Source organism: Tachypleus tridentatus, chromosome 7, assembly GCF_004210375.1.
Source record: "Tachypleus tridentatus isolate NWPU-2018 chromosome 7, ASM421037v1, whole genome shotgun sequence".
In the NCBI taxonomy this organism is placed as follows: domain Eukaryota; kingdom Metazoa; phylum Arthropoda; class Merostomata; order Xiphosura; family Limulidae; genus Tachypleus; species Tachypleus tridentatus.
This window is the reverse complement of record NC_134831.1, coordinates 51,401,099-51,545,277: the sequence shown is the minus strand read 5'-3', so window position 1 is coordinate 51,545,277 and position 144,179 is coordinate 51,401,099. Positions and strand designations below refer to the sequence as shown.

Here is a 144,179-nt window from a genome sequence, read left to right as displayed (position 1 = left end):
TTACCGAGAATGAAAAGAACAAATTTAATTAACTGTGATATCTTCATATTTAACTTTTCAGAATGCACTTATTCTACGCTACATTAGTAATAAAATTATTTCAAAATACAATACCGAAACTCAAAGTATGTAAAGGCGTAATAAGTGTGTTTGAATAAATTAAAGGATTTGATAAAAATACTGAGTGAAAAAAGTAAATGCATTCGGCATATCCTATACACAGTGACCTAAGTATTACAGAAGTTTGTATATAACAAAAAACGGCTCTTATGAAAACTATATATGGTTCACATATAAGGCATATGAAATATATTTTGTTTAATTAATATATATATATATATATAATAATTATATATAAAAGATAATATTCATTGAAGTTTTAAAGTGGTTATATATTTATCAAGATTACTTTTTATTCTATTAATTTTACAGAATTTGTCCATATTTACCAGTTACTTCTTCAAATATCTCCCTATGGGTTAGGGGTAAGTTTATCTACTTAGAGTAGTAAAAACCAAGGCTCGATTTCCTGTGGTGAACAGAAGAAATATAGTTTATTGTGTAAATTTGTGCTAAATCAGACAAATCAAGCCTGAATTTATTCAAATGTAAGTTCTTCATTATAAAGCATTTAAAATCCTTGTGAAGGAAAAATGTCCGTTAATCGAAAACATGGAAAACCTCAATGATGCACAAACTTTCGAATAAATCATGTTAAATGCGTCTCCAGAAGAGTGGGATTTGGTTTCATTCTTTAACGTCTTGTATTTATTTCTTTTTCACACGATATTATCCATCGTATTTATTTGAGTTTAATTGTTGAAAAACCCACAAGTTTATGATATTGTGACTAAAGTTCCGTTGGAAGAGCCGTGAGAACTTGAAGTTACTGACTTATAAATAGGTATATTTAAACCATATATGTATATATGACAATATTATTATTTTTCTCCGGGGTTATTAACTTTTAATTATCTTTCCTTGAATATTTTTTCTCTCATAACCGATCGAAGATTTAATTTATATGTATCCGTTTTATTTCTCTATTTGTAATTAAATCGGTAATCCGTTAATCCGTTCAGCTCTCTCTAAATGCAATTTATATTTTCTTAACTTAAAGACATTGAGTACAATATATATATTTCTTAAAATAGCCTTCTACTATAGATAAAACAGTACATCAGACCTTAGTAGCAGCTCTGATGACGAATGAAAATTAATATAAATGTATTAAAATATATTGGAGTGCAGACAAATTCAAACTGGCAATTAGGTTACATTCGCATAGGATAAATATACAGAGATCATTAGAAACTAAATACAAATATTTTCTGGTTCTCTAATAAATTGGGGTCGCTTGTTATTATCAATAGTTCCAGTCCTGTTTTTAGGTTAAATTATTTTGCAGAAAGGTACCCTCATATAGAAAGTAAACGACATAAAATGATTGGAAAATATCTAATTAATTTTAGTTTATTTCTTATTTCTCAACAAATTATTTCATGCAACTAAACCAACATTACCAGAAAGAATTAGTTTCTCGCAGAAAATTATTAATAAGATAAATCAATGCGTTTAAACTTTTGCAGAAAACAGTCTAGATAATATGAGGGAATATAGCGTGCATGAGCTTAAATTCAGAGATCAGGCTCATGTTTTGTGGATATTGCACGAATAATTTGAAAAATAGCAGGAATTAAATGTATAACAAAATGTTAAATTAACATAATGACACCATATCATATTACGTTATATCTTGTATAGAAAGTCAATATGTTGTTCAGCACGTGAACGGATCTTTCTCTCGCTTTTCTGTAAGTCCTCTTGTCAGAGAATTCAGATATCAAAATATCTGACCTTCTTAAAATAGCGTGAATTTGTATATAGTCGATTTCATGTAATTTATACAGAAGTAGCATTCTATATTTCAATAATAATTGTAAATTAACGAGTTGTGGAAGGATCCCTTACAATATTGCTTCATCTTACTTCGTATAAAAAGAAATAGTAATATTAATGTAACATAAAATAAATATATTTGGGTATTTTGTATAATATAAAAATTTTGATAATCAGTATTTTAATTTTTTTATAATTAACTAGTGTATATTGTTGTGTGTAAGGAATACTATCTTTGTAAACCTGTCATTCGATACATTCTTGTAAGAATGGATGTGTACTGGAGCACTGGACTCTCAAAAATACATAGCTCTCACTTATGACTCCAAAAGACGGTTGTGCACGCCAGCAGCCATACAACAATATCTCGCTTCGGCTGGTGAGCAAAACTAAGTAGAGAGTATCAGTAGTTTAACTATGGACTATTGTATAAGGAACGTCACCTTTGAATTATATAAAGACTATAATGGTAAAGGAGACAGGAGAATCGTAACAATTTAAGACCATGGCTTCAAAGGCATAACAATGAAATGTATGGTATATCTATGGCAGTCTCTTGTCGGAAAAGAAATGCGATTGGCCATCGTGGACGGGGTTATGACCCAACCAATGTATGTCTTATAGTTAATCATGGACCAGAGTCATGGAAGCAGATGTAAAAACAATAGATGAAAAGCTGGACACCCGGAGACTGCTTCGGATTTAAGCTAGAGAGAAGAAGAAACAGATCCCATGGAAAGTATGACAACCAATAACTAAAAGAACCAAAATTAATCTGGAAGGATACTATTTAAAAACCAGGAATAGACTCTTACTCTTTGAAACCTGGAACATAAGAACTTTTTCTCAATATGGCAAATTAGACAATGTTATGCAAGAAGTGACTAATATCAAACTAGATTTACTATGCACTCTCAGAAATCAGATGGACTAAGAGTGGAAATATTATCATGAAAGATTCTATCATAGTATATTCAGATAGAGAAGGACATAAGAGACTAAAGAAATGTGTATCTAATGCAATGATTAGTTTGTGAGCTATATCAGGAAGAGTAATCATGACAAAACTATTAAAAAACCATTTAACTTCAGCACAATAAAAGTATATGTACCCACGTAAGATCATGAGAATATTTAAATTGAACAATTTTATGAACAAATATAGAATGCTACGAAATATGTCAAATCAGGTGATGTTATATGCAGTAAGGAAGATTAAAATGCAAAAGTGTTGAAACATAAGTTGGAAATGTGGACTAGGAAATAAGAATGAACAGGAAGAAAGGCAAATACAATTGTGCTAAAAAATAATATGATAAATACAAACACTATGTTGGAATTACGGAAAGGAGAAAAAATGACTCTTCATAATAGCCAACCTGCTTCAAGCAGATGACACATGATGATGACGAAACGTTTCGCGTACTATAATTTATCCCGAACTAATATTTGATTTATTGTGTTACTTATTATCTACGATTTCTAAAGGTCTACAATTTTAAGTTGAAAATTAGCTGAATGTTTATGTTGCACGAATAATTTGAAAATTGTAGGAATTAAATATATAACAAAATGTTAAACTAACATAATGACACCATACCATATAACGTTATATCTTATATAGAAAGTCAATATTTTGTTCAGCACGTGAACGGATCTTTCCCTCGCTTTTCTGTAAGTCCTCTTCTCAGAGAATTCAGATATCAAAATATCTGACCTTCTTAAAATAGCGTGAATTTATATATAGTCGATTTCATGTAATTTATACAAAGTAGCATTCTGTATTTCAATAATAATTGTAAATTAACGAGTTGTGGAAGGATCCCTTACAATATTGCTTCATCTTACTTCGTATGAAAAGCAATAGTAATATTAATGTTGCATTGGTTACCTTTTTGGTCTGGAACTGAATATCTCATCGACGTTTCACGATAAGCGAATTAGTTTCGAGTTCATATCAGTACAATTCAGTTAAAGGGCAGCTCTCTATTATTGTCTGCTCTAATGCCGTTTACAAACTGACTTTTCACCCGACGAATATTTCTAATATCCTTGAAGAAATACCAACGTCAAAAGTTAATTATTGGAAGTTAAACCATTTATAATGTTTGAAATCTATAAACTTCTTATCAAATATCTGTAGTTTCCCGATTAATAAGCGTTAATCACAGTTATATCTGCCCGAGGTTGTAGCAAACCAAGACTATAAAACTGTCTCTCTTTGTTGCATTGGTTACCTTCTATAATCTTGAGAAGAGATTCTAAGAAACTTCAGATAAGGAAACAATACTGGTATTTACATTCCTGTATACATTGTTGATTCTTATGCTACAGAATCTTCTACGAATTTAGTGAACAAGTGATAATTTCGCAATACATACTTATCAGTATAAGTTATACGTATTTGTAAATGTATATTTAACTAAAACAAACATCTACATTAAAATAAATATACATTTATGAATCCGTTACAAGTGAAATAGGTTTTAGCTTAATTAATCATGTTGCAACAAATTTTGTGTAGCCACATAAGTGTTCTATTTACATTCTGAATTCCCACAGCGCATTAGAACATATTAAAGTGAGGAAGAAGAATAGGAACGTATCCTTAAAGTAACCAGTTCTAATAAGAAAAACCGAAACATTTAATATGCTCTAGAAAAATTAAATGTGAAAGTAGTTCTAAAAATAAATATGTCATACGCACTTTACACAAGTCTTGGTTTTACATAGCATGGCTGTTTTGGTAGATTTTATACACATTATATATCCCTGATAGACAAAATCCCTATTTTAATTTGCTAATGAGCTGTTTTTGTAACAGCTTCAATTTTTAATATCATCTTCATGTAATTGTGTGGCAACATTACCAACTGGTAACGGGCAGATTTTATTAACGGATATACAAACTGTTAGAGCTATTCAAATAGCAGAACATTTGGTTTAAGTTATATTTACTCCATATTTTAATAGCTCAGAATGAATGCGTTGTAATTTTAATTGTCTAAAAAGTATCAATGTTTTAAGCCCCAAAAACATAACATCAAGTTGTATTGAGCGCTTAGAAAATTTGATTTAATTTCAAAACCTTCCATTTAAGTGAATTACTATAAATATATTACATTTTGTGAAAATAATTGTTTGTTATTCATTTATAGCTTAACATAAGTCTACACAATAGGTTACCGTGCTCTGCCATCACGGGTATCGAAACCCGGTTTTTAACGTTGTAATTCCGCAGACACTCCGTTGTGCCACTAGAGAGCAAGAAATGCTAAGATTTTTTAACAAAGCTAATGTTTCAAGATGAGCAGAAAGCTTTACTCAAGGAACTGGCGAAGCATTTGTTTTGTTTTCCTTTAGTATGTCATTGAATATGTCATAACTCATATTTCCGTAATTATAATAAGACAGATCTTGAGTGTGAAGTGATAAAAGTGAAGAAAGGCTGAGGAGTTATGTGATAAGCCAGTGTTAATACACTAAAGAATATCAAATATAAAAGCTGGACATTTTATTTAGTTTTTTTGATACAGAAGCCTATTTGTTAAATTTGATGTAAAATAAAACCGTATCTTAGAATTGTGCTCCTAAGACTCTCTCTCAGCACATCTCACTACTTACAAACATTACTTCGACCAGTTGAAAAGTAATTTTCTTTAAATAATTACCCAAAAGTAGTAGTGTGTGCCGTCATAAACAAATATGAGTTAGATAACCATGTGTTGAAATAGGTAAATAAACCACCATTGATTCTGAAAATAAATTAGTGTTCATGACATCTCAGTATTGTAAGAGTATGAACAAAAACAGCAGCACACTATTTAGTTAACTGTGAGACACCTGCTGAACAAGAAACTATTTAATCAGAAAGCTTGGTATCCTGTTACATGTAATCAATAAATTAGGTTCATTAAAATATCCTAACATCAGTTGTATAGTAACAGTTGACAATGTTTAATACTATGGGAATTGCACTTTAAGAGTTTGTCATCTTCTTCTTTTTTTTCCTGTAATTAATTAAATAAACAAAAATATTCTAAAGCTTATGTTAATTTTTGTCATATATATATATGCATACATATCAAAATAAACTTAATGATTGTTTGGAAAAGGAAAGCATTTTAATTAGCCCTGCAACAGTAAAGAATACTTCAGATTTCGAAATTCATAAAGAAACCCAATCGCCTTTCTTATTTATTAGTACTTTACAAACTGTAATAAAAATTACATGTTTTGTAAACTCACACGCCATTTTGTTAGATGTCCGAACAATGCAATTAATTTTTTGCAAATATTTTCTCCTACTAAGAGCGTACTGCACAAAAAAAAGTAAATAAATTTGGAAGACGGTTAAACATACTTTTTGGTGTTTTTCTATTAAGAGTAAATTTGAGTGATGTCTAACAGAGGAACCCTAGTAAAAATAAAACTGATTGTAAAAGACTGAACTAGTAAATTGTTTTCTTTTTATAAAAGTTATATAAACATTCAGACCACAGTAATCATGACTGCGTACTTAAACTAAAATACATTCGATGGAAATCAATCGTAAATTAACGAATTATGATCGTATGAAATACCACAGAAAAATTCAGTTAGTTTACAAGTGATAAAGAATTGGGAAATAACCGATTTTTTTTAAATATTTTTAAAACATATAAAAATGTTTGTTATAAATCTAGAAAAATTTATTAAATAAATATATGTGAATTATATAAATTAAAGATGCATTTGATTTTGCTCCAGTGTTGAAGACAAATCTTTATCCTCTTGCAACAATATAATAAATCGCATACGTATCTTGTTGACATTGTAACATACAGAAATCCTGATATCATTATTGAAAAGTCTGATTATGTGAAGGTGCGTGTAATGTATGATCCAATTACGGTTTTTAGAACTAAAAAATATACGTCGCAGAGAAGCTGAATGCTTTAGATGCAAATTTATCTGGCAATGCGTTGACTTCCAGTAGATACGACAGTCTATAATTTCTAAAACATTATAAAATAGTGATAATTTATAACCTCTAAATTATGTTCAGCGGTATTTCATTTATGATGGTAGTATCTTTAGTTTATTGTACCTTGAGTTATTGGAAAATTTATGTTTTCATGAATAATTGTCTACAACTTCAACTCAACAAATATAAAATAAGAGTGATTAATGATATTTATAACATACACAGTTTATTTTTATCCTGTTTTTACCTCATATGCTAAACAATTCAACTTTGTTTTATCTTTATAAAACAGCTCTTGCATATATGTTTTGTATACTGTTATTAAGTCAGAGGTGTTTACAAATATATTTAAGCACTATACAAATGAAATGTGTTTATTCAGAGTATATGGTAAATGGCTTATAAATGCTAATATCAATAAAAGTGTACGTATATACTCAAATATTTAAACATTGAATTTAGTTAGAAATATTTCAACGGTGGTTTGTTTCGAATTTTGCACAAAGCGACTCGAGAGCTATCTGCGCTACCCGTCCCTACTTTAACAGTGTAAAACTAAAGAAAATGCAGCTGATCAACACTACCGACCACCAACTCTTCGGCTAATGTTTTACGAATGAATAGCAAGGTTGACAGTCACGTTATAAAACTCCCACGGCTGAAAGTGCTAGTATGTTTGGCGGGACGGGGATTTGAACTAGCGACCATCACATTACGTGTGTCTTAACCACCTGGCCATGTCAGGCCGTTTCAACGGTCTTACGTATTGTAATTTATGTTGAACGAGTTTCTATTTTATTACGTTACGTGATATAATTTCAAATAACCTGAAATTTGAAATTATAAGTTAATTAAATGTCGATATGTATCAAATATGTGATATTTGCTTACAAGATTGACACATACAATTTTCTTTCTTAACACAAATAATTTTATGAATACAATTTATAATAATGGTTATTATAAATAATGACTTATACACAAAAGTTTTACAAACTTGCAAACAATACTACATACTATATTTTGCCTGAACTGCATATTGTATCGACGGTTCACGATGAGAGAATTGCTTTCGAATTCATATCAGTAGTGTAAACTTAACAAAGCTAGTTAGCTCTCTGCTTTTGAAAGGTCTCACGTGAGTTTTTCACATCCGAAGTTATACGATGTCTTCGTAAAATTACTCGTAAATGTCCAAAGTTAATTTATTGTATTTAAACGGCTTTTAATGTTCAAATGATTGTGGATGTTACTGAAGAACGCTGTTCTTTGTTTTCTTAATTATATTGAAGATCGTTTTCCTGATCAGACATTTTTACTGTTGTTGTTGTTAAATGCAAAGCAAAACAATGAACTGTCCGTGGTGTTCCAACCTTTGGTATTGCAATCCGACTTTTAGCGTTTTAAGCCCATAGACTTACCATTGAGCGACCGAGAAACAGTCAGTTATTTTAAATTAGAAATTAATATACTTAATCCATAAAAGTCTTTGGCCTTGGCATTTTGCTCATGTGTCGTAAGAAATAATGTTTAACTAATACAACAGTTAAAATGATTAAGCAATAAATACACAATTGTCGAATTTTCTATAATTCTACATTACAAGTTGAAGAAAGTAATATTTGATGTGTTTCTGTTTTTCAACTTGAAAGAAACACCGAATAGTTTCAGTCATATTCATACTTTTTTATCCGAATTTATATGTTTTTCTCCACAGCGACACAGCGATATGTCTGCAGACTTACAATGGTAAAACTCGGTTTTCATTATGTTAGAAAACACGTAGGTTCAAGAAGTCTTGAGAGAAATGAAATAGAAACCCTATAACACGAGCATTTTCGAAAGGTGGACCTTTTGTCTTCAGGCGCAAACTGAGAATAGTGGTGTAATCGAACGAGCGATATATGTATATATAGAGAGAGGGAGTTTAGTGACATCATGAAGGTCATCTGGTTTTCCAGGAAATGTTTATTTCTGTATGTACTATCGTAAGCTTCTTATTTCTGGTACAATGTAGCTGATGGCAAGAGTGTATATGAAAAGCTGTTGGGGATATTTTGATTTAGAAATGGCTAAATATATGTATATTTAAGTAACATCAAGGTGATGCCTGGAAACTGATTGAAAAAAATATATATTATACTAATTAATTTATAAAACAGGTATGAAAAACTATCTTAGACAAAGAGAAAGTTTTAGGAAATTTAGCTGCTATATTTCATGAACAAATAAGCAAACAATAAAGTTATTTTTCGTTTTTTGACAAAGATGGAACTAATGAACGGAAATCGCCGATTCCAAGATCTAGATTAATTCCGAAAGGTTGAACAGTGTTTGGATTAACAATCCAATAAGCTTGTTTTCTTTCTCTATCTGCTCTTGTCTTGAATCCTGTTTCAATGCCAATAAGAGTAACATCGTCAATGAAATGATCGGATTGGTCAAGGTGTTGAGCAACAGGAAAATCTTTTTTCAGTGTTAATAGAAGACTTACAGTTATTGAAACGTTCTCTAAAAGTTGTTTGTGTATGCTCTACATACTGATGACTGCATATTTTATAATGTATAAGAAAAATGGTGTTTTGTGTTTCACAAATTATTTCTTTATATATTTTAATGTTTCTTTAATTGTGCTTGTCAGAAAATGAGTCAGTGGTTTTTATTAACTCTCAAGTTTGACAATGGTTTTACTGCATGGACAACAACCATTTCTGGGTGTAATGTAATTCACTTTGGGTGAACAAGGATATCCCTTGGAGTTCTGCTTTCTCGGAAGGAGACAATGGGAACTTAAAAAAATACCTGTTTATGACAATCTTTAAGCAGTAGGAGATGAAAATGTTTTTTTTCAGAATCCGTGAAACGTTTCTGAGTTTAAAATGATAAGTAATAATAAGAATAATTTTATTTGAAAGTTTTGTTTTACTCTGAGTTAGAATGTTTTCCACTGAGTATTGTTAACCTATTCAGTCTGTCTGTCAATTTTTTTATATCCTCTTTGTAACATGGTTTCTTTTAGATCCTTGGTATGTTTTCCGTAGTCTATTTCATCTGAGCATATTTTCTTTATTCTAAGAGCTTGACTGCAAGTAATGTTTTGTTTAGTGCGAGAAAGGTAACAGCTTTTATAGTGAAGGTACTGTGGTCTGTCTGCAGGTTTTTCGTACAAGTCACTGTGCAAAATTCCGTTTTTAAGATAAACTGTGACGTCAAGAAAGTTAATCTGCGTAGGTGAGTAATCGCAGACGAACTTGATTGTTTTGTGCAAGGAGTTTGCGTGTGTAATAAATTCCTTAAGTGATTTAAGACCGGCTGTCAAAATGAAAATATCTTGTCTATGTTACGTTTCCATATATGAGGATTAACGAGACTGAGTTGTAAAAGTTGGTTTTTAATATAACCCACAAAAATGTTGTCATAATTGGGATACATTTTTTATATCCGTGATATTCCGGTTTTGATACCCGTGAATGGCATAGCACACAAAGCCCATTGTATAGCTTGTGCTTAACTACAAACAAATAAATATATGTATTTACAATTGATTGTATAAATTATCTATATTAATGTACATTAGTATCAGTAATATTATTAACTAATCACTAACTAAATGCATTATAGGTAAAGTAATAATATTAAATTACTTTTCATAATAATTTAATGATTACGGTATACTTACACCTTAGGAAAACCTATGTTTTAATCTTTTTATAAATATTTCTATTTCGTGTCCCTAGAGAGTGGATGGTACGTGGTGAAGGGACCTCCAAGAGAAGGTTTTGTCTTTTCATTTTACTTCCTCTTCAATTTGAACGTCCATCCATTTGTTTGCTTTGCCTGGCAAACTTGTGAGGGGAGAAGAGAATCCTGAAATTTCTATAGATGGGTGACTTTGGGATGCCCCCCTCCTGAATAAGTTGACTAGTTCTGTTGGACTAGGGTAAACCAAATACTAGTTTTGAGCGTTCTTAATAGGTGTTATGGATATTATGTGCTCACCAAACTCTGGCGTTGCTGCAATGTTCTTGTTTGACATTGTCGTACGTCCCCTCGTATCATTTCATGGTGAGTGAAGTCAGTGAGGACTGAATCTTCCACTCTGTATTATGGATTCCTCAATCCTTGAAAAAATAATATCGCAAGAAAATAACAAATTGGTAAATTACCAGGCAGTGTAAATTCTGTTACAAAATCACCACCACAATCAGGACTTATCCCACGATTTTTAATTCTCCACTCTTTATTAGCCAAATCCTTAGACAAATATTTCCATTTTTCATCCAAAAGGGATAATAGTGGCTTTCTGGCTCTTCCAAGTCCGTCAAGATGTTACTTTCTGGAAACATCTACCACAAAATACAGTGACCTTCTCCTGAATTCTAACTCCACTAGGGATATACTTGCTGAGGCTACTCCCCGTGCTACTCTGAAGTCCTCCAGAGGATTAATCGTTGAGAGAAAGTTGAAGAACATTCCCAAGTCGTAGATCATTGCTGATTTTTCTGCCTGAAACGTTTCAACTGTGAGCTGCATATTCACTCACAAAAGTGAAACTATGCTGCCAATCAAGGTTTTAATTTGATGTTTAGATATCCACGTCATTCTGCTCGTGTAAAGGTAGGTTATCTCAACTGTAAGGTTCATCTATGCATACATAACTAACTCTGATGTTTCCAGTGCCAGTGGTTTAGACATTCAAAGACATTATGCCATGGTTATTCTTGAAGTGTGCTTGTTGTGGTGGCAAGACCACGACGCCTTCCAGTACGAGCTGTAACCACAATGCGTTAACTGTAATGGTTCCCACCCTCTTACTTTCGTTCTTGCCCTAGAGGTATGGAGAAGAAAGTGTTGTACCATTTGAAATGGTTAACAACGTTTCTTACCCAAATGTTATTGTCCCCAACTCCGTTTCAGACATATGCTGCTTCATAACATTCCACAGACAAATTTTTCAATGGTTTCAACAGAGTCATTTTAATCATATGAGCCCCTTGTTGCACAGTGATATGTGTTTGACAATACGCTGAATTTAAATCCTCACATCAAGCAGCTTTGTGTCAAGTGTAAGAGGGCACGGAATATCCTTTATGAATCGATGTTCCATGCTGAGAATCTATCGTGCTCTCATTCACTCTAAACTGGTCTATGGGTCTCTGATCTATGGTTCTGCCAGGACTTCAGCCTTGCAGATGCTAGAACTCACTCACCATCTGAGACTTCAGCTTTGTGCGAGGGCTTTCTGCACTTCTTCATTCCAGAGTTTCTACATACAATGAGTTTGCCATTTGCAATATTCTTCACAGTATGCCATTAAACTTTTGTCCTTCCCACAGCATCCCACCTGAGGTTATGGCTTCCTCCTCAACAGACCATGCTCTTTGGAAATTGATAGTATGCTATTTTTCCATTAGGCCTTCGTATCCAGGCACATGTGGCTGTGTTGAATGTGTCACAAGATAATGTTGCTATCTCCACTGATCAGCCCATTTTGCCATGGCTTATTACCGTTCTCACCTTCTTTGAGTCACCTGAGGAAGAAGTATGCTGCCATTGGAAGTACCATTTTCTCTTAGCTGAACACTTTTCAAATCATACTTCCATTTCAGTTTCTACTGTAGAATATGTCATGCTTTGTTGCGACTCGATAGCTTCTTACAAGATCCCCTATATGTCTTTGTGTTTACTGTCAAGTTGTATGCCATTTCTCTTGCTCTGGATTACTAAGACCTATGCACTACACAGACTGTACTATTTACACCGACCATCTTAGCTCTCTACTGGCCTTTGAATCGCTTAGCGTTAGTCCTCATCCTGTTCTCTTCAATATTCAACAATACCTGGCCCGTTTTTCTATATATTATATTCGTATTCGGTTTTTATGGATACCTGAAAACGTCGGTATTCAGGGTAATTAGCTCGTTGACACAGCGACTAAGCATGTCTGTTCTAGTGTTGTCAAAGCCAAGCCTATCCCTATATGGAGTACAGTCCTGTAATAAAGGTTCAGCTTCGCGCCAGTTAGCAGCCGACTTAGAGTGAACATCATCGTAACAACCTTTTCCTAATCAAACCTTCTGTTTTTACCGTCTTATTTCTGTAAAATTCGGAGGGAGGAAGTTGTCCTAACTAGACTAGGCACTGATCACAGTTTTTTGACTTAATGTCTTTTTTATCAAGGATTAATCCACCAATGTGTAGCCTTTGTGATACTGAAGTCACAATAACCCACGTTTTATTCTCATTCTGTCGTTATGACTGTTAGCAACGGCACCATTTTGTACATGTTTTTATCTTTCTATTTCCACTACCATCTGTCCTGTACGTTGGACAGTGTCATTATCAATGGTGAAATTATCCAAGTTTCTAGAGTTTTAACTTTTTACGAGCCATTGGCTATTTACTTCTATTTAAATCTTTTATCTGAATTTTGGAAATGGTTTTGTTTTAATTTTATTTCTTTTTAACGTATTATAATACTTTTGACCTACTTTTTCTGCTGGTTGTTTGGCACAGATATCATGATTGTTTTGCGCCAACAAACGCCAAACAACTAACCGACCGTATTTCGTGTCAGTTATAAGGCAATTACTCGTCGCATATTGTTCCATTTGAACGTCTATGCAGCAAAAATTATTCGCTTCCTAAACTTACTCCTAAATGAAAGGTCATAATAGTTAAATGAGATCCACGACAAACAGTATCAGCTTTGATCACTCAAGAAAATTCTTCGATGATAAATGTGACCTTTATGTGCGTTTTGGTTGGAAAGTAAATCTAGTTCATAAACCTATATAATTTTCCTTTAACAGAAAAAAGCAAAATAATAAAATGGATGAAAATCTAACTTGTCAGCATATTGCAGTACTTGTTCTTGTTTTTAGTTCTTAATGCTAGACAAGTGTTCAAGGAAACTATAGTATCCCAAACTACACACTAGAGAAGAAAAATAAAAATTGCTGTAATTAATCAGCAAATCATTCTCCGTATCTCAGTTAACTGGCCTATAGCTGTAGCTATATGTAAATCGTCCAAGGATATATATAGAGAGAGAAAAAGAGAGGAGATCTCTTTGTTTTTTTAATTTCGCGCAATGCTACACAATGGCAAGCTGTGATAGCTGTAATGTAGTAATGTAGGAAGGCGGCTAGTCATCACTGCCCACTGCCAACTCTTGGGCTACTCGTTTTCCACCGAATAATGGGATTGACCGTCGCTTTATAACCCCTCCACGACTGAAAAGGCAAACAACTTTGGTGTAAAAGGGATTCAAACCCGCTACCCTTAGAAAACGGGTCGAGAGCGTTAACCATGCCGGTCTGAAAAGAAGTGCTGCTATTGTGTGTTTCGTTTTATAATTTATCACGAACGAGCCTCAGATTTATTATGTTGCGTATTACGCTTGCAAATAGCTTGAAACTTAGCCAAATTATAATTTGAATTTAGAAGTTAATTAAAAAGTGAAAATGTATCAAAATTATGATATTTGCCAACAAAATTAGGATACATAATTTTATTTCTTAATACAAATATATTTTAATATACAAATAATAACACAATTTATTATAATGGTTGTTTCATAGAATGATTTATATACAAAACTTTTACAAACTTATAAACAATATTGATTCTTCTCAAACATCCAGAACTTTCTTGATATCTAATCGATGGTTCACGACGAACGAATTGATATATTGGTACAATTCACTCAAATGAAAGATAGTTAATTTTTCGTGGATCACACTTAAGTTTTTCACCGCTAAAATTTCATAATGTCTTCATAAAAATTCTAATGTCTCATATTAATTCGTGGGTTCGAATCTCTCTCACACCAGAGTTGCTCGTCTTTTCAGTCGTGGAGGGGTTATATATTCGAAATATATAAACGTTCCTGGGCAAATATCTGTAGTTTAACCATTATAAGCATTAATTACAGTTATAGCTTCTCCGGTTTATAGTATACCAGTGGTGGCAAATCGACAATAAATACTGTCTCTTGGCACATTGGTTTACGACGTCAGGCGAGTGAGATTCTAGAAATGTATCTCAGAACGGCTGGTATGAGTATTAACACTTTTATTAACAAGGAGAGAGCAACGTTTCGACCTTCCTAGGGCGTCTTCGAGTTAAGAAAGAAAGGTGACCAAGGAAGGTCGAAATGATGTTCTCGCCTTATCAACATAAAGTTATGAGATACACTTTTATTTCAAGTGGGTTTCTCGCAATCAAGAGATTCTAGAAGCTTCATTTGGCCCAAATATAATGACGTAAAAAATATGCATTTTGCGTTGTTAGACTCAACCACTTATTTGAGTAGGCCTTCGAAAGATGAAAATAAAAAAGGGAAAATAAAAATAAAAAACTTTTTAGCATTTAATAGGGAAAATGTGAACACTATAAAATTAGCCTAAATACTGGCTGGTCAAAAGTTTAAGACCATACTGAAACGAAGCGTTAATCGGTAAACACGTAAAGAAATTTAGTGATTTGTGTTCAAGCATTAGCGTGGTCAACATCTTCCACTGACATCTCCTGTGTTACATTGGGTAGAAACATGGCAAAGGCTAAGAAGTTCACAGAGTTTGAATGTGGCAGAATTGTCGAGATGCAAAAGCAAGGTCTCTCTTAACGTGCCATCGCTGGTGATAGTGGGCGTAGTAAAACTACTGTTGCAAATTTCTTAAAGGACCCTGAGGGATATGGAACAAGAATTTCAAGTGGTCGGCTCCAAAGAAAATTTCGACGGCGTTTAGCAGAAAGATTTGACGGGTTGTCCGGCAAGACATCAGCCGATCGTCAAACCAGATTAAGGCCCTTACGGACGCAGAATGCAGCTCGAAAACAATAAGACGGTATCTACGAAAGAAAGGCTTTAAAAACAGTAAACGTCTTTTAGGGCCACGCTTCCTTCCACACCATGAAACAGCTCGGTTAAACTTTGCTGCGATGCACCAAACATGGGAGGTAGAATAATGGAAGATAGTTTTGTTCTCTGATGAGAAAAAAATTAATCTGGATGGTCCAAATGGCTTTCAACGTTACTGCAATGATAAGAATATCCCACCGTAGACATTTTCTGCACGACACAGTGGAAGATGTTCCATCATGATCTGGGTACTTCTTCCTTCCTTAGAACAATGTAGCTTCAGATTATAGAGGGGCGTCAAACAGCAGCTGGCTACATTGGTATGTTGGAGAGAGCATTCTTATTGACTGAAGGCCCTCGCTTGTGTGGAAATGACTGAATCTTTCAGCAGGACAACGCTGCAATCCACAATGCTCGCAGGACAAAGGACTTTTTCATGGCGAATAACGTGATTCTTTTGGACCATCCAGCGTGTTCGCCCGAACTGAACCCCATTGGAAATGTTTGGGGGTGGATGGCAATTGAAGTCTATAGAAATGGACATCAATTCAAAACAGTGCATGACCTTGTGAAGCCATCTTTTCCACTTGGAATAACATTTCAGCCAGTCTTCTGCAAACGCTTATATCAACAATGCCAAAGCGAATGTTTGAAGTTGTTCGCAATGACGGCCGTGCAACTCATTACTGAGACTTTTTGTTGGGCATTTCCTACCCTGTTTAGGACTTCTTTTTTGTATAGTCTTAAACTTTTGACCAGCTAGTATTTAGGCTAATTTCATAGTATTTACATTTTCCCTATTTAATGCGAAAATGTTTTTTATTTTTATTTTCCCTTTTCTTATTTTCATCTTTCGAAGCTCTACTGAAATACGTGGTTGAGCCTAACAACACAAAATGCATATTTTTTCTTTATGTTCATTGGACTTAAGATTTTAGTTAGCAGTGAATGTATGTGTGTGTGATATCAAAAAATGTTGAATCAAAGCAAAGGAATATCTGAAACAAATGTTGCCTATATTGGAAAGTAATTTAAAATGTCTATTTTGTAGTGATAGGACAGGTGTTATAAAACTTGTTTTGGTTTTAAAACAAATTTTCATAATTCAACTGAAATTTTATGAAATTATTAATTTTTTCTATCACATAAAATTATTTTAGAAATCAGGAAGAAAAACTATTACTTAGATCAAATTAATGTTTCGTTTACCACATTAGACAGTTTTATTATTATATGTTTATTATTATGTTTGCATTCTTGAATGATCTGTGAGACCCTCACCTCTCGATTGGTGTAGAAAAATCTTTAGCCACTGATTGTCAACATTTTAAGAACAATAAAATGTGACCCAGTTCCAATGAAAATGATTCACTTATGTAAAAGTACACATAACTGTGTAATTATAAGGTTTATATAAAAGTTGAAAATTGTATATTAAAACTATTTTTAATTTTTAATTCCCATTCAACGAACATCATGCGCAAAGAGTTATAGAATAAAACGAGTATTAATGCTATTCCATACAAAGACATATCAGTCAAGTCGCCCGACGCAGCGTCTATAGATTTTTCTGCGATCGAACTGCTGAAACATGTGCTGGAAAGCTGTTTTACACTAAATGGATCACGGAAAGTAACAGTGTTTAATGGTGTGTTTTTGACAAGATAATTTTGTGTTTAGAGGATTTTTCAGGACTATTTTCAAGAAGTATAACTGCCATATAGTATGCAATTGGATGTGAAAAAATTATTATAATAATGTGGATGGCTCCAACCTCATCATATGTATTTGTTTAAAGTTTATCTTTGTCGCTCTATGTTTGTATTTCTTAATAATTAAAACATTTTTGGCTCAAAGAGCCAAAAATAAAATTAGCCATGTTCACTACCAGTTGAGATTTCAGGTAATTTCAATGACTAAGATCCGGCATGACCGGGTGGTTGAGGCAGTCAACTCATTATCTGAGAGTAGTGGGTACGAATTCCCGTCACACCAAACATTCTCACCCTTTCAGCCGTGGGGATGTTATAATGTGACGATCAAGTTACTATTCTTTGGTAAAAGAGTAGCCCATGAGTTGGCGGTAGATGGTGATGATTAACTGCGTTCCCTTTTCTTTTCTTTCACTGCTAAATTAGGGACGTCTGGCCCAGATAGCCCTAGTGTAGCTTTGCGCGAAAACTGAAAATAAACAAACATAAATGGCTAATCATCAAATGACTGTTATACAGCAAACATTCAGTAACAGAAATATAATATTATTATAATTACTAAACTGTTTAAAATTTAGTAAATGCTATTGTTGCTTTATATCTCACAAAAGTGCACATGGCGTGTCTGTGGTTTGTCCACCACAGGTAATCGAGCCCTAAATTTTAGTCCTGTAAGTCATGAAACTTACCACTAATCCAGTTAGTGTCAAGCTGGTAGAACTGTCACTCGAAACTTCTTGTTTTGATTACGTAATAATGATTTCTCTAGACTAAACGTTACTTCTAGTTTTCCATTACATTATGAAAAATAAATTTTTTTTCAGCATGATTGAGCTAGTTCACTTCAGGTTTATTTTGTAGTAGCTTTAATTTGTTATTTTTCTTCCTACATTATGAATTATCTTCATTTCTAGGGTAACAAAGTTCATACTATGATAATTTTCACATCGCAATTACGAACAAGATCGAAACTCATAAACGCGAACAATAATCCAAGATGTGTGTGTGTTTTCTTATTGCAGAGCCACATCGGGCTATCTGCTGAGCCCACCAAGGGGAATCGAACTCTTGATTTTAGCGTTGTAAACCTGTAGACTTACCGCTGTACTAGCGGGAGGCAAATGCATTTGTAAGCTTTGTTTTGTTGGTTTTGAATTTCGCGCAAAGCTACACAAGAGCTATCTCTGCTGGCCGTCTCTAATTTAGCAGTGTAAGACTAGAGGAAAAACAACTAGTCATCACCACTCATCGCCAAGTAATGAAAATATATACATGTAAAACGGCTTGTATGGGTAGAGAAAGTACTATGTAGAAGAGTGAACAAGATTTTACCTTCTTCGGTCAATGTCAGGTTCACAAAAACAGAAAGAGGTAACTGACCGATAACTGACCACATGTTTAAAGGCGGTTGTGTAACTGAGTGTAGGAATGTAGAGGGCAAGCTTAAGAACATCTTAAACGATTGCTTCAAAGAATTTTCTCACAAAACTATCAACATAATTTCACAAAACAGAAAGCTAAAAAACAATCTTACAAAAAGAGACATTAATTCCATTAAAATCCTAAAACAAGACAAAAACATAAAAATTCTAAAACCAGATAAAGGAAACGCTATAGTCATAATGAACACGAATGAATACATCCAAAAATGAAGAACATTCTGTCAGACACAAACAATTTTAAACCAATACACACAACTCCAACAAAGACACACGAAACGCAACTAAACAAAATACTACTAAAAATGAAAAGAGCCAACACAATTTTAGAAACACTTTATTCCTACCTACGCAAGACCGATTCACGCACATCACAAATATACGGCATCCCCAAACCTCATAAACCAGATTGTCCATTACGACCAATAATGTCCACATATGAATCGTTTACTTACAATCTTGGTAAATACATAGCATGGGCATTCTCCGAATATGTAACATCAGCCAGCTCATTCATCAAAGACTTTTAATTTCAAATCCAACCTCAATCAACTTAATCATAAAGCCTTAATGGCCAGTTTTGATGTCATATCCCTCTTTACAGAAGTCCCAACCATTAAAACCTGCAAGATAGCCTTAGAAATCTATATCCGAGACCCTAACCCATCAATAGACATTCCCAGCAACCAATTAGCAACCCTCATAGAATTCACCACGATGAAGACAAACTTCATGTTCAACAACCACAACTATATACAAACAAATGGCCTAAGCATGGACAATCCAGCATCACCAGTTCTAGCCAATATTTTATGATACAAGTTAAAACACAAGCAATTAATACAGCATTACATCTACCACTAAATTGGTACAGATATGTGGGATACGCATCTACAGAACACACACGTATTTTTTTTCAATCACATTGATTCTATACATCTCAACATTAACTTCATATGTGAACAGGAAGAAAGCAATCAAATATCATTTCTTAACCTCAAAATTACAAGAACCGATACACAATTCAAAACAGAAATCCACCGAAAATCACCCATACTGTACTGTACATTCCTTGAAACACAGCACATGAAACAAAACAAAAACTCAACATACTAAGAAACCTAATTAACAGAGCCATAAAACTATGCTCACCAGACAAAATAAACAATACTTCATCAATATCAATACGTTTTCTTCACAAACCGTAGAAAACATTATACGCACACGCCTAGACAGAAAGCAAAATCAACCAACAAAAGTAAATATATCTCACGAATCATAAAGTCACGAAACCATATACTGCTGCATACTATATATTCCCGACATCAGCAGAAAAATAACCAACAGTTGGCAAAAACTACTAACAAAATATGACATTTCAGTTGATACTAAATTTATTCAGAAACCAAGCACAAAACTGAGATCTATACCATGTAAAAACTACACTGACAAACACAACTCCAACATTATTTATAAAATACAATGTGATAGCTGCCACGACTTCTATATTGGAGAAACAAGCGCAAAGTTGGAAACCAGATTCAAAGAACACAAAAAGTCACCTTCACACGTTTTCGAACACTGCAACTCAAATAAACACAACATAACCATACAAAACACCAAAATACTAAATATAGAAACAAACACAAACAAACGCAAAATTAAAGAAGCCTTACTTAAACAACAACTCAAGCCCAAAATAAACCAATACAAAGGAGCACCTTTATACCTATATTAATAAATATAATGAAACATCTATGCACGACCTCTACATTCCTACATTCAGTTACACAACCCTCTTCAAACATGTGGTCAGTTATCGATCAGTTACCTCTTTCTTTTTTGTGAGCTGACGATGACCGAAGAAGGTCGAAACGTTGTTCACTCTTTCCATACCAGTTGTTTCTACATATATATTTTTCTCTAAAAGTGGGTTTTTCTCGTTTTCACGGATGATGAAAAATATGTATTGTTTACGAAACTCATCTCGTAGATGAAATTTAAGCTCACACCTATCGACCTTATTATATATCAATAATAATTTTTAGGTATATGTTAATTTGTAGGTTTAAAAGACTAGCCAGAAGATAAATCAAGATGAATATGCTAATTATAACTGTAATAGTGTTAACAATGCTGAATGTATAGAGAATAAATTTCAATAATTTATCTAGTTATTCAACGTCAATATTAAAGGTTCATTCACATATAGTTTTTCAAATTATGTTACTCCTTCGTAATTCCATTTCAGTGTGTAATCAATTTAAAGGTAAAATTCCGCTGAAATGTTAGTTCAAGAAATTAAAATAAAGATGCTCTTTCTTTTGTATTTGAACGGATTTAGTATTATGCTGAACAAATACTACACCATAAAGTCTGCGTATTTACTTAATTACATCAGATGTTTAAGGGTTTCCTCAAGTTAAATATTTATAAAAATAAAAGCTTTTTTCTATAGAAAATGAGTAATTCATATTTATTTGATTTGTATTTGTTATTAGAATATTGATAATAATCAGTTATGAGTCTTTATTTATTAAAAAACGAGTAAATGTTGTGTTTTAACGAATAAAAACTAAGTTTCCATGGTTGAGAGAACACTACACAGTGAGCGAAAAATCAATACCGATAATTCGCTTTCAAAATATACATATAGATAAAACAATATATCAATATTATAAAACTAGACGAAAACCGTTGGAAAGTTTGTTTTTTCTCACTATAACTCCCTATCTTTCATTTATTTATTAGTGTTTCTCTTTTGATATCAACTGAAAATAATTTATTTAGGCGAAGTAAACATATATATATAAATCCAAGTCTCTATTATGCATCGATTAAACTATCATTTTTCTAGATTCTATGCAGTCAACTAAATTTCTTCCTAAGTTGTATGAATAATTAACTTTGCGAGAAATACGTGTACATGTTTGAATTCAGTACGGAAATCTACAAAAACAGGGAATAATGCTATAAAACATACTTTTTGACATGAAGAAGTTAAACATCACAAGCTTTTTTCTTATGTTACAAGTAGGTTAAATTTAAGGATATCTCTTTATTTATTAATACTAGAATTATCTGTGTTACAAATTTCATTATCTATTTAATTTAATAGTCTATAGTATCCTGAGTTTGCAGTATATATTTTTATGGGATATTTTTGTTTCCTTCTCTTGTTAAATTAAGTTATATATGAAATCATTTATTTAAAATGAAAATGACGTTGAAGAATTTTCTACAAGAGTTTTCCATGTGTTAGTCTGTACAAGCCGGAAATATCAAAATTTTTCAGCATTATCTTAAGATTTCTCTCATAAAACGTCTTTTATATGGTGGAACGTACATAACGCCGACGGAAAACTATCTTTCACCTGTCTCATCTATCAACAAGTTGGATTATAACCTGAGTAAGGCGGAAAAAATGCTGTTGATTAAATATCAATTTCTTATTTAAGTAATAATTTCTTTAAATATTAATAAATTATTGTTTAATTAATAATTTCTTTAAATATTAATAAATTATTGTTTAATTAATAATTTCTTTAAATATTAATAGATTATTGTTTAATTAATAATTTCTTTAAATATTAATAAATTCTCCGATATTTTGTAACAATAAGTATTGATTAAATATATTCTCTTCGTTTTCTGCTGTCATTATTTCTGTAGTTAAATTAAACAAAAGAACGGAGCAAGAAAACAGGAATATTCTACTTTTCCTAGATAATGCACCGTGTCACCCAAAAGTTCAACTTTTAAATTTTCGTTTAGTCTTTCTACCTCCCTGTAGAGCATCAGTTCTACAGTCACTAGATAATGGAATTATACAGTGTATAAAATTGAAATACACAAAATTGATGCCTCAGCATATTATTGCAAACATGGACGACTGAAAGAGAGTATCTGAAATTACCATGAAAATTGACGTGTTAGATGCAATTGCATTTTTAAGTCATTAAGACAAATGTGTAAAAAATGAATGCGTAATAAGGTGCTTTCGAAACTGTGGATTTATTTTTAATAATGGCGGAGATTGTTAAGTTGTTTGTTACAATGATTCTACTGAAATCCAAACTCTGATTGAGAGGATTGATGCAGATGATTCTGTGAACACGGAAAGTTTTGTGAACGTTGAAAATAATGTTTTAACAGAAACTTATAAAATTGATTTGAAATCTATAATAGAATCGCAAGATGGTAGCAGTGTGAGAGATTCAGAAGTTGAACAAAATGGAAAAAGATAGTGAGGAAATAGAAATTCCTACTTCATCGCAAGTGTTAAGTTATATAAACACTATCAAATTGTATGCAAAAATTAAAGGGGGAAAATAAACTTCATGAAAAGGTCATACAATCAGTGTTGTCTTTTAACTGCATGAAAAAGACCATTAAAAAAATGAAACAGTTGAAATTAGAAAGCTTTCTTCAAATAAATTTGATTAAGATTTTGTGTACTTATGTATATTTTGAATGTCTATTTTTGTTATTATTCTAATAAATGTAGCATAAACAGTATAATAACTTTATTTACAAACGTCTTACTTCCCTTCAGTAAAATAAGAATAACGTTCCGCTCAAAAATTATATATAATTAAGGAAATGCATGTTCACTATGCCTGATCCGAGAAACCTGCTTAAACCAGAAATTTACTCTGTTCCGTGCGATTCCGCCTTAGATAGGTTTTACTATATAAACACTTATAAGTTTTATCATAACTCAGAGCTAAATATACGTTGAGTGCATGAATATTTCTGCTTACTTTTATAATATGATGTAAAAAATAGTGTAAACTCACATGTCAAAACTCCAACGTGAACAAGGCTTTAACTATTTCGTTGCAAACTGAACCTAACAATCTAAACAATTTAAAACCAGATTTACTTTACGATGCATTATATCATTCAACGTTATTTATTCTATTAAAACTCAAGAAATAAGCACTTTATACAAATAACTACAATTAAATAATTGTATACGAAATTGTGTCACACATACACATTTTTCTATAACAATAATCAATAAAAAACACAAAATATATATTATATGATATGTTAAATTTACATGAAAACATGTATTTTATTTTATATATATATATATATATATCCATTTTCTTACATTTTATTTCCATTGTTTAAACCTAATTTTTATCCAACGAGATGTTATCTGAAACTTCACATCTGCTCTGTTATATTAATACTACGTTCGATGGAGTTTAAAGCTGAGTAATATTAATAGTATTCTTCATGTCCACTATTTACTAAAGTTGTTTTTTTCACTTTTCAGGTATAGGAGACTGAAAATCTTCTTATGGTGCATTTAAGTTTTTATACGGTATTAAAGTTTCATTTATTTTCTTTCGTGAAACTTGATACTTTCTCTTATTCTTATATCTTAGAACTTATCCGGACGAGTCTTCGATTTATTATGTTACGTATTACAATTTCAAAGAGAGTGAAACCGAATTGAATTATAATTTCAATTGAGAACTTCATTAAATATCGATATTTGTCAAGTTTATGATATTTTTCAACAATATTGATACACAATTTTCTTTATTAATATAAATATATTTTAATATACAAACAATAATACAATTTTAATAACAGTTATTACAAATAATTACTTACTTATAAAGGTTTTACAAAATTAGAAATAACATTAAGTCTTCTTTCCGATATCTTATCTAGAGGCTCACGACGAGCAAATTATTTTTGAGTTAACGTAGATACCATTCACTTAACGGCTAGCTCCGTTCTTGGCTGACCTCTAGCTGTTTACAATTTGACTGTTCACCTCTGACGTTATGTAATGTTTTCGTAAAAATTATGATATCCGATGTGAATTCAGCGAGGTTAAATATTTTTAACGTTCGAAATCTATAAACGTTACTGGTCAACTATCTGTGGTTTCCTGATTAGTAACTATTGATCACAATTATATTTTCTGAGGTTTTATGATGTACTATCTGTAGCAAACCAACATTATAAAACTGTCTCTTAGAGGGTCGGCTTATAAACGTTAAGGCGAGGTTTTACAAATTATAGTTGGCCGAATAACACACTAGTACTTTTGTAAACATACATTGTTGATTCTTGCACTCGAAAATATTCTAGAAATTTAGGGAATAGACGAGTATTTCGCAATACACATTTAACAGTAAAAATTATATGTATTTCTAAATATAAATGTAACTTACATAAATGTTGATATTAAAATGAATATATAATAAATAGTAAATATATTACAGTATGTACCTCGGCAAATGAAATCCTAAATTAACAAGATGACATATACGTATTCTATGACATTATAAAGTATTTGTTTTTTAAAGCAATTGACTCTTTGATCTTTCGACATTATATCCAAATAGTACGTGTAAGAACATACCTTAAAACTGTCAGATTATATAGTTATTATATAGCATGACACAAAAATAACACGAAGAATATTCAAAATATTATTTCTTATAGTATTAAGTCTACAGACATCGTTTATAATTCGAATATCTAAGTTTATTTCTGTAGTAAATAAATCCAAGGTCACTTGTTGAAATTACGTGTGAAATCCACTAAAGTGATAGTGAACCTGTATCTTAGTATGATGGCGGGATTCTCTTAACTTAAATATCTCCTGCTGGGACAGTGGTAAGTCTACGATTTTATCAACGCTAAAATTAGGGGTTTGATTTCTCTCACAACAGATAGCTTAATGTGGCTTTGCTATAAGAAATCAAGCAAACACTTAACTTATACGCTGCATCACATGTTTTACATGTTTTACAACTAAATAATCAACATTTAATGATCTATTTTTAGATCATTCCGCTCATTGTGTTTTGTATTATTTTGCTCTTTTCTTTTCATATTTCAGACATTACTTTAACATGAATCTGCTTTTCGTTGCTTATATTTAACTAGTTTTATAAGAACCAAACACCTTAGCTGAAGACTACGTAAACTTCTGCAACTAAGGCTAAACTAATAAGTTACCATATAATAAAACGAAATTCGACGGTAATAATAGAAAAATACAATAAAATTGAAAAATGTTTTCCCAATAAAAGCACAAAAAGGTTTAATTTGTAAAGTTATATTTTTATTTTATAGCACAAGTATAAATACTTGAAGAAAAATATTAAGTCTAATACAAGTGATGATTTTCTTCACTTTTGTGTGACCTTATACCTTTATTTGCTTCTCCATCTTAAGCAATTTACAACCTAGCATTTAATTTATATTTGTATTACATATTGCACAAATACCTTTTAAAACAATTACATACATATTTTTGTATATAAGATTCAGGGGTAAGACTGAAAAGTTATAACACTAAAAAGTGACACACGTGGTGGGAAAAGCACTTACAGCTTAACAACGTGACAAAATATATCTTATATGTTTTTATTAGTTTGAGTAACAAATTATTAATTTCAGCAGGAAATTGAATATAAATCAAAAATTCGTAATATTAATACATAAATCTAGAGCTACATGAATTAAATTTTTATTAGTTATAGCACATCAATTTAAAATACTTATCTTTTAAAATATATATCTTTTGATTACCTTTTAAATAATACCCGCAATTTTGCTAAACATTTTAAAAAATGCAATCGTGTCAATATCGAATAAAGAGGAATAATTATTACAACTTTTACTACTTAACTTTAAGGTTTAATATTGCTCGCTTCAAAACATGTAATATTATTTAGTTTAGTAAATAATTTTCACGTTTTACCATTCTGCTCCAGTATCATGGTTGTTTCTCGTTATATGTTATACAAATATCTACTTGCATTTCTTTACCTTAAATTTTTACAGTTTTTAATTAATTTTACTATTCATAATCCAACACAATGATTGAAGAACAAAACATTAATTTATCGTATATTTTGGAGATCCATTTTAGAAAATGTTATATAACGTGATAGAAATGCGACAATATTCTATAACTACTTTATAATAATCTAGTGAGCTGTATTTGAGTACCACATTTAAGATACAAAATCCTTCTTGAACGACTTTGTTACTGAACTAATATTTTGTCTTACATATAAAATATGTGCCAGGAATGTTTTAGCTATTGCCACAAGAGTAATATGATAAAAATAAAATAATGATGCATGTGTGTAAAAAATATGTAGAAATGTGTCGGCACCCTATAATTAAGAACAACGTGACAATAGCACTTGAGCTCTATGTTTTAAGAAGCCTCAATCGCAACATATTGAAAAATAATGATTATGCTTAGTGCTCACTTTAACAAGCCTACAAATAAGTTATTTTAATTGTATTGGAAGTCTCGTCCAATACAATAGGGAAATACCATAGTTACTTGTTATTTGAAAATTATTTTGTGTTCACATATATATGAAATAATTAGTTAATTTAATTAGTTTATATGCTTACGTCAAAACTCGGAAAAGAGAGTGTTTTCTTTGTTTTTTACGCTTTATATATGCATGCATCAGTGTATTTTATAAAATTATTCGTTATATTTTTATACATTATGATATAACTGATTCTCATGTAATTTGTTCAAATGTTTGTTTTCAGATATAAAGACCATACACATATATATATTATATATATCAGATTATTACAGCTTCATATCATTTCATTGATTTGAATTTCTACTTCCATCTCGCGATAGCTATACATAGAGAAAGCAATATCACATACCTATATAGATGTGACTGACCTGGCCTGGTGCCAGACTGTGAATCCGAGGACCTGTGATTTATCTCCTTATGCCAAGGCCCTGAATGCCTAGTGATTAGGGCGCTCGACTCGTAATCTGAGGATTGCGAGTTCGAATTCCCGTCACACCAAACATACTCGCTCTTCAGCCGTGGGGAAGTTATAAAGTGACGGTCAATCCCACTATTCGTTAGTAAAAGAGTAAACCAAGAGTTGGCGGTGGGTGGAGATGACTGACTGCCTTCCTTCTAATCTTACACTGCTAAATTGGGGACGGCTAGCGCAGTTAGTTCTCATGTAGCTTTGCACAAAATGCAAAACAAACCAAACTCTGAGAATTAAATCACCGCACTTTGGTATTGCGGTTACGTCAAAACAGTAGCGATCAAATCCCACTGTACGATTAAGGTAAAGATATGCTCAACAACAACGATTGCTACGTTCGAAATTGGAGACAGCTAGTACAGATAGCCCTTATGTAGTTCTATTTGAATATCGAAGCTAAACAAACTGGTATCGATCTAGTGAACATACAGTTAGAATATTAATAAACATAACCGCCACTCATTGTTTCTTGAACAGTTGAGTTCCGTCTACTGTATTATGCAAGACTTAATAATAACACAATCATTACCTAAACGTACATTCTCATCCTAGTTGCAAATATATAAAATGTAAATTTAGTTTCTATTGATCTCTTATTGTACCAATGTAAAATAAAATCTCTTTCTAACTAGTGTTGTAATAAAATCAATGTGACTAAACGTTATACTTAATATCGAGTAAATTCACTCAAACCACTTACCTGCCAATAATTTTACGAGAAACTAAAGTTTTTTTCTTGTGTACATACTACGCCACATATTAAATGTCACTTAAATCATTTACCTAATTCAAATAATCTATAGTAGAGTACGTTAAATGTTTTCGTAAAACATCCTTTATTTATTTATAAAAAAAAACTTCATTTTTGTAAATGATTTTTAAATATATTCCCATATAATCTCTGTGTTAGTGTGCCATGTTTTCCGACAAAGTTACGAACTTGCAGGCCCGGCACGGCCAGGTGGTTGAGGCACTCGACTCGAAATCTGAGAATCGCGGGTTCCCCCTTCGCATCAAACATGCCCGCCCTTTTAGCCATGGGGGCATTATAAAGTGATAGTCAATCCCACTATTAGCTGGTTAAAGAGTAGCCAAGAATTGGCGGTGGGTGGTGATAACCAGTTGCCTTCCCTCTTGTCTTACACTACTAAATTATGGACGGATAGCGCAGATAGTTCTCGTGTAGCTTTGCGCGAAATTAAAAGCAAACTAAACGAACTTGCATCGCTAAAATCAAGAGCTTGATTCCCGCGATAGACAAAGCACAGATAGCCTAATGCGTAGCTTTACGCTAAAAGTAATAATAACAATTTCTGCGTTCTCTTTCTGGTAAATGAAATTCTGTACTGTTTTGTACATCTTTTTTGTTATTATTACATAATGTTTTCCCTTCACAATCTTCAGTCTATTTTTTAATGTTTAATACTCTGATTGTTATGTCAGAAGTGTTACAGTATTATCTTAATTGCAAATTATTTGATGAGATAAAGAGAAAAACAACATGGATCTTTAAAGTAACAAAAGCAACAGCAACCAAGCATGTTAAGAGGTTCCCATAAATTTAGCACTTTCGAACTAAAACCAGTACTTCATGATGACGAGAAAACCACTTGAAGTAAAAATCTATTCTCAAGACAACTGCGATTGGTATTAAAACTTTAATTAAAATAAAGTACAGAACAACGTTTTGACTATCACTTTACTTATCATGAACTAAACGATTAATTATTTTACAACTAATTAAAGCATTTTAAACTGTCATGTATCTGTGCACTTTGTTGTAGTTTTCAATTGTAAAATGGTGTTTTTGTTATTACAGTTAATCAACAATCTTTTGTTGACCAGGTGTCCTTCATGGATGATTCCAAACAAAACCTATGTTTTATACAGTATTCTGGTCGATATAGAATTGTCTTTAGAAAATCTCGTATTGACTCGTTTATGCTTTGTTGAGCTTTAAAATATCACTTTATTCTGTTGTACATGGCTCAGATCTGCGTGTTTAGTATTTTATGTTTTCAGAAAGCTATGCTAAAGTGTTTGGTTTATCTAATGATGTTATAAAAACAACAACTGAATTTTAGAAAATAGAAATTGATAGAATATAACAAAGTGTCTATCTCAAAAACAAAGTATAGTTATTCATCGTGTATTTTGAAATAAATACTAAGTTAGTTTGGTGAGACAGTAACAAATTCACCTAATATTCGTATATTAATAATTATATTGAAAAGTTATACATACGTATATCTTCTGTATAAAAGTATTTTAATTAACATGGCATATTTATTGACATAACTGGTAAATAATTGCAACTATAGCATTGTACAATACGATGATTAAAAATATAGCTAACATCGCAATCAGAACGATTTATAATAATCTTATGATTAAAGTTTTGCCCTAAAGACCTTTATTATTGTCAAATTATTGTTGATCTTCAAGTCGATTATTTTCTCAGATTGAGAAAACATCCATCTTAAAAACACGTGTTGTTTCCTTTAAGAACATGTTAAATTAAAATTATATTTTTATATCTGAACTTTTGCGAATATAAAAGGAAATTTTTCAAACATATTATTGTTGTGTACAATTAGGAACAAGAAATAAAGGAGTTCTCTATTTATTTCAAAGCGGTTTTAAGACTTTAAATTAATAAGAAAGTACGTATATACATTTACTGATTTGTTTGAGTACGAAAAGTATAAATGAAAAGGCTTATTGGTCTGTCGATAATTTTTATAACTTCATAATCAGATACAATTATGTTTGTTTTTTTCACAAATCTATTTATCAGCTGTAGTGATCGTAATAAACTTTTACCAAGTACGTGGATGAAACAGAATCCTGTCCTCTGAGAGGTCAATCGTAAGTTTAAGTATCTACAACACTAAAATCCGGGATTCCGTTTCTCGCGGAGGATAGAGCATATAGAGCGCACTGTGTAGCTTTAAGCTAAAATAAACAAACAAAATTGGATACAGTTCACTAAAGTACTGGAACTTCAGCCTCTTTAACTACTATATTACTTGATTAATTGCAAGTATAGTGAATCTTCGATATATTCTAAAACAAAACTGTTCAGTTTCCTAGCAAACATAATCTACTTCTAAATCGATTAAATTTAATTTTCTAGTGCATAATGAAGAAAATATGTTTTTCTGCAATACCTTTTCTCTATTGTAAACAATGTTATGAGAAAAGAAAATTTGTATTTTATTAGTGTGTATAATCGTATTTTGCTCCAGCATTCAGGTATTGTGAAGTTCAAGTTATTTTTTTATTCAGTAAAACATACAGTCTTAAAGTGTTTCTTCAAAATATTGTAATTGTTTAGATAATCATTAAAAGTGTACTAACGACCATTATCTTCAACTGTTTAATAACAAAATGTTTTAGTTCTATTACAATTAACCACATAAAAAGTTTTAATTGTCTTTAATATAAAACCTTTATAGAGAAATAACTAATACATAATGCATGTTGATCCATATGGAAATCAAACCGTTATGGTGTTTGTAGAATTCTTCATGTTTCTGCACGATTTATCAAACTTCACGAACATTCTGATAGCCTGCTGTTTTTGACAACCAAGAATAATCAATATACCTATATCTGACCTGTCATAATTAGCTCAGTTTCTTCGTTTTGGTGCATGGCTAAAAGCACGCGTGTGCTTTGACTTGGGTCTTCGCAACTCATATATGCACTACTGGTTTCCCAAGCATTCGCAGCTAGTGCTACATTTCTATTCCTTAGTAATTTTAGAATTTGATTAAATATTTCTGTGCTGTAAACATAGGTTTTATTTCATGGGAGCGAATAAATATACATAGCTGATTTTAAAAGAGTCAAATGAATCTGTTAATAAAGAAATAACCAATCAGGTAATTAACTATAAAGCTGTTTTTAGTGTGCCCACCACGCATATCAAAATTCTTTGTTTTTTGTTGTTGTTGGTTTTTTTTGGCATTGTAAGTCCGCAGACATACCGCATTGCTACTGAGGACACCAAAAAAGTTGTGGGTAGTATTAAAATTTCCTTATGTTCACTTATTTAATATAAAATAGAACCTCAAAATAATTCTTTTGTGTATGATTTAATGTATTATAATTTTAATTGTATATCATCAACTATAACTGATGCTTTATCTCTAGGCACTCATATTTTCGCATCATTGTTATCCTTTTGATATAATAAAAACGTTGCAATCAAACACATGTTACTTTATAAGTCTACAGACATGAAGCGTACAGGTAAAACGCTTCTCATGTTTTATTAGGTTTCAAGTGTCTTTCAAACATCAATGGCATAAAGGTTTTGAAATTCAAAAGTAATAACAATACACGTTACTTTTCAATACGACCAATAACGTTGCTCTGTTACTGGCCTAGCTTTAATGCTACTTTTGTTAACAATATTGATTGGAATATTTAATATATGTAGTGTTACTATTTATATATTTTTAGGCATTTATCATAGAGGATTGTTTCGCATTGTTAATGTAGTATATGTATTTAAGATAATCTAACTCTTCTAAGCTGATCGAAACTCTTCAGATATTATTGGATTTATGGTCGAAAATACCTTAACAGCGAGGGTACCCAACTGATGAAACAATGCATTATAATATTTATAAATAAGGACGTTGAAGAGTCTATATAATTAGTTATATTCATGACCGGTTTGATTTTGAGTTTTGAAGTAGTTGCTTGTTTTGATCAGACGTTAACATTAAAAAATGAAAGCTTAATTACGTCATTTCTTTATTCTTAATTGGTGAATAGCCACTGTTAAAGCAGAAAATGATGTCTATTGAAATTAGGTTGTTAAATGAAATCCACGAAACTTTAGTTGTTAGAAATCGAGCGTTCTCGTTGTGCTGATTTAACAAACAGGCTTCATTGTAAAGTTCAGAATGTTGAAATTTGCTAAATTAACAACACCAAATTGCGAATAATGCCATATACTCAAACTTATTAAATTACATTTAAAACATACCCAGTTGAATAAGCTAAAAGTACCGCAAATACTTCATTTCTTACAATTTATCAACTTTATTTTTCAAAACCATTAGAGCGGAATGATAATATTTTCAGTGAATAACTTCCACCTCTTTCATTAAGAGTTTGACGATAACGATTTAGAAGCAATTACTTTAATTGCTTAACTATTTTGTCATCGCTACAAGGTTTAGTTTTCATTTGAGTAGGTAGCTTGCTCTGATCAGAAGTTGCTATTAACTCATATGTTCCGACTGTAATAATAAATTTGGGTAAAAATCACATCAGTGACAGCCAGTTACTAAGTATACTTTGTTTAAGTTACTTAAAAGTATATATTAAGTATAAAATTCTTAATAAGTTTTATTCATAACTGCTGGTTGAGGTACAGGATTAAATGTACATTTATCGGCATAGACAAGAACACAACCGCAAGACATTGACTGGATAGTCGGATGGATTAGAAAGTAAAGAGCAACTTTGTTGGCAGAATAATCGTTTTTCACTGTTATCCTTTACTTCCCAAGTCCGAAAATAATTTATTAGTGAACGTTTTGAAAGCTTTAAATGACAAGAAACAAGGTAATCTGCTCTCATATACTTCAAGCTGCCATGGAAGCAAGTATTTTTCTTCTTCTCTGCCTTGGCCGACATCAATACAATATTTCTCCCAGTAAGATCCAAGTTGTCCGATACAGGCACACTTGTCTTACTTTAGTGGGAGCCATGCTGTCACGAAATCTTTGGATCTGTGAGAAATGAATGTGTTAGAGTCTGGTACGTATACGAGGCTTAATTTAATGGCTGCTGTAAAAGGTCTGATTTCTGTTAAAATATTGCTCTCATTGCAATCTGAAGGTGCAGTCGCGTTTATGTCTTGATTTACGACCAAAATGAAAGTACAATAAGCGTATATCTTAATTTGAAGTTTTCTGCTAGCTCTGACTCACTGTACTTATTGTGGCTTGCATAAATATAGCGTATTACTCAACGACATGAACTTACATAAGTACAGCGTTTAACGCACCGACAAGAACTTACATAGTAGCTGATTAACAACCCTTACATTTTAAGCGTGAAAAGTAAATCACACCTATGCACTAGAGTAGTAATTATCAAATATTTTTTTCTCAATCAGTTATGTGTAATTTTATATTAATAACATCAAAAAATTATGACAAAATTAATTACAAGTTTGAATGAGAGTTCTGACAAAGAGTGGTTAATAGAAAAAAAAAATGAGTTCGATGTACAATATGCATCTTGCGTGTTCATAGCAATCTACACTGACATCATCCGACAAACATCTTAAATCTTAAAGTGTTCGACCTGTATTCTAACAGAATAGAATTTTGTTAGTATTTGTTTTATGTATTAATAGTTAAATAAAAAAAATTAGTTTGACTTCCTTAATGAGTCTTCGATCATACATAATTCAATGTATATAGAAAATCAAAATGATGTCAAAGGACGAGAAAGACATGTATTTCACGAAATACAGTTAAACAGTTTTGTATAACAATCAGGGAAACTTTAACGCACAAAGCCTCGTTTCACATATTTTAATGAGAAAAGTTACAAATGGTACGAGCATAATGAATGCAGGAATAATTCAAATTCTTGATGGAAAACCGTAGCTAAAACTAACGACAGAAGATTCTTTTGATCAAAATTATCGACATTTTATTTAGAAAGAAAATAGCGATCTTTCAAAACATGCAGACAAGACATGAGTGCTTGGCCTAGATAATAAATACAATTAAAATTAGGAAATTTCCTAATATATTTATGAAACTGGCTACATATTAACAACTCAAGATATGAGACCATTCAACAATAGCATGAAAAGGTAACAGAAAATGTTGAATGTAGCATTAGTAAGAGGAGTAGAATGAAAAACTAGAATAAAAAGATACAGTTGCTTGATTCGCTTGTAGATTCAACTATCAAGAATGTGACAAAAATTTCTAAAAAATACATTAAATACACTTTGGGCCTAAACATCTATTACCTGCGATACTCTTTGCAATTAGAAATGGTAAAAGTGAATATATCCATCATTGCAATGAAAATAATATGTGCATATGTTTTGAATATTATAAAAATGAAACTTTACAGGTGGTTGACAGTTTTTTCTTTTGCTGTTTTTCTCAAAATACTAAAGGGAATTGAAAATAATATAGAGATTAAATGAGGCGTGGGATGGATGAGGCATTTGAAGCAAATGGAAGCCATGGAATAAAAAGTTTTGATGAGAAGTTAAACAGATTCAGAGTTAGGTGAGAATACTTTGATAGAGGTGGAACGAAGAAGACAAAAGCAGAAAATCCGACAAAATTTTACTATTACTTACAAATCTGAATACTTGAGATGGGAAGATGAGAAAAATATTTAAGAAATTGTAAAGATGAACTATGAAAATACCCATCGCAGGAAAATGAAGTGGCTGAAAATTGAAAAAGACACAGAAGCTGTATAAAACAACAGTAATCCATGAAGCACATACTACTGAAGTGTAGAATTAAAACGGACAGTTGATGAGTAAACTGGAAAAAATATGACAGTTGATGCGGGGTTGTATCAATAAACGAATCTGTAAATACTTTTAAAATGTGTTTGTTTGTTCATGGTTAAGCGCCAGTCTATGAAATGAGCTGTTATATATTCATTGCAGTCGTTGAAACCCGATTTTTAAAGCTATACGTTTTCAGCTTACAATTGGGCCACAGTAGGTGAAAAATATTTATAATATTATAGAATTGATAAATAAGTGTATGATTGTATTTGCTCCGTTCATATGTTTATTTACTATTATTTAATCCTCTTCCAAAAGGGGAAATATCCCCCCCCAAGAACAAATTACTATTAATGGCATTCAAACTTACAACTGTTTTATTCTTATTTATCAGGCACATTTAACAAATAAATTATAAGTATCAAAAGAAACTAAACACTAATGCTTTGAATTTTACGGCTATTCTTACATAAAAACTGGTTTTGAAATGACTAACGCAGTCATGTATACTAAAAAAAAGACACCTTACTTACCGTTCAGGAATAAGTATAGTTTGAGATATTTTCATTTAGGCATAGCCACTTTGATCACCTTTATAATTTTATTGTTTTGTGCGAAGTGAGAAAAAAATCTCATTTAAGACTGTTGTCACCATTAGTGCTAATTTTTAACATTTAAATCTAATGTGACTTCAATAATTTACACTCTTTTTATATTTCATTCTTTCAAGAGAAATAAATCTTTCTTCTTATGCTAGAATAGAAAATGGCTAAAGTATTTCTAATTTTCTTCCATACACTATCAATGTGATCTGAGAGAGGAACAAAGATACGACATTAAGAAACGTTTCTTTAATTAAGAAGTTTAATTTCAAAAACCTCGGAAGCTTTAATTTTGATGAACGCTTATTAATCGCAAAATTACAACTATTTTAAAAGGGACATTTGTATCTTTCGAACATTAGATAACGTTCAACCTGAAAGAATTAGCTTTGCACGTCAGTATATTCTCATGGACATTAAATATCTTCTTCAGTGAAAAGTGAGCTTTAAACCGCGTGAACCCAGCCAATAATAGAGCTTGTTTGTTTGTTTGAATTTCGCGCAAAGCTACTTGAGGGCTATCTGCACTAGCCGTCCCTAATTTAGCAGAAGGAAGGCAGCTAGTTATCACCACCCACCGCCATCTCTTGGGCTACTCTGTTACCAACGAATAGTGGGATTGACCCGTCACATTATAACGCCCCCACGACTGAAAGAGCAAGCATGTTTGGTGCGACGGAAATTTGAACCCGCGAACCTCGGATTACAAATCGAACGCCTTAACCCACTTGGCCATGCTTGATAATAGAGCTAGTTAGCTTTCCCGTGAAACGAAGTGTACCTGTGTATCAATATATATCTAACTCACTTTCCGTATACCGTCGATGAAAGATTCAGTTTCAGACCAGATAAAGTCCCAGTATTGTTTGTAAGTTTCTAAAACTCTTATATATAAACCAGTAATAAATATTTTAATATTGTTGGTTTATATAGCTACTATACTCTAAACCTCAGATGTCATAACTGCTATAAATGCTTTTTAATCGAGAAACTATATATATTTAACCAGGACCGTTCATAGAATTTGAACATTACAAACCGTTTAACTTCAGTGAATTAACTTTGGACGTTAGTATTTTTAAGAGAACATTAAATATCTTTGTCGGTAAAAAGTCGGTTTGTTTTTAATTTTGCGCAAAGTTACACAAGGGCTATCTGCGCTAGCCGTCCCTAATTTAGCAGTGTAAGACTAAAGGGAAGGCAGCTAGTCATCACCACCCACCGCCAACTATTAGGCTACCCTTTTACCAACGAATAGTAGGATTGACCTCACATTATAACGCCCAACGGCAAAAGGGCAAGGATGTTTGGTGTAATGAAGATGAGAAGTTGAGTGCCTTAACCACTGGACCATGCCGTGCCCAAGGTAAGATGATTACAGGTGTTAAGACCTTATTTTGTTAGAATTTCGATTTCATGTTATTTAACACGATTCTTGAATTGTAAATATGACATACAAAAATAAAAAAAATAAATTCTCCATTGTGTGAAAGATAATCGTTAAAAACTAACTAAGGTCTTCACACCTTAGTTAAATAGCAAATTGATAACATGATGTTACTATAAAAGAAATTATTAAAACTGTATCACTATAAATTTTAAAGTATCTGGTTGATTCTGTAAAACAAAGGCCTGTTTTGAATAGTACCGGCTACAATCCTAAAGCTAATGTTAATTACTATCGAATGCCATTTTCTATTTGATGTGTTTTATTGATTAGTTTGTTTTTAATTTCGCGTAAAGCTACATGAGTGCTATCTGCGTTAACCGCCCCTAATTTATCAGTGAAAGACGAGAAAGAAGGCAACTAGTAATCACCACCCACCGCCAACTCTTTCACCAACGAATAGTAGGTTCACCGTCACATAATAACACCCCTATGCTGAAAAAGCGAAGATGTTTAGTGGTATGGAGGTTCGAACCCGCAACCCTCAGATTGCCTAGCCGGTTTACTGGTGTGTGTTGAGAAAAAAGTTGAAATATCTTATCAAAACTATCTCAGGCGTGAAAAACAAGGTGGGTCCCAAAAGGAGTTAGTGTGCAACTTAAAGGGATGAAATCAAATTTGGTGGCTTAATTGATAGCTACACTAATAAAATTAATACGAATTTTACAGCAAATATTCATTCATTAGTTAGTTAGACCAAAGATAAACAAAAAATCGTAGCCTGGCTAACTAATGAATGAATATTTGCTGTACAATTACTATCAATATATATGCAAAAAACGGCTCGTTTGGGTTGAGAAAATATTTTACATGGAAGAGCGAACAACGTTTCGACCTTCTTCGGTCATCGTCAGGTTCACAAAGGAAGAGGTAACTGACATACTTAATTTTTCAATCACATTCACTCTATACATCCCAACATTAACTTCACATGTAAACAGGAAGAAAGCAATCAAATATCATTTCTTAACCTCAAAATTACAAGAACCGACACACAATTCAAAACAGAAATCCACCGAAAAATCACCCATACTGGACTATATATTCCTTGGGACTCAGCACATGAAACAAAACAAAAACTCAACATACTATGAAACCAGATAAACACAGCCATAAAACTATGCTCACCAGATAAAATTAACGATGAATTAGACAAAATAAAACAATACTTCATCAACATCAATAAGTTTCCTCCACAAACCGTAGAAAACATTATACGCACACACCTAGACAGAAAGCAAAACCAACCAACAAAAGTAAATATATCTCACGAATCAAAAAATAACGAAACCATATACTGCTGTATACCATATATTCCCGACATCAGCAGAAAAATAACCAACATTTGGCAAAAACTAGTAACAAAATATGACATTCCGGTTAATACCAAATTTATTCAAAAACCAGGCACAAAACTGAGGTCTATACTATGTAAAAACTACACTGACAAACACCACACCAACATTATTTATAAAATACAATGTGATAACTGCCACGACTTCTACATTGGAGAAACAAGCGCAAAATTGGAAACCAGATTCAAAGAACATAAAAAAGTCACCTTCACACGTTTTCGAACACTGCAAGTCAAATAAACACAACATAACCATAGAAAACACTGAAATACTAAATAAAGAAACAAACATAAACAAACGCAAAATTAAAGAAGCCTTACTTATACAACAACCTAAACCCAAAATAAACCGATATAAAGGAACGCCTTTATACCTATATTAATATAATAAAATAAATAAAATTATATATTCAAACATCTAACACCGCCCTCTACATTCCGACACTCAGTTACACAACCCCCTTTCAAACATTTGGTCAGCTTCCGGTCAGTTACCTCTTTCTTTGTGAACCTGACGATGACCGAAAAAGGTCGAAACGTTGTTCGCTCTTCTATGTAAAATATTTTCTCAACCAAAACGAGCCGTTTTTGCATATATATTTCTCTACAAGTGTTTTTCTCGACATCACGAATTACTATCAATGCTATAGGTTTGGTTACTATTTTTGTAGCCAGTTTTGATTTCATTCATTTAAATTGCACACTAACTTCTTTTTGGCTGTTCCTTTCTTTCATTCCTAAGGTGTGTTTTATTAGATTCTTCGCTAAGGCGGACTAAGAAAAAAATAAACTGAAGAATGATACACCGAGAATGTTTTATAAGATCCTGCAACGAACGGCCTGAGTGATTAATGAATTTCATATATTTATCTTCAGCAAATTTACCCCATCTAATGGGAACATCCGGTAGGAAAATGGTATTAAATAAGTTAGAACAAAATAACATTTGAGCTTAACACATTTTCTCGCAAAATTGACTTGACTATACACTTAACCTGGCAGCGGCCAAAAACAAAGATTACTTGGAATGTTATTAATTCAATGTTCTTGTTGGCAACGTGAGGCGGACCAGTTATATATAGAAAGAACTGTTTCATCACTCCAACAAGTAATTCATAAATGAAAATAATAACTGGCTGGCTTTTCTACTTTTAAAGAATTTTTCTTTAATTTTTTACGTTCATAGCTTCCTTTCTCAGTCAGAAGAACATCATATATTGTTGACTGCTTTTTGTCTAGCTACCAGAAGCTACTGTATTCTTATTAGTAGTAAATCACTTAGTTACAAAGGCTTACAAGAGATAAAGGTAAAAGCATTGCTAAAAAACATGGTACAATCTTCGTGATGACGAGAAACCTACATGAAGTAAAAAATGTATTCTCGAAGAACCTCTTTGTTAACCTGAAAATGACCTAAGAAGGTCATAACGTTGTTCTGTACTTTATTTTAATTAAAGTTTTAATATCCATACCAGCCTTTTGGAGGACACGTGATGCAATCTACTTTGGATATAACGTCTTATTCTTTAATAAAATTTCATTTTTTTATGTAATTTTTTAAGTAAACTTTTTCGAAATTTTACTCAATAAAGCAAAACACTATGTTTATTTTATTTTCATAAAGTATTCGAAGTGAAAAGCTAAGAAAATTTCGAAGAATTTGAGATAAATTCAATGCATTCACTCCTTTCAACATAGAATTGAAAAACAATCCAAATTAGTTTCAAGTTGATTGAACAGTTTTTTATTCAAATTTTAAGCATTTAAAGTAGGAAATTGAAACTTCTAATGGTAAAGTCTAGACTAAATGTAGGCAAATAACCTAACAAACATTATTAACATAAACTAAATTCCGTTTCAGACAATCCACAGTCGGTCATTCATGAAAATTTAATTTTTCTATAGCTTGTATAAAACGTCCTGATTACTCTAAATCCTTTTAATTGTTATTATAAAATTTGATTCATTGAATTTTTCATGCTGCATAAACAAAAATATTTTATTACCTTTGCTTAATTTCCTTAGTTAAACTTTTACTTCCATGTGATGTACTTTAAGCTGGCTCCGAGGCTTCACAACTAATAATGGAAAGGTTATTATAAAATTAAATAGAGAAAACAAAATAATCACGTTGTGTCGTATGATTACATCCTTAGATGACCAAAAGTTTAGCTAATAATTAAAATCTTAAATACTATAGCTTTATCAAAACTACAATAGAATAAAGTTACGAAGGCACTTAGAGGTGACAGTACTCCCCAAAGAGTTAATCCAGTTAATTCACATATGGCATTATGTACAGGCTTGTCTAGAGTAAAAATATCCCATTGCTTCATTACAGCCGTTTCTTCTAACACTGGAACCTCCAATCGATTTAGCAGTGTTTCGGTATAATTTTAAAAAAAAGTTCATGTTTATGAACTTAAGTCATATTTTTTAAAATTCTAAAATTAATTAACTTATTTACTGTGTAAGTTCAGTCATTAATTCATCATCTATAAACTTTCTCCTAAATAAAGTTTAAAAATTTATAGTTGATTTGCTATTTAAAAGTTATTAAATATTAAAAAAAATGTGTAGATAGATGCATGAAAAACAACTTTTTACAACGTACAATATATGTTATGTTTAGTGGATATTCGAATGTTCAAAATAAATAATCAAAATATTAAATCAAAATTAGTGCCTAGCCTAGTCACTCAGATTTTGTATGCTCATGAAAAGAGATTGTTTAAGCGTACTGTTGAATTTATACTTTAAAAGCATAAATAAAAGAATAATGATATTTTAATAGCATTTAAAGTTTATTGTTAGGTTTTTACCATACGTATATAAATGTCATACTAGATAAACATTTGCTTCTACAATAAACATTTTTAACCACTAGATTTATTATACTTCAGTTATAAACAAAACACTAACACAACAAACATGCTCGCCCTTTTAGCCGTGGAGGCGTTATTATGTTTCGGTCAATCCCACTATTCGCTGGTAAAAGAGTAGCTCGAAAGTTGGCGGTGGGTGGTGATGACTACCTGCCTTCCCTCTAGTCTTACACTGTAAAATTAGGGACGGCTATCGCAGATAGCCCTTGTGTAGCTTTGCGCAAAATTCAAAACAAAACCCAATGCTGGAGTAATAGGGTACCTGTAACCCAATTAATTTAATTCAACATTTTCCATCCTTCATTTAACGAGTTTCCCGCTAGTACAACGGTAAGACTACCGTTCAGTATTCTTCAGTATTTAGGTTATCAACCAACATTAATTCTACTAAGATATGATTTAACAAACGTTTTAAGTTTGTATACTACTACTTTATTATTTTCGATATATAAATAACATAAATCTCCTACAAAAGTGTTATAATTTATATATAAACATTGTTATTTATAAAGTAAACAAGGATTCTCCAGATTGACAATATATTCGTAAAATCACATGAGACTGAAATCCTACTTACTTGAAATCTTAACACGTTTCGCATTATAACACACCAATAGAATAGGACCCTTTCACTATTGTTGATAGCGAGAAAGAATATAGTATATTAAAAATAAAGTGCTTTTGTTCATTTAACAGGAATACGAGGTCTGTTAAAAAATACGCGGACTGACATCATAAAACAAAATGTACTTTATTTAGAAGTTACAGGTCTGGGACCCCTTCAAAGTACTCTCCTCCCCAACGCACACACTTATCCCAACGGTGTTTCCACTTGTTGAAACAGTCCTGGTACGCTTCTTTTGTAATGTCCTCCAGCTCCTTCGTCGCATTTGCCTTAATCTCGGGAATCGTCTCAAATCTTTTTCCTTTCAAGGGTCTTTTGAGTTTGGGGAACAAGAAAAAATCGCAAGGAGCAAGGTCAGGTGAGTAGGGGGTGGGGGGTGGGGAAGAACAGTGATCCAGTGTTTGGCCAAAAACTCACGAGTTTTGAAGGCTGAATTTCGCAGCAACGCGGTGCATCTTCAATTTTTCGGTCAAAATCTCGTAACAAGATCCAACTGATATCCCACACTCTTCAGCAAGCTCCCTGACAGTCAGACGTCGATTTGCCCGCACCAGGGTGTTGATTTTGTCGACGTGTGGGTCGTCAGTTGACGTGGAAGGACGTCCAGGACGCTCATCATCTTCAATGGACTGTCGACCATCCTTAAAACGTTCATGCCACTTGAAACATGCCGTACGCTTCATAGCAACATCACCGTAAGCCGTGTTAAGCATAGCAAAAGTTTCAGTCGCAGATTTTTACAGCAAGTCGTTGCTCCTTCAGGTCATTCATTCTGAAATCCGCCAAACGAAAAAATCGCACTTCATTTAAAACCGCGTAGCTAATACACAAATGAAGATATCTGCAATCGAGAAATGGCGTCGTAATTAGCTGATCTTTGCAAACCTAGCGACACCAAGCGGATTCCCCTGGAACCAGCTAGAGCCGCGCAATTCAAACAGTCCGCGTATTTTTTGAACAGCCCTCGTAACTGACCTTAACTAGGAGCAGTCTTCTTTATTTTATATATACTTTTATATATATATAAATTGGTTTGCACAAGTGGTTCCGGCCCGGCATGGCCAAGCGCGTAAGGCGTGCGACTCGTAATCCGTGGGTCGCGGGTTCGCGCCCGCGTCGCGCTAAACATGCTCGCCCTCCCAGCCGTGGGGGGTGTATAATGTACGGTCAATCCCACTATTCGTTGGTAAAAGAGTAGCCCAAGAGTTGGCGGTGGGTGGTGATGACTAGCTGCCTTCCCTCTAGTCTTACACTGCTAAATTAGGGACGGCTAGCACAGATAGCCCTCGAGTAGCTTTGTGCGAAATTCCAAAACAAACAAACAAACAAGTGGTTCCTTAAGTAGTTTAAATAGGCATTAACTAGAATACATGTAATGAGATAGTAAATTACAATTTTACATAAGAGGGACGTAAAAGTATTTCTAAGTTATTTAAGCAACATATGGAAGAATACTTTAACAAATACAAATAAAGTTATACAATGTTGTACTATTAAAATAAACTAAGGTGAAAAGCATTAATCACTAAAAGCCTGTGCTCATTTCTTTTAAATACTATTTCAGTTTTGTAGTGCGAATTTAAGTTTTAAACTACCACAATAATTCTTGTGGATTGTTTCTAAATACAAGTAGAACTTTTACGTACGTAGATGTTATCTTGTTCATTTTTCTTGGCTAAAAATATCTGTTATAAATAAAACCGTCTTGCCGCCAGGATACTAACCAACTTTCTCCTTCACTAAAAACTGGCCCTTTTCTACTTTCTTTTCTAACACTTAGCTTCAAGCTAGTAATTAATGTAAATAATTAATGTACTTTGGAAAGGAACATCAGAAAAGATACTTTAGACAAAATATTCGAGTTTGATGTAATTCGAGTAATGTACGATTTTTTTAAAAGTTACGAAAAACGAACTAAATACCCAACGGTAATATGAAGAAAGGAATAGGATAAAAAAAAGCTCCAGAGAATCGTCATTTAATGATAGAAAAGAAGCAACGAATCAGAACCTGTTCAATTTGGTTCATCTTGCGTATCCCTCTGTTTCTTGTTCCGTGGAGATAAAGACGAAACATGCACTTTGAAGCTGGTTAGACTTAATTTTCTCACAGAACGTCAGAATAATCCTTACAAAATTTCTACATCCGTTGTTTGATTCTTCGAGCAAACGGAACATGGGTTAGCTCGAAGTGGCTAAAAAAACACTGACCTGAAGAATTCTATGGATCAAGTGGTTCTTAATAATGTAGATAATGTGATCCCTAGCAGTTTAGCAAAAACTAAGATATACAAAAACTGATTTTAAAATTAATATGGGTATTTTGTCGAAGCATAATCGATTAGATTTTATTGTGGTTGATAATTCTGTTTGAAGATTTGGGTTTAATAAGTTTAAATGTCATGGTTTAGTATTTAAACAAGTACTTTTGATGAAAAATTACAAAGTGAAAAACTAGTTTTATTCTTATCAAAAGTAACAGTTAAAGTTTTAAGTTTTCGTACTATTAGTAATACTTGATATACTTGAATCCATATTCAAATAAGGTAAAAATATTCGATTTTTTAGTCATTTTTACGGTTTGGTTTGTTTTAAATTTCGCGCAAAGCTACACAAGTGCTATCTGCTCTAGCTGTCCCTAATTTAGCAGTGTAAGACTAGAGGAAAGGCATCTAGTCATCAACACCTACCGCCAGCCCTTCAGCTATTATTTTGCCAACGAATAGTGAAATTAACCGTCACATTATAACACCAAACGGCTGAAAGGGCGAACATGTTTTGTGTGATGGGGTCCGAACTCGTACCTCAAAGGAGATCTTGATCAAATGGCTCCAGTGAAATATCGAACACATATTTCTTTCCTTTAACCTAGTAATTAGCATGTCGAGCTGTGGATATCAGAAAGTCCAAAGTCCGAACTCAATATACCACCGTGTATGTTTTACAAATTTATATGGGAGCTACAGCTGTAATGTCAACCTCGCTGATGGGATCACGAAGAAGGCTGTGGGCGCTGCTTATTGGTAAACTTCCCTAAAATCATCAGTTCTGAATTAGAAATGGCTATTTCTGAACATGTCAGCTTAGCTCATACGTTGCATAATGTGCTATTTCAGGTGAAAATACCAAATATCCTATTATTACCAATGAATGATAGTGAACAACGAACAATCCTTAAATAAATAAATAAAAAGAAAGATGTGTATATTTACTTCAACAAATAGAAGTGTTTTATTCACATAAAGTATTTTTCTGTTGGACAACTACTACTACTTACTAGTGGTATTTTTGATGTAAAGTAAAATTTTTGTTTTTCATACCAACAACTAGATTGAAGCTTTATGTATTAAGAACAAAAGTAAATAGATGAAAAATTTTAAGTAATACACTTGGTAAAGTTAAAACATGTGTATAAAATAACATGACAATTAGCTGTAACAAATAGTTCGTTAAAGAGAATTTCGAATTGTTTTACATGTAAGGATTTCACAAAATATCTCATTTATTACTACTTTAAAATTTTAACTGAGCGAGGGAGCGGTATCAAACCCGCTCATATGAGTTGGATTTCATCAAATAATATTACTAGTCATTTCTTCGGTGACTATAATTTACCGAGCTAGCGACGTGCTTTAGCTTCTCAAGGTAGTTTGACGAATCTTTATGCTAGAAAACGCGAAAGACAGTCGAATCAATACCGGTGCTTGTCGGCCTAGATGCTATTTTTAGACATCCGTGAATTTCATCGATTCTACAGTATATGAATAACACATCTTTGAAGTGCTTCCGCCCTCTACCGGTGAGTACAGACTATTATTGGTTATCACATACATAATTGTGAAAACAACTATTGCCACTTCACATACATTAAATTCTAAAACGATGAATAAGATATAAGTCATGTGAATTTCAGTTAAGAATATAAATGATAAAATATTTTTGTAATTTCTAGAGTCTGCATATTTAGAAATACCATATATATATAATATTCGATTTACCACAAAAAAAATTCGATACTTTATAATTTGAGCGCTTTGTAAAGGTCCACATTTCAAGACTACTCGGGCAATAGGGCATCGTATTTTAGTCTTAAATTGAATTCTTGAACTAAATTTTCCCTAACTTCACAAATAACATTAAAATGATTTTTTCGTAAAAAATGTGTAATAAATACATGGAAATAGTTGGCCAATAACGTGATAATGATGTTAAAGCAGTTCATCCTGCTTTATGTATTACTAATATTACAGCTCACTGCAGGCTATTTTAAATGTATACCAGTATACCAAAACAATTAATATACGAATACAAAGTTAACTAGCAACCTAATCACAGATAGCTAGCTGAACAGACATGTACAGTTAATCTGACCGATAAAATCAACCAGCTTCCTAACTAATCAAAAACTGACTCAATTGGGCTGAATGATGGCTTTACAGACAATTAAGTAGGCCACGATGTTAGCTAATTGTAGAAATAAACATACACCATTGTAGATTATAAATGTGTAAAAAGACGAGAGAAAGTTAAAAAGGCTTCGGTTCATGTGCTATAATCCTCAAATATCGATTGCTAATCAAAACTTCATGCTACGTTTATTCACAAGCAAAATATATAGTGTAGAAATTATTCTACCTATAAGTAATGTCGCAAGTTATCTTAATATGTTATAAAAATGAGACCTGCGGAAAAACGACACTCATTTCTTTGTTACTTGACATCTGAAAAGTAGCTTCTCTTTAACCAGTTATAATAACTCTAGAAAATCTTAGAATCATTTCTATCAACTTTTGAAAAAAAAAAATGATTATCAGTAAAACTTTTGTTTTGCACAAATAGATTTAAAAATTTATGTTCTGTGATTATTTATACATTTTAGTTTTTATATTTTATTTTTGCTCTTCATCAAATGATTCTTTCACAGTCTGTACTATTTTAGGTTCTTTATGTCGACTGTCCCACCCAAGGTCACCTTCTTTGTAACTTTGTGGATATTATCAGGAGAAAAACACGCAAACCGGTAATTTTATCCTTTCGTAGTATAATTCATGTAGTAAAATATAATGCCTCTCATTTCATCCGAGTATATCTCCACCCTAACGAAGAAAAAAATATGTTGATCATGACCATCAAGAAGTCAGATTGTCGCATAACGACTCTAAAAAACACATCAGGCATTATTCTATAAATCTTATCTGACAACCCTCCAAACATTATTGTCATATGGTTTTTGCTCTAATATACCTAACTTACAACAAACAGAGTGCATCCACCTCGTGAAATATGTGATTTATTAATTGCGAACAAAAGTACTCAAAATATTATGAAGAACAAACTGTTTTTGTTTGTTTCGTTCAGAATTCCAGCTGCTTGAGAATCATCATTGGTCTCAAGACTAAAATCCTCTAAGAATATGGTCAGTAGTAAAATACATATTTCTTGTTGCAATAAAATTTCCTTTGATTCAGGTAACAGTCTGAAAAAGACGTATTTCAATAGTCACTATAGGAACGAGTAATGGAAATTGACAGACAAATGGACTGATTAGGAACCTACGGCATGTTCTCTAGATCTGCTGTCTGTTGCAACGTGCTGTGAGATAACCATGACATCACCTACAACTTCGAGTGCACGAGCACGACGTTCCACTAAGTGGACGAAGTGAAATAAGGTTTTAAAGAGCTAAGAAAGCTTTCACGGGCCTTCGAACATAAAGTATAGTTCTTGAGTGACTCTTCAGAAGAAACAGAAAAAGTGACTATGAGCTGTCTAGTATATTAAGTACGTCATAGCTGTTCATGTACTACATATACACACAGTTCTCTAATATACAATAAAACGATATATCTGATATTTACCTGACAACTTTCACCATGGAAAACTGATTTCTATTTTCCCAAAAAACGTATACATTTTTTATTAGATATATGATGATATAGTAATTAAATTTTTGTTGGTCCAAAAATCACTCCTTGATGATTCAATAATAAGCTTGAAGGCTCATAACGCTAAAAATCGGGTTTTATTACTCACGATGAACACAGCACAGATAATCCATTGTATGGCCTTGTGCTTGACAACCAACTAATATTGCTCCAAATATAAACAACGTTTCATGTCAAAATTGTTTTATTCAGTTGAAGTTTTGTAAATTTTATTTCCGGGACCATTATATTATGAAACAGAAATTTATTATCATCATATCCATTTTCATACAGATGTATCGCTGTTATTTACTCACTAGAAGTCTATTTAACTTGTTAATATGAGATAGCTTTATACTTTTATAACATGTGTCATAAAGCAATCTTAAGTTGCCAACCAATACCCCAGTGGCTCAGCTGTATGCCTTCAGACTCACAAAAATATTCGTATGATGGGTAAAGCACAGATATTTTCCATGGCGTTGCTTTGTGGTTGACTTCACACAACAATTTGACAACCAAATACAGTTTTAAAATCTATCCAACTAGTATCATATTACTTGTAAATATACCTTTTATTGCAACAACAATCCTTACTTTCCATTACATTTTTTTCCTATCTAATTTTTTCAGTTTTTATATGTTCATGAAGTGACCACAACATCTATAAACTTTTAGCATAACCATATCACTGATAAATATAATTTTTACAAGAATTAAAACTACAATCACAAATTTATAAAATGTAATCCTTACTTTGACCTACAGGTAAGTGTATAAGTTAGAGATTAAATCCTATAAGTTTATGATTGTGGTTTTAATTTTTCTTTTATTACTTTTTGTACCAGAATCCCTAATTCATTTTAAAATTAATAATTTTTAATACTCTATTTTTGTTTACCTTTTCCTTTAGAAACTGTCATGTCTATCGATCGTTATGTAGCGCTATCTGTTGAGTTAAATTGGAGTTAAAATATATATAAATCAGTGTATAATATGTGTACTAATTATTAAAAAGAAATATATATATACTGGAATATCGAAAGCGAATACTCACAGAACACTCAAGTAAGCTAGAAATTTCTTGTAGCAATACCTAAGCTGTCTAAGGACTAGCATCGTTTACGTAGTCAGGTAGGTATGTCTGTAGTCAACGATAAGTTGCTGCTTTAACAATTGTTGTACTAAAAATGTTATCTAATTTTTTATCGTATTATTTGTATATATGCACTTAATAAATCGTAACCAAAACACTAAATGGTAGGTTTTTTGCTAATAAATTCGATAGGGTAGCTTACAGGTGCGTGAATTATTTAGATATCTTGACGATCTCTACTATTTAGCACTACTGTACTTAGTAATAATCAACCTTAGCAGAATTTACAAATATTTTTTGTTTGTTTTTGAATTTCATACAAAGCTACACGAGGGCTATTTGCGCTAGCCGTCCTTAATGTAGCAGTGTAAGGCTAGAGGGAGCGCACTTAGTCATTTCCACTCACCGCCAACTCTTGCACTACTCTTTTACCAACTAGTAGTGCGATTAACCGTTACATTATAATACCCCATGACTGAAAGGGCAAGTATGTTTGGTGTGACGAGAATTCGAACCAGCAACGATCGAATTGCTCATTAAAAGTATCATTGCTTTAAATTTCATCTTATGGACATAAACTACAATTCTATCACAATATATTTGCTAAAGACGGGTTTACTAATAGGAAAAAAGGTTATACAGTAGTTTCAGTGGGTTTGATGGCTCGTCATTTATGTTTCCAATATTCTGGAAGAGTGAAACTTCCGAATGATTTAATTCGAAAGTCGTAAATTAAAAGGTTATATTCTGAATTTGACTACAATGTTGATGTTGGCATTACTACTAATAATTCCACAGTGTAATAAAAAGTTTTTTTTCTGAATATTGACTAAATCTTTATACAATTATGATGTTATCCTTAAAGTTCATTATATCTAAATTAAATATTTTGGCTTTATAAGAACTGAGAAATGTATTATATTTATATAAATAAGAACGAATCCTCAATAGCCGTGGCACTTAAAATTCTCTTAGAGAGGATTAGAGAAAATTAATATAGGAAGCCCTTTTCTTCCCTTTTATTAAATGTTTTTGTGCGCCAGCAATACCAAGTGAAGGCTCATGTATACTTTATTCAATTTTATTACTCATCAGGATCTTTACCCTTCTAACATTGAAATTATTTTAGGCAGGATTAGAGTGAATTAATCAACGTTACCTTAAGCTTGGTGAAATATTGGGTTGAGGAATAATTCATGAGCGTTTTTTCAAGTTAACGAAAGATATTCATAAATGAAACGCTTTCGCAAAATATTTCATGTCATTTGGTAGATAATTTTTTGCTCTAATAGATGGTGTGTTTGATTTTCATATGTCTTTAATTTTTGCTTTCATTTTCAGCTCATTAAATGGAATGTCAAGTGGACAAAATCGGGCATTTTCGACACCATCTGCTTTTCGCATTTAATTTCTTGCAATTTCCTTTAAAACAATGTATACTATATACCTAGTTATTACATGAAATAAAGTATCATAATAAATGTTTTGGGTGTAATGTGTTCATGCATTGAAGTATTGTATAGTCTTGCATGTAATGCTTGAATGAAATTAGTTAAAAACGCTCACGAATTATTCCTCAACCTAATACATCAATTGAAAGAGTTTGACCTCTTGAATCGACATCTGTAATTATATCTCAAATCGGTCAAGGGATGACGGAGCTATGAATTGAAAGATTGTACATGAAAACCGACAACAAAGAACCGTTCTATTAGCTGCTATATCGCAGCAAAAATAACATTACTATCTTCTATCTATGAAATTTTAATCTTAACAAACTGTAAAATAATATTCTGTATCAGTAATTCGATGACATCTGATATTTTTTGTAAGGTATTCATTACTCAGTTACGTTTTTGATAAAAATAATAAATGCTTATTTCAATGGTTAAGGTTGCTTTAAGAACAAGAACAAAAGGGCTAGGGGCTTAAAGGGTCAGCACTCATTTCGCTGTATGATGTTGTCAACATCAGCTGTTAGTAGAAGGGAAAAAACATCAAACAAATGTTGCGGTCAGTAACAAATTGATCATGTTAACGTATAAGATGGCAGAATTATAAACATTAACATACTTTACTCGTTATATTAGCCGTTAGGAATTCAATTATCGTTCCTTTAAGGATTTATTTGGTATAGTACAGTATGTTTGTTGGTAAATATCAGTTGGGAAAAACAGCTACATTATCTTGAAAATAAACAAAATGAAACGACCCACTGAAAACTATACTAAGATTAACATCTTCAAATTTGTAATTTTACATTGTTAACAAATTTATTGGAAAAATAGTGTGTAGGAAAGACCTCTAAATATCGAATCCAGTTAGATAAGCCTACATACGCATATTTAATATTTATGAAACATTTTCACCGCTATCTTTTATATAAACACAAAATTGATTAAGAATTCACTTTAAAACTGTTGAAATGTGCAAATTAAAATTAATAGTTGAATTGCTGTACTTTAAATCCTGTATTCATTTTCATAACAAATATTACGATCAAATACTGATTTGTAATAACTTTTAAAAGCACAGAAAACGATGTTTTAAAACAATATACAGGAAACATTTTAAACCTAGTCAGTAAAGAAAATATGAATATTTTAGATATCTCACAAAGTAAAGCGTAAATATATTAGATACATTGCAAAGAGTAATAAAGTAAAATGTTTAAATTCATCTCAGTGAACAAAAATGTAGATATTTCACATATTTTCTCAGGTACTTAAACGATAGATATTTTGGATGTTATTTTCTTTCAGTGACTCGAACTTCAAAAACATTCTATGGTCTGCTATTTTTAGAGTTACATTTGAGCATTATCGTCTTTAACGGTTCCTTATGCCATCCATAAATTCAACGGGAGGTCAGAAACCATAAAGTTCGGGTTTGGCTACTTTTGAACCGTTGACCAGATTAAGGCAGAAAGTCAACAAACAGTCTTTTATCAAAAGAACCTTGATCTAAATTACAGTAATGATTGTAAATCTTATAATGTCCCCATAGCAGAAAGTGTTTAAATTGTCTAGCAGTATTGCAGCATGAGCCTTGGACCTTAACTACTTAACTAAGCATCCTAACAACTAGACTACCCCTGACCCACTCAAGTTGGAGAATTGTGATTAAAATGTTATAACTACTATTTTCAGCAATTGTAGAGATAGAACTATTGTTTCGGGATAAAATACCCTCGGTATAAACGTCAGTTGTTTTAAATCAAGAACCATTTAATGAATGGATCTTCAGTTTCCAGATAAATTGTAGAGGTATCATTAGGTATCTTTATTTGTTTAATTATATTCGAGAACCAGTTTTAAAGCAATAGACTAAAAAGAGGGAAACTACTCAACAGTACCCACCCCAACTTTTGAATTACCCTTTGCTAACGAATAGTGTAATTGTGCGTTACATATAATGTCCCTACAGTTGAAAGGTCGAGTATGTTCAGCAACCAGTATTAGATACATTAGATATTATTATTATTAATTGTACTGATACTAATATTATTATTGCCTCTTGAAAATTCCTTAAAAACATATCAGTCACAGAAAAAGAACAACATAAATACATTTCAGGTTCTTCAATATTAAAAGCTATGAGAATTAGACCAAATCACACAGATTAGTTTCTTAAAATTATGAACACTAAAATATTTAGAATTTTTAGCCAAAGCACACAAAAAAATTTGTTTCATTGTTGTTAAGCACAAAACTAACCGATGGTTTTTAACATTATAAGCCTTCAGACTTACTGCAGAGCTACTGGACGCGGGCATGAGAAACTGATATCTTAAACATATAGGTGTTTTACTGATTAAAAAAAACAACAACTAACTTTTTGAGTAGTGTTGAAACAACAAATGGTCGAGGATGCACTTTTTTTTTATTAACATAAGCTCATGAAATCATCTTAATAGTGTCATGTTACATTCCTTTCTTTCTTAATAAAATATGTAGTGTAATTTGACTGTGAAATCTGTGGTCAGGATTAAAGTTCTTGTTTTGAACGCAGATTTTCACTGCGACTGATCGCTTTTAAAAAAATTAAAAATTCTCTGCTGCAATTTTCAACTTACCTTATAAAGTTTCCCTTGGTATCAATGAGAAGTAACATTGCCAAGATGTTTCTGATTCAACACAAGCAGAAACGGTAGGGCATTTTGTATGAGGTCTATCTAGAACTTCGTCTTTTCTACTGCAAAATCTATAGGAATATGCATTATTTTATAAGGAATCCAGAAAGTATGCCAATCTAGAACTGGATTAAATCCAAATAACACTATGTAACAAAAATTTTGTTCCTGGATAATATGTGTTATTTCTTAATTGCTTATGTTGTAAAAGTACAGAAAATGGTCATTATTCCTTTCAAACTTTGCTTTTGTGACCTGGATAATGAAATTTAGAAATTAACCTATTTTATTTGTAAAAACTGGCAAATTTGCACATTTTCATTTACATAAGGTCTGAATAAAACAACATATGAATCAAGATTTACATTTATTTACACTAAAGTTATACAAAAATGTTTAGAAGTGAGTAGCTTTTTGAGATTTGCGACTGTAATGTAAATCACTTTCACGTATCGGCCCCCAAATATAATCTCCTATCATGTTTTCGTTATACGCTCCTTGGTAGCAGCATTCAAAGTCCAGTTTATCTTAGTGGAAGTGTTCGCCTTGCTCCTCTGAGTATGCTCCCATGCTCTCCTTGAATTTATCAAGATGAGCGTTAAGGATAAGGACTTGCAGGGACATCCTGCAGCCTATTTTGCCATAGTTCTTTACCAGAGTCTCAACCAGTTGTACATAATTTTTGGCCTTGTGATTGTCCAAGAAGCCCAAAACCACTGCAACAAAGCTGCCCTAAGCTTTTTGTTCCTTTCTACTGAGCTTCTTGGGGAATTCTTTGTACTCCAGGATCTTCTTTATTTGTGATCCAACGAAGACACCAGCTTTGACCTTTGCCTCAAACAGCTTAGGTAAGAATTCCCAAAGGTGCTTGAAGACTGCAGACTCCTTATCAAGAGCTGTGACAAATTGTTTCATAAGATCCAATTTTATGTGCTGTGGTGGGAACAACATCTTCTGGAGATCCACTAGTGGCTCACACTTGACATTGTGCCTCCACACAGAGAACTCGGTCCATTGTGGCCAGTGCTTCCTATTGTAGTGCACTGCAGTGTCCCTGCTGTCCTAAAACAAAGATAACAGGAAAACTCGGTAAAGCCTCCTTGGAGACTCATCAGGAATACCACTATTTTGAAGTCTCCAATAACCTCTCAGCCATACTCATCATACTTCAAGACTTCTAGCAAGGTCATGACACTGTTTTATTCCTTTTTGAGGTGCACCACATGAGCCAGGGGGAGAGACGGATACTTATTCCCGTTATGGAGCAGCACAGCTTTGAGGCTTTTGGATGAGCTGTCAATGAAAAGGCGCCACTCGTTCGGGTTACAAACAATTCTAATCGCCTCACACATACTGGATACATAGTGGCAGAAGCAGAGACCATCTTGACGAGTGAAGAAGCTTGAGAAATGTCGGTAACACTTCTTTTGACTTGCAACTTACACACTTTTATCAAACAAGTCCCACTCCTTGAGCCTAGATGTCAAAAACTCGGCATTCGAATTTGGTAGACCAAGATCTCTGATCAAGTCATTGAGGTCTCTTTGGTCGGGATAGTAAGGGTTTCTCTCACCAGCTGCAACTCTGAAATTGTAATCTGGATCTTCAACGTCTGCCTCCTCTTCTGATTTGCTGCTCTCTTCTGAGGATGGCCGCTTTCACTCTGGCGGAGTTAGTGCAGGGAGCTCAGGGCAGTGTTGCACTGAGGCGATGGATGATGGAATGTCCAGGTACATGATAGCAGATGCATTCTTGCCAGATCAACGTTCGGAAGAGTCCACCATGCAGAAGTAACAGTTGCTTTGATGGTCAGTGAGTTCACGCCAAATTCTTGGAATAGCGAGCTTCATGGCTCTCTTTTCCCCTCTGTACCATCCTGCAAAATAGCAAAATAAAATTGTTATTATGAAGAATAAATTTATTTAATCCACAACTAATGTGTTGGAGGTTCATGCATAATATTTTATATGTGATATTTTTCTATACTATTGGAAATTAAAAAATAAATTAAAAGATATTTAAATATTAAAAGGTCTAAATTTTGTATAATATAAAATCTTACTATTCAAGCAAGCAAAAATTGTCCGTCTTACCTTCTAGGTTGTTTTTTTTTTTTACAGTGCTCGCAGTTAAAATGATTTGCCCAGAGTTTGTCTTGATCGCCGACAGGCATACCGAAATATGCCTTGTAGGCTTCACACATTTTAGCAGATGCTGTCACAAGTACCTTTTCGCTCTTTTCTTGATAAATTAGCAGAAGGCGTCTAGAGAATGCTTGCAGCTTTTTGATGCCATCTCTGATAAAATCAGATAGGTCTATGTGTTTACTTAGGCAGCTAGAACTAAACTGAAGTGGTAAATGGTGAGCTCCTGAACATATATTACTATGGAAAGTTCTACAACATTCTAGAAAGTTCTTGAAAATTCTTCATCAGCTTTTCAGCACTGAATCTACCAAGAATGTTCTGGAAAATGGGTGAATTTGAAAATTTCATTACCCAGGTGACAAAAGCAAAGTTTGAAAAGAAAAATAGTTCTTTTGCATTTGCATTAGGCGTAAGGAACAAGAAAAAGTAAAAAGTTTGTTACATAGTGTAATTTATCACTTGTTTTGTCAATATATGTTTATGTGTTTATTTACTCTAATTCTTACAAAGGTCATGACATGGTTGTAGTACATCAGCTATAAAGCGCTCTTCATTCTGAAATTTTGTGAAGCGTGTGAAGAAATTCTGAGACAACGAGCCAGAATTTCTAAGTGTTTGATCTTGTCGTGATAGAAACTTGACTGGATTCAAAGCTAACCTTCTTAAGGTGTTATTACTGTTGCACCAGTTACTCAAAAAGTTAGTGGAAGGAGAACTCAGAGAAGCTTCAGTAGAAAAGGTGCTGTCAAGAAGTTTGTTTGTTTTTGAATTTTGCACAAAGCTATCTGCGCTAGCCGTCTCTAATTTAGCAGTGTGAGTCTAGAGGGAAGGCAACTAGTTAACACCACCAACCGCCAACTCTTGGGCTACTCTTTTTACCAACGAATAGTGGGATTGACCGTAACATTATGGCACCCCACGGCTGAAAAGTCGAGCATGTTTGGCGCGACGGGGATTCGAACCCGACACCCTTATATTAGGAGTCGAGCACCCTAACCTCCTGGCCATGTTTGACACTGTCATGAAGTACGTATTCGTACTGGATCAGTAAACTTATGGATACATCTGATGATTTCAAGATCAAGTAAGTAACAGTGAACACGAAGACTTTTTTCAGAGTGAAGTGCAAGAATATTACAAGAATAACAGGAGTACCGAAATAATGGCAAAGTAGTGTAATCAGAGAGTACGAGTAGTCTACTTTGGTGGAATAGAAACACTAACGATTAATCGGATCAAAGAAAACAGCACCGCAAAATGATCCTTGGATCATTACCTCCACAGCAGTACACCTCACACTAAGACTTTTTGGCTACCTAATCTTCTGGAACACCCCATCAACTACAAAAATCATCATATTTTCGAGCTTGCTAGTATAGCATGTGGTTTGTTTTTTTTATAGCAAAGCCAAATCGGGCTATCTGCAGTGTCCACCGAGGGAAACGAGCCCCTGATTTTAGCGTTGTAAATTCAAAGACTTACCACTGTCTCATCTGGGGACTGTTAGTATAGTACAGATTTACTCCAAACATCTGAAAAATTTAGTTAATATTGGGCAACGGAAAGTAATTCATAGGCCAGAACGTTTTCCTCATCAGGCGAGTCTCCTTCAGTTGGTAAAAAGTAAAAGAGAATAGAAAGTACGTCGACTTTTAAGTTGTTAAAACAGAGGTAAAGAGCGTTCAATAAAGGTAAATAGAACTTTTTTCTAGAGTAAAATAGTTGATACATTACACAAATATGGTTTTCGTGGTTTAAAGTTTTAAGGTTGACAGTTCTAGCACAAAAACCACGTTACCTGCTTTTACCTAATTTCGTTTTCAGCTTACCACGTAAATTATGAGTCCACTGGTATGAGCATAATCAAATAAAGACCATACGATCTGCTGCGATTGTCACTTTAGCCAATTCTGTCTGACGTTCTGAGCTTCATAAATTATGTCTCCACTGTGTGCACAATTCAAGAAGGAAAAAAATTATTCTATTGAACTCAGTAACCAGTGACCATTTTGTGTAGGTGAACAAGACACAACTCTGTTGTCCTCTGGTGATATAGATATTTAGAAGGTAAAACAGGGCCAATAAAATCTACATTGATTATTGATTAATTCTTTGCTCGTAAAAGTAAATTTATCGTTAATGATGAAACTAGTGTGTTGTCTTGTTTACTTTTATCTCTGAAGTTACATATTTTTTTATTTACTTAAATTAAAGTAATCAATAATAAAATATAAAATTTTCTATTTTATATCGGAATAGCAGCTTAAACTAAATACTTTATTTTTATTCATAATTTGTTGTCAAAACTTGACTTTCCCAGTTCTAATTTCCTTACATGTATTATATTTACTTATCATGAACATCAACAATGTTTTGTTTTTTATCTTGAAAATATTTGAACTTCAGTTTCCTCATAAAAACTACTTACTTTTTATATAGTAATCGTTATACATTATTTTCTCATTTTATTACATTCTGGTGTTTCTATCATTAATTTTAAAAACTATATATAAATACACAGATACATTATCTTCATTTCAAGTTTTTTCTTCTTTAACAAAAATTTATTTCATGTCCATATACTCTATGTTGTTTGGTGAATGCTAAAGAATATTAATTCAATTTTTATATAATATTCTGTTGCTAATTAATGTAAAATATAGACATGCATTTGCTTACTCGTTATATTTTACACTGTCAGTAAGATTAAACATTGATGGGAAAGCTCGTTATGTCTCCGTTTTGTGCAACACAGGTGATTTGTGAATTGACTGGTCACACCAGTAGGATGAAGGGTTTTTAATTACCCTTTTTATTTACAACTCTAAACCAAATTGTAATCTAGTGTATCAGGCTGAGCCGGGATTCAAGGATCTTTGTCTTGGCACATGGTACTACAAAACATTCTTTGTACGTTCAGCTTTGAATGTGTTACAAGAGTGACTGTCAGCATCACTATTCACTTAGTAGGTTCTGCTAACTCGTTGCTTTTTCTCTGGTCTATATGTGTTATATATATATATAGATATATGAAGATTGTCTCCATAAACAATAGCGATTCTTATTTCTGGGTAATGCACTAGAGCTGTTAAAGCTCATTGTAAAGAAAATAAAATTTCTATACAGTGAATTTGAAGATGTTATGAAAACTTTTTGATTGATTAAATTTAAGTTCGTTTCTACAACAGAATGCTGTAAAAAGTATTTCCATTTTTTTCATTTTAAAATATTTGCGATTTTCTTGTTTTTTGAAATAATACTTCAAAAGTTACACAAAATTTGGATAAAATATTGAAAAGTAATTTCACTACTTTTTGAAAATGATCAAATTCTTCGGTGAGAGTAAGCTTGGTGTGGTCTAATGCCATGATTCTGAGCTCGACTGCTTCGGCATACTCAGCACAAATAGCAAATGTCTTGCTTTGAACTAAAACAAAATAAAAAGCCTTTCGATTTACTATTTTGAAGAGTTAACTTCTTAGAAAGTGTAATTTATAAATACAAATGTTTCGATCGAGTTTCTTTTTTGTACTTAATGTTTAACTATATATTTAAGTTGTGTTTAACATTTTCTTATAAATTTAAAATGTTACAAACTTTCCACATTTCAACAATGTGTTCACTTTCCATGGTTTTGTTATAAATAACAATCAATTTTTTAATGAATTTTAAAAACAATATGCTTAAACTAATTGGCCCGGCATGGCCAGGTGGGTTAAGGCATTCGACTCGTAATCTGAGGGTCGCGGGTTCGAATTCCGGTCGCACCAAACATGCTCGCCCTTTCAGTCATGGGGTTATAATGTGACGATCAATCCCACTATTTGTTGGTAAAAGAGTAGCCCAAGAGATGGCGGTGAGTGGTGATGACTAGCTGCCTTCCACTAGTCTTACACTACTAAATTAGAGACAGCTAGCACAGATAACCCTCGAGAAGCTTTGTGCGAAATTCAAAAACAAACAAACAAACTTTAAATAAGAAATATTGTATTTTTAAAATTTATGATGATGTTTAAAGCTATCAGTGGAAATATTTTTGACATGTATTAGCTCACATATTTGTTTAGATTGTTGAACGATATTTGTCAAAATGTATTATAACAGACAAGAAAGAGAGAAAGAAGGTGTCGTTCCACAGAAACATTCAAATCAGCATTTTGTCAGAAAACAAAGAAAAGCTTTGAAATAATATTTTTTAAAACTTGATTTGAATAAGTTTTCATGCTGATTTGCTTACTGCACATTATTTTTTCGATGGCTTCAATTCAAAACTTAAGAAAAGAATTCATAATTTTAAAGCATGCAGAATATTCAGTCTCTGCACGCAATTTGTATTATATATTTCACACCATATTCTACCTGCAAAATTTATTTTGTCTTGTTGCTTATTTCAATTTAAAAACCATTGGGTTTGATTGTATTGTTTCAAAATTTTGAAATAATAACGAATAACGCGTTTTATGAGCAAAACGTATTCCTTGAATCTTTTCAAAACTCATACACATATGCATTGGTTTATGTCTACGATAAACTAAAAAGTAAAGAAGTCGAAATGAATAACTGTGATTTTATATCATCAGCATTCTTTTAGCTAATTGACAATACTCAAACTGCGTAATCAAACCATCGTATGGTAATCTGATGCTTGGAGAAATAGCTTTATAAGACTCCACACGACACACCTTCAGGCCACCTTATTTAGAGTTTCATAAATAAGAAATATGAGCTAACCTATTATTACAATGATACAGAAGCTGAATATTCTCTTAAGTATTTAAAATAATAAACCAACAGAATTAATAGCAATCAATAACGAAACTTTCTTTTATTTTAGTTATTCGCGTCTTCGCCTAAGGACGTAAAAGAGAATCAGCAAATATGTTAAATGTTAATAATTCGTTATATGTAAGAAAATAGACAATTCAGTTGCATGACGTTGAAAGTGTATAACTAATGTGTTGTTTTTTTCACTACTTTCATCGTATTTAACATAGTATTGAACTAATTAAACTGTAAACACAATTATGCACAGTAATACTTCTAAATGTGAATGAAATGTGAATGATAATAATATAACTTTTATTAATTTTAAAACTAGGTGTGTGTTTTTACAGCAACGACACATCGGGCTATCTGCTGTGTCCACCGAAGAGAATCGAACGTCTGGTTTTAGAGTCTCAGCGGAGAAATTGAAACTAAATCCACAAATAAATTCTAAACATTTTTATATTTATGACTAAATAGATAAAGTACCTAATATTAGTTAGAATTTCACTACTGGCAAGAAATGCAAGCAATGCAAGAGTTAAAAAGAAATATAAAATTATTTTTGTTCAATGAATTTCATCCCGTTTGTTTCTCTTTTAACAAATATATAACAATAGTTGAACTTTAAAGTCATACGAAAATCCAATGGATGAAAATCTGATATAGATCGACATGGAGATTTAGGAAAGAAGATACACAAAACGCTGTATTATTTATCAGTGTATTGCATGCTAATTAGTGTAAACCAGACTTTCTTCTCCTGCTCTTGTTGTGATTAATGAAGAAAACCTCAGTATTAAAAGTAGCTCGAAACTCTTTTCTTTCAGAATGTTTGTTTGGTTTGATATTCACTCAAAGCTACACGAGCGCTATCTACGCTAACGGTCCCTAATTTAGCAGTGTAAGACTAGAGGGAAGACAGCTAGTCATCACCACCCACCGCCAACTCTTTTACCAACGAATAGTGGGATTGACCATCACATTATAACACCTCCACAACTGAAAGGGCGAGCATGTTTGGTGTGATGGAGATTCGAACCCGCAACCCTCAGGTTGCAAGTCGAGTACCATAACTGCCTGGCCATACCGGGCCGTACAGAATACAATTTAAGTCAAAATTATGATTTTATAAAATGGGAAAAGGTCAAACAGACCTCTTATATCATACATATTCGGTGGTATTGAACACTTACAATCTTGTTTGGACAATCCATCACTTCTGATTATGTATCTCAGTAAATTCAGCTGTTAAAAGAAATATCCAAATTAATTAGAATTCAACTTAATATTCTCTGTTTTAATTAATAAGTTTACGTACATAATAATAATAATCACAAGTCTTGAAACTGTGATTATGTCATCTAAATAAATCAGTACGACATTCCAGGGTTGCCCAAAGAGAAGTCTGCAAACTAAAAACTCTCAAAATCGGTTTCGATATCTGTGATGGGCAGAGCCCAGATAGCCCATTATATAGCTTTGTGCTTAACTTCAAACAAACCAACCAAATAGAATACATTCCATTATTTGTTCAAATATAGTATGTTACATAATTTAAATGGTAACATAATAAATTATCTTAACCCGTTTTCTGTAATAAGGGTCGTATTTTCTCGACTTACTTTGTCAACTTGCACTTCTCTACATCTATTTTTCAGATCCAATGTTGAAAATAATTTTGATCTGAATAACTAATCTACATTAAAATCAGTCCTTGTCTATAGTCAGGCATTCTTCTTTTCTAACTTCATTCATCTCTTGGTAGTCTACATAGAACCTTATGGAACTTTATTCTATACATATACAATAGGTTATTCCAAGGACTATTATTCCTTGTTCTTTCATGGCTTCCATTTTTTGAGATCCTCAATCTTTTCCTCCAGGTACGAGTAATTTAGTTAATTGAAATATTGGCGTTGCAGCTTGTATTAGTTTTATTAATGTAACTTAAGAAAGTCTACTGAAGAAAGTATATTGGTATTCAAAGGCAAAACAATGTGACCTATAGCATTGATCAGTTATAAAACACCTTTGATCATAATTCTCTGGTAAACTCTTTTTGTCACCATATCTAAAGATACTCCTGACAGCCTCTTGTATAAATATTTCACTTCGTGTTTGTAAAATAATTTCCATCCTTGTCGTCATTGAAAATTTATCCCCTGGTTTCTTAATACTCAGACCTAGTTTGACGTTTTTGCATGAAGTCTATTCCCGATATGTACTCTCCTTAAGTATCAGTTATCTGTAGTAAGTGTGACTCTCAAATTTTCTTTCACTGGAACTTTTTGACCACCTTCTGTCTCCATAAATTCATCTCTTGTTCCATCTCTGCAGGCGATTCCTCAGCTTTCATTGTCAGATGAGGTTGAACAATAGTAGCCACATAACTAACGTCATTGAACATGTTGAATCAGAGACTGGTTTCCTTAAATAATGAATGTCTTCTTCACAACTGAATTATATGGTGTATTATTAGTTGAGCTTCACCCCTTAGGATAAGCTAATTTATTTCTAGTCAGCTCTTTGTTGTTCTACGGATCTGTTTAGGCAATGAGTATTATCCTCAAGATATTGATTCTTTTGATTATTATCACTTGTTGATTGCTCAGTCTCGATGCAATGTTTATGTTACCATGCTTATAGCATTTTTTTAATTTTTGTTTGATTCCTAAGATGGACTCAGTAGATAGCCTAATGTGGCTTTGCTACAAAAAACAACAACAACATAACACACACTCATTCCTAAGGAGCAATTTGTATTAAAGGCATTTATTTATCCTAGCAAGATGTCCTTTGACGTTACCGTTGAAACACCTTCTTCTCTGATTCTGTGGATTACTTTTGCATTCTAAGTAACCAAGCATTTAATTAATCGTTTATTTTGTCTAGTATTTAGTAAGATAGAATTAATGTTTCCACACACTATTTGATCTGTTTATCCCGTACTTTCTGATTGGTGTTTTAAGTTGTTTATCTACAACTTTAACTGAGTCTAGTTTCATCGTCAACTAAATAGCTTTACTTAACAAAGTGTATCTTCTTTGATTTAGCCTAATTCGCATATCTTTGTTCATTGTAGCACCTTTAAATTCGTCGTGAATAAAAAATGAAACTGACCATACAAGTCTCTTCACACATTCAGCAAGTCATTTTAATCATCCTTCTTCCTTATTTTGCTCCTATATTTTGCCTTACAATATCCTTCCTATGTGACCCTCTAGATCTCTCTTATAAGATAACCACTCACACCAGGTGGTTATCATACTATTACGAGTATTTGGTGCAACAACATGAATAGCTTGTTGTTCACTACTCCAACCATTCACCTTGAAAATTATTTCATACTATGCCTTATATACATCCCATGATAAGTTTCCATCGTGAACTTGTTTTCTTTTTTCAATAGATCAGTGTTATTGACCTGACATGCTAAATATCCTAACTTGATGAGATAATGTTGTAGCTGGAATACTTCAACTGGATCCTGCGGTTACAGACTGCAAAATAATAGTGACGACTGCTGATGGCCAGTTGGTGTCCGATATCCTATATTGTAAAGATAATGTTGTTTAGAGTTACATTTCTTGAGCAGATGAAGAAAAGTATGGCGTTTTGAACTGCCAAAGACACAGATTTTCTTTTATAGATAGTTAATGTCAGTTCAGATCGTATCCTATATGAATCAATTTTCACATCGAACAAACCGGCCTTTTCTCACGACGTTACTCAATACCTTGATAAAGATGATAAGCCTTGTCTCTTGACACTGTTAGGCAAGATACTGATCTAGAATGAACAAACTTACGTTATCCTATCATTTATGTGTAAGGTTTGCCTAGTTAGTAGAGAATAATAACGATAGAAAGTTACATTTTTAGCAATATAAGAAATGTGAAATAAGTACAAATCTGTTTACTTTGATTTTACTACTATGTTAATTAACAGAAAGCTTGTTTGTTTGTTTTTTGAATTTTGCACAAAGCTACTCGAGGGCTATCTGTGCTAGCCGTCCCTAATTTAGCAGTGTAAGATTAGAGGGAAGGCAGCTAGTCATCACCACCCACCGCCAACTCTTTTACCAACGAATAGTGGGAATGACAGTCACATTATAACGCCCCCACGGCTGAAAGGGCGAGCATGTTTGGTGCAATTATTATATTATTTGATAAGATTATTATAGGTGTTAAGACCATATTTTGTTAGAATTTCGATTTCACGTTATTTAACACGATTCTTAAATTGTAAATATGACATACAAAAATAAAAAAATTAAACTCTCCATTGTGTGAAAGATAACTGATAAAAACTAACTAAGGTCTTCACGCTTACGATAAACATCACTTGATCAAGATATGAAAAGAACAACTCACGTAAACTGAGTGACATCACGAAGAACATCTTTATGGATAAAGTACAAATTTTTTGTCTTTCCTTTCTTCTTTTTTACATACCTACCCTACATCCATAAGGGTCTAATGTCAGTCTCTCCGCAAAATTCCTCTCATAGTTTAAGTCCGTTTTAGATGAAATTCCAAAAAACTTTTCAATAACATAAAGGGAAGTTCCTAACAAAGTTTCATACAATTGGGTCTTTTATTAAAAACGTTTATTTAGTGCATGTGTCTACTCCTTTTAAGTAATAAGTCAATAACAACTTTATATCCCATCAAAATGAAACGTGTTATAAATATACCCTTGTTAGATTTAAAAAATATATATTTCTCCACTATGGTGTATTCATTCCTTCTCTGTCTTATCATAGCACCTCTTCTATCATACACAGTCTTTACTAGCTACAGAAAAACAAGCTAATGTGTTTCAACTATTGCAAGACTTAACCATTCCATATAGAATGGTTAAGTTTTGCGATAGGTGGAGGACCACATATTATATTCATGAAAATATATCTCATTCATATATGAGCACGTATATATTGAACATATAATTGGTGTTTGTCTAGTTATACAATGCTCCATCATGATATAGGATACTTAATTACCGCAGTAATTTTCGTTAGTATTACAAAGTTAGCAAGCACATGCGTGACAGTTTATATCGCCCATTCCTTTGAACAATCAGATTGGTGTGATAATGGAAAGTGTGAGTCTTCCCCATTCCGAACACTTTATACAACTCAGAAACTGGGTGGCTCTTAAAGGTATCTCCATGACCTTTGTGGATCTTTTTGTGTGCTTCAAGTTGAGCACTACCAATGAATCAGCCATATACTAAGCAAACATTCTAAAATGGATAAGATACGGCCCACTTGATGAAGCAGTTGGTCACTATGAGTATGTAAAGGTGATTCATTCCATCTCTGGGAGTAAATCACCATTGTATAAGGCTATTCTCTATAAAGGAAAACCAACGTTTATTTGCGTGAGTTCAGCCTGTTTAGGCTGGATTTTCTTTGATAGTCACTTGCAATATAGTGTTCACATCAGGGCTGAATATCTCAACTTAAATGCATCCAAAATAATTTCCTTTGAATGTTAACACAAATGTGTGTAACACTTTGGTCTTTATGTTATTCCAAGTAAGGAGAGTAATTCTGTAGAGTACTTGTTGTAACACAGGCTGATAACCTGTGTTCATTATTTGATCACAAAACTATAGTACACCTTCTAGTAATCATAACTGCTCATACAAATGCCATAGGCTATGTACATTTATATTACAAAACTAAACCTGAATTGATCAGACTCTACCAAAATTCATGGCATGGAGTACCCGTGCTACATCTGGAATCTTCACCTCCTCTTCCCAGAGCTTTTCAGATGTAAATTATGACATCAATTTACTAGTAGAATCCCCTATTAAGTGTGAGTTATCATGCTTATACACTTAAAGACAATATAGAACTTGAGTGTACCTTCCTTCTTCCTGACAATCACTACTGAAGACAACCAAACATTCTCTGGAGATGGTGTAACTCAGTCTTTTAACATCAACACTAGCTAGAACCGTAGCGTTCCAGGAACGTCATGTGATGTTGCGTGACTGTTGCTTGACACAACTAACTTTATGTTCCCATAAATACGTCGACATATTCTGCTATCAAGTCACTGACTTGATGTCAATGCATTGAGCTTACATTATTTACACAATTATCAACTAGCAATCTCAGATTTCTTGGTATCCATATACTTCTTTTCAGATTACTGTGATGGATAGAACCCTATCATTACCACTACCATTGACTACTTACCTTGATAATGACCAGCTTAGTAAGCAGGAATTTAAGAGATCATTCATTATTGCAGAACAACATAGGGACTTCATTGCCACTAAACAAATAAATACCTGAGATAATGCTGCTTGATTTCTGATCAGGAAACAGCATATTTCATTTGTGGGATTTGTAATAGCATTACACAGCATCAATGAACTCGACATTGTCCATAATAAACCCCAGAACACCACTCATACTATAACTTCCTCTCCCATCTCCACTCAAGCAGTCCATTGTCTCTAGAACTGGCCAAGCCAAAACAGAAAACTTTACCGTGGAATATCAGTATGCAACCAGTTTATTAGATGAAAATGGCCAATAAGCTCCACAGTGCATCAATTCTATAAAATGTTATTTTTACAACCAAGGTCGGAAAAATTTCCTTCATTTATAATCGTCTATCTCTACTCACAAGAACAAAGTTTGTGTCAAGTAGCCTGAGAAGTGATTTTGCTCTAAGCACTTCGCATATCACAATACCTACTAGTGTGGCTATTTCTTTATCAATCAAGAACTCTAATGCTTGCCCTTGTGCCCCAATAGACAAATGTCAAGGTTCAGTTCACCCAACATTGAGAGAGATGAGCTGCCCATAAAACTTTTAATACAAGTTATTCATTGAATTATCCAAGTGAGTGCCCAAATTTCACTTGGGTTTCTCTAATTCCCAAAGTTATAGCAGCAGTATTCAATACCTACTGTTAGCTTTTTGTACCTGTTGTACCATAAGTCAAAACTGATAGCCTCTTATATATCTTGATACTAAGCAAGGCATAGGCAGTTCACTCGAAACTAACCCAATGTTCCACATGCAAATGAGGTGACTTTCAGAGACCTCTTGCAGGATATTGCCCAAGTGAAGACATTGGTGATATAGATTGTGACATATAAGCTGTTAGGGGACAATAATAGTTTTATCCTCTCACTAGATACCACTGTGGTTACATTGCAACGTTAGGATGTTTGTAAGATTGATTGATCCTTAGCTGGGTATGAAGCTAGCGCAATAAAGATGCATATAAAGGATTGAATGCCCAAGATGAAGTCATTGCAACTGCTGATATATGCTTCTTCATTTTTTACAAGTGGCTCAAAGTTATCACCTTATATCATGTCTTACCACAGTAAGTGTCAGATCTATTACATTTAGGCATTGCTACGTCACACTACTAGGTAGCCTGCCATGAAATTTTCAACAAATGAATTCTTGCAATGTACTGAAGCCATAACAGAGTATGCATTACCATGCAAGTGGCACAGACCGTTCACCTAATTAGTCAACTTTTCTGAACCTTTACTTAGGCGTATTGGACTGCTTTATTTTCCATTATGTCGAATATTTGGCACAACTCAGTAATAACTGTTTCGCAGTTCCAGAGTTGTTCCCCATTCAACTGCTGGATGGAATCTACGAATGAACCATTTGCACTCAGAACCAAAGATTATACAACCACTTCCAGAATTTAGCTATCTCAGGCAATTATTTTCTTGAAACACCTGTTAAAATGTTCTCAACATCATAAGCATAGCACAGAATGAGACTGCGGAAATTTTGATACTCTGAAGAGCAACAAACCCTTGTCCTAGGGTAGCAAAAGAAATATAAACCACGTAACTAATCCACTAGATTTGCTTAGTTCCAACCTCCTCTGTGATATATTGCTATCTTAGCAGTACACTTAACAGCAATGGGAAAGAGGCACAGCACTGTCCCGGATCCTCTCACTTTATTATGCGGTGCCCACTATTTAAATGTTGCTGTGATACATCAACTTAGTAAATATTATCTATCAATGACAACTCCAGTCTCTGGTGTTTTCAGGTAGCTTTCAATTAGAGCTGGGATTGGATTACTCTACCTGGCATAATTCTAGTAAGTATTATACAAACTACCTCATATTGTTTCAGACTTACCAGATGCCACATTACTATGATGATTCTTAATCATCCATCGTTTTCATAAACTATATTGATCCTCAGGAGAACAGCTTGAATAGAAGTTCAGGATGAACCAGTTATTGAATCACTAATTGTATCAAGCTAAAAGCTATTGCCCTTTGCAGTATTGGAAAATTTCCTATGTCCAGGAAAGAGCTTCTCATACTCCCAACAACTCTCTTAAACAAACATCATTCCTCAGAACAGAACCTGATTTTTTTTCTTTTGGTTGTAAGTCCTCCTTTTTTATCAATCTTTTTTAACTTTCAAATATTGTATTTTTAATATTTCTATTTCCTTTTTATGGAAATTCAACACTTGTCAAATATTTCAGTGTCAGAATTCTCTTTTTGAAATAAATAAACTGTATTTTAACAATAATATTTAGATCAGCAATTACAGATAACCTCAAATTCATCAATTACTAACTTCGAGATAAAATCTTTTGTCATGGAGCTTTTGTTTTCTTTTTCTTCTGTACACTTGACAAACTGATTAATTTGTGTTAACTTGTTTTAAAAGACTCATGAATAGCTTCATGTAACATTCTCACATACATTTCAGACGTCAAATGTGTATTTGTTTACATGGGCATATTGTCATATAAAATTTAATCTTGCACTTTAGTAGTTTACACAGCCAACCACCAGCAATTGCATGAAAAACCTTTGATAACAATACATAACAGCAATAGTGTCAGTTAAAGATCATCAAAACTGATTCAATTATAGTTCAGACTTCATAAAATAAATAGTCAGTGGCAAGATTCAGAATAATTAAAACTTTTTTAAAATCCATTCTCTTACTAATTTACTCCAAAACGCATCAAGAAAAAAACAGGCTTGAATTATTAATATTGATTCTAACATATTTCCCAGGCAAACTGATAAAATTATATCAAATACCGTGTGCCACATTCTCTGTTATTTTTATCATCTAGCTGGACTATAAGAGTGATTCTTGCAAAAAATATTTGTATGACACTTTTGCATGAGAAAATATGCTGGATGGCTAGGAATACAATAGTCATGTTTATGAAAGGATAGGTATCAACAATTAAATGCACTAAATGCATCATATCTCAATATCACTCAGTAGCTCCAAAAATGAAAGTCGCATTGTCCTTTCACTTGTTGGTTTATAGCCAAACAACTTTCCTAAATTTTGCAGTCAGGTGAAAAACCATACAATCCAGTATATACACAGCGTGAATCATCTGAAAGCTTAAAAAATAAGAAATACCACTTCATTTTAGTATCTGCCAATGTTCTAACTATTTAATTAGTGACTACTGCATGGTGCAACTCAAACACAGTCTCATGTTAATATCCGTGAGTTTGAAAAACAAGGGTCACAACACTTCTTCATTCAGTAGTCTTTTGACAACCAAACCATCCTAACTTTGATGGTTGAGTAGGAGTAGTGGCAAAATGTAATACGTACATTTTGCTGGACATCAGTAACTCAGAAACAAAGGAATGCTATTTCCTTTGAATCATTAATTGTTCAAACTAATAACTATCTCACCTTTGATGATAAAATAGCTATCTTTTAATATCTTGAGGGTTATCTCATATTGTGAAATTCTACTAATTAGCTCGTAAAGGAAAACTTACAAAATTTACGTAACGCATATCTTTTACACACCTAGAAAGAAAATTCAACGCACGTAAGGAAAATTGTAAGACGAACTTATTTACAAAATAATTCTTGAAATAAACATGTTCCTCAGAACGGCTGGTATGGGTATCAACACTTTTATTTTGTTCTCTCCTTATCAATAAAATTGTTAATACTCATACCAGGCGTTCTGAGATACATTTACAAAATAAAGTAATAACAGTTGCGCAGCCTCTTACAAAGGTGAAACAGGACGTAACTTGAAGATCAGTTGAACAGAACACCAAAACACCCTTCTCAAGCCCATGAGCGTATGAATAAAAACAAAAACAGTTTTTCTGAAGGAAATGTCACAGTACTAAAACATGAACTTAACATTCAGGTAATAAAAAATTAGTAAAGATTCATTATTAAAATCAAACAATCCCATAAGTAACAAATATCCAGACAGATCCCTTCACGTCTTTGATCGCTATTTCTCCACCAATTCCTAATATTTTGCATAACATTTTCTATAATTTTTTCTAGTTATTGTTTCACATACTAACATTTTTATTTTCTGTTTAGCCATAAGTAAGTAATCCGTCAATTCAAGTGGATTGATGTGTAAATGCATAAGTGAAAACTATCAATTATAGAATTGAAGTAGTTTGTTAGATCTTTGAATGCTGGTTTAAATACTACTTCGACCTTTACCATTAAAATTTGTGTAATTTAGAATTATTGCCCCAGTTATCTGAACGTTGTATTTTTTTAAATACAAATCATACAAATTGTACTTACAGCAAAAACATTCGTAGCAGATATGATATAGAGGTCGCGCTAGTAAAATAATTACTCGAGGATATAGGCTTACTTTGTATAATTTCAGAATTTGTAGTTTTTATTGGATTTGTGTTTGATGCCAAACGTAATATTATCAGTTAAATACTTAACATTATTAAAAGTTGTCAGTGAAAGAAAAAGAAACCAACTGTGTAACATAACAAACAAAACACAAAGTAACAGTTGCTTTGATATTGGAGTGTACATGTATTTAGTTTAGTTAGGCTAAGCTACGGTTCTGCCCTTATCAAGTCCATAGTATAGTTAGGCTTAGTTGTAGCAGCATACAATATAAAATTAAATAGCTCTAAAAATTGTGAATAGACTATTTGAATCGAACTTGAGAAATTGACTTTTTGTTGTTTAGCTTCTGATAAACTAGAATTCTCAAGTAAAGTCTCAAAACTTCTATAATAATAGTTATAATGGCATCAACAGCAGAGAATACATCTGGTATAGTGGAAACAATTACAAACGGAATATTGGTGAGCTTGTATTTTTAACTAAAATTTAAGTTTTATAAATTACAGTTTTAACTAATTAGCTGTAAGTAATTCTGAAATCAAATTATATTATTTTGTTATTACTAACAGCTTAAAAATCACGCTAGCATAAAGCTTTTAAATGTTTTCTTCCAAGAGATGTTAATATTTCATATCTTAAGCATATTATAGAAAGTGCTAAAAATAAAATTGATTTGAGTCATATAAATACTAAATCCCTGATAGTAAACTTTGGAGATTAAACCTGGATAAAGCACTGTGTATAGTAAGATTTGTTCCAGTTTTATAAGGAACAGATAGGCAGACATCTCATTTTTAGTAGATTATAACAGTGTAAAGATGCATAAGGATTGGAGAGTTGCTGATGTTACTCCCATTTTTTTGGGCACTTAATAAAAGCTGGTTTGGAAATTATGGGTAAATATTACTTTTGTGGTGGGAAAATTTCTAAGGAGTCTGATAAAAGCTTTGCAAAGCCTAGTAAAACACCACTAGTGTAAGCCAATATAAATTTGCTCAATGGAAAGTTTGCCTTGTTAATGTGTTACATTTTTTTCCAGAAAGTTACTGTTTATTTGGACAATGGAAAGGGTGTAAATTTAGTGTACTTAGATTTTAAAAAAAGTTTTAAATGGGTCCTCCTAGAGGGTTTTACTCTAAAAAACTTGTACCTCAAAAGTTAGGGAAAGAAGAATTAATTAAATTGTCATATATAATTGTATGCCTTGTTGGAAAAATAAATGATTTAAAAAAGACTGATTCATTATTAGGAAGCATAATTCTGATTATTTCAACAATTTTAACTTAAAAAATGAATTGATTTTTTGTTTCATTTTGTAACATTTATTTAATATAATTGGGAAAGAAAAATTTTGAAAACTTTTTTACAATTCTAAAGGGTCTCACTTTTAACAGTGCATCTACCACTTGTTTCAGAATTTGTCTGTACACAATATAGAAGTTTACTCCATCCTCCAGCATGTGATTAGAAAAATTAAAAGTGAAGCCCATATATAAAAATCAATATAAAATTAGAATAAAATAATATGAAGTTATTTTGTTAAATAAAACTTTCAAGAGCTGTAATGACATTTTAAGACATGAAAGCTGTTAAGGAATAAATTAGTATAAAATTAGAAAACCTATTCAGGTAGTATTGTATTAGCAAATAATTGTGTTTAACTTCTACAACTTCTTTAATGAAACTTTACAAATAGCTGCAGTAAAGTTTTATTCTTACAATGATAATATGATACCAGTTAAAAGTTTTAAAAGTATGTTACTTAGTATTATATCCAAATTTTAATTATTTTTCATAAGAAACATACAAGTCAAATTTAAAATAGCATTAATATATTCTATAAAGGATTTGGTCAGATTATAATTCAGTAATTTCAAAGCTTATCCCTATATTTCTAAACTTTTTCTTTGCATGTTATGAGGATTTACTGAGTTACATTCAAACTTTATTTTCTTTTCATGCTATATCAATAAATACATCATAAATATATAGCTACTAATTCATATTTTAATAGTATATAACTTTTATGAGCCAATATTACAACACAGTATTTCCACTGAGAATTGTGATGTTTGTTTCCTAGAAGAAAAAATTCAGTGCAGATTATTTGCTGTAATATCATTGCTAAGGCAAAACAATTTTCATAGCCTTCAGTCTTGTTTGGTTACAGAGCCATGAAATGGACAACCAAATCCCTCTTGCCACGTCCACCTTTCACTTTTTTTTTTTTTTTTGTACAAAAAATTGTCTGTCGTGCTACAAATTATAATTCATCTTGGATGAGCTTTCAATTTCTTATTTTATGTATTACAATGTCAAATGGCCTGAAACCAAGTTAACTTCTAATTCAAATTTAGAAATGAAATGTTGTTATGTATCAAATTTATATTTGCCAACAAGATTGATGCGTCCAATTTTCTTTCTTAACACAAATATATTGTAATATACAAACAACAATACAGTTCACAATAATAATTACTAGAAATAATGGCTTGTATACCAGAGTTTTACAAACTTACAAAGAATACTGACTCTTTCAATCTGGTCTGAGAGTGATTCTTTTATCAACAGTTTATGGACAGAGAATTAAATCCATGTTGATACACAGATACACTTCTCTTGATGGTAAAGCTAACTTGCTGTATTCTTGGGTAGCCTCATGTGGTTTACAAGCTCACTTTTCACAGTGGAAGATATACAATGTCTATGTTCTCTGAAGTTGGACAGTTTGTAATGTGTGAAATCTACAATCTTTCCTGGTGAAATATCTGTAGTTTTTTTTATTATTATTAATAAGCATTTATCACAATTATAGATTCCTAGGTTCATAGTACACTGACTGAAGCAAACCAGTAGTATTAAACTCTTTTAGTACATCGATTTGTAATCTTTAGGTGAAGTTGTCAGAAGTTCAGTTGGCAAAAAAATTTTATATGCACACATAGTACATTGTTGATTCTTATGCTTGAGAATCTACAAATTTAGAGAATAGACTGGAATTTTGCAACAAATATTTAACACTAAGTTATATGCACTTCCAAATATATATTTATCTAAAACACCAATATTGAAATATATAATAAAAAATCCATTACTGTATGAATAGCTGTTATTGCATAGTTAGAAAATCAGAAATGCCATAATAGTTATGGACATTGTCTGATTTTTTGTACATTATTATTCTGCATTTTTTGTAGATTATTTAATTACCCCTCATTCTATGTACTCAATATATGTGAGTTCGTCTACACATTTTCACACATTAAGTATTTGTCTAAAACTTTTGATACAGCATGTGTATCTTCACAAAATTTGGTACACTTTTAGTAAAGATTACTAATATTTTGTATGCAAAAAAATCAGATTTGTAATGAAATATTTTTACTAAAGATTTGTTTGTGAAAAGTCTTGTTACTAGTGTGAGTGCAAAGTGATTTCATGTTATGATTAAAAAAAAATTCTTTATTTCAAAAATCACATTATTTGCATAATCTCTAAAACCTTCTAAATTCATTTCGCATGTTTGTTTTTAGTAATACTTTATATTTTGTTAACTCCTTTACTCTGTGTTGGGTCTCTCATTTGGTCAGACTTACAACCATCATAAAAACATAAGAAAATATAAATTATGTTTTTCATGCTATAATGACTACGTATTACAATACAAAAGTACAAATGTTGAGACTAAGTAGCTAAAGTTTCATAAGGCTGTATATTTACATATATCTATATTTTCTATTATATTGACCTTTAAGTCATGCATAGTTAACATTATATAACTTGGATTGACATGATGCACATGCACTCATTATGTATCCAGCAGTATAAAACTGACCTGTAGTTGTCTCATCTGTTTTTTAGTGGAAAAGTATTTTGTAATGTACAGTCACATTTCGATTATTTTATATATATATGTATGTATATAGGTTATTGCTATTTAGAAATAAACTAAAACTTATATTTCTTAAAATATGGAATAATAAATCAAAAATAAAATATCTCTTCTTGTTGTGACCTTTGTACTCTGTTGCTGCTAGACATAGGTTGCTAAACCTTTTAAAATTTTGCTCATGGAGGATACCAAATAAATTTTTTTTAGGTTTTTTTATATACATAAACAATTGAATAACCAAAAAAATAGATAACTACACTGGTACCATAGAATTCCACTAAAATGTATTTAAATTTAAAAAAATATGAAACTTCAAGCAGACTAAAAATGCAACCTACCTCCTCGAAAGCTTGGATTGAAAAAAACATGGTAGCCTTTTTACAGATTACAATATCTGAAAAAACCACTCTGGTGGCATTCTAAGCTGTTGATTGGTTATTCATGTGTCATATGTTGAAGTAAATGTATATAAAGGACTGTTCAAAAATGAAAAGAGGTGAACAGGGCCAGTGTGTTTGATTTAGTGCATAAACCATATCTCAGCAAAGTAAAAAGATTTGAGTTCTTATTTTATATTCTAGCTTGATAATGCTAGTAACCTGAGTTCCTAATTTGTACAAAACTATAGATCTGGTATTTTGATGCCACAAACATCTAATTTTAAACAGTGCTGTAGGCAGAGCATGGCCAGGTGATTAGGGCACTTGACTGGTAATCTAAAAGTTGCAGGCTCAAATTTCTGTCACATCAAACATGCATACCCTTTAAGCCATGAGGGCATTATAATGTGATGGTCACTCCCACTTTTTGTTGGTAAAAGAGTAACCCAAGAGTTGGCAGAAGGTGGTGATGACTAGCTGCCTTCCTTCTAGTCTGCTAAATTAGGGACAGTGTTGCATTCAACATATCATGTGGCATACTAAAATTTGTATTTAGATCTTTTTTTGTAATATTTACTTTTAAATTAAAAAATTAACTCATATATAATATTAAAGTTTGAATTATAATTATAATTTGATTCCAAACTTACTGACATAAATTCATAAAGTAGTAGTTCAATAAAATTTTGAATGTAAGTCAACAAATGCAGTAAAATGGCCTTTGATGCTGGACCCAAAGCAAAAGAGCTAAATAAACAATTTAGTAGAGTACTACCATAAATATTAAAGAAAAAAAATAGGATTAAGTGTCATTAACAGTCAACAGCAAAAGAAAGTACTTTTTTGTGTGTATTATTTATTTGATATTATACAAGTGACTAAAATGTAAAAATAGGAAACTCTTTCTTAGTTAAGGTAAGATTAGGTGGAATAAATAATAATATAGTAACATTTACACAAGGTACCCTTCCAAGGAACTCTTTCATAATGTAACTTAATAGTGTTACATGATCTGAACTTTTGCCAAGTGATTTACAACTTTAAATGACATAACTAGTAATTCGTGAAGTTCAAGGGGGAATAAAACTATCAAATTTAAGTTTTAATAGATGCATATTATTATGACTGCAAAACTAGTTAAAATAGTTTTATATTACCTTTTGAAGTCACTCTAGAAAAGAACAGGAGGGAGTAATGAAAGTTTTATTTTGGTGTGAGGGTTTATGAGGTAAGTCAAATTGACCAACCATGTGTAAAATTGGGGGGAAAAATCTAAACTATATAGAAACCCAAATGTGTAGCATCACACTTGATTTCTCCAAACCGGAGGAGTCAGATATGCCAAAATGCATTTATCTGGATAGAATAATTTGATTAATGTCTGTTCATTACAATTTTAGTGACTGCAATGCAAGGGGACTGTGCATGAAGAAGGAGTGCCATGAAACTTTATAGGTATAGTGATTGTTGGTACAGTGAGCCCAAAAATGTAGTGAGGGATGACCTTGCCTAGAGCCAAATGTATAAAACTTATCTTGGAAGTAAAAATATAAATTGTTTTAAACTTCAATAGTTTCTGAATTGAGCATTTTTTTGTTACCAACATTTTTAATATAAAACAAACCTCTGATTAATGGATACCCTAAATTAAGAAATCAACAAATATTCCAGTTTTATGATCTCTAGATTTTATTTTATACTGTCAGTACATAGTCAAGTAACAATATTAGGTTATACTTTGTTGTTAAGCAGCATGACATAAAACCATTTGTTGAAACAGTTTTTCCAAAATGTACTGGTTTTTCTATATATTAGAAATTGTTAATCTAACTAATAATTTTGTAAATATTCCATAAATTCATTTTGTGAATTATCTTAATTTTAATGGCAAGTAAAGGAATTCACTGATGTTTGACTTTCTGGACTGCACTTTTCTGCTGCATTGTTTTTCAAGCTTGATTTTACAAAATGTATTTATTTCAGTGAGCTATGCAATGTGAGGTTAGGGTATACTATGATATGGTAGTGGTAGTACTTGCCCCTCATTTTTGATGGGATATGCACAAGAAACAGATAAAATATAGTTTTATTAAAAATGTGTTTTAAATTTAGTTAGGAGGTTTCAGAAATTGGCCATGTTCAGTTGATGTTCATATTGTTGTATTAGTTATTGGCTAAAGCCTTAACTGATGATGACTACACCTGTGTAGATGCTAGGAAACTTCAACAAACCCAGTAGAATAAAAAAAATACTAACACTTGATGTTTCTTTTTGATACTATGTGGTAGTATAAGACTATTTTTATTAATTTCTGAAACCAGTTAAAGAGGGATTTAGACCCTCTTATTTGGTACTTTCTTATCCAACATTAAAAGCAGCTAACTTCTGAGAGCAGAGAAGTTTTGGTAACTTGTACTCCACTAGATCAATACCTACCTTTGCAATATGAAAAAGCTATTAATTCCTAAATCTCCCAGTGATATAATAATATGTCTGTGGACCTACAATGTTAGAAACCATATTTCAGTACTCACAGTGGACAGAGAATAGATTGCCCAGTGTTGAGCTTTTTGCTTGATACAAGCAGAAAATTCTTAAAATAATTAAGGAGTCCATGCTCCTTAGACCTCCCACCCACAGATATATGACTACACAAAATTAAAGAATACAGGTATTGATTGATGGAAGAGGCATGCTCTAAGTCTGAACCTACTTTTACAATATTAAATAGTAATACAGTTGTTCATTTCTAAATTAGAAACATAAGCCAATGTAAAGAACAGTAAATTTACACTATTCAACATTTCATAGCCAGAGATTTGGTGGTGGATGTTGCCAACCAGTTGCTATCTCTACCCCTCGGTGTGGATTCCTGTTCGTGGTGAGGAGACCTCCAGGGAAGGTTCTGTTCTGTCTGGTTACCTTCTCTGGGATCTAAACATCCACCCACGTGTTTGCCGTGCGTGGCGACCCGTGAAGGGGAGGAGAGGATCCTGGTGGTTGAGGAGTCCAACCCTAACACACCACTTTGGCCTTGAATTCCTGTAGACGGGCAGCCTTTGGGTGGCCCCTCTTGGGTCAGTCGGCTGGTCCACTTGGGCTAGAGTCAACCAAGTACCAGTGTTGGAAGTTCTCAACGGGTGTTGTGAACATTGTGCCTGATGCTGGTGTTTGGGTATAGTGCTCAGGAAACCCTGGCGTTGCTGCATTGTCCTTGCTTGACTTTGTAGTGCGTTCCCTTGTAGGGCTCCATGGTGGGTGGGGTCAGTGGGTTCTGAATTTTTCCCTTTTCCAATGGATCCTCCAAAAAATTTAAATAAAATTGTGAAAAAACAGTCAATGGGTAAGCGACCACGTCTTGAAGACTCTGAACAGCAATCTTCAACATCTGTCACACACGTACCTCATTTTCTTATCTTACATTCTCTTTCCGAAAAACCTTTAGGGCAATTGTCCCCCTTTTTTATTCAGAAGGGACTAGAGGGACTTGCTGGCTCTCCAAAGTCAGTAAAGAAGCTGCAATCTGGAGACGTATTGGTTGAAACATCCACATCCCAACACAGTGAACTCCTCTTGAATTCAAAGGCAATTGGGGATATACCTATTGAGGTTACACCTCATGCTACTTTGAATTCATGACGAGGAGTTATTGTTGAGAGGGATTTGAAGAACGTCCCTGAGTCAGAGATTCTCGCTGGTCTCTCCACTCCAGGAGCTTCTGCAGTGAGGCGCATCTCCACTCGCAAAGATGGTGTTACACTGCCAACAAATACCCTCGTTTTGACATTTACTTCTTCACGTGCACCTGCCACCATCAAGGCAGGTTATCTCATTTGCAGGGTTTGGCCATACATTCCAAACCCTCTCCGATGTTTCCAATGTCAGAGATTCGGCCACTCAAAGACATCATGTCGTGGTTCCCTGACATGTGCTTGTTGTGGGAGCAAGGACCATTATGCATATGGATATGACATGGACCCACATTGCATCATCTGCAATGGTTCTCATCCCTCTTACTTTCGTTCTTGCCCAAAATGGTTGGAGGAAAAAGAGGTGCAGAGCTTGAAAACAATACAAAACATTAGTTATCCTGAGGCTCGGAAATTGCTGCCCACCACTCCATCTCGGACATATGCTGGTGCTCTTCATTCCACAACTACAGTGGGAGTGCAGACAGATCTCTCTGTGCCTCCAAGAGAATCGTTTTCAAAACAAATGAAAAGTTTTTTGACTTCCATGGTTAAAAAGGTTGATGAATCGACTTCCACACCCATCTCTGTTCCTCCCATACGTTCCAATAAACCTCAAGATCAACGTTCTTCAATTTCAAATACAGGCATTTCTTCTGATACATCTTTTTCTCCCACCCCATGAGGCAAAACAATCATTCGTTCACGTCCTCAGTCACTGGAATCCCCTTCCAATAACAAAGACCTGCCCACTTGACCCAGGGCAGGATCCATGGAGGTTGATAGACCTCCTCCGACTAAGGACAGTAAGGAAAAAAGACGTGGTCGTAAACAGAAGGGTTCTCCAGCCACTTCACCTAACCATTCTTAAAAATGGCCACCTTGATACAATGGAACTGTCGAGGTTTACGCTCTAATCTGGATGATATCAAAACACTGATTGCTTACTACCATCCTGTTTGTCTTTCCCTACAAGAAACATTTCTCAAACCTGCTGATACAATCTCCATTCAGCAGTTTTCTCTGTACAAAAATGACATGCTGTGTGATGGACGAGTACATGGAGGGGTGGCACTATTGGTTGATCAGAATGTGCCCACCCTGTCTTTGTCACTCAACACACCCTTGGAGGCTGTAGCCATTCATGTTTCCTTGGGTCATACCATCACTGTTTGTTCTCTCTACCTGTACCCTGGAGAGACATATGAGCAATCAGACCTTGATGCTCTGGTTGAACAGTTGCCGTCTCCATTTCTAATCTTGGGGGATTTTAATAGACATCATCCCCTCTGGGGAAGTGCTGTTATTGATGGGAGGGGTCGATCTGTAGAGCGTATGCTCCCTGATCACAATCTTTCTCTTTTCAATACTGGTTCTTCCACTTATTTTCATGGACCTAGTCAGTCCTTTATCGCTATTCATCTCTCCGTTTGCTTCCCTTCATTATTTTCCCATTTTTCATGGAAAGTTGACAATAATTCACTGAGCAGTGACCATTTTCCTATACCTTTGAGAGAGACTGGCCGTGGTCGATGCCACCCTACCCGCATGTCTCGGTGGAAGCTGGATCAGGCAGACTGATCCACTTTCACTGCTCTCACAGAACTTGATTCTGCCATCATAAATCAGCCATCAATAGACGACTGTGTGGCAGCGGTAACTGGCTGTATTATACAAGCAGCTGCTTAGTGTATTCCTAAAACCTCGATACGTTTTCCATGATATCCTCGTTCTTGGTGGAATTCTGCTTGCCACTTGGCATGGAAAGCTCAAAAACGGGCCTTGGATACTTTCTGTAGATATCTCACACTTTCGAACCTCATTGCTTTACAACGGGCCCGTGCACATGCTAGGTGAGTAAGACGTCAAAGCCAGAAGGAATCTTGGATTAAGTTCACAACTAGCATATCTTCTACTACCAGTTCCAAGGTCATATGGGACAAGATTTGAAAGGTCAGTGGGCACTACAATTCTGTCCCCCTCTCGATCTTACTCTCTGATGGCTAAGAGGTAGCTGATGTCCGGAGCATCGCCGATACTCTAGGTGAAAGCTTTTGCCGAGTATCTAGCACTTCTACTTGTTCCTCCACCTTCTTGGCCATCAAGACTCAGGCAGAGCGTTCACCTCTTTCCTTTTGAACTGACTGTTTCTTTTACTATAATTGTCCCTTTACACTGGTGGAACTGAAAATGGCCCTTCATCGGTCTGCCAGTACATCTGTTGGACCTGATGATGTTCATTATGACATGCTGCACCATCTATCTCCTGCTTCTCTTGATGTCCTTCTGATTGTTTTTAACCGGATCTGGCAGGAGAATTTTTTCCTGATGTCTGGTGCCAGGCTATTATTTTACCTTTCTCTAAGCCAGGGAAAGATCCCAAGCTTCCTTCAAACTACCGTCCAATTGCTTTGACGAGCTGTCTCTGTAAGACCTAAGAAAGGATGGTTAATGCTCGTATTGTTTGGTTCCTCGAATCAAACAACCTCCTCTCGCCCACCCAGTGTGGGTTCCAACGACAGCACTCCGCCACAGACCACCTAATTCGTCTTGAAACATCTATCAAAGAAGCCTTTCTCAAACGCCAACATCTTGTATTAATATTCTTTGACATTGAGAAGGCTTACGACACAACATGGAGGTATGGCGTTTTGCGAGACCTCCATACATATGGGTTACGTGGCCATTTACCCATGTTTATTAAAAAATTTTTAATGGAAAGATGATTCCAAGTTCGTGTGGGTTCGACACTTTCCCGTTCTTTTGTACAGGAACTTGGAGTCCCTCAAGGCTGTGTTTTGAGTGTTACACTTTTCAGTATGAAGATAAATGCCATCACTGAACAACTCCCTCTCACTATTGCGAATGGGCTGTATGTCGACGACTTTCACATCTCATGTCAGTTGTGGAACATGAGATATATTGAGCGGCAACTACAAACTGCCCTCAATCGTGTACTGAAGTGGACTATGGCAAACGGCTTTAATTTCTCTCTCTCTAAAACCATATGCATGCACTTTTGCCGTCAACGGGGTATCCACCCTGATCCTGAACTTCATATCGGTGAAGTTTTGCTGCCAGTGGTCCCAAAGACCAAGTTCTTGGGGCTTATGATCGTAAGCTGACCTTTATACCACACTTAATGCAGCTTCGGGTCAAATACACAAGAGCACTGAACATCCTCCGTGTCCTCTCTTCTACCAGTTGGGGAGCAGATCGATGTTCAATGTTAAAGGTATATCGTGCTCTTATTCGATCAAAACTCGACTATGGATCAATGGTCTATGGGTCTGCCAGACCCTCGGCCTTAAAGATGCTGGACCCCATTCATCACCAAGGACTTCGACTCTGCACTGGGGCTTTCCGTACCTCTCCAGTTCAAAGCTTATACGTTGAATCTCATGAACCTTCTCTGCACCTTCGCCGTTTGCAATTATCTTTACAATATACTTCGAAATTTCGTTCCTTAGCAAAGCATCTCACTTGGGGATGTGTTTTCCTTCCTTGGTGGGCCGTACTTTTTCAGAACAGACGATCTGTTATTGCTCCGTTTGGCCTTCGCATTCGGGCGCACTTTGATGAATTGGGTCTGTCCTTGGATAACATTGCAGATTCCACAGGTCAGCCCATCCCACCATGGCTTATTACAGCCCCTAAATGTGACCTTTCTTTCAGTCATCTAAAAAAGGCAGATACTCCAGATTGGAAGTACCATCTTTTATTTAATGAACATCTTTCGAACACTCATTCAGTTACCATTTATACAGATGGCTCCAAATCAGGTAATTCAGTGGGCTCTGCTATGGTTTGCTGTGGTTCAGTAGTTGCATGCAGAATCCCCTCTACAGCTTCTGTGTTCACTGCTGAACTGTATGCCATATCTCTTGCCCTGGATCATATTGCAGCTGAGCAGTACTCCAACTGCATTATTTATACTGATTCGCTTAGTTCTATACTGGCCCTGGAATTGCTTCACGTTGGCTCACATCCTGTTCTCGCTGATATTCAAAACCGACTGGCCCATTTCTCATTAACAGCTACTTCTATCCAGTTTTTCTCGATACCAGGCCTTGTTGGTATTTGCGGGAACGAGCTTGCAGACACGGCAGCTAAATCTATCTGCTCCAGCACTATCACCCCTGTGCCTATTCCATACATGGACTATGGTCTTGTATTCAAGGCTCGGCTCTGTGCCAGCTGGCACTTGGAGTGAGCAATGCGATAACAAGCTTTTTCAAATCAAACCCTATATTTGAATTTTGCCATCTAGCTTTCGTAAAGTTCGGAAGGAGGAAGTTGTTCTAACTAGACTACACATTGGTCACAGTTTTTTAACTCATCGTTTTCTTTTATCTGGAACTGATGCACCAATGTGTAGTTTGTGTGACACTCAACTCACTATCAGCCACGTTTTACTTTCTTGCCATCGTTACAATTCTCAACGACGGCAATATTTTAAACATATTTTTTCCCAGGGTCTATCTGTAACATTGGACAGTGTTATTGGTGATAGTGACACTGTCCACCTTGATAACGTTTTTAATTTTTTAAGGGCCATTAATCTTTTTAATCTCATTTAAGTGTTGCATATTTATTCATTACACCTTTTTCATTGTGCTTCCTTTTTTAGTTTTATTCTCTCTCGTTCAATTTGACATTGGAAAATGGCCAGAACATTAAATAACTCGACACCAGGACTGGAGAGGCCAACTTCAGGTGACTAACGCTGCTGTTTGAACTACTCGTTAGTCATCCTGGCGAGTTGTTATTACACTTTTGCTGCATGTCATTTCACACTTTTACTACTTTACCTTTTCGTGCTGGCCATAATGACACATAACCTGGAACCAGGACTGGAAAGACCAACTTCAGGTGACTGATGGTGGTTCTTATACTTACCTGTTAGTCTTCCTGGTGGGTTATGATCATTATCATTCTGCTACAGGTAGTCCTTTAGAACTTTGTAGACTGGATGTCAACATTGGTTTTTATGCTATTTTCTGTTTTAATTGCTGTTTTGTTTTTACCTTCATTTACTTTTAGAAATTTTACTCCATTTACTTGACTTTTATCTTTTTACTGGACATTTGGCTACTCATTATTACGATTTTGCTATGTGTCTTTTAAAACTTCTATTCTTTTACATTTTGATAACGGCTGCTATGACACATAACCCAGAACCAGGACTGGAAAGACCAACTTCAGGTGACTGACGGTGGTTCTTGTACTTACCTGTTAGTCTTCCTGGCGGGTTATGTTCATTACCATTTTGCTAGAGTAAGTACTTTACAACTTCTTTTACTCTGCTTTCTCTCTTAACGTTGTAGACTAGGTGTCAACGTTTGTTTTATACTTTTTTGTTTTACCTTCATTTCCTTTTATGTATTTTACTACATTTACTTTATTTTTACCTTTTCACCGGAGGTTTGGCACAGATAGCCTAGCTGCTTTGTGCCATAAAACACTAAATCAATCAATCAATCAATGCTATCTCTAATCAGCAGTTCAAAGTTATGTAGTCGCTTTATGTTTAACAGCATAGTCAATATTTCAGTTAGTAGTATAGTTGGAATAATCTAAAATAATCAGTATACTACAGACCTAGGAAGCTGTAATTGTGATTAATGCTGAATAATTGGAAAACTACAGAATTTGACCAAGAACATTACAAACTCTATATCATCAGTGAATTAACTTCAGACTTTAGAATTTCTATAAGAATAGTAAATATTGTGAAAATGTAGTGCACTTAAAGCTTAGCCAGCCATCAAGAAAAGTGTACAGGTGTATCAACAAAGAATGAATTTGTTCTCCATGAATGTTGATAAAAGTTTCATTTCCAGACCATATATAAGATTTGATGGTGCTTGTAAGTTTGTAAAACTCATCTATATAAACCATGATTTGTATTAACCATTATTATAAGTTGTATTGTTATTTGTATATTGAAATATATTTGTGTTATAAAGAAAATTCTATGTTTCAATCTTGTTGGCAAATATCATAAATTTGACACATTAACATTTAATTAACTTCAATTCCTGCTATTTGAAATTGTAATACATAACTTAATAAAATGGGGGCTTGTGTCTGAGATCTGAATCAGAGAAAAAAACTGATCTAAATTGAAATATAAATCTTAATACAATTTATATTCATCACTACCAATAAAATTTGATCATGTTTGATTATCAAGATTTTCTTGAATTACTTTCCCTTGAATAACTTAGAAAAATATAACAGAAGTGAATTGCTTGAAATTGCTAAAATCTTAGAGGTTAAAAAGTCAAAGGGATAAAAATGAACTAAAAAGTACATTGTTGAAATACTATTCAGTGATGATTTGTCTGAAGAAGCATTAGGGGAATACTCTAGTGTCTCCACTAACCAACCATAATTGAATGATAAAGATAAGTTAGAAGACCAATTCAAACTCAAATCAAGCTTGAAGAAGCTCATATTGAAACAGAAAGAGGAAGTAAATGCCTTGAGGCTAAACACATCATCATTTAATCCCAGAAAGAAATGAAAATTAGATTCAAATTTTTATGACCAAGGCAAAATGGCAACTTTGAACTCAATTGATCTATAAAAGTATCACCATTTAATGAAAATGAAGTTGGTATATATTTCCAACATTTCAAGAAAGTTACCCAAACCATTAAATGGCTCACTGAAAAATGGTCACTATTATTACAAAATGTTTTAAATGGTAAAGCACAAGAAGCTTAGGCTACTCTCTCTCTCTAAAAGATTGTATATGTTATAATGAGACTAAAGCAGCTGTTCTCAAAGTATACAAATTAGACTGGAGGCTTATTGCCAAAAGTTTCAAGGTTATCAAAAACATGATAACCAAACTCGTACGGAATTCACCCATGAAAGAGGTTTATTTTGATTGATGTTCTTGTTCTATGCATATTTGCAATAGTTTCAACAAACTTAGACAATTGTCTAATTAAGGAACTTAAACATTATACAAGTGGCTACCTAAAAAGTTGTTTGAATGAAAATAAAGTTGAAACACTACAGGAAGCAGCTGCTCTTTCCAATGATTAAACTTTAACACATAAAAAACCACTTTTCTTAAGATGAAATCCTTTCCACCTCTGTAAACATCAGTACATGTCCAATCCACTAAAGTTGAGGATTCTTCAAAAAAAAAATCCAGCTCCTCTTGTTTAAAATCTTCTGACAGTCAGGATAAAATTTTATCAAAGTCATCAAGGCCTGTCTGCCACTTTTGTAAAAAACCTGGTCATATTATGTTTGTTTGTTGGTCTTTGAAAAAAAAAAAAAAAGGATGCAATACTCAGTGTGTTTGTGTCCACATATGGATATAGTTTCACCAGATTACTTGATATGATTTGGCCACTGATAAAAAAGCTGATCTAGTTGAGAAGGAATTTAGATCTTTTGTCTATGTTGGTTCTGTGTCTTTGACAAATGACACTGCTACTTCAATATCAATACATATTCTGTATGATACTGGAGTGACTCAGTCATTGTTGTAAAAAGGTGCATTTCCTTTAGGTTCAAGTTCTGCCAGTGGTGAGTCTGTTATTGCTCATGGTATTGAGGGTGGCTTTCCTCTTTATAACATTTATTTAGCATTAGACCTAGTTTCAGGACTAATTGAGGTTGGAGTAAGACCTACTCTGCTAATTCCTGGTGTATCATTATTATTAGAGAATCATTTGGCTGGAGGAAGAATTGTTGCAATCTCAAAATGGGTAATGAGCCAATTACTGATACATCTAAGGATAATGATGCTGTTGAGGAAAATCCAGAAGTGACTTGAGCTCAGGTTAAGAAATTAAGCCAAAAAGAAATTATAGAAATGTGTTCAAAGGACAGCATTATGGAATTGTCTCAAACTTTTGTGGGATACAACAGGGATCTTGTAAACAATTAACCTTCTAGCAATTCATTGGTGAGCAACAGTAATGAATATGAGAGATCTGGTCCACTTGGTGAGGTTCTGTTTGCCAGAAGTAAACTGATCGCTAAGCAAGCAAAGGACCAACAAATATCTTCACTATTTAAATATGCATTCCCAAATAATGAACTGGAGAAAGTTCTGAATAGTTAGATTTTCGAAATTGGAGACTATCAAAGGTACCAGATTCACAGGATTGGGCTGTGATTTTATCAAATTGTTATTCCCAAACATATTGTTCTGAAATATTGAAATTTTCCAGGAGCTTCCCATGGAAGATCATTTAGGAGTCAACAAGACATATGACAAAAGTCTGAGAGATTTCTTTTGACTAAAAATTAGGCAACATGTTTTCCAGTTTTGTAAAACTTGTCCTACCAGTCAGGTGGTTTGAAAATCTAACCAGAAAATTCCCATTAATCCTTTTAAACATATACCAGCTTTCAAGAATACTTCAGTCATGTGATTATTGTGTTCAGTCAAAAGGATAACATTTGTGTTTCAGCACATCTGTGTTTGTTTCAGTTTGATGCACATGACATGTATTGTTTATCACATTCCACTGGAGCATAAGTGCAAAATGGTATGAAAATGAAACATATTTTATTAGGTAGTTATAAAGTGATAAGAATAAAAATGATAAACAACATATCAATGATGATAATAAATTGACTACATATCACTGTAGAAAAAGTAAAGTGGGAGAGCAGTCAGAATACTGATGCTTTAATATTGTTTCTTATGACTATAATAAATTGCCTTTTGTTGTTTAATAGTATTGATCATTAATAGCAATGTGAAAAAAAATTGATCATTAGATATATCATGGAAAAAACAAAACAGAATAATAGCAAATGAATAGTTTTTTTTACCTTCCTGCACAGTAAAAATTCACAGATACTGTTCCCACTGGACTGTTCTAGGACCTGCAGCCTAAAATTTCTGCATCTCTTTGGACACATTCAAATAATTTGTTGCTTGTTAATTATTCATAGCTTTAACTTGTTTGATTGGTTGCCAAGGTAATTAGTTCATTATCCACCTGATGTAATTCATAATATTGAGCCTCTACCAGGCTAAAGTAGTTACTTATATTACTTATGAAAAAATCTGTCTCTGTAACTAAGAGAAATTTTGATATTTAAAAATAATTGAATAGAAATTGACATAGAAAATATATCTATATAAATGGGATATATACTTGTGATGATGACACTATTACAGATCATACCAGAGAAGAATGTTATTTATAGTAGTGATCCCTAATTGACAAGTGGGGACAAAAAGGAACAAGCAACATTTGATAATGTATTTGGAAATGATGTTCAATTTATACCTTTATGCAAACTAATCTTGTTTTTGTCAGCAGTACTTCTATTGTTACTGAAACGAGAGAATGTGCAACATTTTGACATAGGTTATGGAGTCATTAAACAAATTTTAAGCATACTTAGTTCATGTATTCAAAACTGTTTTAAATGTGTATTTGCCAGATAATTTGCCATGTTTTTGATTTTTTACATTAAAGAGCACGACCAATGTAGTTTTTAAACATTTATAAATGCAATCAAAGAGAAAACCATGAAATATGCTTATGGAAGCTTATATTGGGTTATGATAAAATATTTACTTGAAATCTGTTTTAAATATATTATGTAGTTTATCTTTTTTTCTTTTAAGACATTCTCTCATGTTGTAGACATAAAGATGTTAATTATGTTCATTATCTTTAGGTGAATGGATCGGGAAGTGACACTTCACAAGAACCAGTTTTAAAGAAAATGAAGTTGGATGGTATGTTCAGTTCCTCAAGTGAAGATTGCTTATAATGCAATACAGTGTAATTCCTTTGGATTACTTGTGATATAATTGTGGAATTTGAAAATGAATGGTATAAATTACATTCACAAAGATACAACATCCACTAATACAATATATTTATGTGTATATCAACATTTTTTCATTACATTTTAGATATTGTAAGTTGGTCTTTGATACAGTAAAGTCAAGTACAGTATCAATAAACAAAAGCTCTTGATTTAAAAAAATTAGTTTCACTTTGGTAAGATATTTGAACAACTGAGTAATATTTTCATTTCATTAGTCTTACTCAGAGACAGAAGAATCGTCGTACACAAGGGATCTACCCTCAAGGTGTGTCAAACTAGGAAAGGTCAACCTTTGTGACAGAAAACATACTGTATGAGTTATGTTGTTACTAGTATTAGAAGTCAAATGACTATTTTAATATAAGTCGTACTTAGCTGTAGTCATGAAATATTTTGTGCATTCTTTAACTTCCAAGACTTACTAACACAACATATTTCTGATGTAGAGTTCCATGTGTTCAGAAGACTTCCCTGTGCTTTCTTCAGTATTTTATGAAAGAAAAATGTTTATTAATTGTAGAAATATTTCTGCCTGTCATATAAACTTTGAACCTTATATAGGCATGATTTCTATTGGAGTAAAGTGGTATTAAAAACAATGTTGAGATTTTACTTTTTGACAAAAAAGAAAAGTGGTGATATAAGGTTTTTTCTCTTTTTTTTGTTAAAGAAAACATTTCAAATAGAATGCATCTTTATCTCACTGCTTTAAGGTTTCTCAGAGAATATTTAAATTTGCACAAGGTGTGCAGTTAGCTAAGTTGTAAGGAACAGTTTTAATTGAAACTGAAACATGAAGTTCTATCATATTTAACATTGCTGAAGTTTTTTAGTTAAGTGGTGGTCTTGCTGGGTGAGCAACCTTCTGTCATCTTGCTCATGTTTTAAAAGCTGGTAATGCAATCACAAAAAAAGTAATAAAGCATATTAAAATACTTTTAATGTTTTAGGCTTAAATACATTGACATTAGCCTAGAAATGGCATGACTAACTTTTCAGTTTTACTTTATTACATACTATGTTTGAGTAACATTTTTGATAATCAAAATATTACAAGTAAGCCCTTGGTGCTCAGAATACACCTCTTGTTACAGAAAAGTGCAATACTTAAGAATTTTAAAGTTTATGAAATTGTTTCTTACTGATAAACAGTTTTATACAGGCTTTCTTGGTAGTGGTAAAGCAAGAGTGATATAAGGATAATTCATTCAGGCATTTAATTTCCAGTGCAGAAAAATGAAAAATTGCAAAAATTACCATTTGTTTGTAAAAAGTGATGTATTATTTTTAAGAAAAGACAAAACACAAAACTAAGCATGCATTGTGTGTAGATGCATTAGTGGCAGTCTCTTCATTAAGTGACCTTTATGAGGGAACTTTGCCTCTGTAACTATGTACATCATATCATAACCTTGTAAAATATACTTCATGTTGTATAATTTTTCTTAGTTTCTAAAAACAACTTCACTTAGAATTATTTTAATTCTTAATAATTTGAATTATATAAGAAAAATTACTTGGAGTCACTCTGAGTCATAATCATTTTTCAATTAAGTTCTTCAAAGTACATTTATATTACTACTGTAAATTGTTAAAAACATCATAGTGTTAAGTACAAGAGAGGTATAAATCACTTTGCATGCTCAATTAAATATTCCCATCAGTTTTATGTTAATATTGAATATAAACATCTGTTATTAAAGTTTATTTGAAAACAAAGAAAAGAAGGATTTAACCAATGGACATAATTGGATTAATTATGAGGGGATTATGAAAAGATGTTTGTGGTAATTGTGAAGAGTATCGTGTGTATTTTTTAGCACACAGATTGGCATATATTTGAATGGATTGTTTGTCGCAGGAGGTAACATAATTGTGGAAGGTATGTAGATGTACCACAAATAGGTGTTATTCTGAACTGTCTCTACCCACAACAGTGTTCAAACTTTAGTAAGTTGTAGACCCCTTTTAATTTAACATTTTCTGCAGATCTGCTAATATATCATTGTTTTTTGGTTTGTAAATAGGATTTTGTGCACAGAAAAAAAGCTATTCCAAAACTAAATGTTTTATTTTATATAAATTTGTTTTTAAAAAATTATTTTTTATTCTATAAATCATATTTTTCTAAATATTTTTATAGAATTTTGGACATGACTGACCAACCTCCTGGAGTACCCTAGTGGACCCCAGTTTGAGAAATGCTGCTCTGCCCATTACATTTTTAGATATGATTGCATTTAAAGCATTTTGTTAAATTTTATACTTATATATTGCTGCCCATCATGATGTTATTCTTTCATTCAGATTGCTTATAGCAAATTAGTTTGGAATAATCCTTTGGAAAACAAATTTTGTCAAATTGTTGTTGAAATTGGAGGTCATGAGAAATTAGAGTGACCCCTCACCCCATCCCAAAAAAAAAGGTTCAGAAAATTTTGACTCAGTATGAATTCAACTGGTCTATGCAAAATGCCAAGAGAGTTTGATGCTGTTCAATTTGTCAAGATGATGGAAAATCATTATGTGAGCACATAAGCATGGAAATCCTGCTAAGATTAAAAATTATGATCAGTATTCAAAATGTAAATTAAAAAAAATGATAATACAGTGAAGTTATCAAAAAAATGGTTTTGTATCATTTTTCATGATGATGTTATTTGATGATTCAAATTGAAAAAATAGCTGTTTTTTTTAAAGTTTTAAATAAAAAATACCATCATCACCATTCAGTGTTTCAAATTACTCACACACACACACACACACATACATGTCAGGGAAATAATTAACTTCTTAACAAACAACATTTCCTGTATTAAGTGGTGTTTTCACATTGTGAATATGTTTGATATAGAAATAAGAAATAACCTCTCCATATTTTGGGAGTCTAGTTTGACCGCACTTTAGGTATGGTTTAAACTTGCAATTTAGATAAAACTGTGGAGGAAACCCTCAGCTATGACCACTAACATATCAAGTACTTTTGTATACATTTTATACACCTTGACTTCTGATAGTGTAATCTCAAACAGATGCAGGATAATGCTTCAAATATTTCATATCCATGTTCAGTTAATTTTTATTTATATTTCAGCTTTAAAAAATGTTTAGTGCAAGTGATTCATAATTGTTCTCGCTGGAGCTGCAGTGTAGCATTGCTTTCTGTAATTATTTGCTTATTATAAGGAAGCACAACAGTTATAATTGATTTGGCATGATGTAACAGAATTAACATGTATAATAACATGGCAGTATGTGTAAGAAGCATCTTGGACATTGAACCCGATATTTATTCATCCTTCACATTGTGTACAATTAAATTTTTCTGTTTAAGTATTGTTAATTTTCAAAAACTTCTGACATTGGCATGAATTTGAAAGTAAATGTAAGTGTTCCCACAAAGCTTTTTTTAATTTCATATAACTAGGAATTCTGCTGAAAGATTGCAGTGTTGTCACTTTTAGGCATGATTAGTTAGAAAATCTTAAAATTGGGTTTTCTAATTTTCAGGTTTTTGTTTTCATCAACTCTGACTATAGTTTTTAGTCAGTTAAAAGTCAGTTAGTCATAATAAAAGTTCTGTCATTCATTTTGTGCCTCAGACTTACAAAAACATTTCTTATTATATAATTCTAATTTCTTAGAACTTGTAAAAGTTTGAGTTTGATTTATATTACATTTACTACTGGTTCTGACAAGCTTTTCTTTATTTAAGTTAATTGTAGAAGTTGCAGAATGAAAGTACTTCATGAAACTGTTTATTTGACTTTAAGCCTAAAGATATTTAATTTCAGTAGTGAATAAGCACCCACAGATGAGTGAAGTTATGCTGTTGCTATAAAACATCTTCAATTTTTTTTCATATGTGCATATGTAATATGCTATAATGACTTTCTTTTCTTTAATAGTATTTCTTTCTAGAAATGTAGCAGTCATCTAGGAGTGGAGAAAACAGTTTCATTGTTGCTATGGTCTACATGTACTGCAAAGAATGTAAATATAAATAGATATATTGGTAAATGCTACGAAGTTAGGCTTTGAACTACTTTGTTTTCTGGCTCTAAATCTTAAATATTGAAGTGGTTGTCACTTCAATATTACAATCTGGAGTACTGCTTAACAGTTATGAGACTAATTCTCATGTTTTGCTGTGGTATTTTCGTTCAACACAGTATCATAAAATCTCTTGTTTCACACTGTATTTATTCTTATTTTTTCATTTCATGCATACACTTGCTACATAAACCCACATTGGATTTTGGAAGGAGACACTTGATGTTAATAACATCAGGTTTAAGAATTGGCCCATTTTTACTTACCTGTGCCCCAGTCTAATTAGAATAGTTGTGTATGTAACTTATGATGTAAATATGCTGTGAGTACATGTAAAAATATTCAATAGTTATGTCCTGGTATTACCAACAGTAACTTGAACAAAATGTAATTAAAAATGTTTTTTTTTTATAAAATAGATGTAAAAATGTTTGTTTATAGAATTTATCTTTAATTTTATATTAGCACATTCTTTAACAAATTTTACAAGAATTTGCATTACAATTAAACTGGAAAAGAAACACCCTTTGAAACAAAATGAGGTGATATATTTAAGAAATACATATTCATGACCTTTTAATTCAGTCAGTGTTATCTGAAAATACACTGTAGTACTGCATGTTATGAATTTGGGTTATGAATTTAAGATATTTCATAATACATCATTTGATGTAATGTGTCTTTCTATTTTTACTTGCAGGAATGGACTGGCCACAAAATACCACATGTTTTCATTGATGTAGGCTTAATGAAGTACTCACAAATGCGTCATATCATCAATAAATTGATATATATTTGTTTCTAAGTTATTTTTATCCTTTTTATCACCTTAAATAATTTGATTTTAGTAGACAGTTTACACTAGCTGCTTATTTTGCATAAAAAGGCTAGGAATTAAATCTGTGTAGACTATTGTAAGGCCTTCCAACACTTCATACCTTTAATTTTTTTAGGTTACCTTTTTTTAAAAAAAAATTACTGTTTTCCATGTTTTGGGAAAAAGGAGGTTGTATGCTACCTTTTCAAGTTGATTATGTGCAACAGAAACAAGTGACACAAGTGCTCAGATATATCTAAGGGGGTGTCTGCCAGTTTTTGTTTTTTGAAATTAGAGAACTTTATGATTATCAAATTTATAGAAGTAACAGGTAACAAAACTAACCTCCATAGTGAGATAGAGGTATGAAACTTTGGAACAAATTTCTTGCCTAAGGGTAAAGATGTTCTACAAATCTGTTTTCCTCCTTTCTCCACAAAACATACACACTAAAGTAGAATATAATAAAAGGGACAATTATGGGCAGCTCCATTTGATTGGAGCTACACTATATGTATACATATAAAATACCCATGCAGAAATCATTTTAATGGATGTATGTAGTTTAAGTAGATATGTTACTTTGTGTATGTGACTGTTAATTAAAAAGATGCATATATCTATATATTTTGTTTTGGTATGAAGTATGAAAGTATGCATTTTTAAATGATTGTGGGTATGTGCTAAACTTTTGCACTTTAGAATTTTTAGTTTCTTATATTGTTTCCTAGAAATTCAACTGGAATGTGAATAAATATACATATGTATTGTCAAATGAGCAAAGTATAGCAGTAACACTTATCTCAGAAATTGGACAATTTGAATTCCACATCCCTGTGAGTACACTGTTAATTTCTAAGTATTTAATTACTATCCCCAAATGCAATGTCACCCTTACTACCATGATAATTTCTTATTATGCACCATTTTGTCCTAAGATTTGCACTACTTTTTCATTAATTTACCGTATGATGTGCCATTGGAAGGCCTACAATAAGATGTTTTTGGTTATGATAAAATTAGTAATGAGACTATGATCTGTATAACTGTAAAATCTATTTATTTTAATTCCCTAATTTTAAATTTTTAATGAAAGTAGTATTTCTTAATATTTGTTATCTTGAAAAAGTTAGTTATCCCCATTTTAAAGAATTTTCATGGGCTAAGAGATTTTTTAGATCATTGTTATAAATATAAAACAAACTAACATTGTTTTTAAGAATACAGTTTTTATTACTAGGTGGATACAGTAATGGTTTGTATCAGTAACATTAATTTTACCATGACTGGGCGATATACAGTATTCATTTTGGTGACCATGCTGATGTTGATATGTTTCGTTCTTTTCTCTTTTTTCTTGTATTTTTGTACTGTGTAGTTTGAAAGCAAAACAAGAGAAGCAACCTGCTCACTGCACAACTGCTCTTGCTCGTGCGAATCATGCAAAAAGCAGCTCAAAATGCTAGGAGCTGTGAGATTTGCTTGACTGACATATCAGTGGTAAACGTTCTCTTCACACTACTTTTTGCATTGACTTAATTATCCTGTTTAGTGCCCTGCAATGAATTATTTTTGGCAGGTACCAGGTAATTGCAACTTAGATGAATCATAATTTTTATGTTTTGGGTCATATGATATACCATTGCAGAGCATAGCTTAGGTTATAAATAGTCTCTTGGCTGCATTTTACATGTAAATAAAAGCTGAACTATTTTTTTTGTCCAAAATTTAATTGGTCTTGTATTTCTGAGGGTTGATGAAATAGAACTAATTAAATCATTACATTTAATTTGTGATACAAATTTGTGTATTTACATTTGTTTGGTACACTGAGTTTACTACTTTGTTTCAGTAGTAATGACATTTACATATTTTCAAAAGTAAAATGTGATTAAAATGAGTTTTTCATTAAATGATGTACGAGTATTTAACAGACCTATGTGTTACTTTGAAGGAAATTGTCTACATTTTGATTTTTAGCTTCATTAATGAGATTTATTTTTTGCACAATAGATTCATATAATTTTTAAACACCCATATTTAAATTTTAGTTTTACACATATAGTGGTCATTATATAATAACTAGAAGGAAATATAGTACACAATATTCTTCCAGTGTAAAGAACAGGAAATGAAGAAATACATGTGCTTTTGCAAAAAAAATTAAAAGTTTCAATAAAAATCAAAATTTATATCACTGACCAAATGTAAATGTCGTATATTTAACAAAAGGTTTTACTTCTGCCATTAGAAAGAAATAAATTTGAACACAGTTTGGAATAATTAACTGCATATTATATGCACTTATTAAGAGGGTAATTTTTCAGTTGTGCTGATTAAAAATCATTTTAATTATAGTTGGATTTACATAGTAATTAGGCACTAAAACATATAGACTGATTAATATGAACACCTAAATAGATATAAATTGGACCCAACAAGTTAGAATTTTACTTTTACCCCAGCATTGGTAAATCCTGTGAATGAACATCAGATAAACTAAACTTATGGTGTTAGAAAAACACATAGGTTGAAAAAGTCTTGATAGAAATGAATAAAAATCCTATAACCTCAATGCTTTTGAAAAATGAACCTTTCTCCTTCAAGGGAATACTGGAAAAGAAAAGTTTCCCTTTCAAATGCACTTGGGTTATAGCATTTTTATTTATTTCTGTCATATAAACTAAACTGTTACTGAGGCAAACAGGAACTAATTTTCTACCTTTGTTGTTATTATCATCAAAGTGTAGCTGAACTTTAAATTCTAGGATAAAGAAAGATGAAAACGATAGGTAAAATCATCCTTAAGAAACATTTTCGTCGTTGTTCTCATCAATCCTATTAACAAGTATTTGTATTTCTGCAGAAACTAGTATGGCCAACACAATGACACAGCATGAACAGACTGGTCCAATCTTGGCAGGACCTGGGGCTATGCGATCCCCTAGTTCACTGTTAGGGATTGGTCTTCAGAAGCTGACATCAGAGCAGCAGGAAATGGTTACTAAAGCCAAGAAGTATGCCATGGAACAGAGCATAAAGAATGTTCTGATGAAGCAGACAATAGCTCACCAACATCAGGTAAATATTAAAGTGCAATACTTTAAATAAAACAGGTATTTTCTGAAAATGCAAGTGTATAAATTAACAAATTATTTAGTTATTACAAGCATGTGTATTTGTTCTTTAAAACTAAAGTTGCTATAGTAAAATACTAAAAATGAAAAGGCAGTCAGTTTGTTAAGTGAGTTGATATTTTTAGTTAGAACTTGGAAAAATGTTGTTTTTACCTTTTAGAAATATTTATAAATGTTTTTACTTTAAGACATGTTTGATATTAAATTTTTAAGTAGCAATTTTAACACATAGTTTTTCATTTTATTTTTGTCAATTTAGCAACAAAAGCTGCTTCAGTACCATCAGGCCTTAGTCCTCATGTGTAGGTTAGTATTCCAACAACCAGTGTGGTAAGATAACAATTAAATAGTCTACTGGTGTAGTTGCATAATATTTAATGTGTAAAAATACATTCATACTAATTTTTTAAACATGTATTGTTTGTAATATTTTGAGAACAAGAAAAATGTATGTAATAGTTTATTAAGTTAATGTTGTAGTATCTATATTTTTGGAGACAAAATTGCTTCATCAGTTTGAACAGGTGTTTCAATATCTTGAATATTACTTTTTTTAACATGTTTGATATGTTATTTTTTAATTTTCTTCATAGCCTTTATACAAGACATCAGTGAGTTTCTATAAACATCTGAATGTTCATGTGAAAAATGTTGCAGAGTTTTGTACTTTTATTCAAAGCTTTATTAAAAGGTTAACTCCAAACATCTTATTAATTTTGAGTACAGCTTTAAAGCATTAAAAGCAATAAATATTGTGTTGAAAAATGGGCTTTTAATACAATTGAAAAATTACTAATTTTCATTGAACAAACTGTTGTTCCTTCTGCAAATGAGCAGCTCATGTGCTACATGAAAATATTAGTGTTCACAGCCAAAAGTTTATACAGTTATCAAAAATGGTAACTCTGTTTACAGGCTCTAGCATCTATTTAGTAGATAATTTTATTTCACAAATACATAGTGTTGTTGCAAATTCTTTAACCCTGCATACACAAGTTTGGTCCATTGGGGTTGTCCCATATTAGAGAGCTAAAAATTACTATGATTCTAACTCCTTATATCTTCACAAAATTTGGCAGTCATTAAAACATTAGCAAACATTAAAAGTATTCAGTGCACAAATTAGATTTTTAATAAAGTATTTACACTAAAGATTCATCTGATAATTTACTCGGTTATTCTGTGTGAAAGATGAATATCGTGATAGGAATAAAAATACTTATTTTTATTTTAACATTTTTATATTTCATCTGAACATCTATAACCTAAATGAATATCTTTTTTTTTAACATTGTATGTTTTAACCATAGGTTTCTCTATGAAAACAGCATACTTTATTCAAACAATTGTAGAGACATCTAAGTATAATGTAAAGAATGATTGAAAAACTGTTCCTTGCTTTTCAATATTGACTGTGAAGTTACAAATTACTTAAATTTACAGCTTAAATCTTTATTCTTTTACTAAATTTGCTTTGGTTTTGTTTGTATATATTTTGCTGTTTGCAGGGCCAGATTATTTATTAGGCACAATAAGCACTGTGCCTAGGGTCTATGATGTTTCACACCAGAATTTATAATTTATCTAGCTATTGGTTTAACTTATACAGCTGGTAAGGCTTATGAACAGAAGATGCCATGACCATATGATTTACCTGATTCAGCACTGGCTGTATGGAGCAGTAGCTCATCCTTCTCCAAACATTAAGTTACTTCAAGCTCTCAGTTGTATCTAAGTGAAGTAGTAAATTGGATGGAAACTTACATCATAATTCAGTGCTGTCTATGGTATGAGTACTTTATGCCAAACTCAGATCAAAAGGTTAAAGACAAAAAGTGTAAATTGAGCAGTTTGGAGTACAAATACGTTTTGATACAGATAGGTGAAGACTGAGATATTAAGTATTTCCTTTTCAAATTAAGGAATTAACATTTGAATCAAACTATATGTTGAACTTAATTAACATATATTTGTAAAAAAAGATTATAAAGCAAAAGCCATGGTAGCTAAGCCTTGTGATTAGTCTTGTTGATTCTCTCACATCCAAGGTGAACATAACTTATTTTTTGTAAATTTTAGGTATATATTTCATGAAAGAAAAAATATCTTTCACAAGAATAAGATAGAATTAAACTATTATAATTTAACTGGCTTTTTAATTAAGGTATAAGCAGATTAAAGAAATTATTTCTGTTTGGAGTAACAGTTTTATTAAACACACTTCAATATTTTGTAGTGAATTTTGTCTTTTTCTGCCATAAAATGGACAAACAACCATCATATTTATAAGGTTAAGTATCTGCTCTTTCTACTGGTTATAAACACATACTTAAGACAGGAAGACATGAGTAAACAAAAGGAATGGTGGTTATTCTGGTAAATTTGTTAGATGTATTTGATAATCTCATTATATTGAGAAGGTTAGAAGTTCCTTATATTCTAACATCTTGGTATGTGAAGTTTTAAGTTTTTACTATGGATGTTGGAAGTAATAGTAAAAAATGTAAATTGCACAATTTATAGCAAGAATATGTTATGACAACAAGAGAGTGTATTGAAATAATTTTTAATATTTCCTTTTTAGTTATGAATTTAATTCTTATTAAAATTTAATTTTTACTATGTTTTTATTGTAAGTTTATTGATATTAAACAACTTTACTGTCAATTTATTAAATTTTCAAGTGTAACCATGTAAAAAATCATGACATGCATGTAGGTTTAATTAGTTATAGCTTGCTGTTAAATAAGAGTAATATATAAATTTAGAAATTGTTTAAGCATTTGCTGGATTCTGCATCTTGGGTAAAATTCTGCAAACTTTTGGCTTGATCTAATCTGATCTCCCATTTCTTAGTTTTTGCAGATGATTAATTGGGTTTAATATAACAACAAATTATAAATGTACAGGTTATAATAAATTTTTTGTGTGATGTTTTAGCATTCAACTAGATAGAAGTATTGTCGAAACAAAAGAATAATAAAAACAAGTTTTTAAATAGTCTTATTCTTCACATTCTATTGTGCAATATTCATTTATAAGATCAAAATTCAATCATTTGTAAGTAAATTGAAAATGTTTAAAAATTTTCACTTGAAACTATATATAGCAATACTTTTACCTCTGTGTACAGGGTATTGTTTTTTTGGGTTTTTTTTCTCACATTCTTTCATGTCTGTAAGAAACCACTATTTGTCTTGTACACTTACTAACTGTGATTCACATGGTTACCTATGCAGCAGAAATTCATTCCAACTACAGTTGAATTAAATATTTACAGTAAGGTGACTGGATATCAAGTATTGTAATGGTTAGTTTCCTATATGATCACTTAAGTATAATTACTAATTAATGACTAATTTTTTGTTAGTTAATAGTAATATACTTTATACATGTAATACCATTTCTGATATATTAGCATCATTACATAGTATGTGTGATATGTAAGTGTCAAGGACTTGAGGTGGACATTTTAACTACCAATAAGGAATTCTGTATATCGCTGTTTAAATTTTTTCCAAAAAATTTAATTTATCCAGTAATTTAGTATCTAAACAAGACCTTACTGTCACAATATCACTTGCATATGAGAATACCCTTTCTGATGGGACAGATGATACGTGGGAATAGAAGGTCATCAAATCATTAATGTCATTGCGTATTTTTCTGCATTAGTGGGAAACTGGTAGCTTTTGTCTAAATAACAGCTGATTCTATCTTGAAGTCTGTAGTAGAGGGTTTTATTGTAACATAAGACTTGATTGATCTGCTTGTCTAAGAATCTGTAATCCAAGCAACACTTTCAACTAATAGAAATTTAAACTTCATACTTTTGACAACAGTTTTTATCCATTGTAAACATTTTTACTTCAAGTTGGTTTGATTAGTATTTAGTATAAAGGCTCATACTTATTGATTTTGTTACAAAATCAAAGTTTGCTCTTGTACTAAAAGGCCTAATTTCTATGATCTAATCAAAAACATCGTAGGTATGGTCAAACTAGTTGCTACACTTACAGTTTTTGTAAAACATTTTGCATCATATATTCATTCATTAGTTATCTAGGCCATGTTTTTTGTTCAGTTTTGGGCATAATGGTTTGTAAAACAAAATATATAACCTAGCTACATAATGGATGAATATTTGGTGTAAAATTTGTGTAAAAGTGTAGCTACCAGGTTGGCTGCCAGTTTTGATTCATTCCTTTCAATTACATGCTGAGTGCATTTCAGCCACTCCTTTGTTTCACGTTTTTGTCAATACACACAATAAACTATGCCAACCAGAAAGTGATACTTCATAGTAACCAACATTAGCTTCCTCATTCAACCATACTATTTAGAACAAACCTTTATTTTACAGAATCAACCAGATTCTTTAAAATATATGGTAGTAGATCTTTCTCTCTTAGAACAGTTTTAATAGTTTCCTTTATAGTAACATCATGGAATTTAGATTAACAGTTTCTTGTCATCATCCCAATGTGCAATGGGTAGAGCTGTATCAAGCATAATTATTTATGCTAATTGCTTAAACTTATATTGCATGATATGAAATGCTACTTGATTAGCAGAATTTCATAAAACATAGTAAATTTGTGCTAAAAAGTTGCCAATTAATAATAACCAATATGATTATTTTGAAAACATAAGCTAGAAACTGCTAATCTAGTTATACACATCTTTTCATTTTATAGTTTTGCTGTTCTAAGTGAACAGACTTTAATCCAAATGACAAAAAAACTAAAAACCTGTTGCCATTCACCAAAGTTAGTTTTCTGTCTTTTGTTATATATATTATTTCAAAGGATCTGTCCCATGTTTTGACCAGGGTCTCACCTTGTGGTGAATGGTGCTTGTCCAAGTATTTTTCAATCTCCTACAATTGTATGAACAAAACCTGCACTGTATAGTCATGTTGGCTTAACTTTCAGAATTTCTGTGACCAGAAAATGCATAATGTTCATTACTGTTACATAAACTAGAGATGAGGTGTACCACAAGATTGCTCATACATTATTCCTTGCAATGTATTATATTTATAAATACATTTGTTCTGGACTGCCCTAACTTTTGGGCTTCATGAGTAAAGCAGAAAACAATTGCTGTTCATTCCTGCCATTTCTTAAATTGTATACATTAAGTTAGATCTGCTTTTCAAAATATGGTTTGGTGGTTAACCATTACACTGTCTCCAATGTGAATGTTCCTCTGAACTTTTCACCTAATTTTCCAGTGGAGTTCAAGAGTTCTTACCACTTTTCAGTTCCAAGCTGCTTGGGTGGTAGACCATGGAGATATGCTCCTGAATGAGAGATTTACAATATAAAGTCTCCATTCAGTTGAGAGGAGAGCTGCTATATTCTACTGGTGTAGATGATGAGACAGAGCTGAACCAATCAACACATTGTGTACACACACATTGTGATGGTTGGGATCCCTCATCCTATCTCCCTATGAATGTTGGTTTGCAATAGATAAATTCTGGACATGTAGGTGAATCAGTGAACATGATGCACACATGGGTAGCCTGCAGACGTTAATGCAGTTCATTCTGTTGATTGGGATACCTCATTTTACCCCACATTGTTATCCCAAGCAATAAAGTTTTAATATTTAAAGCTAAATTAGTCATCAACATAATTTCTCACACGTTTAATGTCTCAATCAGTTCATTTCAATTCTTAATTGATACACTTTGAATCTTTATTGTTGTTGGTCTTGGTCGGTGCACATTGGTTATCCTCTTTCTTTCTCTCAGTGTTTTTATGCTGAGGATGTTACTGCATTTGTGTAAGTTCCACATTGGTGTGATTTGTGTGGAACGTTGCACATTACAAGAACATGATTTTTTTCTTTTATTCATCTGGAAGTTTGGTTCCTGGTTCTTTGTGTGTGTATACATTTGTGATATTGCTCTTCTCCCATGTGTCCTGTTCACCAATCAGAAGTGGGTTTTCTACATTTGGTTGGCTAAGCTTGATGTGATGACATTAGGATCCTCATTTGTAACCCCTTATGGATATAATTTTCTGGCAGATGAGTTTTGGATTGTAGTTGACTTACAGACAGTGTGATCTTTGCCCCCCCCCAGCAGTCATATTTCAGATGCAGTTGACTTACTGTGTGCAATTTATTGCACTTTAGCTACTCAACACCATGGGGTACATTCCATTCTCAAATGAAAGTGAAATTATTTTATGTTGTTTAGATTACTGTCCAACCTGTCTTCCCTCCCATTGGAATGTGCTTCTCCCAATTTTCCACCCATATGTGCCATACTTTTACAAGTAAGATAAAGTATTTTGTACATCTAATACCAAACTGTGCTTTAGAGATCTCTCCAGGGTAAGCAAAATATTCATTTGTTCAGAAGTTCCTTCAAATATCATTAGATCAAGTCAAGCAAAAAATTTGGTTATAGTTTTACCTTTAAAACCATTTAAATCAGAAGTTTTAATGATATCTACTGTAATTGAAATATTATTTTAAACTTAAGATAATTAAAGCTAAGAAGCAGGAATATGAATATTTGTACCTTAAATGTGGTACGTGTAATAAACAGAATTGATCAATATATAAGCCATTGTGTGAGTGAATGACAGTACAGCTTGCATGGAATGTAGGTTATAAGTTGTACAGTTGATGTTTTTTGTTTAACTTAGTCAATCAAAGCACAAAACTGAGTAACATGATTGAGACTGCTACATCCTCTTGAACCCATACTATTATGATTTTTGCATTGTAAGTTTTTTACTCTTGTGTTCATTTTCACTCTGAGGCTAAAGATTGGAAATAAGAAATGCTGAATGTTCTTGTTTTATCATTGTTGTTTTTAGCTCTAATCCTGATTTTATCATGCTATTTAAGGGTATATGTTGGAAGTATCAGTTTTGAGTTGAAAGAAGATACAATCCGTCAGGCATTTTCTCCATTTGGCCCAATCAAGTCTATCAACATGTCATGGGATCCACTTACTCAGAAACATAAGGGCTTTGCATTTGTTGAGTATGAATTAGCTGAGGCTGCTCAACTTGCCCTGGACCAAATGAATGGGGTCATCATTGGTGGAAGAAATATCAAGGTATATTTTAACAAGTTTGTTATTCCTTATTGATTCTTGAAATAGTCATCTCAAACATATCCTATTCTTAACATCATATACATAAAGAACTGATTGTGTATCATTAATTTCTTCTGTTTTGTTTGTAGAAAATAACATTAAAAATTAAAAAAACAAAACATTTACAAATTGAGTAAAATCTGGAAAATGTAGATAAAAACATGAATAATACCATTGTTTAACTCTGTAAGCAAACTTGGTCGTTTTTTGCTAACAACACAACTGTGAAACAATTCAGACTGTAAATCTGAATTTACTAAATGTCTTTTAACACTTTTGCTACTGACAACTTATTTCTGCAATTTCACGAGGTACAAAACAACGGATCTAGTATTTTGACATCAAAAACATCTGATCTGAAATAGTACCGAATTCAACATGACATGTTACTTACAAAAATTGATATTTAGGTTGTTCTTTTAATATGTGCTTTGAAATCAAGAAATGAACTGATGTATAATACTAAAATTTGAATTACAGTGCACAGTTTATTATCAAACTTATTGATGTAACTTCATAAAATAGTTGTTCAAGAAAATTTTGAACTCAAGTCAACAAACAGGAGAAATGCTGTTTGGTTTGTGACCTGTTGAGAAAAAGTTTAATCTATTGTTGGTAAATTGCTTTCCTTTTTCTGATGCCTTCAGCAACACATCAAATACCTTTTTTTATGTTAAGATACTGTTATATGATGATTTTCATTTAAAATTACAAACTGACTTTGATCTATATACAACAAAACTAACTATTCATTGCAAACTTCTGTGTAATGAATTTTAAATAGGCAACAATTTTTTTGATAATATGTATCTTAAAAAGTGAAAGATGTGTACAAACATAGAACAAATGTTAAACATATGAAAGTGAAAAATCATTTTTAATTCATGTTGTCATATATCCACATAAATTTGTGGCAGTTTAACCCTTTCCATAAAGTATTTACACTGTGAAAGCTGTTACAACCGTTTCTAGAGTTTGAAGAGAGGTTACAAGGTGATATGTTGATGAGAAATGAGATTTTTGAGACCCAAACACAACTTAAATTAGAATTTTTGGTACCAGTATAGTAACTTAATTTTTTTATTATTTCAATATGCATATATAAAACTTAGTCATCTTTAGAATGCGCTTTTACTTTCAGTAGGTTTTCATCATCATGAAATCTTTAATTAGAAAATCTTAATTTAAATAAAAAATGTATTTACAAAAGATATGTAGCATTTATTGATAATTGTGAAACCACATGAAGATACACATGATCAAAAATTATAATATGACTATTTTCATGGTTACTTTGGTGGTTAAGTAGTGTCATTGCACATACCCACTGTCAGGTAGTTAATATACTGGATCTGAATGATTAATGCTGTATATATATATATATATATGTGTGTGTGTCTAAGTTAGATTATAGTAAAAATGTATTTGACGTGTAAGCAACATTGTACTCTTTACATAAAAACAGCTATAGTGCCCCATTGAGTTGTCTTGATTTTAGAATTAATCAAGGACTACCTAACTTTACAAGAAGAAAAATACAAACATGTTGAAAATAATAATAATTTAACTTCTATCATTCATTTTTCACTGTTTACTTTCTTTTCATCCATCATATTGCTCCAAGACAGACTTGAGCCACTCTTTCACTTTCTTCTCTTGATCATCTGTGCTTTTTGTGGTGAAGAGGGTTTCTCATACAACTCTTTCAGTAACACATCTATTAATGTGTTATTTTTGGAACCAGTAATTTTTGTTTCTCTGCCAAAGGTGTACTTTCATCAAAGTTGTTTAAAAGTACATCTAAAAAGAGTGACTTCCAATATGATACTTACCTTCTTCCACAAAGTCAACTATTCTTGTCCAGTGTTGCTAACTTTTTTTTTCTTTACACATGCTACAAGCCTTCTCCCCACCATTGCAGTGAAATGATTCCAATATGTCTCATGCAAATCACCATGCATCGTTTTTCTACCAATAAGTCCATGATATACTCATGAGATTCATGTGGCTCTCTCAGTGTGCCTCTTCTGAACTATCACTTCTTGTTAGACAGAGTTTCTACTTGGGTGTGTTCCTTTTTTTATTAATTTCAACTTTCATGTTCAGCAGTAGTATACTAATGAAGTAGTTTTCATTAAAATTACTTCCATGTTTATTCAGACCATTTTTCCACTTTAATTTAATCCCAGTTTATTACAGTCATGTTATCAAAACCACTTGTATATGCATACAAAAAGTAACTCTTAAACTGTTTTATGATGACTGATGTACATTTTTAGGACATTATAGAAATGATTGCTAACTGGAAAAGCAATCAGTTTTCTATGGTATTGTACTACTAATGCAATTTTGAACACTGATGAAATGTAGATCTGATACCTTTCCAGTGTGGCTTTTGTAACAGATTAATTCTCATGTAACTGTTTTGATATCAATGTTTATTTAATTCAAATTTATATTTAGAAATGTATGTAACTTATACTGTTAAATCTGTTACACTGTTGTAGAAGATTCTCGAGTGTAAGAATCAACAATATTTGTGTGTACATAAATACTAGTGTATCTTCTATATTGTTGTGCTGGCTGAAATTTCTAGAAACTCTCTTCATGCCTGTAAATTTAATCAATTGGAAATGCCATGTGACAGTATATATTATTTGTTTTCTTGTTTGGGTGCTATAAACCTTGGAAGCTATTAATGAAGTTAATATAACAGGAATTTCAAAAATACTAACTAGAAACAATTATATATTTCAAACATTACAAACCAGTTAAGTGCTAATCCACATTGGAAGTCACTTAGGTGACAAAATTGAGACATTTCTTATGGCTAAAAATTAGGCAAGATGTTTCCCAATTTTGTAAAACACATCTTACCAGTCAATTGGTTATAAAATCTAACCAGAAACTTCCTGTTGCTCCATTGAAACCTGTCCCAGCTTTTGAAGAACCCTTCAGTTGTGTGATTGTTGGTTGTGTTTTTGATAATGTATTATGTTTAATGTACTGTTGTTAAGTGTATATACATATTTCAGTTAAAAGTTGTCTAATGTCAATTTTTAATTCTTTGAGGAAGGAGGTTTCATGGAATTAATATTATATATCTCTTCTAATATCAATATTTAAGTTGAATTTATGTTTAGAAATGTATATAACTTATCCTGTTAAATCTGTATTGTGAAATGTCTACCAATTCAGTAAAGTTATAAAAGATTCTTGAATGGAGAAATCAACAATAAATGTGCATAAAAACTAGTTTATCAGTATTGTTGTGCAGGCTGATATTTCTAGGATCTCTCCTTATAGCTATGATTGTAACCAATGTGATGAGCCAAAAGACAGCTTATATTATTGGTTTGGTATAGTTGGGGTGCTTTTAAACCATGGAAGCAATAACTGTGATTAACACTTATTTATCTGGAACTTCAGATATTTGACCAGGAACATTTATAGATTTCAAACATTATAGAAATCATTTAACTTCAGCAGATTTACATCTTGCATTAGTAGTTTTATGAAGACATTATGGAGCATCATAAGCTAGAAACTTGACTTGTGATGGGTGAAGAAGGAAGAACGCAGAGCTAACTAGCGCCCTGTTATGTTAATTGTTCCTCCATCAACTCAAAATTAACTTGCTCATCATGAATTTATGCAAAAATATCAACAAAGTTCCAAACCAAAAAGAAGACTCAATATTGTTTATAAGTTACATAAAATTTTTGTACATAATCATTATTTGTATTAATCATTATTGTAAATTGTGTTATTGTTTGTATATTAATATATATTTGTATCAAAAAAGAAAACTGTATGAATCTTGTTGGTATCATAAATTGGATACTTATCAACATTTATCTAATTTCTATAAAGTACAATTTACTTCAGTTTCAAGCTATTTAACATTGCAATATGTTACACTTTATATCAACTGCAGTTGTCTTGTTATCCTGCTGATGTGCATATTGAAAATTGTTTTAATATAATTTGCTACACCATGTGTGTATCATGTATGCATAAAGTACATTTGTAGGCTTCAAACATACTATGAATAAATGTATGTTGGAAGTTGAATTATTCCAAACTCTTAAACTTCTATAAACAGTTTTAAATCATAGGCCATTTATATTCATTATGTGTTACATGCTTGTTAGGCAAGTACAACAAAAGGTAACTTTCATTGTTCTTAAACATTTCTTTTCTGATAATTGTTTTGTTGATTTAATGTCTTTATTCACCAGAAATTAATTAATTACCCATTTTTAAATTAATATTTAAGGAGCCTGATAGAAAGTGTGCTAATTGAAAAAATTTTGTCTCTGAAAATAGTGTAATGTGTTCAGATAATTTTTACTTTCGTATCAAAGTAGTTCTTGATTTCATAAAAAAAATGGTATAATAATACTTTTTATATTTCTATTATGTTAACAGAAGTGAATTTTTTAGAATTTATATGAAAGTTTACATACTGTGGTTCTAAACAAATGAAATTTGTCCAATAAATCTTAAGGTAAAATTCTGCCATTTTCCTGATGGCGTTTTGATTATTCTTGTTTCATGCTATAGCTGTGTTCCTTTGATATTAATGTATAATAAATAGGGAGATAGTGTATGTATAAATGTACATACTATTTAAAATGTACCTATTCAATATTTTTTGAGGTAAGAAAAAACTAGAGTTTTTCTTTTTTTTATATTCCAACTGTAAAATATATCATCAAGTCAAATATTAAATAGTTTGCTGTTCACCAGTGCTATACTCACACAGATTTCAACACATGCTACATTAATGTGAATATGATGGAATGTTCTCCATGACCGAAGTATAAGAGAAAAGCTCTTTTATTCTTGACTGATAATCTGGCAGAAATAATGGTTGAATATTGTAGCAATTACAAAAACAATCTTAACATTTGCTTATTCCATTAGGTGGGGAGACCAAGTAACATGCCCCAGGCTGCACCAATTATAGAAAAGATTGTGAGTGAAGCTAAAGTATTTAATCGTATCTTCATTGCATCTGTGCACCAAGACCTTATGGAACAAGATATTCAAAGGTAATTTCATCATCCACTTTGCTTTGGCTCTTTGCAATAATGTGTATGTGTGAACAGAGTACTTTTAAGGGAAGATGCTTATAAAATTATTCATTTCACTTAGTTTATTACAAAATGAACTGCTTGATGACATATTCATCATTGTCTTTTAAAACCAGAATTAGATTTAGTGGAATAATTTCATCTAAAGGTTTATTTGTAGAGAAAGGTTTATTTGATGATCCAAAACTAATTATGATTGTATGTGCTGTTATTGGCAACTGTTAGTATAATTGAACAATTTCTTTTACATAGCTTAGGAACACCACACAAGATTTCATAATGATACAAATTTTGTTCCTGGATAGTATGTGTTATTTCTTAATTGCTTATGTTGTAAAAGTACAGAAAATGGCCATTCTTCCCTTCAAAATTTGCTTTTGCGATCTGGATAATAAAATTTAGAAATAAACCTATTTTCTATGTAAAAACAGGCAAATTTACATATTTTCATTTACATAAGGTCTGAATAAAACAACATATGAATCAAGATTTACATGTATTTATACTAACATTATACAAAAATGAACAAAATTGTTTGGAAGCTGGTAGTTTTTCAAGATTTGAGACTGTAATGTAAATCACTTTCACATATCAGCCTCAGATATAATCTCCCATCATGTTTTCGTTGTACACTCCTTGGTAGTGGCATTCATTGAAGTGTCTTTGGTTGGGGTAGTATATGTTTCTGTAACGAGCTGCACCTCTGAAATTGTAATCTAGTTCTACAACGTCTACCTCTTCTGATTTGCTGCTCTCTTCTGAGGATGGCTGCTTTCTCTTTAGCAGAGTGGGTACAGGAAGTTCAGGGCAGTGTGCCACTGGGGCAATGGATGATGGAAGGTCCAGATATATGATAGCAGATGCATTCTTGCTAGCCCGAGGTGTGGAAGGGTCCACCATGCAGAAGTAGCAATTGATTGAGTGGTCAGTAAGTTTATGCCAAATTTTTGGAACAGCGAACTTCATAGCTCTCTTTTTCCCTTCTGTACCATCCTGCAAAAAAGCAAAATAAAATTATTATGAAGAATAAATTTATTTCATCCACAACTAATGTATATTTTTAATAATGTGATATTTTTTCTATAGTATTGGAAATTACAAAAAATTAAAAGATATTTAAATTTTAAAAGGTCTAAAATTTGTATAATATAAAATATTACTATTCAAGCAAGCAAAAATTGTCCGTCTTACCTTCTAAAGTTTTTTTTTTGCAGTGCTAGCAGGTAAAATGAGGTGCCCAGGGTTTGTCGTGATGCCAGATAGGCATCCCGAAATGTGCCTTGTGGGCTTCACATATCTTAGAAGATGCTGTCACAGAGTACTTTTTTGCTCTTATCTTGATAAATTGGTCACATACATAGCAGAATGCGTCTGGAGAATGCTTGCAGCTTCTTGATGCCATCTCTGATAAAATCAGATAGGTCTATGTGTTCACTTAGGGAGCTAGAACTAAACTGAAGTGAGTGGTGAGCAGTTTGCCCCTGTATATATATTACTATGGAAAGTTCTAGAAAATTCTAAAAGGTTCTTGAAAGTTTTCGTAAGTTCTACAACATTCTAGAAAATTCTTGTAAGTTCAAGAAAATTATCAATCAGCTACTCAGCGATAAATCTAACTAGAATGTTCTGGAAAATGGGTAAATTTGAAAATTTCATTACCCAGATGACAAAAGCAAAGCTTGAAGAGAAAAAATAGGTATTTTCCATTTACTTTAGACATAAGCAATTGGGAAATAACAATTTCTGCCCAGGAACAAGAAAAAGTAAAAATTTGGTTGCATTGTGTTATTAAAGTGTTTCTTAGCACTTCTTATAATTCTGTAATCTATTTGCTCTTAGTTTCATAAGATTAACATCTAAATACTTTGTATATCTCTGTGATAAATCAATAACTTGGATATGTACTACCAGAAAAATTATTCACACATTCTTTTTATAACCTTTTTTACTTAAAATGTCAATCGTTTCATCAGGTTATAGAGTAACTGTGTGTTTAAGATAGCTTAAATGCTATTTTATTCTTTGGAAAGATTAATTGGGCTAATTTTAAATGCACAAAAAAACTAAAAAATACCAAATTATTTATTTTTTTAGAGTTTTGTTATTAAAACATCTACCATCTAGTGATTAAATAGTTAATTCTTTCAGTGTAAGCTCAATCTCTGGGACTAACCTCATAACCATTTTATGCTTGTTATAATTTTCATTCTGTTACTTTTGAATTAGTAAATGTGTGTTCACAAACTTTCACAGAATATCAGTAAACTTTACAAGGCTTTCATGTGCAAAATAACATATTTTAAATCTTTGTTAAACAGAGATTTTATGATGCTTTTTTATGTTTGCATTTTGTCTATCTGACATGGAAAGTAATTAATTTTAACATTAAAAATACTTTTATGCATCAAAATATTTTCAAATTTTACATGAGAATTCCTTATATTGTCCACATAGTTTTATCAAATGTTTGTTGAGGGAAACCTTTATGTTATTTGCACTAACAAATCACTATACGGATTCAATCAATTTGACCAATCTCATGACCACCATATGATATTAGGAAATCAATATATATTATCTATGTCCTAGAATGACTTCACATTATAAAATAAAAACATAAATGCTCAGCCCAGTTTGCTTAAATCTTATATTACACATTTATGTATATATTATTTTTATTTTATTGACCTTTCAAATATGTCTGATTAGCTTTAGAGAAGTTTCAATGATGCAGCACACATGCCCTCATGTTACTGTATCCAACGATATAAACCTGACCTTTACAAAGTGACATGTCTTGGCTGTATTTCAGTGGACTAGTATTTGGTGAAGTACGGTCACTTTTTAATTATTATAAATCATATATATATATATATATGAATTATTACCATTTACAAATTGTAGGTTATATGAATAACCAAAAAATCATAGATTACTTCATCAATACCATAGAATTCCATTATAATTTATCAAGTTTAATAAATAAGATGTATTTGTATCTAAAAAGTTTGAAATCATGAATAGAATAAAGATCCAACTTACCAGCTCAAGGGTTTCTTGAAAGAAAAAGAGGACATCATTATATTTGAAAATGGCTGAGAAAGCTTACTCACTGAGGGGAGATTCTGAGCTTCCAGTTGATTATTTACATTTGTATATGAAGTAAGTGTATATAAGGGATCATTTCCAAGAATGGAAAGAGATGAGTGGGGGGTCAATGCATCTGATTCAGTGAAGATATTGATAGCTCATCAAATAGAAAAGATTAAAGGTTTTTAGTTTATATTCTACATTTTCAATATCAGTCATTCGAATTATTAATTCACACAAAACTGTAGACTTTGTATATTGAAATAGCAAACGTCTAAATTGAACCAGTGCTGCAAATACTGCGTGGCACACAAAAATTAGTGTTTAGGCATTGTTGTTTAAATTTACCTTTAAGTTAAAAAATTAAATGTATAATGTTAAAACTTGAATTATCTACATTTTTATACCAAACTTGAGATAAATTCATAAAATAGTAGTTTAATAAAAGGTTGAATACAAGTCAACAAATTTGATCATATGACCTTTGACCCATTTCTAAAGGTTTGACCCATTTCTAAAGGGTTAAGCTGTGAAACTTTATTTGTGATCTTGTTATTTAAATAATTATAACTATTTTTTGCAATGTCTCTTTTAATATATAAAATACAATTTTACAAAAATTTTAATTCCATTATTACTTTCCAATTTCTTTAATAAATTAATGTTGTTTATTGAAGACATTTTAAAGAGTAAATGGAGACTGAACTTGTGAAATTTAAGTTTGAAGTATTAAAAACACTAATGTAGTTTTTATTATTTATTTATTAGTGTATTTGAAGCCTTTGGTAAAATAAGATCATGCAAGTTGGTGCCTGGAAGCATTCCTGGTAAACACAAGTAAGGATTTGTTTAATTATTATTTTAATTACTCTTGTATCAATAACATTGGTCAAGTTAATGAACCTCTGAACTGTGAAACCTTACATATTATAACTCATGTTACTACTTGCATCTTTGCGATATATGATCATCTTTCAGTGAATATTAAGACTGTTTGAACCAAAACATAAAAGTTTTTAAGTAAAGTATTATTATCCAAAATTTGTTTGTAAATATTTCAAGCCTTCACTGGGTTGGTTGAAGTTAAAGGTAATATACTCTTCAAGAAAAAAAAAAAAATGCAAAAGGGATAACAATGATATATCTGAACTTCTCTTTTTTTAAGTTTGTTTTTTTAAATAGAAGAAGATACAGTAGGTTGAAACAATGTGAATTGGAAAATTACTCATGTTACTCCTATATATTTAATAGAGGTGATAAAACTTTCCTGGAAGTTATTGTTTAATTAGTCGTACATCTTTAGTGAGAAAAATTCGAGAGAGTTTGACAAAAGAATAGATTCACCAAAAGAAAAGTTTGTCTTACTAACCTGTTATATCTTTTGAGAACATTACTTACTATCTGGACAATGGATAAACAATCTGAACTATTTGCACTTAGATTTTTAATAAACTTTAGAAAATGTTTAGAAAGTGACGACTTAATATTCTTGTTATTTGGTTTTGGAAACATATCTTATAGTAATTTGATTTTTGTGGTCAAGTAAGTAAAACTCAAAATCTCGAGGTTTCACGGCTTAAATATACTCTTCAAAAAAAGAAACACAAAAGGCAAAATATGAAACAAATTGTTAACAAGTTTATTCCGGGTAGTTCTGTATGACATGTGTGAAACTTTGCACATTCACTGCTCAACATCCAAAGTCTGCAAAGGCGATGTCCACGCTCACTATGTGAAGTTTAACGTCACTCAACGTCAATAACTAGTATGCCCCCGTGAGCATCAATAACTACTTGGCATCTCCTGTCCATGGAAGCGATGAGATGACGAATCACATCCTGTGGAATGGCTGTCCACTCACCTGCAAAGCTGCTGCAAGCTGAGATAGAGTCTGCGGTTGAGGTTGTCGCCGTCGCAGACGTCGGTACAACTAATCCCAAAGATGTTTGATGGGGTTTAAATCTGGTGATCTGGAGGGCCAGGGAAGAACATTGATGTTGTGGTGTCTCAAGAAGACAGTGGTTAGTCGGGCTGTATGAGGACGGGCATTGTCATGTTGAAAAACGTTGCCGTTCACCATGATGGGTTGCACTTGGGGCCTAAGAATCTCGTCAACATATCGTTGAGCCATAAGATTCCCTCGAATGTGCAAAAGGTCTGTTCTGGCATTGTAGGCGATGGCAGCCCACATCATGACGCTGCCACCACCAAATCTGTTAACTTCCTGCACACAGTTTGCTGCAAAACGTTCACCTCAGCAACGGTAAACATGGGTCCTTCCATCCTGCCTACGAAGCATAAAATGTGATTCCTCGCTGAACCAAACATGCCTCCATCGTCGATGAGGCCATACCCGATGTGCCCGAGTCCACTGCAGCAGTGTTTGACGATGTTACTGGGTGAGGATGACGCCTCTGACTGTACGTCGAGGTCAGATTTCTGCATCTCGTAGACGGTTGCGTACGGTCTGATTGGAAATCCTACGCAGCCCTGGTATGGTTGAGGCAGTAGACGTCGCAGTGGTAGTCCTATCCCGAAGGTGACGTAACCGGATGTAGCGATCTTGTGCGGGCGTGGTCACACGAGGTCTGCCAGATCGTGGTCGGTCACGAGTTGATCCATGTTGTTGGTGACGATTCCATAGCCTTGTGATGGTGCTTGAGTGGACATTCACAGCTTTGGCAACATCTGATCGAGATTCGCCTGCTTCCAAGCGACCAATGGCGTTATTGAGTTGTGCTTCAGTCAGTCTTGGCGTAACTGTATTGTGTGTCGGTGGCTCAACACTTAGCTATGGAAATCGAGAACCCGTCACTTTTATAGGGATTTTGCACATGCAGAACATGCAGATCTCTCAAACAAATTTATTGGACACGAATGCGTTTTGGCAAATATCCGATGTTTTCCTCCTTTTTCAAAGTGCACAACTTTTATTGTCATTTTGGTCTGACAATCAGTGCTTTAACACGTGTCACATCACATACTCTGAGCTTGTAATGTTATTAAATATATTTCTCTTTAAAATAAAAGGAATATCCCTTTTGCGTTTCTTGTTTTGAAGAGTATATTTGTTAAGAATTAAAATCTTTCTTTTCATTTTATGGTTTTTATATTTTGTTAACATTAACTTTAAAATATCATAAATGAATATCAGAAGTTTATATTTTGGTAAAGCTATATTTTATTTATTATTTTCTCTACCCTAATACTAACTGAAAAGGAATCATCAGTGTACAATGATATAAAAAGTTGAAGAAATGTGAACTAAAATTAGTAATATTGTAGTAATAAGATGTACTACATGTTTTCCTTTTCTTCTAGTTTAAAGTTAAGATTACTAAAATTGTCTTTTTCTGTAATTTCTGAGGTTGGAACTTAGAACTGCTCAGGCAGGTTTCTAATTTAACTTTCTCTAGGGGTTAAATGGAGATCAGATGTTTTCTGACCTAATTCTTTTACTGAGGCAACAGTATGTTTTTCAAAGAGAATACTGAGTTATTCTTGTTACTGAATTGAGCAGTTCTTGCAGGCAGACTCTTTACTTTTACTACTTGTTGGTCAACTGATCTAACAAGCACTAATCATTGTTGTATTGTGTCAGAAGTTCAAGAGTTTATTGCAATATTTAAAACAGTTTTGGTACCTGTGAAGATGGATCTTCCATAAATTGTCACCTGTGTACACTTTAAAGTGATTTTTGTTGAATAACAGAGTTAATTTCACTTGAACTTGTACATTGTTTTTGTAGTGTTTCTATATCTTTAACTTTCACAGAACTTGAAAGTTCTGGCTTTTTATTATTGGTAACAGGTTGATATATTTTTATGTAGTTTTATTATCGATAACTCTGGTTCACTTGTAACTTTAAATTGACTTATATTTTCATTTTTATAGGTGCAATTTTACTTTTGCATGTAATTTAATTATGTATGTGTTTATGTTTGTGTGTTATATTTCACACTACACTTCAGGTAGTGAAATCATAGATGTTTTATTTTTATTGAAGTTTTATTACTCTAAGCTGAGAAGTTTATAATTTATGTTTTGTTTCTATTTATTAAAATACAGCAAAAAAATCTAAGAATACTCACTGAGTACTTGAACCAATTATTGAGATAATGCAAAATATTGTTATTTACAGGAATAGTTGCACAATACCTGCCCTTGCCACATGGGTGATTGAAGCTATAAATAGTGGTTTTTTTCAAAAATGTATTTAATAGTAATATTTTTAGTATTTACATAATTACCTCTGCCACTAAGGATGGACAGATGAACAATGTGTTCGCCATTGTGTGTATGTGTTTGAGAGTAGGATTTCTCAAAAACAGCTGAATAAATTTTGAGGAAAGCTGGTATACATTTGGACTATGAAGTACCTAGAAGTGGTTAGTTTTTGGATGGTCAAGGTCACAAAAATAAAAGAAAATCACTACTTGTTAACATGGGATACTGATTTTTCATATTAATTCTGTTCTATTACTCAGTCAAAAATGATTGTATGTTGATAAAACTTTGTAGACATGTGAAGAATATTATTTTGTACTTGTTTGCAAAAAATGGTTTGTGTTCATTGGTAATAGTGATCATATTAATACATTTTTATGTTTTTTGATATCCAAATATGATCAATTCTGTTTGAAGGAGGTATGTGCTATTCTTTGTGCCACTCTAGCTAAGAATTTTTTTTGTGTGTGTACCTATCAGTTTTACTGGTTACTTGTTCTTTGTTAGCATTATGAAAAAGTATACACCTCTTTGACATTTGCTGTTGAGTGATATATAACCAACAGAAAAAGTATATTATTCTTTACAAATTTGTCCCCTACTAGTACAGTGGTAAGTCTACGGATTTACAATGCTAAAATCAGGGATTTGATTCCCCTTGGTGGACTCATCAGATAGCCCAATGTGGCTTTGCTATAAAAAAACACACACTCATCCTTTACAAGATTCATTTGGAAGCTAGTTTCTTCAGGTACCTCAGTTTCATTGTTTGTTTGTTTTTGGTGTTTAGCGTGAGAAGCTAATTGAATTTTTGAACATATTTAGGGCTTAAATAGGAAGCCAATTAAAACTATTTTTAGGACATTTTGTTTTTAGTTAAGGATAAACTTTAATATTTTGATTCACTATTGTTATAACAAAAATACAGGCCTACAATGCTTCATCAGTTTACAACAAAACCTCTGAATCCTAGACATGAGTATTAAATTATTTGTTTTTTACATATATTTTTTATTTATTGTTATAAAAATAACTAAAATGTAAAATCTAGAAAGCTATTTGGTTAGACAAGAAAACTTGAGTGAAAAAAAAGGAAATAAATTTCTCATGACATTGAATATCCTCATGTGCACATCATGTTTCAAGATTGTAATTTGATTTTGAGATGCTTATTGCTAACATTAGTGAAGAAGTCATTTCAAATAGGTAAAAATATGACAGTGGATTGAATTTAGTTCTGAATGATGAATCTAATATCTTGACTCAAAGTTTCTATGAATATTACCTAGAAATACATTAAGTCTTGTAATAATTTCACTCGTAATTGGATAAAAGATATTAATACCAACATTCTTGAATTATATGAACCATGTCCATTACGAAAACTAAAAATAATAAAATACATTCCTTGTAGACCAATTGTTTCTGTGATGAATATTCTATCTATTTCAGTTCATAAACGTGTATCTCTTGCTTAATGGCTTTAAACTATCCATCTATTGAAGTTATTGATGTTATTTCTTTATCTAGACTGTAATTGTCAGGTGGTTTCCCCTTTAACATATTTAAAGTTCATTTTTTTTATTACTTTGAAACTTCTGCTTTGTGTTTGGCTGAATGATACATTTGTTACATGCTGATATAGAAAAAGATAGCTTTCCTTTGTATTTAAGTAAAATATACTTAATTTTACTCTTGAAATAGAAATGATATTTCATACTGAATGAGAATCTAAATTGGTTTTCAAGAACCACACCTGTGTATCTTTAAATCACTATTATTACAAGACCATTACATGAAAGATTCTTCACCCTCAGTCTCATTTGTTAATCCAGCTTTAATTATTTTTTCTGTTCATTTGGATTTATGTTTGAAATTGAATTATCTTAAAGCTCCTGTCATTGATTGAAAATTTTTACTAAACATTATTAGCCTGGCTAATTAAAATGAATATTAAATATACAAAGATCAATTTACCATTTACTTAGAGTATATCAACCAAATATTTTCAAAAACATTTTAATCTTTGAACCATGTGCTTTTTCTTGTAAGAAATTGAGTTTTACCTCAACTTCCCTTATTTAAATTGACATCTTAATATTGGTCACACTAAAATATCAATTAAATAAACATTAATTACTATAAAGATCTATGACATTATATATTTTTACCCCTGTTCAAACATTAATTTAACTGAAAAAGAATTTAGTGGATTGAAATAACACTTCTGCCATTTTGCAGATTGTAGCAAATTATATTTTGTGACAATGATTACTATTATATTAATGTTAAACATGCATTTTGCTAAAAATTCATGTATTCCTCTTTATTGTTGTTGCAGGTGGTTGTGTACTATAAATAGGTTTAGCTCAGGTGATAAATGTGAATAAAATAGGAACCGTGGCTAAGAATCTCCTCTCTCCTACACCATTTACCTTTGTATAATTATGATGATTAACTTATAAGGACTTTGAACATTTGTGGAAACCAATGCTAGCAGTAAAGCCAGTCAGAACACAGATCAAAAACAAAAGTGCATCTTATAACTAGTTGTTACTTTCAACATATCTGCTTTCATCTTTGTTTGCTAGAATGTCAATTTTGCCACGCAATGTATTTCTGTTGTTTTTCCAAACATTCAAGTCCAGTTTACTTGATGCAAAATGTAACTGTTCAATGCTTGAGTGCACAAACTGAATGGCAGTAAGAGCATCGACAATAAGCTCTGTACAAGTCAAGGTTGTCAAAGAGGAAAATGTGAGATTTTATTCTTTTTACCCTGGCTCATTTCAGAAATATGATATTGTTTATATTTGTATTCTCGAGTCACATTTTATTCATAATACTAATAATATAATCAATAAAGTTTTGAATATAGATGCAGACTTGCATAACAGCTGACAAAATTGTGTGATATTATACTAGTTTTAGTCAATTCCTTTATAGACAACCCGGCATGGCCAGGTGGTTAAGGCCTCGTGATCCAAGGGTTGGGGCTTTGAATCCCCATCACACCAAACATGCTCACCCTTTCAGCCACAGGGGTGTTATAATGTTATGGTCAGTCCCACTATTCATTGGTAAAAGAGTAGCACAAGAGTTGGTGATGGGTGGTGATGACTAGCTGCTTTCCCTCTAGTCTTACACTGCTAAGTTAGGAACAGCTAGTGCAGATAGCCCTCAAGTTGCATTGTGTGAAATTCAAACCAATCTTTTATAGACATACAGTGATTGTAATTGTATTTCCAGATGTGTTTACTCCTGATGATGACAATTTAATAAGCCAAGTAGTGTAGAATCTGTTTTTATTTTAATCCCATCCAGGTTAGGTGAACATCTTTTAGGTATAAAGTACACACCTATATAAAAACTCAGAACTTTAAGTACAATACTGATTCTAACTATTTCAAGTCTTTTTCTCAAAAATTTTGTGAAATTGAAATTTTATCATTTTATTTTTATATTTGTGTTATTTGCAAAGAAAGGTGAGAAAAAGTTCAAACTTGTATTTGTGCATAGCTCCACTGAGTCTAACGTGTTATCAAAACACTTATCAGTACTTTTTTATTCATTCAAAACTATAAATATTTATTTGTTAAAAAATGATCAATCCTCATATAAGTTTACCACCTTTTTGTGATATCACACACAGCATGTGGTGTGAATAACTAATAATGAAGAACTAGTTTGAAAACAGATACAGATAAAGTTTCAATACCACTAGATAGTATAGAGTATAAATTATTTACATGATGTAATTGTAAGATGTAACTTATGGATTTGTAGAAAGATCATTAAATGTAGTTTCTGCAGAGAAGGATGGGATTCAGTAAGGAGTTAATAAGTTTGAGGAACAAACCATAGATACAGGATTTTTTACAGTATTTTTAGACATTCTTTGTCATCCTGAAAAGTGTTTTCTTAAAATTACATTACTTTGAAAGATATGGAAATTTTCTTGTATAATAAGTCATAAGGTAAACTAACTTATGTTTAGAGATTACTTTAGATGAAGGCAGAATATTTCAATAAGTCAAATATATAACTAACTCATTTTGTGTATTAATTTTAAATATATTATAATAAAACAATATAAACAAGTAAAGGAACTTATTATTTATTGAAAAGAGACTATTAGATATAAACTGATCTAAACCAAGAATATTGGTAGCAGTAAAATTGGTACCTAGTCATTGTAACAAGTCAAGTTGTGTATCATCAATCAAATGTTGCATGTTTATATACATACAGCTAAAAATGGTGATCACTGTTACTGGCCAGTTAAATGTATCAAAATAAACATTGCTGAATGTCAATAGAATTCAAACAAATTGTGTGTTTGAATGTGATCAGCAATAAATAAAATTAAATTATAATAGCAAAAGAAACATTTTTGGTTTTCTCAAAACAGAATTTCTTAATAAAATTTTGAAAGTTTTACAAAATAAGTAAAGGAAAAGTTGAGAGATGTCAGTGCCTCCCAGTCTTTTTAAAGTTCAATAAACTTGTAATAACTTTTTGAAACATTGAAACAATTTTTGAAACAAGCTACTGCTTGTAATTAATAGCATTTTTACATGAATGTTGTGAAAATTTTCAGAAATGTCACATTAATATATCTGTTTTACTTTCATTAGGGGATATGGCTTTATAGAGTATGAAAGTTCCCAGTCAGCTCAAGATGCTGTGTCGTCCATGAACTTGTTTGATCTTGGGGGCCAATATCTTAGAGTTGGAAGAGTAAGTGTTAGTTCATAATTTTATGAATATTTGGACAGGATATAAAATGTAGTTTCTTATACAAAATTTGAATGCTTCATGAGTTGAATAACTGTCATGTTTTGCATTTTCTTATGCTTTTGTTAGGTTTCCATCCTAAAGAAGTATTTACTTTTGAATTGCTCCAAAAGGTCACACACAGACCATATTTTCTGAAGATAATTTCTTCTCTTATTAGTATATTAATAAATTTGAAATAATGTAAAATTACTGTAAAAGCATAATTTTATATTGGTTTTTGTTTCATGTTTGAGGGTATTACAAAAAAAGAAAAATTTTTCTTGATATGTTTGATACTTTTATTTAAGTCTTAAGCAGTCTTGGGTAATGTGACTTCTTTGTTTTGTACTGTATATATATTGTCTAGAAAAACACTTTAAACTTGATTATGACAAAACCTATTTCAAACATTGGAAATTTTTACTCTCTTAACCCTCTCATAGTAGGCTCAGGTAAGTTACAGAATGACATATCAGGAATTTCACTTATGCAACAATGTGTACTGTAACTCTGTCTGAGGTTTCTTAGCATATCCTTTCAAAAACTAGAAATACATTTTTAAATATTGTAAGTATGTTGTACACAAATAATGACATGATTATAATTAAGTATTTTTGCTAAAAATGTTATTTATTGTTGTTGCTTACACTCGAACTCCTAACAAATCAAGTGCAAGATGATTTTTATTTTAAAAATAAAAATATTTTCTTTTTCATCACCTTGTAGTTTTCATATTTAATTACATAATCTCTAGAACTTTCTAAATTAATATTAGAAGTTTTTTTTGTTTTTTTAAGGTAAATCTTTATATTTTTATTTTTTGTTTTCTTTATCACTAACTGTAGCTATTTTCATCAATGTACAATTCAGTGAAATTATTAAAGTTAAGAAAAAGAAGGAATAAACCTTTTACTTGTTTGTAGAATATCTAATTTTTTTTTCATTATATTTATAATTACAGATGTTAATTTTAATGTTTTTATTTTTCTTTCTTGTCTTTTATCATTTATTATTCATCTCAGCAAAATCAAAGATGCTTTGGGACATATTACAGTATCTCTGGAGTGATGTGCAACCCTTCGGCAAAGAAAAGAATTCTTCGACCTGTACATTTTCTTTGTTAATGCTTGATAGGTTCATTCTTAGTCTATTCATATTTATTAAGCTTTCCTTATAGCTGCTTTCAAAGCTGCTTTATTAGTAAATGATTAAACCACTTAATGTGACACCATTTACAATACATGATCTTTAATGAACAATACTAATTATTATAAAAAATTAAACTGAGAAATGTTAAAGCTCACTAAATGGTGTACCTATGTTAAATATATTTTAAACATATGATTCATGAATTTTTCAAGTTATATTAAATGTTGTTAGAAATCCATGAGAAATGGGGTGATCTAAGATGTTGTACTTACTTATACAACATTAAATAATATGGTTATTAATTTTTGAAACAAATAGATGGAAGGGGTGGTGGTTTGACAACATTGGAACCCTTTCCTTAATCAGCTTCTGTTTACATAACATTAAAGTATACAGTTATTTATATTTGGAACGAAAATGGCTGGGATATCTGGACTCCTCCCCAGTTTTTTGCTTTTGTTTAACATTAAAAAGTACAGTTATGCTATTATAAGTTAAAAACATAACATTGTAAAAAAGTGAATTTATACATTATTTAATACTTAATCAACCAGACAGTTTGTGGTTGCTACTGTTAGTTATTTTTCCTTTTAATCAGCATCTAATAAATAGTGAGAGTGTCAAATAGCTGTAGTAACTTTGAAATGTCAAACAGAATGAGTAAAATTAATGACAACAGGAATCAACCCCAAAATTATCAAGTCATGAAGCATCCTCTCCATCTATCCATTATGTAGCTTTATGCTTAACAACAAAGAAAACAACCAACCAGAAACATTTTGATTTCTTGGATATTAAAGATAATTAAATAGTTGAATGGTTAATTACTTTCATAAGAATCCAACTGATCATTAGAATGATCAAAAATGGTAATAATCAGATACAGTAATTTCTGTTAATTGGTTAAGTGTAATTTTCATTAATTAATTAGTTTATAGGGCACTAGTCAATGTCATCCCAGCAGGTGATTGGTTACATCATTTAATATATTAAATCAGCCAGCACTGATCAAGGAAAAGTTGTGTTAATATAATTATATCTAAACACTAATACATTTGTGTGCCATTCTTCATATTTTTACATTTCTTCTTTGTTCTTATTTTCAGGCTATAACTCCACCTAATGCTTTACAGACACCAAGCTCAAGTGGTGCTCTACCAACTGCAGCAGCTGTAGCAGCTGCAGCAGCAACTGCCAAGATACAAGCTATGGATGCTGTAGCTTCTAACACTCTGGTAGGATTAAATGTATAGTTAATTTAGTATTAATAATAGTAGAAATAGGTTTATTTTATTACAAGTAAAATATTGTATTCCTGTTTTGTGTCAGAATTGTAAGTATGGAGGTGTTATGTTCCATTTAAAATTGGGTTTCTGGCTGAAAATATTTTCCACAGTGAGGCAACCAGCTGATGACATAATGCATTCTAATCTTTATAAGTAATAATGTTATGAACAGTCTATTTAATTGGCTGTATTCATTACTGGCTTTATATTTGTTTTTGATCTAAATAGGTAGTTTACTCTGATTGGAAGTTAATATTTGTTTTTAAAAAGGAAAACTTTGCTAACCAGTAAATACGGAGGAATAATAAATAATATTTAAGCATTACTCAAAAACTGTGGAGGTAAAGTACTAAAGTCTAAAACATCTTTATTGTGTGTGTGTGTGTGTGTGTGTGTGTGTGTATAAAACTTACTAATTGTAAAAATTATTTTTCTCAGAAGTTTCTCATTTTTAAGAACAGTTGTTGTGGATGATAAGTTAATTTTTTGTCTGACTTTTTTACGTAATTACTATTTTCTCATTTATTTAAAATGTTTATGAACCATTTTTTTACCATCAGTTATTTCTTAGGAGCTGCACTTTGTGAGTGTGTAAATTTTCAAAAAGTTGACAAGGTTTTTCACTTCTGTAGAATTATTTTCCTTTTTTCACAAATATATCTTTACATATTAATTTTTCTCACATTCCTCTTAGTTTGTTTGGAAACAAATTAGTGGGTTATAACAGTTTATTTACATAGGAAAATCTTCTTGCTTGTTATTATTTTTAGGCCCTTGGTCTAGGAAATTCTGTATCTCTCCCACAAGTAAATCCTATTGTAGCCGTTCCAGGACTGACCATTCCCCCACCAGCTACAATTCCACCTCCTGGGTTAGCTATACCATCACCAGTCTCTCTATCCAGCACTGGTTTGACCATTGGTCAGACAGTAACAATACCTCCTCCTGGACTAGCTGTTCCAAATTCCGTATCACCTGTTGTGGCTTCAACAATTCCTCCACCTGGTTTAGCAATTCCTACTGCAGTTGCCATTTCAGGATCTGGACTGACAGTTGCTCAGACTGCAACCATTCCTCCACCAGGACTGACCATTCCTACAATAGGTTCTCCTGGCCTCATAACAACTACAGTTTTACCTCAAGCTGTTATGGCAGCTAGTGCACCAGGCTTAATAACAGGTAAGTCATATGTTGGTTATCTGATACATTAGCCAAAATTACATCTACCCTTGATATTGTACTCACTAAAGTAATCTATCATTATAACTTCCACACCAAATATTTAAGCCTTTTTTTTAACAATTTTTGTATCAAACTGTTGATGTTTACATTGATTTTTTTTTATTGCAGAGCACCCAATAGGTAGTTTGTCAGTCATGTAAAAAAAGTACCAGTATAGGTCATGCTTACAGACAGTTGATAAAAACAAAGAAGCATTTTGACATGTGATTCTGATAATAAATTTTATGTAAATGCCTTTTGTAAAAGACTGTGTTGAGTATATAGGAAGTTTAGGTACAGTATTGATGGAGCAATATGTATCCAAATTGTTCTTGAAAGAGGGAAAGATCCTTCTGAAATAGCAAAAATAATGAGTGGAGTGTTGACTTGAATGCAACTCATTCATCAGTTCCTGAATTGGCTCCTGGATAAATCCTATCCTTTTTCTACAAGATATTATTCATTAATTCTTTCAGAATTGAGAGATGAAAGGTGTTTTGGAATGTCTATAGAAGATCTCATTAGTCATTATTAAAACTTAGTAAATCCCATAAAAGTCACCTAAACACAAGCAGACAATGTTAAAAAGCAACTAAAGTATAAACAGCAAATAAGTAATAGTTTAATTTTAGGGCTGGATGTGTAGCGGCTTTTTGTTTTGAAACAGTGTATAGGACATCACCAGATAAACCCTCAGAAAGTTTCTTTAAGGCATTCTGTTATATTAAAACAAATAGAGTTTCTATTATGGATGTTGGGTGAGAACATGAGATGGTTGCTGTTGAAAAGCATAAACTTTAAAATTGCCAACTAACCATTAGTGAACTCATAATTAACCTTGATACGTCTTTCTTTGGTGCATCACCAGATGGAATTGTGCACTGTAACCATTGTGTGGAAGGGTGCATAGAAATTTGATGTCCATACTGCCAAAGACATGGAAAACTATATGACAATTTAGATAATGAATCATGCTTAGAAAGCATTTGCAGGTTAAAACAGTTACATGAATATTATTATCAAATTTAATGTCAAATTGTTGTATCTAGGCTTTGTAGTTTGGATTAAGGTAGATTACCACTATAAACATATTGATCTTCATAAAAAAAAACAAAAAAACATGGTAAACTCAAAATTAGTTTTTTTCTGAGGGCAATGCTTTGTAAACTTGTTTGGAAAATACTTTTTCCTGTCTGATAATAGGGAATCAATGGATTAAAGAAAGTACTAACATTAAGTAAAATCATGGGTGTATATAATCATGATGATGGTGGTGCTTCAGAAATTCTTTTTCATTGTTTATTTTCATATGGAAATCACATAACAGTCCTTTGTGTTTTTACCAAAGAAGCTGCAATTGATAGACACCATTTCTAATAAAGTAAAAAATGAGGTACAACCTGTAAAATTCATATTATCTCATAACTCAAAGAAAATAATATTTTGTAAATAATGTAATGATTTTTACTTGAAGAAGAAAAGTCACTAAAACAAGCATGCATCAATGTAACATAGACAGTGGTATAAGGTGACTAGTCAAATATGTGACTAAAGAAAGTGATATAATAGATTAAGAATATAATAAAAAAAATGATATAATAGGTGCTACATTTCTATTTTATGATTTAAAACTAATCATGTCAGGTATAAGTCTTTTCAAGTTCATAATCCCTCATGTATATTTATTTTATATAATATTATTTCTCAAAGAAATTAAAGTTTCCAAGTTTATACATGGCTTTTTAATATTTTTTAGCATTATTGCTATCCATTTTGTTTCTTTTATTTTATATATCTTTCTTCATGTAGTTGATACCAAAAATACCAAGTTCAGATCTTATTTTGTGACCTCTATAGAGACTACTTAATTCTTTATTAAACTAATCCTTTTGTCTGGCAGTGCTAGAAATTGTATTTTTTTTCTTCTAAATCGAGTGTTATAAATACATTACCCAACTGATATTGAAAACTTTTTTTTCTGAAAGTGGGAATATAATAGTGGCATACATTGACATGTAGTTATGTACAAATTAAAGTAACTCATCTATCAGAATTTTTAAAGTTAGCATAAAATACTTATTTCTACAAATACTTATCCTGTTAAAGTTAATATTTAATACAACAGTGAGATGGAATATTAAAACGAAATATAAATTTAAGTGGCATAAAGCAGCTATCTATAAACTTTTAACATGGTCATGATGAATGGCAATAAATTATGATACCTATGCATTTCATACACAGAAATACACAAACTGATTATAGCTAATGAAATACTATAGATTCACACTTATAAGAGAACAGCATGGAGTAACTATTCTATTTACAATAGGAGCTTCAATTTCCTTACTGAATAACTAGTTCAAAGGTAAAGTTTCTTTCCTTACTGTAAATATGTTTTGTGGATACCCTTCCCTCATCACTCCTTATATATCCTGATTTTATTGTCATTTTAATTTTCATTCAGAACAACTGAAATTTTCCCTCGTGCAGTGCTATAATTTTTACTTTGGCACAAAAAAGACCTATAGTTTTTTCTGATGTCAAAGCCTCCATTAACTAATACAGAATCACCAGGGAGTAGTTTGTTCAAAATCCGTAGTTCTCTGTCATGTGTTTGTCATATAATCATGTACCCCATGCTCTGACAGAAATGAAATAACTCCCTGTTGTGTGACACTTATGTAGAATTTCACTGTATTATGTTTTTTGTATTAATGCCAAGTATTAGCTCTGACAAGAATATCAGAAGCCCCATCAATAAAAATTTCAAAACAGTTTGTCCACAGAGCTACTTTCAGCACAAAATACTTCCTGAATTCCATTGACATGGTCATTCTGAACTGATTTCTCTCTGGCCACATCACTGAAGATTTTAGAAAAAAATACACATGATAGGAAAAACTGTTAGGAATGTTCTCAAAACTGTAGAAGTTGAAATGTTGAATCACTGTGCTAAGTTCTGTACAAATAGATTTACTCTTCATTTTATTAATACAGAAGTTTTAAAATTTTAATAATGCTGATATTGGTGACTGGTATATCTGGTTATAAAACAAGTTTAAATGCTGTTAATGTCATAAATAATGGTAGCTCTGTAAAATATATCACTTTATTTTTCCTTTCAAATGATTTAAGGATAATTTTGAAATTGTTGAGTTCCTTCTACATCAAATTCCCTACTTCATTTTTAATGTGTTCTTCTGTTTTTTTGTTGTGTCTGAAATTAATGTCATCACTTTCTACAGTTTGTTAATTTTAAGAAATATACAAATCTGATTTGTTTCAGGCTCTGATTGTAGATTAAATGTCAACTGGCTTAATTCTAGGAGTGAATCTGCAATTTCTGGGTGCTGCTTTCTCTTATTATACCACTCTTTTCCTTTTACATTGGAAGTTTTAATGATGGGACCCCATCTACATATGAACATGTTACAGGATAGCTGGCTTTCCTGTTAAAACATAACTTTTAATGTAATCCATTACAATATGTAACACAAATTTTGTTCCTGGATAGTATGTGTTATTTCTGAATTGCTTAAGTTGTAAAAGTAAAAAAAAGGCCATTATTTTCTTCAGACTTTGCTTTCATGACCTAGATAATGAAATTTGGAAATTAACTTATTTTCTATGTAAAAATGGGCAAATTTGCATAAGGTCTGAATAAAACACCATATGAATCAAGATTTACATGTATTTATACTAAAGTTATACAAAAATGTTTAGAAGTGAGTAGTTTTTCGAGATTTTCGACTGTAATGTAAATCACTTTCATGTATCTGCCCCCAAATATAATCTCCCATCATGGTTTCGTTATACAGTTCTTGGTAGTAGTATTTAAAGTCCAGTATATCTTAGTGGAAGTGCTCTCCTTGCTCCTCTGAGTATGCTCCCATGTCCTCCATGAATTTATCAAGATGAGTGTTAAGGGTACAGATTTTCAGGGACATCCTGCAGCCTATTTTGCCATAGTTCTTCACGAGAGTTTCAACCAGTTCCACATAATTTTTGGCATTGTTATTGTCCAAGAAGCCCCAAACCACTGCAACAAAGCTGCCCCAAGCTTTTTTTTTCCTTTCTACTGAGCTTCTTGGGGAATTCTGTGCTCTCCAGAATCTTCTTTATTTGTAATCCAACGAAGACACCAGCTTTGACCTTTGCCTTAGACAGCTTAGGGAAGAACTCTCGAAGGTACTTGAAGGCTGCAGACTCCTTGTCAAGAGCTGTGACAAATTGTTTTGTAAAAGCCAGTTTTATGTGCAATGATGGGAATAACACCTTCTGGAGGTCCACTAGTGGCTCATACTTGACATTGTGCCTCCACACAGAGAACTCGGTCCATTGTGGCCAGTGCTTCCTATTGTAGTGCTCTGCAGTATCCCTGCTGTCCCAAAGACAAAGATAACAAGGAAACTTAGTAAAGCCTCCTTGGAGACCCATCAGGAATGCCTCTTCTGGAAAATGTTTCCAGCTTCTTGATGGTGTCTCTAATAAAATCAGATAAGTGTATGTGTTTACTTAGGGAGCTGGAACTAAACTGAAGTGGTGAGTGATGAGCCCCTGTATATATATATTACTAGGGAAAGTTCTTGTAAGTTCTACAACATTCTAGAAAATTCTCTATCAGCTACTCAGTACTGAATATACCTGGAATTTTTTGGAAAATGGGTAAATTTGAAAAATTTCATTACCTAAGTCACAAAAGCAAAGTTTAAAGAGAAAAATATATCTTTTTCCATTTACTTTAGGCATAAGCAATTGGGAAATAACACTTTCTGCTCAGGAACATGAAAAAGTAAAATTTTTGTTACATTGCATTATTTTGATATATATATCATAAAATTTGCTTTTGATAGTCAATGCATTCAGTTAACTTATTAACATCTAACAAAGTTAAAATCTGTACACAGTTTGTCAAAATACTTTAATATTAACACTACTATCCTCAGGAAAGCTCCTGATGTTATGCTATTTAAGAATTTGGTTAATTACTCTTTCTATGATTTCTGGTATCATCATGTTCTTTTAATACATTACTATGATTTATAAATGTGCTGTCAATGCTATCTATTTAACATGTTTGTGAAGCATTGATGTGGATTGTATTCAATATCTAATTTCAAAAAAACTGAATTTCATTTTAGTCCTTACATAACCCTTCTAGAAGATTGTAGATTAGTATATAATATATGTTATACTACTATTACTAGGTACTACAATTACTACTACTGCTACTAGTCTTGACACCATTGTAAAAATGTGGAAATGCTTTGTGTGCATTTTATTTAGATTTTTATATATTTATTATCAAATCGATTCTTACCTGCTGTAAAATGGTCAGAATGTTTTACTATGTCTGGATAAGGTAAAGTTAGCTCTCTATGAGTGGGAGAGCCATGAAATCTGTTGCTTTTCTGATAAGCTTCTTGTTTAATTCCTTGGTGTTCGACACAAGGTGAAGTTAAATAAAACAATCTGTTATTACGTACAATGATAAAACAAACATTAACAGTTATTAGTTGATTATACTGCAAAACTTAATGACAAAATACTTCATGGTTATATTATTGTTCAGTCCCGTTAAGATGACTGATCTGATGGTTTTGTTTCCTTGTGTTAGTGAGTTGAACTTAAAGATGGCAAAAAAATATAAAACAGATGATGTGACATAATGTGGGTATTATTTGTATACGACTAGAAACTTGACAAAAATACATTAATAGTGTAGTTAAATCAAGTCAGTTGTTGGCCAGGTCCACAGTATATTTTCTCTTTGTAATTTAATCACATTTTTATTATTAGCTATTTTTATGCTTAATATTTTAATAGGTAAAAACACACAATTACCTAGATATATACTATCCAATAACCTGTTGCACTATATTGAGCTTTATGCCAACTGGTGGTGAATTTTTAATAAAAGAAAAGTGTGTAATTTAATGGTTACATTAACTAATTTGTAGTTACTTTATTGTTCAGGTGTAACACCAGCTAAGACTATTCCTCCACCAACAGTATTGACTACCTTACCTCCTGTAAAAACAGATATGGGACAGCAAGGTATTAATGTCACTTCAGAAATGCTGTCAGTCTCCACAAGCACCACTCAGATGACTCCTGCAGTTAGTGCTGTAGCTACAACAGAAACTGAACAGAAACAAGAAGAGCTGGCCAAGAAGATTGCTGAAGAGCAAGAACCACAGACACTTCAACAGCAAGAAAACATGGTGCTTAAAGGCTCTAATGCCCGACACATTCTGATGCAAAAGCTGATGAAACGTCAAGAGGTGTTCATGTTGTTTTAAAATTAACAATCTTTTTTTAATATTCTTGTTAGATATGTGCTATATTTTCCATAACTAAAGATCCATTCTGTGTAATACGTTTCTCTTTCATAATTTGTTGGGCTTTGAGTCTGTGGTTCAAGATGTTCTGCTACTAAATGTACACCATATTTTCAATTTTGGTTTCAACTATTATTAGTTGAACCTATTACTAGGTTCAAGAATTTAGAAGAGCTCTTGTACTTTTTGCTACTTTCTGACTGCCTTGTCTATCTCTAATCGGTAGTTCAAAGTTGCAGAAGTCTGTACCTACATCCTATGGGTTTGTCACTTTTCTGTTTTAATACTCTGTCTGTTGAAGAGCTTTTGTTTAATGTGCAAAAATATATGTAATACAATCTGTTTCTCAGGATAAGCTAATCACAATTAATATATATCCTGTAAATATTTAAAAGTTTTGTCTGTAGAAGCTAAAATTTTGTACATTGTTTACTTGCAACTTCCACTAAATTATACTGGAATATTCTATACACAGTAGGAAGTGTGACATTTTCTATTAAGGTATTTCTTATATTTGACACAAAATCCATTCTTCATGTGTGATGTTTTTTTTCAATAAATTTGTTTGATCAAGTTCTGTAACAAGTGGTGGGTATTCGCCCATATCTTATGAAGAGGTAACCAACCTGTTTTTATTTTATTACATTATCCAACTGCAAAACAAGCAGTACATCATTTTTACGTTTGACTTAGTCTATGTCAGCTTTTGTTAATTCTGTTTTATTGAAGAAAAAATTAAAACTTATCTGTATTTTGAACAGTCCTTGCAGAGTCAAACCTGTGTAGTACCTGTGTTTTGTATTTCTCTGTTAGTTTTAGTTTAGAAAATCCAGAAGAATTTATTTTATAATAGTTATTCACATGGTCCTTGTGGTTGTTTGAATTTCATGATTTTTGTTTTATTCAACTGCAGTCAGTTGTGTTATATTTTACCACATTGTCATATTTTTTTTACATTTTTGTTCAGCTTTATTCTCAGTCGTTTTTTTAAATGCTGCATCAGTTTATGTGAGGAATTTTGTACATCTACCATTTAATATTTAAAATATTTTTATATATATGATAATAGCTATTAATTTATCTAAGAATAAATTTCTGTTTATCATTATGTGATGATGTTTACTCAGTTATGTGTAAAGTTTGCTGATTTGAAAAATTAGTTTGAACTGGTTAGACCATAAAACATACATATTTATGCAAGATTTTCAGTGTGTATTATTCTTGTAATGTTCTACATCTCTTTGTTATTGCTTTTTCAAGTCACTTGTTGTGGTGTTACGGAATATGGTTGGAGTTGAAGACCTTGATGATGAACTGGAGTCTGAAGTAACAGATGAGTGTGGAAGATTTGGAAATGTTAACAGGGTGATAATTTACCAAGAGAAACAGAGTGAAGAAGATGATGCTGATATTATTGTTAAAATCTTTGTTGAATTCTCTCAATCATCAGGTACCACATATATTTTATGAGGGAATTCCATATGTGAATATAGAAAGATTATCTGTAAACAAGATAACTCGTGTTAGTCAGATATGTTCAAAAAGTTACTCTGTTTAATTCTGTGCTCTAACATATCTTTTTATTCTTTGTGTAAATGGCTTAGTAGTTTTGTTAAAAAATGTAATTTTGATTTACTAAATTGAAATCATCAATCTCTTTGATAATGTAAACAGTAATTCTTCCACTTTCTTTTTTTCCACTGGGTTTTTGTTTTTAACATTGCAATACATCATTTTTTTTAAGATTTTGGAACTTAACAAGCCTCCATCCTAATCTGTTTGGACAAATGTCATATAACTATAAGCTGAAATACATCACTGGCTGAAATGTGAAAACCATTTTTAACATGTTGGCTCCCACATGACCTACCAGCGAGTCATGTTCTATTTTCTTTTAAAAGGATTGGCTCTGGGACACAACAGCTACATAAACACTTCCTGAACAAAGTTATTGTAAAATTACTAGTGGGAGCCAATGTGTTAAGATTACCATTTTTACTACTAGAAAGAAAGAAAAAAAGCTTGAAAAACTGTATGTTTAACATTCATTTTTAGTAGGCTAATAAGTATTGTAATGAAAAGAAATATTTTGAAAACTTTATTTGTATACTGCGATCTATCAGACTTGTAAAGAACATGAGTAAAATTGTTAAAAAATACAATATAATAATGTTAATAATATCTACAATATCTCCAGTCTTGTTTTGTATTTTTTTTGTGTTCCCTATTTGCAGGTTTTTAAATTCCCAATCTTTATTTATCTTGTTAAATGGTCAAGAGGTACCAAAGTAGGTTGGTAGTTTTAATTCTCTGTTGCATTGTGCTTTAACTTATTGCATTTAGCTATACAATATATTTATTTTATTAGATTAAATACATATCTGTTAAATTAGAGGGTTGGGATATTCAGTAGTTGGTTTATCATATAAGTAATTTGATGATGGTATTCAGTGACATTCAAGAAACTGTTTGAAATCATAAGAACCATACACTACTTGGCTAGATTTAAAAAAATTATGTTTTGTGATTTTGAAATAGTAGACTTAAGCTACTAGTTTATTGTACAAGAAACAATGATGTCTTGTGTACACATTAACAAGAACTATGTAATGGGAGCTTACAGTTTGTATTTATAATATGAGTGATTAAACCTGACAACTTTTTGACCACTGCCAATTATGTTCCTTGTGGTAACTCTAGTTCAGTAAAGACTATTGCTTTGAAGTGCTTTTTCTATTGCAAGAATAATTTAGGCAATATGCTAAGGTAAATCCTATTCTCTTTCTCTTTTACATGTTTTCCTAATTTCATTGTCTGTGCACAGATAATGAATTCCAAAGACCAGCTTGAACCAAAATGTACAGAAGTCCGTAGAGGTGTCCGTGAATGACATAACATTAATTTCAATTGTACTTTTAATTTGTAAAAATTTAGCCAAATATGTAGCTAGATGGTTTGTCTTGGTGGCAGAGATCATCTTGACATTCTATGTATTTAATTTACCATTATAGCTATATTGTGTAGTCTCCATAAATACTTTGGAAAATATTTTGCAAAATGCTCTATATCTTTTTAGAATATTTTATCACCAGCAGAATGACAATAAATTGCCTGGGAAAAGTAGACAAATGTTTTGTCAAATGTGATGATATACTTACATGTATCATTTGCCAGATGTAAGCTTTTGAAAGTTGATGTTCCACTCAGATATGGAAGAAGCTTGTTAACACAGCTGTTGTGTCACTATTGTAGGCCTATATCCATGTGAATTATCTTGTTTCAATTCTAAAGACATTTTCTGTGGTACATATAATGAAATGCTTTGATGTTTGGTTGCTATTGGTGAGAAGCTGTTTAACACTTTCTTTACTACCGTTAGAGTGCATGACTAGTCACAGGACAGTCATAGCTTGAAACATACTTTACTACTACAGTTCAACACTACAGATAATTTCTTTGAAATACTACAAGAGCATGTCTTGCATGGTTTTATAATTGCAGAATTAGGATAATTTCATTGTGAAACTTTTGTAATGAGTCTTCTCTAAAGGATTAATTTTAGATGCCTTCTACACTTCTGAATCTCCTTCTTTCAACTGAATTGCAACAAGAGAGTTAAGAGTCTTTTAACATGAATACCTAGAGGCCATAGGAATGAAAATTATTAACTTATTTTGTGGTTTACCATATTTTCTTTAATCATTGTATTTTTTCCCCACCCTTTGTTGTTATTTTTTTAAAGTAAATATAAGATTAATGTCTTGCATTTTATTCTCGTCAACACACTGTGCACCAACAGCTTTCTTGGTTATATTATCTTTTTACATAATTATTATAAATTTATATCAATTCGTGTAGTTGTTAAGTAGAAACCCTGGATTAATATGACACTATTGTTTTATAACAGGCAGATGGAGCACATAGCTATAATATATTTATCTGTGACCCATACAGTTGTGATACTATCATTGACTTTACATGCAGCTTGCTCTGTAGATTACAAAACAAATTTCTAAACATTTATTTCACTATAGACTGTTGTAAAAAATAATTCATCTATATAGTATTATATGATCTCACCTGTTTGCCTATGACGACATTGTGGTAATCATGTATGTACATCTCATTCCTCAACAAGTGCTCTCTGTGATTGCTGCTTATAAAATTCTATTTTCTAAAAACCTTATTTGATAATTGTAAATAATCTGTATATTAGATTTTCAATCCATAGTCTGCTATAATGATACATTTATACTTTGATCTGGTTGGACCTAAGGACATACACTTTAGGTTTCCTTCGAGATGAATTTTGCAGTATTGTAGTAATATCATCATATATTGGTGGATAATGACTTGAATATAGAAGTGTAATAAAAACTTTTGCATGTTTTTGGTGCACTATTTGTATAAGGAATAGTTTAATACTACATATTTGTATACTGTGAAACAGTGACATTTTGTAATTGTTTTAATTTGTCAACTTATTTCCTCTTGAATACATACATTTTCATATTGTTGATGTTGCATGTTAATCTTAAGATTAATTGCAGTGCAATTGGTTTTTGAAATTTTGATCCAGAGCTTACTATAATGATAATTTTATGCTGGGGTGTGGTTGGACTACAGGTGTTCTGCAGTATAACTTTTCAAAGGTGTGTTGTTTAAGGTAAATGAATAATATTAAGCATTAAATTATATTTTTTTTAATATTTTAAACCAACATGAGCTATTGTGTAAGAGTTAATTACAATAAAAGATAAAGAACTAATTAAAGCAGTGTGGTGTTTACATGCTCTTCGTATATAATATCAGTTTTACCTAGATGAGTTGGATGAAAATATAAGAATTTCACATTGAAATTGATGATTTTTTGATACTTGTATGGATTTTCATCATGATCGTAAATTGTGTTTAACTCTGTTACTTTTTTTTCCACAGAGGCTATTAAAGCAAGGGATGCTCTAAATGGCAGGTATTTTGGAGGCCGCACGGTCAAGGCAGAACTTTACGATCAGATTTTGTATGAAGCAAATGATCTATCTGGTTGAGAATTATTTGTTAATTTGTTAATTTGGAAAAGTTGCTATGTGAACTGTGTAATTTTCAATACATATTCTTAAGTTGAATATCCTTCCTTGTTTTCTTTACTAGTCTTTTTCAAAACGAGTTCCCTCTAAGACTACTAGTATTAAAAGAAACACATTAATGGATATGTAGAACATGGTGCATTGCAGTATCACAAGAATGTGACATTTTTAATTGTAAAGAAATTAAGTCATTGATTTTTAAGCTTTTATGGGAGGAAGTTTTCCTTACTCTTTATTTCCTGATGCTAAAAGGTATAGGTACAAGAATTTTGGTATTTTTTTTTTCCTTTCTGAAACCTTTGTATCAATTATTCAGATAATAAATTGTTTATTTTTCAGGAAATATGTTACTTGAATGATCATTGACTCACTTTTATAAGTCAAAACCTGAAGACCTCGTCTAGAATATAGAAATCCTTCTTGTAACAAACATGTGACTGTAACATAAATATGCCAAGATAAAGTTCAACTCAAAGAAAGTTACATGTATGTAAAGAAGGATTACTTTATAACCTAGAGGTATGTTTAGAGAATGCAGAAATAGTGTTATGATTCATCTCTGAAATGTAACAATTTCATTTTTCTATATTTGTATTTAGAAACTGATTTCAACTGCTATAGTTGAGATCTCTTTAGAGGTTTGATACAGTTGCATACATTTCAGAATTATGATTTCATGTATAACATATTCATTCTTTAGTATGCATTGTAAAAGCCTCTATTAAAAGAGTAAAAAAAAATATTAAAGAAAACAATTTCATAGTTCCCTTATTATGAATGGAAATACTGCAGAAGGCTGTTTTAGGTTGATTTCTAGAAAAAAAAATTTAAGAATGACTATCTGTTCCCCTTACAAAAAATTGCATTAGGGGTTGGATCCAAATGTGGAAGCCTCATGCCAGTTTTGGTGAGAGTTGGTTCAGTGATTTACCAGTTGTAAGTGGACTTGCACACACACACTTTTTGAAATGAACAGTTTAGCTAGTAAAGCTTGATTGATAATATTGCATCATACTTAGGCTGATAGTAATTGTAATATCTGTTTTTAGATCCTGGTCCAGTACAGGTTTCTGGTAATATTTTACAAGAGATTGTTCTTTGCTATATACCATAATATACTATCTTGGTTTAATGTCCTCATGTACTCAGCAGATTGTTTTATTTGCATTGTTATGCAGTAAGAGAGGTCTAGTTGAAGTGCTGTTACAGACTGTTGTTACTGGAAACCTGTATCGGCGAGTAAAAATTATGTGAATAAAATTTGTATAGATTCATTGTATTATGATATTACACCTGTTTAGAACTAAAAGGTATATTTCACTCAATAGTATATGAAAGTGTGGTGGACCTATGTTGGGTTAGCATTTGTAGGCCTTATTTTTATTTTGTAACAGCTTGTTTTTACAATGTATATCTTGGTTTATGTCATTCTTTGCATACAAGGTGAATTAAAGTGTAGTACCATAAGTTCACGTTGGTCTATACCATATCGCACAAAATGGTTAACTTTTTTATGTAACAAATTCTGTGTTACTCTTCTAAGCTTACGTTCTAACACTTTTACACCATGGTCTAATATTACTGTACTAACAAATATCTTGTTCTGTTACATGTTACTGGTATTATTTTGATTATTGCTGCCAAAAGTTAATTTTTTCTTTATTATTGTATAAGTATCATTTCAATGTTATTTCTTTTACTCTGCTGGTTTTGTACTATATTATTTAATGTGACAGTAAGACGGAAGAATGTATAAAATGGTGAAAGAAACTATTTACCCAATACTGACTTACATATTTGTTATTTCAAACAAAAAATGCAGTCATCCACTTTTATGGCTATTTCAGTCGTTTGATCAAATTGAAATATTTTATTAAACATAATTATGCAATGTAGTAGTGCATTTGTGCTTTCTATCAGGTGCTTTTGTACTATAGCTGTGTTTTTAGACATTTTGAAGTTTTTGCCTGTATATCATTACATGTATTTATAACAGATGCGGTGACACCAAACACTACGTCAGAACTCTCCGAATTGGTTATTGTGAAGTCATCAAACAATGCCAGTATGTAGTACTGGAAGTTACTAAACCTGTCATAGTGAACTTTGTAGTTTTAGTTTTTATGCTTCAATAAATTTTTTTTATTATTTTTGTTTTCAAATCTTGGAAAAAAATTATTTAAAGATATTACTTTTATAATTTATAAGTTTAAATTTTGTGTGATTTTAAAATTTTGTCTTGGCGTTTTGGTCAATTACGAGAAATTACTGAAAATAAGTACATTAACATTTCTTTTTCACTACGAGCACTATTCATAGGACCAACCTCATAAACATTTTGTGCTCTTTCTAGTTTTCATGCTATAACTTTTAATAGAGTAAGCATATCTTCGCGAAAGTTTTCATTTACCACTAAACATTACAAGGCTTTGGTACGCAAAGTATCGGAATTTTTTTTATTGAATTATAAGATTTTTCTCATGTATATCATTTTTTCCAACATTGACTGTCCAACGTGCAAAGTAATTTTAACTTTAAGATTAAAATACCTTTATGCTTCAGAAATTTTCAAATTTCACTTGTTAAATCTACTAACCTTCACATAATTACGAAATGCTCAATATACTCCCTAGTTTTATTATATTGACCTCTCAACCGCTTCTGGCTAACTTTTAAAGAAATGCAATGATACAGCGCACGTGCACTTCTCTGTACAAAAATAACCTGTCTCGTTTTTTGTGTTTTTGTAGACCAGTATTTTTGAAATAGTCATATTTCGGTTATAATACATTATATATGTATATACATTACTCCTCTTTACAAATCGGTTCTTAAATTTATTTTTGTTAAAAAGAGCAGTAAATGAAGTATAGAAAACGACAATCTTTTCTAGTTACGAACTTTATACTCGTTTACTATTTGCTAAGCCTTATCAAATTTCGCACGTGGACGATGTAAAACTTTTTTTTTAGTTTTAATTCATGCATTTTGAGATGACAAAAATCATAAATTAGTCTATCAATACCCCAGGATTCTACTATAATTTATCAAGCTTGTTACTAAACTGTATTTTGATCTAGAAAATATGATTTTTTCGAGGATACTAATGTCTTATCACTTGGAATCTGCTATAAAAAGAAAGGGTTTCCCACATAAATATTATCGAAAGTCTCGAGAGCTACATAGAGGATATTTAGAGCTTTCGATTAGTTAACCACAGGACACAAATAGAAACGGGTGTACGTATGCAAGCATTTCCAAAAAGAGGAAGAAGTGGGCGGGGCAACCTTGTTAATTCAATAAATATCTCGGAAAGCAGGAAATATTTTAGCCTGTCAATATGGTAATTTGAGTTCCTAATTCGTAAGAAGCTATAGACTTTGGAGATCACAAACATCTCATTTGTATCAATGCTGTCTTCAACATACACTGCTGGCCAAAAAGGGCAATGAACATAAAGAAAAAATATGCATTTTGCCTTGTTAGACTCAACCACGTACTTGAGTACTTCGAAAGATGAAAAATAAAAACCTTTTTAAGCATTTAATAAGGAAAATGTGAACTTATGAAATTAGCCTAAATACTAGTTGGTTAAAATTTTGGCTAGCAGTGTACTACATGACACAAAAACCGATATTTAGGGTTTTATTAAAGTTTACCTTCAAATTTAGAGTTAACTAACGTGTAATAATAGCATTTGAATTATAATATACAGTTTGTTACGTTGTACATTATTTTAATACCCATAACAACCGTTTTCAGACTGCATTTTTACTTTGAGTGGGTTTATCATCATCATGACGTATTTCCATAAAGGTATTAGAACACCTCATGGAAATGAAATGTATACTTAGTTTTACATATTGACACATTACAATGACCGAGTTCAAGAGAAGTTTAGACAGTTTGTTTTTCTTAATTTTGCGCAAAGCATTAGCCGTCTCTAATTTAGCAGAGTAAGATTAGAGGGAAGACAGCTAGTCATTGCCACTTTTTTTTAACCAACAAATAGTGGGATTTACCGTAACAATATATTCCCTCCATGGCTGAAAGAACGAACATGTTTGGTGTGACGTGGATTCGAACCCGCGATTACGAATCAGTCGCCTAACCACCTGCCCAAGTGGTTCTTGTGTTTTGTATTTTATATTGTTTTATAGGAGGTACTACGTATTAGAATGTTTAATGATTTTATTTATTTATAATGCTTCGTAACAATAGCTGACTTTTAATCTATGAATCGGTTGCATTTTAATGAGAAGTACATTTGGTATTTCTTAACTGATATAGTAGATATTTAATGAAAAAGATGGAATCTGAAAGGTGTGTGTGTGTTTTCTTATAGCAAAGCCTAATCGGGCTATTTGCTGAGTCCATCTTAGGGAATCGAATCCCTAATTTTAGCATTGCAAATTCGTAGACTTACCGCTGTACTAGCGGGGGGCGTCTGAAAGGTAACCTTTAGATTTGTATACTAAGTCAAAATAGGCTGTTAAGAAGATATTTTGAAGATTTTCGCGGTTCATAAATTACACGAAAATGTATCTTCACCCAAATTATTACTTTATTTAAACGTTTAAAGAATAAGCGCCAGACACAAATATAAATATGTTGAATTCGGTTATCCAGTTTATTTAGGATTGTTGTTGTTGGTGGTTTGAATTAAGCACAAAGCTACACAATGGGCTATCTGTGCTCTGCCCACCACGGGTATCGAAAACCCAGTTTTTAACGTTGTAAGTCCGCAGACATATTCCTGAGCCACTGGGGGGGGTCTTTATTTAGGAAGAAGAAAAATGGCATTTTATAAGAAGGTAGAGTTGGAGTAAATGCTATTTCTCAGTATTTCCCAAAACAATGTATTCTGTAACCCGAACATGTATTAATTTCATAATCCAGTTGTTCTCACCAGTAAAAGAAAGGTTTTGAAAGGAATAGAGTATTTTTATAGCCAATTGCCACGACTGAAAGGTGAGATTTTTGTGTGTATTGATGAAACAATTCGTTTGTTGACTGAAAATATCCAAAAGGACATCCGTGATATCAAATGACAAGTATTTTTTTTTACTATGTACAGTACTTCCTTCATAATAAGTATCTGATATCCGGTGTCAGTGACTGTTTCGCTTTATATGCGAACAATTTAATCAAACATTGTGTATGGCATTGGAATTTCATTCTTGTTCCTGGAAAGCAGGGTGTCAACGGTATTGTCACAAAACTTTTGGTTTCGCTATAGTTAGCACGTTATGAAATCTACTGTTTGGCTAATTCTTTTAACAAAATCCTATCAAGGTGGTAAGATAGAATAACTATGGGGAGGACATGGTCCACGTGTTATATCATGCCCTTACTATCTGTCCACATCTATGGATACGATATAACAGCTAGAGTAAAATTCTACCATTCAGTTAGTGTCAGTTGATGGTGGTTGCGTTAGGCATTAACTTTTAAGTTTAGGTTTAATCTACTTAGTAGTTATCAGAAAATTATTCATTTCTTTCTCTCCTGTATTCTTCTTTTTCACGGATAAAATATATTGTTAAATATAAATTACGTCAAATTGTCACTTTTCCTGAAATTATACTTTGTTCGAGTAAAGAACTCATTTTTTGAAGTTCAGACATCTTGCTGGGATCAAATTAAATTGAAGTATATACGTAGCAAATAATCCGACACTTTTTATCAATGAAGCATTTGAACTTTTCAACTATGTTTTGCTATCATGCAGAGTTAAAAGAAGTGGTTAAATCGTTTCAAGAATAACTATTATCTACAACTAAATGTGGAATTCTTGCCAGTACCATGAATTCAGGTCGAATAAAAGCATTTAAACTGAATGTTACTGTACAGTCTTACAGTGCCTAATGTGTGTGTGCTTTCTTATAGCAAAGCCACATCTGCCTATCTGCTGAGTCTACCGAAAGGAATCGAACCCCAAATTTAGGATTGTAAATCCGTAAACTTACCGCTGTACCAGCGGGGAACTACAGTAGTTCGTAATCATGAGCTTGTAAAATTGCTTCGGTACTTATTGGCCACTTGTGTAAGGATTTTCATATGGTTTTGTGTATTCATTCCAACTTTCCTTCTGTTCTTTTTCACGTTGCCATCTCTACATCATAGGTATTTTTTTGCGTTTTGTTTTTCATTACTTGCACTAAAATTCACAACAAAACTTTTCAAATAAACTTTATGAACTTTGCGAGTAAAATGAATGAACACAACAAAAATTTCTAAAATAGCAGTAAATAAATCAGTAATATATTACTGATTGAGGAGAGGAACTAAAATATCCTAACTTGGTGTAGCAACATAAACAAGTATTTGGAAAATGATGTGGGTGTGAGGCTTAAGGCTACACGCAGAGGAGTGGTACTCTCCAAAGTAAAAACCAGTGAACTCAAAGGCAATAACATATGGATAAAATACACCCCTGATTGTTGTGTTATTACTAACTGATATTTACGATTCAGAACTAGAATCTGTGTTTTAACTCTTGTGCGCAAGGACGCGTTACATTGATTCGTTTAGAGATCAGATTCAACAGAATAGAATTCTAGCTCAAAGATATCTTTTACATTTTGCATGCATAATACACTTCGAATAATGTTAGATCCGATTAAGGCCATGACCAGGTGGTTAGGACGCTCGACTCATTAACTGAGCGTCGCGGGTTTCAATCCCCATCACATGAAACATGCTTACCTTTTAGCCGAAGGGACATTATAACGTATACTCAATCCCACTATTCGTTGGTAAAAAGAGTAGCCCAAGAGTTGGCTAGGTAGGTTGAGGACCAGCTGCCTTTCCTCCACTCTTACACTGTTGAATTAAAAACGACTAGCACAGCTAGCCCTCGTGTAGCTTTGCTCGAATTGCGAAAACAAACAATCTGATTAAGACTTTTTAGGTCTCCTCTTTCTGGAGAAATAAGTTGCACAAAATAGTTACGTAAGAGGTTTTCTTAAGGTATTAGCAATATTGTACTGTTTCCGATGGTTCGTAAAAGTACCACAAGGATTAGAATTTTATAACTGAAATAAAAATAAGTCGAAATTTTAATAAACTTTAATAAAATGGAAGATTTACACATGAATTGTTGTTCCCTGTAAGCTCAGACAGTGATATGATTAGGCCATTTTGGATTCTTATTGACAGCTCTTGTTTTATAAAATATAAAAAGTACACAGATAGCTCTGAGAAATCTGTTTTAATTTGTTTAATCATTTTAATATCTGTTGTTTTACTTTGAACGTATACAATTTTATGGTGAATAAGAACTATAAACTATTACGACCCCAACCTATACGGTCCCGGGTCCAGCTTGGCCATGTGATTAAGGTGCTCGACTCGTAATCTGAGGGTCGCGGGTTTAAATCCCCGTCACACCGAATACACTCGCTCTGTCAGCTGTGGGGGCAACGGTCATTCCCAAGAGCTGGAGATGAGTGGTGATGACTAGCTGCCTTCCCTCTAGTCTTACACTGCTAAAGTAGGGATGGCTAGCACAGATAGCTCTCGTGTAGCTTTGAGTGAAATTCAATAACAAACAAAACAAGAATCATTTAACTTAAAAGAGCAACAACTTCAAAGGAGGATAAGACACAAGTTATATCCAAGGCCATCACGCAAGAAGGAAATCGTCTGTCAGAAATAAGAAGAAAATGACGAATGTGTGTTAGTTTGAATGCTATGGCTCATTTTATACCAAGCCTTATTTGAGACTCTTTGAAAAAATTGAACACGAAACGAACACCATTTGAGTATCACTAAAACAGGAATATACATTTCCAAAATTGAAACTCATTTAAAACGCCTTTACAGTCATAATATTCTAGCTAAACTTGGCCAGTCACAGCCAGGTGGTTAGAGCGCTCGACTCGTAATGTGAGGTTCGCGAGTTCGAATCTCCATTGCACCAAACATGTTCGCCCTTTCAGCCGTGATGACGTTATAAAATTACATTCAATCCCACTATTCGTTAGTAAAAGAGTTGGTGGTGAGTGATGATGGCTAGCTGCCTTCCATCTTGTCTTACACTGCTAAATTATGGACGGCTAGCGCAGATAGCCCTCGTGTAACTTTCAAACCAAACCAAACTCACATGAAAAATTAATTTGACTTTAGTTTAGTTCCACTTAAATC

General features: G+C 32.2%; 1 protein-coding gene across 10 annotated transcripts; it reads left to right on the top strand.

Annotated features, from left to right (window-relative positions):
- The first annotated feature begins 70,777 nt into the window (after positions 1 to 70,777).
- Positions 70,778 to 138,193, top strand: LOC143255642 (poly(U)-binding-splicing factor PUF60-like). 10 transcript variants are annotated; one of them, XR_013030774.1, is made up of 16 exons: positions 70,778 to 71,290; positions 88,464 to 88,524; positions 96,356 to 96,570; positions 96,886 to 96,932; positions 103,497 to 103,710; positions 108,679 to 108,806; positions 112,707 to 112,775; positions 120,803 to 120,905; positions 121,967 to 122,050; positions 123,200 to 123,328; positions 124,150 to 124,558; positions 130,580 to 130,887; positions 132,205 to 132,394; positions 132,689 to 132,976; positions 135,883 to 135,964; positions 136,371 to 138,193. XR_013030774.1 is itself a non-coding variant. In XM_076511618.1 (15 exons), exons 1-15 carry the CDS (start codon positions 71,231 to 71,233, stop codon positions 136,384 to 136,386), a joined length of 2,115 nt encoding a protein of 704 aa, XP_076367733.1. In that variant the 5' UTR covers positions 70,778 to 71,230; the 3' UTR covers positions 136,387 to 138,193. The 10 variants fall into 10 exon arrangements, 9 of the variants coding, with proteins under 9 accessions (XP_076367733.1, XP_076367732.1, XP_076367734.1 ...); XM_076511618.1 differs by lacking the exon at positions 132,689 to 132,976; XM_076511625.1 differs by lacking the exon at positions 132,689 to 132,976 and adding an exon at positions 94,868 to 94,989 and having other exon boundaries at positions 70,795 to 71,290; positions 135,883 to 136,374.
- The last annotated feature ends 5,986 nt before the right edge of the window (positions 138,194 to 144,179 follow it).

Bases quoted from the DNA above. Each gene is read 5' to 3' on its own strand.
- LOC143255642 (XM_076511617.1), top strand. From the start codon at position 71,231: ATGGCATCAACAGCAGAGAATACATCTGGTATAGTGGAAACAATTACA. The intron at 112,776-120,802 runs GTAAGGATTTGT...TACTTTCATTAG, and splicing joins AGCATTCCTGGTAAACACAA to GGGATATGGCTTTATAGAGT. The intron at 123,329-124,149 runs GTAGGATTAAAT...TATTATTTTTAG, and splicing joins CTGTAGCTTCTAACACTCTG to GCCCTTGGTCTAGGAAATTC.